This window comes from Amblyomma maculatum, chromosome 11, assembly GCF_055883805.1.
Source record: "Amblyomma maculatum isolate TAMU_Amacu chromosome 11, ASM5588380v1, whole genome shotgun sequence".
Lineage (NCBI taxonomy): Eukaryota > Metazoa > Arthropoda > Arachnida > Ixodida > Ixodidae > Amblyomma > Amblyomma maculatum.
This window is the reverse complement of record NC_139354.1, coordinates 64,652,882-64,797,060: the sequence shown is the minus strand read 5'-3', so window position 1 is coordinate 64,797,060 and position 144,179 is coordinate 64,652,882. Positions and strand designations below refer to the sequence as shown.

General features: G+C 43.0%; 2 protein-coding genes and 1 long non-coding RNA gene across 3 annotated transcripts; 2 read left to right on the top strand and 1 right to left on the bottom strand.

Moving 5' to 3' along the window:
• The first annotated feature begins 28,248 nt into the window (after nucleotides 1–28,248).
• LOC146173988 (venom metalloproteinase antarease-like TtrivMP_A) lies at nucleotides 28,249–72,686 on the top strand. The gene is made up of 13 exons (XM_084585313.1): nucleotides 28,249–28,363; nucleotides 31,907–32,079; nucleotides 35,036–35,128; nucleotides 39,613–39,760; nucleotides 41,866–42,026; nucleotides 48,374–48,445; nucleotides 48,523–48,650; nucleotides 48,735–48,787; nucleotides 50,520–50,628; nucleotides 55,947–56,114; nucleotides 58,869–59,004; nucleotides 69,430–69,552; nucleotides 72,492–72,686. Exons 1-13 carry the CDS (start codon nucleotides 28,249–28,251, stop codon nucleotides 72,636–72,638), a joined length of 1,626 nt encoding a protein of 541 aa, XP_084441439.1. The 3' UTR covers nucleotides 72,639–72,686.
• Nucleotides 72,687–76,326: 3,640 nt separating this feature from the next.
• LOC146173987 (uncharacterized) lies at nucleotides 76,327–93,756 on the bottom strand. The gene is made up of 3 exons (XR_014702129.1): nucleotides 93,644–93,756; nucleotides 92,800–92,825; nucleotides 76,327–76,438 (listed from the first exon to the last, which is right to left on the bottom strand). It is a non-coding gene; the product is annotated as an uncharacterized LOC146173987 (long non-coding RNA).
• Nucleotides 93,757–93,919: 163 nt separating this feature from the next.
• LOC146173986 (venom metalloproteinase BumaMPs1-like) lies at nucleotides 93,920–132,031 on the top strand. The gene is made up of 14 exons (XM_084585312.1): nucleotides 93,920–94,002; nucleotides 96,124–96,296; nucleotides 97,023–97,115; nucleotides 101,880–102,018; nucleotides 104,662–104,822; nucleotides 105,440–105,511; nucleotides 105,588–105,715; nucleotides 105,799–105,851; nucleotides 107,816–107,924; nucleotides 110,095–110,262; nucleotides 111,596–111,731; nucleotides 114,743–114,865; nucleotides 118,003–118,025; nucleotides 131,845–132,031. Exons 1-14 carry the CDS (start codon nucleotides 93,954–93,956, stop codon nucleotides 132,029–132,031), a joined length of 1,614 nt encoding a protein of 537 aa, XP_084441438.1. The 5' UTR covers nucleotides 93,920–93,953.
• Nucleotides 132,032–144,179: the final 12,148 nt, after the last annotated feature.

Below are 144,179 nucleotides of genomic sequence, written 5' to 3'. Positions count from 1 at the left end.
GGGAACGCGAAAGCTTTTTTGTTTCCCTCAAAGCTGTCATGTTATGCTATTGCTACCATCGTCATCGTTATCACGATCCCCAGCTGTCATCATCACAATCACTATTATCACCAACTATCATCAGCATCACCATCACGACTACAGGTAAAATTCGATTGAACGAATGTTGAGAACAGCTTCAAGATATTGTTTGATAATCGGAAGCTTCGCTAGATCGAGTGCCGCTCAAACTGGGACACATTCAATATCTGGTGCTGCTGGATCCAAATAACTATCACTGCATCGTACAAAGTGCAATTGATACGAAAATTATTTGCAGCCCGAGGAAGCTGCCGGCACTACTATAGCGCACATGAAAAGAAAGAACAACTTAGGTTATTTCAACGAGAGTAGCCCTAGGAAGCTACAATCCCCGCAAAATGGTACGTGATTTCTTTTTGCGCTCGCTTTTTGGGCAACGACCGCACGGATTCGTCTTAAATTTCAAGTGCATCGAACACGTTTTCCGTCCCTCGTGCGCTCGGCAAAGTGCTGCTGCAGATAAAGAGTATCCACTACTTCACCTGCTACTTTTTCAACTCAGTTCATAGTTATCTTGTTTTTCACGGCACAATTTGTTAAAAACGGGACGAAGGCGTTACGCAACTTTACGGTTGTCCCCAAATGAATAAATGTTGGGGCGTTCTCTGGAAAGCAGACCAAGAAAGCAGACAAAGCAGACCAAGAGTTTCACTTTCATATTTGAAAAAAAAAAAAAATCTGTAAATCGGCACAGATCAGAAAATTTCATTTGTTATTTCGACTAGGTGAGGGCTGACAGCTGCAATTGCGAGACATTCTTCCAGAGCAAGAAAAACGCCCGGACAAAGGTAGAAGAGACAGACACGAACGGCGGACTTCAACAGAGGTCTATTCTGGAAACAGGCGTATATGTACAAAAAAGGGGCAAGGCCGTAAAAGTATACCGCAACCAACTAACAATATCGCATACATATGTACATATCAGGGAAAATGCCATGTGACTTTTTTTCTTCTCTTCCTTTTCTCTTCACATCAGCACACCTATCACCTACCTGGACGAACCATCAAATTTGCCTTGAGGAAATTTGTTTCTTTCTTGCACAGCGCCTCAGAACGGCCACTGACGCAGTTCTCTCATTCATTGATTATACTGAGGCCTCAAAAATTTCTCGGCTCTTTTGACTAACTTGCGTAACAGAGATGTCTCATTGAAAAGCGCCTTGCATGTGGCTTGTGCGAGCAACGGCGTATGTGGTCAGCTAGATGCCCTGCGCCAGTTAACGAACAAGCTGTTTCGCGATGCTTGAGCAAGTGTTCGTTATTGCAGCGTCCCGTCTGTCCGATGTAACCTCTGCCACAACCGGGGGGTTGACAGCACACAACTCATAAACTCATAAAACTCATTTACCTGACCGATGTTACCAATCTCTGGCTCAAAACCCGGTAACCAGGAGGTTCCATATTGTCACGTAGTCATATTGAATACCGCCTTCATAGACATCTTCGAACGTCGGCCGTGCGCAAACGTTGCGTTGAGCAGCGTCTTCGCGCTCGCAGCCAGCAGGTTGGTCAAAAGTTCACCAGTTGACGTCATCAACCTGCTCAAGTGCGTCAGCTTATCTATGACAGGGGCTGACCGCATCAAGCGCGTGCTGGAGAGAATTGAGAACGACGCATTTCATATGCTTGTCAAGAGTCACAGCTCCGTCAGCGATATCGTCAACCTGTACCAGAGCTAGGACGAGCGGCGTCCAGCACGAGTCCTCGCCCAGTTTCCCTCAACACAGCCCAGGACCCTTACCAACATCGGCTCCAGAACATATATCAGCAGTTCTTGTAGCCCACACCAAGAAGTTTGCGTCAGCGTGTCGCTCGGCAGCCATCGCTGCTTTCCTCTGTTCAGAGCCCGCCATCAAATCTGGCGCCAAATCTTCAACACATGATCCGGGCGCAAGTGTCCGAGGCCATGCCACCAGTTTATCACCCTCCTCCTGTTGCAGCGCCTCCATTGCTGCGCCTGCCGTAGCTGCCCCTCTTGCACCGACATAGCCGAACAGCAGCCGCCAGTGTTTGCCCCTTCTTCAGCTCTTATTCCTATCATTCCCGCTGCTGACCAGCCGGGTCCCGAACGTTTCCAGCCCTGGCGAAAAACGGACAACTTGCCGATTTGCTCCCTCCTGTTTCCTCTAAACCTTCATTCTGGAGTCCCCAGCAAGAAAGAAGGGGCATCGATAAAATGACACCATCCAGCAAGCAAGCCATCAGAGATTCCGTACAAAGAAAAATGGGGAAAGCACAAAAATTCTCTGCCGTTGTTTGAAGAATTGCAAGCAAGGTAGTAAACGTTTGCGACACGAAATTTGGTCAGTCACTGCAAAAGAAAGGCAAACTCTGCCAGGAATTAGAAACATTAAAGAATTCAAATATTTTAATGCAAACCACCGAGAGCGAAATAATGTTCATAATATGTTCGTGTACGGGTTTGAACGGCGTCACTAAGTTTTCTTTCTTTCGATGTTTTCAGATGCCATGCTCTTTCGAAATTGAAAAAACAAACAAACTTGCGCTTCCTTAAAAATCTGTAAAATGAGGTGCACTTGGATCTCATTCATTCTATTGCATTGCTCTCTAGGAGATAATGCAGAGAGCTCTAGAGCAGTAACTATAGCAGTGCAATGGTGCACATGAAACAATAAAAACAAAGCACTCTGGTGCAAAACGAAGAATATCGCGATGGGCCACGAATGGAAGCAAAAATTATAAATTAACGAGGTTGATATATAGAAAAGTCATGCAAGTGGTTAAAAAGCAGTCCGTTATACATCGATGTATTATTGCTGCAGCAATTATACCTCTGATAGCAAAATATGGCGCTTAAATCTGCTGGCGAACCCTCCCAGTAGCGGACGGGCCACTAGCGTGACGTCATGGAATAAGCGGAGAGGCCTTGAGTACTATAGGTGGCTTTAAAAGCTGGAGTGAAAATAGAGAGAAAGAGGTGCCGGAGTAGAGGGCTTCGACCAACCGCGCGATAGAGGATTTCGCCTCATCGCAGTTTAGTGATCCAAAGCAACGTTACTGTAACGTTGATCGAAAGTGCCCCCTATAATTTTTTGCTAGCTTCAGCGTGTCGTATTCGTGAACAAATGTTGTACTCCACACCAGTGATGAAAACCCGTGTTTGTCCTTGTCGCATAAGACACTTTCCTCCTTTCTGTTTGCTCCATCTCGTTCCCTTCGCCCACCTCTTTCGCCTTTAAACATCTGTGTAAACATGTGCAGTCCTGATTCTCACATCGTTTTATCATCGGTAAATGCTTGCTCAGCACGCGCAAGCAAACTTTAACTTACGTTGACAGTAGACTAGGTTATACATTGCAGGATGTTATATATATTGTAAAGAAGACAAAGAACAAACAACGCTGCGGCATCGCCATCATCATCGCTTGTCTCCGGCGCCCATCTCTCTCGCGCTGAAGGTGTACCCTGCGGCTGGTAATTTGATCCTGCTGTGCCCGAAATACTGCCAGTGCTAGATGTTCGAACCAGCTATTAAATCCACATTCAATCTGAGGTTCCCTGTACCCATCTCGCCCTGGAACTTCGCAGCAGAACACTGACTACCCTAATGACGGAGCCTACTTCATTGCACCTACCTCCGCCAGTCGCCTGCACAGGTGCCCTTCGTCAACGGGATCTCGCTTCCTTAGTGGAAGCAGCGATGACGACGTCGACGATTGGCTGTCCACTTTCGAGCGGGTCAGCCGTCACAATAACTGGGACGACAATCGTAAGCTCAATAACGTCATATTTTACTTGAGCGACGTCGCTAATCTGTGGTTTCGAAACCACGAATCGGACTTTATCACCTGGGCGAATTTCAAAACAAAATTTTCTGATGTCTTTGGCAGCCCCGCTGTCTGAAAACTCCGCGCGGAACAGCGTCTTCGGTCGCGACTGCAACTGCCCGGTGAAACATTCACCAGTTACATTGAGGACATTGTTGATTTGTGTCGCCGCGTGGACCCGACCATGACCGAGGCCGTTAAGATACGTCATGTCCTCACAGGAATTGATGACGGCGCTTTCAACATGCTCGCCGCCACAGGCCCCACTACGGTCAAGGAAATCTACGACCTCTGTCAAAGCTACGACGAACTCCGCAAGGAGCGTGTTTTGATTCGCCAGCCTCAAGCATCACTTGCTGGACTAGCCACGGAAAGGGAATCATCTAGCCTCTCTGAAGGCATCAAGGCTTTTGTACGTCAGGAGGTCGCGCGACAACTGTCCTTGCAGCCATATGTTAAGGAGCCGTCACCAGCTGGCCTTGTTCCGGAGCTTCGCCGTGCAATCCAGCAACATGTATCTGAAGTCGCCCCTAATCCTGCTCCTCAATCAGCTCCAGTCGCACCCTCAATGCCGTTCCCCACGCAGGCTCACAATTTCATCGTCCGGCGTGGCGCCACTGAGCTACTGTCACACGTTAATAATTAGAGAGGTATTATTAGCGATGCGCCCTTAACGGTGCGCATACTCCCAGACACCCTTAGAGTGAGTGGGGGTAGCTGTTCCGGTCGCAAAGGAGATGTCCTCGACCTCCGTGGCAAGCTCAGCCGGAATTCAACTACCTTGTAGTGACAGAAGGGGGTGGCCGTTTGGTGCCCAGCTGTCGCCGGTTCAAACCAGAGTAAGGATCGGAGTAAGAAGTAACAAATAAACACAATTTATGCACAGCAAGAGACGATACAAAGGAATACACAAGATCACTTGAAATGCACAGACGAGAGGTTCACAGAATACAAACGCTAAGCATGCAACTACAGAATGATTCAATAACACAGAGGCTTTACAACAGATCAAACACGAGCCAGTTACATAAACCAACCCCAAATTGTTCACCGGGCACTGTTGCAGTCCGACGCCTCAAGAGTCACGATGTGGCCGCCGTACAAGACGAGCGCCGCTCCCTTGCAGGTCCGTGGGCTTGCCAGCAGCGGGTGATCCCCGGGAGTCCAGCCGAAGCACAGGCGAACACGTCGCAAACACTGACTGACTGACTGACTGACTGACTCAACAAGCGGCGCGGTCGCTTTAAATAGGGCGCGCCGCGTCTGTTTGTTAGCACGCGTCAAAGCTAGCGCGCGCACACACTTAGCTTCGCTAGTTATAGCTCTCTCTTCTCCTCCCGTCGAGCCGCGCGTCGTCATTGGCTAGGTCTCATAGAAGATTCTGGAATTTTCTGGCGTATTCCAATCCGATGAACCACCGTCCTCCACGGGCAATGGGAAAGAGGGTGACGGCAACGCGTTCAAAGCTACATGCTCTCCCGCGCGGGAAGGAGGCTTTTCTCCATGCTTTTGCACACGACGCCGCGCGGGCCTCGCGCCGTACTGGCTCGATGGAAATGTGCGCCGATTTCGTGACACTGCCCCTCCCTTAAAGAATATTGTCCCACAATATTCACAACCACGAACATCGCGCGCACATGCATGCGCTCACAATTATATGGGGCAAATGTCCCCTTCACACACATTGCACACATTGCACAAATGTCACAAACTGTAATAACACATTACAAAATTCACACATCAATGCCATGATGTTCACAAACATAACACACTGTAGTCGAATACACATAGAAATCAACAACACAGAAACACACAGTTATTCAAATATGAAGCGCACCAACCTAAGGCATGCTTTCGCCTGCATTTCCAAACTCTTGTTGCACTTCTTCCTTGGAACGTATAAGTTCTTCTCCATCTTTCATACATGGCAGTTTTCTTTCTCACAAAGCACTGGCTTTTCCTTCGTTCGCGCGTCCTCCTTCCTTTTCTACTCTCTTCAGAGTTTCTCTTACGAGCGCGGTTCCTAATTCTCCCGTTGCTCACAGCTAAGTGTGATTTCCGACTGGAGATTTGACATTGCTCTCTCATAACGCCTTGGGGTTGTTGATCTTGGTCTGCGCAGGTCGTTTTGCGCTTACGTTTCCAATCCTTCAGAAACTTCTTCCTTGTTTTTCTTTGGGACTCATCCCGCTCGACTTTGCCTACATCCGTAGTGTTGAATTTTCTTTTCTTTCTTACTTTCGCCCGTACGGCTGACCGAGGCAGGTTTGCTCCGGTTTCCATCGCATAGTCAGGACATTGTTGCCTCGACGGAGCTTCTCGTTGAGAATCAATTTGTTCTCCCTTAATTATTTCCATTTTCTTCCTTTTCTTTGCGACCTTCAGTCGTAACGTCTTAGAGCAGGGCTCCTTTTCTACTGGGAGTTCATTCTCCTTACATTTTTGTACTTCTTGTTCTTCAAAATTTTTGTTAAACTCTTTTCTCGCAGTGCAGTCTTCTCTTTCTGGCGGTTTCCGTTTCTTATCTGCACTGTCGTTCCCAACGGAGGGAAATATTTCGTCCTCCTCAATGAGTAAAGCCTCCTCGTCAGTCGAACCGTTCCTGGAAACCGGTTCTTGCATTTCGGCAAGAATGCTGTCCTCAGCATCAGCTCCATCTAAGCTTTCGGCATCGCTGTTATTCGACAGCTCTTCCTTTCCGTCAGTCATGCGACCAGACGTAGAGCTAGAATATTGCGCTTCCTCTTGAAGTGAAGAGTACATGCATGAGCCTTCTGGCTCGACAGCTGCCGTTGCAGCTTCTCTGCAACCTCTCTCGGAGGGTACAATCTCATTTTTCTGAGAATTCTGAGCTCTAGTTAGGTCATCTTCTGAAGTTTCTGTTGCAGGAACACGCTGATCCACAACCTCATTCTGGCTGCTGGAGCCGGTTTCTACAGTACCTGTGGCTGTCAATGAATCGCTCGGTTCGCTGTACTTTCTAATATAAGGAAAGGTAATCTCCGGAGGCTCGGTAGTACCTTTCAAACACCGAACTTCAGCCAGCTTTTTGAGGATATCTCTCTCTTTTAAGAATTCTTTTTCATTTTCTGCCTGCTTCCTGAGCCATTCTTTTTCTCTTTCGGCTTTCTTCCTGAGCCATTCTTTTTCTCTTTCTTCTTCTTGTCTCTTTGCCTCTGCTTGTTCCCTCTGCCATTCTCTCTCTCTTTCTTCTCGTTGTCTCTTTGCCTCTGCTTGTTTCCTCAGCCATTCTTTCTCTCTATCGGCTCGTTGTTTCTCTGCCTCGGCTTGTTTCCACTGCCGTTATCTCTCTCTTTCTTCTCGTTGCCTCTCTTTTTCTTTTTCAGCCTCTTCTCGAACCTCCCTTTCTTTTCGTTCCACCCATTCTCGCAGTTCAGCTCCTTTAAGACCTTCCTCTAGGCCCAACGCAATAATCTCCTTGAGATTCATCTTCAATCTGAACTGCCTAATGCTAACACATAGCACTCTCAATGGACCTTACACAACCGCTTCAGCGCGGTACCTCTAGCTATCGCTCTGCTGCCACTCTGTTTACGATCTCTTCGTAAACTCTTCCAACTCTTTCTCCATCCTCTGAGTTTGAGTGCACCAAATGTCCTGTCGCGGACGCCAGAATAATTGTCACCCGTTAATAATTAGGGAGGTATTATTAACGACGCGCCCTTAACGGTGCGCACACTCCCAGACACCCTTAGAGTGAGTGGGGGTAGCTGCTCCGGTCGCAAAGGAGATGTCCTCGACCTCCGTGGCAAGCTCAGCCGGAATTCAACTACCTTGTAGTGACAGAAGGGGGTGGCCGTTTGGTGCCCAGCTATCGCCGGTTCAAACCAGAGTAAGGATCGGAGTAAGAAGTAACAAACAAAACACAATTTATGCACAGCAAGAGACGATACAAAGGAATACACAAGATCACTTGAAATGCACAGACGAGAGGTTCACAGAATACAAACGCTAAGCATGCAACTACAGAATGATTCAATAACACAGAGACTTTACAACAGATCAAACACGAGCCAGTTACATAAACCAACCCCAAATTGTTCACCGGGCACTGTTGCAGTCCGACGCCTCAAGAGTCACGATGTGACCGCCATACAAGACGAGCGCCGCTCCCTTGCAGGTTCGTGGGCTTGCCAGCAGCGGGTGATCCCCGGGAGTCCAGCCGAAGCACAGGCGAACACGTCGCAAACACTGACTGACTGACTGACTGACTCAACAAGCGGCGCGGTCGCTTTAAATAGGGCGCGCCGCATCTGTTTGTTAGCACGCGTCAAAGCTAGCGCGCGCACACACTTAGCTTCGCTGGTTATAGCTCCCTCTACTCCTCCCGTCGAGCCGCGCGTCGTCATTGGCTAGGTCTCATAGAAGATTCGGGAATTTTCTGGCGTATTCCAGTCCGATGAACCACCGTCCTCCCCGGGCAAAGGGAAAGAGGGTGACGGCAACGCGTACAAAGCTACGCGCTCTCCCGGGCGGGGAAGGAGGCTTTTCTCTCCATGCTTTTGCACGCAACGCCGCGCGGGCCTCGCGCCGTACTGGCTTGATGAAAATGTGCGCCGATTTCGTGACAGCTACGCTCCAGCATTCGCGCCGGCTCCTCCTCATGTATTGCGTCGCACGTATGCCGAACTGACTTCAAGTCCACCTCCTGAGCCAGCATATGCCTATGCTTCGCCCCCTATGCGTTCGGCACCAACAGCTTTTGCTCCCCCCTTGCGTCAGACACCATCGCCATGGCGCACTGCAGACAACAGGCCTATTTGCTGCCACTGTGGCATCCCTGGGCCCACTACACGCTACTGCCGGCGCCTAATAAATATGGCCTTTGCTGCACGGCCTGCGCCACCTTATTTGGCCCCCCCAGTTCCCCATCCCATCGGCTCCTCCAACAGCATCCCCCGATCCTCCGGACTTCCTGCCTCGTCGTTCGCCATCACCACGTCGCCGCTCCGTTTCGGCAATGCGCCGACGACCCGCTACTCAGCCGGAAAACTAACCGCCGCAGTTCGCGAGGCACGAACTGCGTATTTGACAGAATTTAAAAGTTCTCGTCTTAATCCAGCGAACGTTACTGCTGTAATCGTTGAAGGTGTTCATACTCTTGCGCTCGTCTACACCGGTGCCGCTGTATCAATTATCAGTCAAAAACTCTGCCGCTCCCTCCGAAAGGTGACTACGCCTCTCGAGGGACTATCGATTCGTACCGCATCCGCTCACAGTATACAGCCGACAGCTGTCTGCACTGCTCGCGTCGTCATTGCTGCAGCCTTGTACATCATCGAATTTGTCGTTCTCCCCACATGTTCTCATGACGTCATTCTCGGCTGGGATTTCCTGCCCCAGCATCATGCTATCATTGACTGCGCCAATCCTCAAGTAGAGCTCATTGAACCAAGTGATGCACCATCTGATGCCCTGCTCCTAGAGTCGTGTCCTCGTTTTGCGGCAAAACTGCTTGTAGCTTATGACACAACCATCCCATCCATTAGCGCTGTTCTGATTCCCCTCACTGCCCCTTTTACCACCGCCACTGCAGTCCTCTTTGGAACCTCTAACGTTGCCTGCCGCCGCCGCCACTTACCGCTGCCGTTTGCCGTCCTTGACATGAACAACGGCGCTTGCACACTTCTGGTAGCCAATCCTCTTGCATCTCCCGCTATGTTGATCGAAGAGGAGTGCCTCGGCCGCATCGAGCCCGTGGACCTCCTGTTCGCCTTTGATGATGTGTCATTCCCTGTTAGCCAAGTTGACGCCTTGACTCCAACTCGTGTGGCTTCAGATCCGCTACAGCGGGACCTTTTTGACCATTCTGTGGACAGCGCTCTAGAACCGCGCCACTGCGAGCAACGTCTTGACCTTCTACACCAATTCCGCGCCTCCTTCGACATTCCGCAATCTTACTTGGGCCGCACGACGACCGTTTCCCACCTCATCGACACTGGCGCTCACCCACCTCTCCATCAGCGGCCGTATCGAGTGTCCCCGACTGAGCGCCAAGTCGATGACATGCTGCAACGCGGAGTAATTAAAGAATCCTGTAGTCCATGGTCGTCTCCTGTTGTCCTAGTTAAGAAGAAAGATGGCTCCATACGATTTTGTGTTGATTATCGCCGCCTCAACAAAATTATTCGTTGTGATGTGTACCCCCTCCCACGTATCGACGACGCCCTAGACTGCTTACAAGGCGCAGAATTCTTTTCCTCACTTGATTTGCGCTCTGGGTATTGGCAGGTGCCCATGGCAGAGGAGCATCGCGCTAAGACAGCCTTTATTACTCCAGACGGACTATACGAATTAAATGTTATGCCATTCGGACTCTGTAACGCCGCAGCCACATCTGAAAGAATGATGGACACCGTACTGCGTGGCCTAAAATGGAACATCTGTTTATGCTACCTCGATGATATCGTCTTTTAAACCGGCTTCCCGACCCACCTGATTCAACTTTTCCAGGTCCTCACCTGCCTAGCCCGCGCCGGTCTTCAACTGAACCTCAAAAAGTGCCGCTTTGGTGCCAGCCAGCTCACAATACTCGGACATGTTGTATGCAAACATGGAGTTCTTCCTGATCCCGAGAAGCTGCGCGCCGTTGCTGACTTTCCGAAACCGACCACTTTGAAACAACTGCGAAGCTTCGTGGGCCTCTGCTCGTACGTTCGTCGTTTTGTTCGCTATTTCGCAACCATCATAGCTCCCCTGACACAGCTCTTGAAAGGCGCCCCTAACCTCTCCGCTTGGTCGCCAGCCTGCGATGATGCATTCGCGACGCTGCGCAATGTTCTAACGTCACCGCCAATCTTTCGCCATTACGACCCTACTGCACCTACAGAACTTCACACCGATGCCAGTGGTGTCGGCCTCGGCGCCGTCCTCGCCCAGCGCAATCCTGGCTTCTCCGAATACGTTGTCGCCTACGCAAGCCGTGCTCTTACCAAAGCCGAGTCCAACTACTCCGTTACCGAAAAGGAGTGCTTAGCAATCGTGTGAGTTATAACGAAGTTCCGCCCTTACTTACATGGCCACTCCTTCGCGGTAGTTACAGATCATCACGCTCTCTGCTGGCTCGCGTCTCTCAAGGATCCGTCTGGCCGTTTCGGGCGCTGGGCTCTGAGGCTTCAGGAATACGACATCCGTGTAGTGTACCGCTCTGGACGCAAGCACTCTGACGCCGACGCTCTTTCTCGGTCACCGGTACGTTCGCCTAACTCATCATCCCCTCCTCAAGCATCCTTGTCAGCACTCACCATTGAGGATATGCCTTTCGAGCAAAGACAAGATCCTTGGGTTTCTAACCTGCTAAATATCCTAGGTACTACTTCTGCGGCTATGCATCCTCGGGCACTCCGCCGACAGGCCTCCCATTTTACCATTCGGGACGGCCTCCTCTACCGAAGGAACTACAACTCAGACAGCAGAAAATGGCTTCTTGTCATTCCGCGCCACCTCCGCTCCGAGGTTTGTGCCCACCATCACACTGACCCGCAAAGCGCTCATGCCGGCGTCCTGAAAACCTATGATCGAATTCGTCAGAGGTATTACTGGCGGGGAATGTACAATTTCGTACGTCGTTACATTCGCTCTTGTACCGCCTGTCAACAACGCAAGATTTCTCGCCACCCCGCTGTCCCTCTCCAGCCTTTACCGTGTCCAGTTCGCCCGTTTGATCGCGTGGGAATCGACCTTTATGGTCCGCTACCATGCAGTACCACCGGTAATCGATGGGTAATAGTCGCCGTCGACCACCTGACCCGCTACGCGGAGACTGCTGCACTTCCCGCGGCGACAGCCCGAGAGGTAGCCCATTTTCTTCTGCACCACTTCATTTTCCGACACGGTGCCCCTCACGAGCTACTCAGTGATAGAGGTCGTGTCTGTCTTTCTTTCCGAAGTAGTCCAAGAGCTACAACCGCGGGCTACAACCGCGTATCACCCGCAAACCAACGGCCTCACAGAGCGTTTCAACCGTACGCTTGAGGACATGCTCGCAATGTACGTTACATCTGAATCTGGGAGCTCCAACTGGGACCAAGTACTGCCATTCGTAACGTTCGCTTACAACGCTGCCACCCAAGCAACAACTGGTTTTTCGCCCTTCTTTGTCTTATACGGCCGTGAACCATCTTGTACTCTGGACACAATTTTGCCATACAATCCAGATGCCTCTGAGTACAGTGCTTTGTCCGATATTTTACAGAAGGCCGAGGAATGCCGTCAGCTAGCTCGCACGTTTGCCTCCAACACTCAAGGCTATCGCAAAGACTAGCATGATAGCGATACCCCTGCTCCAACGTTCCTGGCCGACAGCTCCTTTGGCTATGCGTTCCTGCCACAAGCAAACTAGAAACGAAATACCACGCACCTTATCGTGTCTTGGAACGCACATCCCCTGTTCACTACATTATCGAGCCAGTCACCCCTTCTTCCGACCACCACCGCCGCGGCAGTGAGTTTGTCCATGTTAGCCGCCTCAAGCCGTATTACAACCCTCTGGTCGTCTCTTCTTCGTTAGTCGCCAGGATGGCGACTGCTTCACGCGGGGGAATTTAAAAAACAGAAAGAACAAACAACGCTGCGGCATCGCCATCATCATCGCTTGTCTCCGGCGCCCATCTCTCTCGCGCTGAAGCTGTGCCCTGCGGCTGGTAATTCGATCCTGCTGTGCCCGAATTACTGCCAGTGCTAGACGTTCGAACCAGCTATTAAATGCACATTTCACATTTTAATATATATATATATAAATGAAGGGGAATTGAGGGTGCTCGTTATAATACATGAAAGGACAGAAGCCAACAGTTGGCGAGGCCAAGGAAAGCATTGGGGAATGTCATTTGTTTTTTTTTTTTTTTTATAATTTTCACTCCGATAATCACATAAACATTTATGTGATTACCGAAGTAAAAATGAAAAGAAGCGCTTCATTAAGAATATGATTGCGGTATCTTACCGCTGCAGGCGTTTTATCAAGAAACACTGGGAAAGGAATTGTACCACTGTAAATTCCACATTACCCATTAATCGACGACTGATATTGGTGATATGTCTTCAAAACGCAGCGAGGGGTTTTTTGTCACTCCTCTAACGGCGAGAATTTGGGATGTCCACTTGGGCATTGCGTGAGAAGCTAACTTTATTGGTCGACCGTATTTTACTGACAAAGCCTGGCTTCTCTTCCGTCCTGGTTATAATCAAGTTTTGCAAAGTCCTTTCCTTTCTTAAAATCGCGGGCGCCCAACATATGGTGCAGCAGCAGATGGTACAAATGAAGTCGCCACCCAAGTATTCTCCACACTGAAGACATTGACGCTCCATCTTCAGCAGCCACACTGCGAATGCTTTCATGTGGGTCTGAAAAAAATTACAAAATCTGTCTTCAGTGAGTGGAGATTTATGTCACTTTTCTAAATGTCCCAGTCTGTCTAAGGGTGTGGTAAGCACGCACAATAGCCGTAGAGACCGGACGCGCGTCTGTATGTCAGCGTTGCAATAGCTCAACTGACCGCCTTCTACATCTACTGACGCACCTAGAGCCAAAATCACATCCGCTCGTTCCTCATTGAAATAATGCATGTCTGCTCAACATTGGACAGAGTGAAATAGTGTTACAACGTATAAGACGAAAGGATGCGGGCGCCTGAAGAGCACGATATATATTGCAATTAGCATGAATTGGTTCAGATGAGGTACCTACATAGAGTACGATCTGCATCTTTAAACTGGAAGAGCTTACGGGTGGAATCTCCGAGAGACACGGTGCAAAAGTATGAAGCCAGACGGGTGGCCACTTGATTCAGGGACCACGAAGCAGTGTGCACCTGTGGACTGCGAGTTCAAAAACTGAGCACTGGCAAGTGTGAGAATGAGAGCGGACAGGACCATTGTGAGTAGTCGTCGTCTGCAGAAGACATGCGGAATCTTGCATGAATATAGCCAAGCTTTTTACCATCAGCTTTTTCCCGTGTGAATTGTCTACTGTTATATGAGAACTAAGTTTTAAACTTGTAGTATCATTGTTCGGTTAAAAAAATAGTTCAAGGCCATTTGTTGCATGCAAAGAGAAAACTGTAGTGGTCTCCTCACCTTCCATCGTTCCCATGTTTGCTTCTTTCAAGCTCAATAAAAAAATGCTGCTTTCTTTTCTTTTTCCTAGCCTTGGACGCTTTTATCGTTTTAGCAACGCTCGGCCAACAGCAAGGAATTTGGGTCGCCATGCGATAAGAGCCGCACGCTCAGATACCTACATCGTTCATAACGCCCTGCCGCTGGCCTCAGTGTCGGTACAGCCAACCTTGCTCATCCATCGCACTCTTGAGAGAAGCCCAATATCACCGCTAAAGAGCCCCATCACGTGACAGTTTATCGTTTTCGGGCTTTTTTTGGAGCGCGGATAAAAGGTCCACGTCAGAGATATCGTGTACGAAACTATTTATAGACAGGCTTCTGAAGGTGCTTTACAGCTTAGGCTATAACACTTGACGTCTACAGGCAGTACTTAAAAAGTTGAATAATTAAACGTAACTAAGCTGTTTGTTGCGGAGAGAATGAAAATATTATTTTTAACTCCAGGCTACTAACATTACGTATTTGGTTCACGTCGCGCTCAAAAGCCTTTAACAGTTAAACTCCCTGTTCAATTTCTGCGGCACTACTTCTATATTAAAAAAAAAGGCAAATGGAGGCTAAATAATGTGCTTTTATGACATAGTATATACAAAGAAGGCTAAAGCTACTTACAGAGGAAAGCATAGGGCATTTGTTCCAGTTCATCATTGTGGGAATAACGTAATTATGGGCACATCTGGTTCGAAAGTAGACGAAGAAACAACTTTACACTGACGATAGTATCTGAAATCACGGCAGTTCATTTTCCATTTGGTGATCTCCGATTGAGCTACGGTGTCTGCTTTTCAATACTGTGCTTTATAAAGTTTTTGTGTTTTGTCTAACGCTGCTTTAGAGTGCTCGCCAGCGCCGCCCTCCTACTTGGTTGCGGACATTTGATGTTAAAGAACACCCCGTGGTAGAAATTGCGAAAAGTCTTCACCGAAGGCGTTGCTCACAGCCGCTGTAGGTTTGAATTTGGATGCCTCGTATACTACACCACATATGACAGGTAACCCTGCTAAACAGAACAAACGTTTTAGAAAAGATGGAGCCTTAGACTTTTAATAGTGACTCTCCGAAAGGCGCAGCAGGAACCAGAAGAGAACAAAAAATTGAAGATTCATCCCGGTTAGGCCTAGTTAGCTGAGCGTGAACCTTGTTTAGTATAGCGTACTGGTGTTTGGTATCTGGGCAAGCAAACCTCTGTTCGTCATTCTCTGCCTCGAGGCAATCATGCTATACCTTCGCTGCTGCTTCGCGGTGATATTATCGGCTTGATGATGAGACTCAGCATAATGGCAGCGCCGAGGCGCTGAAGTACTTGTACCAGAATGCAACTCAATCATGGAGAGTCTGAGACATCCTTTCTCCCAAGTGGGGGCGAAGCAGTTTGTTAGACACCCCTCCCTGGTCACATAGTATCAAGAGAAAAGCCTGTTTCTAAGGTCCATCGCATGGTCACGTTACGTGGAGCGAAACGGGAGCGGAAACCTATTGCCAACGACATCAATCGCTGGGAATGACATCTTCACCGACTTGTGAATATTAGAACTACCGTGTGAAAAAAAAAATAATATACCATTTTCACGTTCTTATGTTGATGAAATTTAGCTTTTTTATTTCTTGAAAAGAGCGCAGCATAGTTACTGCGCAGTAATTATAGGGCACCTTAGTTTTTAACGGCCTTTTTTACTCTTGTGAGTCTGGTAGCACCTTCTAGAAAGTGATGGACTTGCGTTCAAGAAGATGGCGATTCAGCTGTTTCTCGCATTCCAAGAGGGCTATATATAACTTAGATAGTTTTCACGTGAACATCAGTCAGGACACTGCAGCTCTGGCTGAAGGTGTGTTCCCTTGAAAATAGGGTTTTCCTTAAACATTCGAACTAGTAAGAAGCAATAAGCTTCGCTTTCGGTACCCTGGCGTGCATGCACTATAATGTTTGATGTGATGTACACAAAAAAAAAAAGTGTTGCAACACATCTTTCGATAAGTTTGAAGGCCTTGTGGAATACTGCGGCATGCAGAGGGGGACTCTGCGATAAGGCACTGATGTTCAAGGCTAGAGGCATTTGAACATCACGGGAAAAGCTTCTTGCTTATTTTTGGTGCGTGCGAATGTCTTTTTAAGGCTTTTATTGGAAGACTTGTGCCTCGAGACAATATCGGTCAAGTGCTTTGCTCCATTCTTGATGAAAATCAGAACATTCTTAGCAATGTACAGCGGGGCTAGAAATGATGAGTTGTTTTCCTTTTTCGCACGAGCTAGGCTTCATTGGTTTGCGAGGCAAAGAAAAGTCGAATTGTATAACGTGGCTGCTCAGGAGAAGGCAGCACACAGGCACAACTGTTAAGCACTTGAGTCCATTGAGATGTCCGAAGTTTTATTGCGGTTGTTCGCTGCTCTTTTGACTGCGTATGCTGTACCAATAATATTCTTCATAAGTTTATACATCCATCTATAGGAGATCCTGATACAGCCTTGAGCTCTATGACCTCCTCCTTTATTATTTATGCAACACCTGTTTTTATGAATAAACAAACATTCTTCTTTAAAAAAATAAGGATGGTTGTTTTGTGGCATGCATATATTAAATATCAATTGCGTAATATTTGGGTGGATGGGTATCTTACTGGCTTGGCAAGTTGCGTGCAGGCTGACTGCTATTTCTAAACAAATCATTTCACCAAATACAATACGCTTTTATCTAATAGTGTATTTGTACAGAGTGCTGTCATTAATTGTTGTGGATACTCTCACACGTTCGTTTCCATGCGGGCTCTCCTTCACCCGTATGCCCTGAGAAATGTAATCTCTGGGCACATAGATGTGCTCAACGTATATTATAAATATCTCTACACCCGAAAAACGATGTGTGTAATAGTACACGCTTTTTATGACAGTTTTTTGTCTCGATGCTTGGCCGTACTGCTGCTGCATCATACTACTTCGTGTTATTATTGGAGCTCTATATTCCAACTTGTTTTAAGGCCTTCTTTTCCATTTACTGCACCGTGTTACTGCTTGATCACGTCCGAGGGCTGACATTAAACTGCTGTTGCTTTTCCGATATTCCATTCGGTCTTTGTGTGTTTCATGGTGTGCAAGCAGTACGGCGCATTTGCCACTCATTAGGCCACAGTGCATGCCTGAAGAATGAAGGTAGGCGTAAGTAGCGGTGTAAAGCTGCATGTGTTGACATGACTCGCACTGAAAGGCAAGGCCAAGGACGACGAATACCGAACGATGGCTGGACAATTCGGCTAATAATAGACCCTGTTCAAGATCAAGAATTGGCTTTACTTGGCAGTCAAATTTCCAGTCGAGTTGAGTTGCGCCTCAACCGTTACGGGATCAATTTTTTGCTGACTTGGTCGAACATCGTTCAGTCTTTCTTGTCGTTGGGTTTGTCTTTCGTAATGTACAAGAAAAAAGAATTGGAGTCCGCGCCGAGTATACGTCAGTATGACGTAATGATTTTTTGCTTGTTTTTATTAGCACTTGTAATTTGAACAGTTCACAGGGCGGTGTGGTGGTGCAAAGAAGTTCGCGCCTCAATCAGTAGGTCCCTATAGGGCTATATGTAAATTTCGTTTTCATGAGAAGCGGGCGGTGATGTGGGCAGGAGCGTTCGCGCTAGGCTCGCTACGGCGGCTCAGTGTCAAGCAAGGAAGTGAATCACATTGGGATATGCAGCGAGAAGAGTATAGCTTTAATAATTATTAGCACTGAAGTTAAAAGGCTCTTACAGCTTAGTCTTAGAACTCCAAGCAGCGCGTAGTCAGTTTCTGCGGTTTAAAACTGTAAGTATTACTTTAAAGTTCTAGTATATCTAATGGCACGACTTTTTATGCACCCAACGCCAGACTAAACACGCCACCCTAGCCAATAAGTCGCGTTCTGGCAAAAAAACAAAACAAAACGAAAACAATAATGCACCCCAAAAAATCGCACTTTCGAAACCGGTCGCTTTGGAGCTTGATTGAGGCCTAACAGAGGGCTACAAGCATCGACGAGCATGAGCAATTGGGTGGCTGTCGATGTGTCAATATAACATCATAACTGTCTAAGGGAACAGGTTGTCCCCGCGTCGCAAGGTCATCACAAGATAAGATTAGTAATGTATGGCATGTGGGTTTTCGTAAGGGATACACAAAGAAGCTCCAAGCTATCCCACTCTCATACGAAATCAGCTGTGGACAGTAAATAAGTGAAATATTGCGAGAAACCATGTTGAATCAAGGAGGCATACTCCCACACTGGCGTCAAAATCATTCGTCTATCACCCTGTAAAATTTTCTGGAACAAACTATTAATCTGACGCGCCATAGATGTGGCTTATTTTAAAGACATACTCAAGCCAGCAGTTACAGACACCAAGAAGAAAAGAGGCTTTTGTTTTTGTGACTTTTGACATGTTGCGTTCATCAACGTAAAAAAATAAGAATTTATTCCATGTATGATAAAAAAAGGTAACTTTAGCACGAAGTAGCAGAAAGACAGCCTCAAGCTGCCGGTAGGGTCCGAGGCCACGCCATCCAAATTTAGCTTTTGTTGTTCTAACAATCAACTTACGGGGATGGCTCTTCTATCTCCTTTATTTTTTTGCACGTATGAATCCTGTGTATCGCATAAGATCGAGACGCTTTATCATCGCCACCCTTTTTCATAGTTGTGAACGCCGTACCTTCTTTATCACTTGTTATAAATGAAATGCTCGGAGCTGTGTGAGCTACCGGTTACGCTACCGGAGGTATCAGTGACTAGAATCGAAGTGCTCGTTAAGCCGCTTAGCAAACAAACATGTCAATAGCGGGCTTGTATGACATAAAGAAGGATGCCAAGAGCCCGCCAAAATTGAGGAAAGAAAAAATGATGTGTGTCTTTTTTGAAGTGATCAACAACGCAGAATGCGTGATGTCCCCATTGTATAGGTGAAAATATACTTATTCGAAAGCAGGAACAGAACATATCTATTCGAAGCTGCACCGTGGGAAGTTTTCGTACGGTAAACTATGGCGGCGACTGCTCAATCTTGCACTTTCACAGATAATTTTATTAGTTGGCTGCGCTTGGGTGGATGACAATGAGTAATTACTCCATTATTATAATTCTATTGCTCGAAACCCTACTGAAAAATCTGTAAGGGGCAATAACCTCACATTTTCTCACACAATCTCACTCAATTCACATAAGAAATCACGTACAAGTCGCATATAATTGCATAAGTTGTCATAGTTTCTTGTACATTATCATAAATTATGTACGATATTTTATGATAATGATATGCCCCTTATGAGACTCTATGCGAATAAATGAGATTTTATGAGGTTATTGCCCCGTAGAACTTTTGGTTTTTCAGTAGGGAACCCCCACATATATTATTAACAAAGGTACTTTGGTTCAGGATATGAATTATCCTACGAAGTTTTTAGTTGGAAACAACGTTGACCACTTCTGTCTGAAAAAAAAAAAAACCCTTTTACAGTTACTATTACGTTGCGGGATTTTGTGCAGTGGCATCTCTAAGTATATCATTAAAATGAGCCGTAGCTTTTACAAATCGTTGCGAACTGTTTTGAGCACCTCCTTTTGCTTTCAATGTGTACATCGAATTTAGAAGCATTACGCACAATTTTAGTGACATTTAGAACATGATTGGAGATAACGTCAACGCAGTAGTGACATTACTACATCAAAATGGAAGCTGACCTAACCGACTGACTGCACGCTTATTTTAACGGCAGCTTAAAGCACTGCACTTGTCCATCAATTCATTGTTTGTGAAATGTGTTTTGGCAAAGCGTGCATCTCCGTTCTTTGAAAGTTTCGACACAATTTTTTGACGCAGCAGCGAGGGATAAAAACGTTTACGTCATTATACCGCTGCACTGATGTTCTGATTTGGCAGGATGACACTAAAATACTTAATTTTAAATCGAATGCACTGGGCGAGTGGCTTTTTCAGCTCTCCTGACTTTGTGTGGCATTTGCGTGCGTGGTCGCTCTTATGTACAGCTTTTGCTGCCAGTGGTGTAGTCTTGCGAAGTCCTTGTTCTGTAGCGATTAATACTTTCTACACGAAGGGAAGAAGCCATTATTCGGCGAAGGCATGAAAAGCGTAGAGAAATTTTTATTTTTTTTGTTATTTATCAAAATTATTGCTGTAATCAATCTTGGGAAGAAATAAAGAAATCAAAGTGGAAGAAAAACAATCCGCCGATTGTGGGAACCGAACTCGCACCTGCGAGAAACGCGTCCGGGGCTCTTACCAACTGAGCTACAGTCCAGCATTCCACCTTCTTGGGTATTAATGCCGCCTATACCCGAACTGTTCCCCGGTGCCACCCATCCTAAGCGGTACAAGATGTTCCACATCTGCCTCTCACTGACAAAGGAAACTCGCCATGACAGTATTTTGTCATACTGAGACTGTCGTACTCGCAATAGGGAACCGCGTTCTCTGAATTAACAGCACAGTAGCGCGCGGCAACTTGCTGACGCGGGCAAAGGAACCGCTTTCAAGATATCGAATATATCGGTCTGCAGCTGCAACGGGGCCGACGAGTCACAGCTACAGCTAATTTAGCCAGCTCAAATTTAGTTTACCACAATTAACTTCAAGAGTTATAAAGTCGCCATGCCAAACAACTCCTGTGGTTCAGGATACACACTTGTGCAATAGTGAAAATATTGCTGAGATTTTGCGGGAGCGACATAGAAGAACAAAACTGTGCCGGCTACACAAAGAAAGAAGGAAGTAAGTGCCTCTCGTGGCATAATTTAGAAACAGGCACTTTTAAAATGTTTCTTTTCTGACACATTTTACATGCAAATTACTAAGCCAGAGAGGCTCATATCAAAACGTGCACTTCATAAAGGTCGAATACATTGAGAGATATACGTGGCTCCCGAGGGATTGAAGGTACTGAGCAGGTACAGTCCTTAGCTGCAGCTCGTCGCTTAGGCTATGGTAGAAAAATATAATTACGGGTATTAGAATCTGCTTTGGTGTCAGTGTGCTTTGTGCATGCTGAAAGGACCCCTTTTTTATTGTCAACTCACATGGTTAGTCTTGGTCTTCAATTAGCATCCTATGCGGTGGAGTGGAAATGCAGATCTTCGCATTGTTCTTTAGATCTAGACAGTCTTACTGACCCTACAGCTGAGGAACGACCTTTGATTTTATAAATGTACTGTTAAATGGCCGGCCAGAACACGACGTCAGAGTCCACTTGCTCTGGCGCTAGTAATTCATAGGACCATGTTCTTGTGTCTCATAAAGTCAAATTAGCTGAAGACCCAAATAATGTTAGCGCAAGGCGCTACTTTACACGGACAAATATAAGCTATAATGTTATGGCTTGCATTGCTGAGCTAGGAAAAAAAATAAAGTGCGGAGCAAATTCGAGGAAAGTTTTCTTAGGGAGTGTGTATGGAAAGATAACAACTATCGCTTCAGCTTCGTTGTTTTGCTGCCTGCATTGACAACACCCCAGAATTAGAGATTCCTATCTATGATGCATCAGCGCTACAAAAAACATGTATATAATAAAATTTTCTAAGGCAAGGAATGTTATTAGGTTGCTCACACATTCAGAAGGTTTACTTAGATTGGCAACACATTTCTAACAAAAAACATGTTAAATGAAGTTAGCATGAATCGAACGACATTAACGTGACGGACGGCCATTATCGCCTTCCTCAAACTATTAAGTCCCAGCGCTATAAACACGTCAAATAGTATACATTTATCACTTTAACTTGAGTTATTTCTCTGACCCACTCTGCACGCTTCCTATCTCTAATTGTTACCCCCACCATTTTTCGTTCCATGGCCCTCTGGGTTGTCCTCAACTTAAGTAGAACCCTCTTGGTTAGCCTCCACGTTTCAGCCCCTTAGGTGAGTACAGGTAAGATGCAACTGTTGTATACTTTCCTCTTGAGCGATGCCGATAAGCTGCTAGTCATAATCTGCGAGTGCTTGCCAAATGCGCTCCATCCCAATCTTATTCTTCTTGTTATTTCCTTTTCATGGTCCGGATCTGCGGTTACTACCTGTACTAAGTAGACATATTCGCTACTACTTCCAGTACTTTGCTACCTAATGTAAACTGCGGTTCCTTCCCGAGGCTGTTAAACATTACCTTAGTCTTCTGCACATTGATTTTCAAGCCTACCCTTATAATTTTTCTGTCTAGATCGTCAATCATTATTTGCCGACATTCTAGCGGAAATTAAGAAGAAGAAATGGACATGGGCAGGACATGTAGTGCGAAGAGCGGATAACCGATGGTCGCTTAGGGTAACAAACTGGATTCCAAGGGAAGGAAAGCGTAGCAAGGGGCGGCAGAAAGTTAGGTGGGCGGATGAGGTCAAGAAGTTCGCAGGTGTCAAGTGGATGCAGCTAGCACAGAACCAGGTTAATTGGAGAAATATGGGAGAGGCCTTCACACTGCAGTGGGTATAGGCATGCTGATGATGATGATGATCACTTTTAACTGGGAGGTATCGAATCCCTTATGTTGTTATGGGAGGTTCTTTATTGAGAGTACGCTGTACAACATTTCATTGAAAGGTGACCTCACAATAAAAAATGAAGGCATGCTGAGCAATTTTGATTTTTTATACGCAACAAGCGATTCATCGTCAACAGCGCAAGTATTACTATCTGCTCAAGTTAATTGTAGAGATGAAGTTGTTAGAATGCAGCAAGATAAAAAAATGTAAACAGTAGATCAAACAGCCAGCCTATTGAGTCGTTGCAGTACATCCTTTCCCAGTACTCCAGAGGGCACACCCTGTAGAGTTATCAGCATCATGTTATCGACTTAGTGTGCGTGCAGTGTTTTTCTTTCTTATTTCTTTAAGATACTCCACTGCAATTCGCGAGCACAGTGTTCTAAAGATGCGTCTTTTTGATAATACCCAGTCACTTTCCATCTGAAAACACTGTATATACTGGACATTTCGGCAGTGGTTCTGCCATTCTTGCCTGAGTGACTATATGAAAAGCTGATTACTTTAATCATGCAGGAAGAAAAAACACTACACAGTCTGTTTTATTACAAGGGAAGGAACGGAAGGCCACCATCGCTAACTCTGCTAAACAAATTTGTTAGATTAGATTAGATTGCCAGGGCTACTGCTGCGGCATCAGGTTTCCAGCTAGCGGTGCAGCGCTAGCCCTTAGCACCTTGATTGTTCAATAAAACTTTACCGACCGACCGACCGACCGACCGACCGACCGACCGACCGACCGACCGACCGACCGACCGACCGACCGACCGACCGACCGACCGACCGACCGACCGACCGACCGACCGACCGACCGACCGACCGACCGACCGACCGACCGACCGACCGACCGACCGACCGACCGACCGACCGACCGACCGACCGACCGACCGACCGACCGACCGACCGACCGACCGACCGACCGACCGACCGACCGACCGACCGACCGACCGACCGACCGACCGACCGACCGACCGACCGACCGACCGACCGACCGACCGACCGACCGACCGACCGACCGACCGACCGACCGACCGACCGACCGACCGACCGACCGACCGACCGACCGACCGACCGACCGACCGACCGACCGACCGACCGACCGACCGACCGACCGACCGACCGACCGACCGACCGACCGACCGACCGACCGATTCCCCCTCCCCCCCCCCCCCCCTCGCGTTCTTAATGCATGCCCCACCCTGACACAGTCTGCATTGTTCGTCATCTGCAGAAAATTTTATCTACAAACAGTGCTTTAGCATGTTCTACTTGATTTAACTGCGTTGAAAGGTTACCATCTTTGATGGAAGATATCTCGTAGTGTAAAGATGTCTCTTGTATACATGTAAACATGAAGAAAATGACAAGCACGACATATCAATGCTGTAACAATGAACGTGACGTTTTATAAAAGGGCCCGACGAATCCATGTATACAATTGTTTTATTAAAATGTGGAAAGAATTTATGAATTCAGTTACTGTAACTTTTGCTCTACAGTGTGGCTCCAATTTACACACAGCCCATGAATTCGCACAGAATCAGGTGGTCTCTTGAACTCTAGATTGCTATGCAAGCCGATGCTACGGAGTTTCCGCAAAGGCGAGAATGCACTGTAATAAATGAAGTTTGCTTTTGTGGGTGCATGCATATTTAAAAAATACATCTGTGAAATAGCTGTGAGTAGTATATACTTAAAACATTCACCTGAGTTTCCTTGCATAAGTTGTATTACGCTGTGATTACGTTTCAGTATGTCTGGTGTCGAAATAAAAACATTGTTGGGACTTGGCTTCGAACGCATTCTGATGCTTTGAGATGTCGCCTTTGATTCGTACCTATTACATTTAGCGCAAAAGTAGCAATCATTTTGAAATAGCAGTGTCGTCCGTCTTGATGTTTTCCGGGATTACACAAAAATTAAATATTTCTAGCACTTTGACAATGGTTCAAACAGAAAGAAAAGAGGGGCGCGATGAAGGAAAATAGCCCGAGCATTTTGTACTAGAATAATTTATTTTATGATTCGTACATCCACAACAGTGCATATTTTAGAATTCTTTGTTACATTAAGCGTAGCTGGGCTTTATATGTCTCTGCCTTTTGTATTTCTATTGTGCGTACATTATTTATTGTGACCAGTGACCACCTTCCAATCTACCCTTTCTTTAGGAAAGCAAAAAGCCTGCACCTTAGTCAGCTTTTGTGACGGTAAATAATGAGAAAAACGTCTGCGTGCCTTTGGCATTTAAACGATTGATGACACAAATTATGATAAGACAGGCAAAATATGAGAGAGGAATCGCTTTGAGAATGACGGATGAGAACGCTTATTTCGTGTTTTTGAACAAAGGCACCATGCGGTGAATTCGTTTGCAAGTATTTTATGAACTTTACCTTGATTAGGGGACCCTTTCATTGCTCCTGCTTTCCTCTGTAAACATTAGTGCGGCTGTGCAGGGACGCAGACTTTTTATTCAAAATTCCCTTTGAAACTGGGGTTCCTTTGGCAGCTTTAGAACCTAATATTTCTATTGCATGATATTCTTTGTTGGCCATATCATTCTCGCTCAGTGAAAGGTGATAGCGAATGCTAGGGTTGAAGGGTGCGTCAACGGGTATCGTCTGCACAGGCGGTATCACGAATATTGGTGTGTGCAACTTTAGATTTCCATTGCAAAACAATGAAGTAGTTATGTTGAGAAATGAGACTTCTGCGTTAGTTGTGGAGAGATGGGAAGTTCCAAACAAATCCTGCCTTTTCTAGGCGCCCTCAGTAAATCACACGAGCTTTAAAATTTGCATTTTCACATCTCGTCTGAACAATGATTCCAGACATATTTTGTGGTGGCTAATAGGCGCAGCAAAGAAGCGAAAAGCGCGATGCAACGTATAGCTGTATTTGGCCGTGCCCAAGCATAAGCGCTGTGTTTTCAAGAGGAAACGTACCGGAAGATATGTCAAGGTATCAAGATCAAGATATGAAAAAGTGTTTCTCACTAAATGATAATTTTTTCGGAACCTCATGGGGGGGTCGAAAAATTTATATAAAGGGTTAGGCGTTTTATTCCAGCGAGATGGCATTGTCGACAGGAAAAGAGCTCCAGGCTTTTATGGTGGCCTGTACATATACCGTAGAAAGCTTTATTCACTGTTGTGCGTTTCATTCTTGCGCATATAAATCACCTGAATGTGAAAAGCTATTGGAAATCTTAGGATCATTGATTATTCTGATTTAAAGGTCTTAAAAAAATTTCAATAGAGATTTTTTCTGGCCACATACCTTTAAAGTACCTGCAATGCGTTTGTGAAAAATAGTGCTCCATGTTATTTTAGGTAAAACTGATATATCTGTCCGCGCGATCGGAACATATGAAATAAAAAAGCAGCATAGGCATCATAGGCGTAACTTAGAGTAATGTTTCGTATTTTATGTAATATATTGTTGTCGAGGAAGCACATGAGTGGAAATCCTCAAGTTCTATTATAACTCATGACTATCAATTGAGCAATGTCTGAGCTTCTTATAGAAACTATCACAGTAATAAATTCACGTCTTGTCCTCGCTCAGAACTACCTTTCTGGGGTCCAAAGAAAGTAAAATCAACACATTTAGATCAAAAGTAAATATATGAAATAAATATTCAGTAGATTCCCTCTTCCCAAACTTCCGGTGAAACGACTGCACACCACATCGTTCATTTAACAGCTTCACGTTAGCGGGGAACAAGTGCCTTGGGAGTTGCCTGCGACAAAAGGGCATTGATAGAGGCTGCAAACGCAAGTACATTGCACCGGTTTTTGCGGTCTTGCCAGGTTGTTTCAATCACTTCCTGTTACCGTGAGCGGCAGCAATATATGCGGTTCTCACGTGTTACACTATGTCACAAACCCCCGCCTTTACGGTCAACAGAAGCACGGGGTCCCCTTTACGGTTATTCGTTGATATTAGGGAGTTTAGAATAGGGGGACCCTATCGGTTAGGGAGATAGGGTAATAGCGGGGCGCGAGTGCGCATGCGCCGAACCAAAGCGGGCCTTGGGTTTTTGGGTCAGCGGATGACGGTCACCATATCTCGGCGAAATAGCGTGGAACCGATCGCCGGATAGGGTCGGGGAACATGGCGGCGTCGGGCCAAGCGGCGGCCGCTCACCTCGGTACACATTCGTCATTACCGTTCCATGGTGTCACGCGTTCACGGAAAACGAAAGGCCAACGAAGCTTGTGCTATGTCTCATGATGCTCGCACCACCAAATTTAAGCGGTAAAACACCCCATATTATCTGGTTGCTTCCGGATTTACTGAGCTCCTAGGCTTAGCGAGTTCGCATCGTTTGGTTGCCATGGGGACCAGGCGTCGGAAAGAGCGGAAGGTTCAAATGAGGTTTCCCGACTCAGCCTCGATTGGTTACGATTGACTGATTTCGTCTTGTCTGAAGAAAACATTATAAAAGTGGTATGTTTTAGATAGTTTTGCACAATGACAGCAGTTTCTGTTTAATAAAATAGCGTTGTTAGTTTTTATATATTTAAGTGCTTTTTCACGGTTTACCGTCAGGGCGCTGCAATTGACGAACGCAAGCCCTGCTCCGCCGCGTCGGGAAAACCCCTATTCTAAAACTGGCCGGCCAGCTCGAACGTTGCGCCACGGCACGCTATTTTCTTGGGTGCTCCAAGCCTTCGGTTCCCCTATTTTAAAACTCCCTATTTACATGGTTGATATTTACAATGCTTGACAGAGCCATTATGCCAAAGTCAACGGCAGGATTTAGAGTGGATGAGTTGCGTGAAAGTACGTGATTAATCAGTGAGCTTGGACTTTCATGGTGTTGTGTAGAAAGACGTTTTCGTTCTTTTTTTGTTGTGAGAAAAAAATACACAGTAACTCAGAAAGCCCGCAAGCAGTCTCCGTAACTGAATAATTGACCCTATTTGTGGTCATTTTCTGAGTATTTTAAGAGGCCATGTTTGTAACAGTAGCAAAAAATTTCATTTGCTTTTACCTGTTAGCCAAAGCTGAAAAACAATGTCAATACCACACAAAAACATGTAATTTATTACTTCATAGTGAAGCTCATCTTCAGCTATGTCGATCATGAAAGAAACTATAGATAGTAAGGAATTCTTTCCCTGCCAATGAGCTGACATTAAGAAGAATTTGTTGACAAAATGTAGTTCGAAACAAGCAACAAGAAATGGCCCAACTTAAATTATTAGGAATATTATAATATCGGGGATAATGAGATTTTTTTTTGGTGACACAGTTAGAATTTCATTACTAAGTTTGCACTAAGAGATTCATCGATCACGGTGATTTTTTCCTGTGATTTGTTTATACAACGGCTTGTGTGACGCTCTTTTAGGGAGGGCAGCACTGGATCAAATGAACAGCCTAATATGTATTAAGCTGTTTTTATTTTTTTACCGAGATGCACCACTATCCACTTCAAACGCCTGGCTGGTACATAGAATTTATCGAGTAAGGTGGCGTGTAGGAGAAAGGTTTCAAGGGTTCATCGGCATGTGTGTAACACTTGAAAAGAACTCGCAGGAAAACGAGGTAAATATCAAGGTGAACTTAGCGTTGGTCTGCTTACATTTTAATGCATGGACGTCAACAGTACACGCAAAAGCATGGCCTATAGGCTTAGCTGTACAAATGCTGCCAGTTGAAAGCTGTGTGGCATTTTCTGATTTAGAAGGGTCAGACGGCGTATACGTAATATGAGCAGTACTTATGAGTGGCTACTATAAGCAACCCAATAAGGCCGCAGAAGTTGCAGAGACTGCCTGGTTCACTAGCATGAGCACGAGAGGCCTGTTCGTGATACTATTTGCTGCGGCTGCTCAAGGTAGGTGTGGAAGGGAAGCTTAAAGACCTTTTATTGATGCTGTCAAAAAACTGCGTCTTGCTGAATTTATATTAGTTCCGTTAATCGTTTGTCGCGATAAAATAGAGTTAAAACATACCTGTATCCTGCTTATGTGATTGTTTAGCATGCTGCCAGACGCTGAAGGTATCGTTTAGCGCCGAAGATAAACAAAAAACGCTCTATACTCTAGCTTCCCTTCTATAAGGGCGGAAAAAAACGCAATGATAATAGTAAGTATCTAATATTTCTCGCAAACACAAACGCGCACAAACTGCAATAATTTCTATACGGTGAGGTGTAGGCAACACTTTAAATTATTGCGATCTACATGCTATGTTTTAGCTGATAGGCACTAGAGCGGTTTCTCAAATACGATGATGAGCCTTTCCGCGGTGACCTGGTCATGAAGGCACTCAACAACTACTCTGCCGGGCGACCTGAGTGCGATCCCAGCCACGACGGCTGCAATTTCTAAGGAAGAGAAACGCAAATAACGAGTGTGCTTTTTTATGCCAGTCCACGTTCAACAACACTAAGTGTTAAATATTACCTGGAGCTTGCAAAACGGCATGCCCAACAGCTTAAGTCGCTTTGCGGCCTTAAACATAATAAACCATATGCGGCCATGAAGTCCTTTACTCTCCCGGCTAAAGCATACCGTAGCCTTTATCCTAACTATTTGCCATTAATATCAGCCACCCTTTCTTTCTTGCTTCTCATGAAGCCTGACACTTTCGCTAATTTGCAAGTTTGAAAAAAAAAAGTTAAAAGTAAGGACCAATCCAAGAACAATCCAAGTTCCAGATAATCGCAGAGGCGGGCCAGTATTCTTTTTGTCTACACGCTGTAGGCTGAGTTTATTAATGATATCGGTTGGAAAACTCTTTGATGTGTGACTTGAAACACACACAGATCTTACCGGAATTGCTACTTTTCGACTTTTAAATACTATGACGTCCCTTGAAAGTGCCTAAGCTGGAAAAATTTTATATCCATCAACGCTCTCATAGAATCTATTGAACCGTAAGATGTGAGTGACGAGGTCCCATACGACATGATTATGGTGCTAGGCCTCCACAGCATTTAAAAAGCGCGTATAGCACTTAAAGAAAATGTATGATCGGTAAGGGACAACTTCATTGAAAGTGTCACATTTCTCAGAGATGTTCTCCGCAGTCAGCCTGAAAAGCCTCAATGGATGGATATGATTGACGCATTGATCATAATGAAAAAGTTTTCAGACATTGCTTAAGTCAAAGGTAGGCTAGTGATTTCTATGCCTGTATGTACTTTGTTGACCGAGAATAAAGAAAACAATGCGATGGCTTAGAAGTAGAACATCCGTCTTGCGTACAAGATGACCGCAGTTTGAATCCCAGTTCCGCACATTCTTCACTTCACAGTATTAAGAAATTTGCGTCTCGTAGTAATTGGAAAGCAGGTTTGGGGTGCGGTTTCGCGACGCTGACCATCACCTATAATGCACTCGCTCATTAAACTGTATTTGACAACTTGCCACAGCCTCCTATATGAATAAACCCCCCGTTTTTTAGAGTACTGTTCACAAAGTTTACAATAGTCACATTGTGCGTCGCGACAAACAGCTGAACTCCAACTTTCGGCTGAATGAAAGCAATAAACTTTAATACATGAACCCCACGGAAAGTTTAGCAATTGCCAAATCCTAACAACCTTAGATTCCTTTGCGGCAGACGTTTATTTTTCGACCGGCCGTGTCAAATGTTTTTTTTTTTGTTACCTGACATGATTTGGCTAATCTATATCGGTTTTCCAGCTCGCCAGCCAACACTTCATAATCTAACGAGATTCAGGAAATAGCTCTCACCCTTCTGCCTTAGATGCGCAATTGGTGCTAGCCTACTCGAGTAAGCGCTTATTTAACGGCAGTAAAGAACTGTTGCTAACCCAAATGAAAGTGGCTAACCCAAATTAATGTAATAATTAAACTCTCGGGCATCTTTGCTGTGTATCAAAAAGTTACTGCAAAGTTTTAGTTCCATTTTTGTAGTGAAACCTTCGGTGACTTGCACAGCAGCTTTATTATATTTTATACATCTAAACTGATCACTGCAAACTTCCTTACACTGTCCAATTAAGCATTTGGATGGTCTTTTAATTCACGTGCAAGCTTTCTTATCAGACTTGCGAGGCAAAGCATAAACCTTGTGCGCAGTGCAGGAATGCGCATTTGTATAGCAGGAAAATTAAAATTTTTTACAAATGTCAGTGATCCTGAATGGGGTTAAAGGATGCAGATTTGGAAATTCCAAGTTGCTCTTAATAAAATACATGATTTAAATTCATTATTGTCGTAGATACCTTAAGAGTTAAGAGTAAAATACCGCAGCTGCGGCCTAGTGGTTAGAGCGCCCGTCTCGGCTGCGGTAGGTGGTTAGTTCGAAACGCACCGCCGGACAACCAGCGGTAAAAATGGGTACAGGCGTCCTCCGGCCTGGCGCTCGGCATTTCTAGGGGTGTGCGCTTGGGAGAAGCTCCTCAAACCCCGCTGCGGAGATACAAAATCATTAAGAGAGACACTCATTTCTACACTGAAGGATTTGAGCTATGCTTGCTGCAAGTGTTTTGTGCGAACAAAACAGAGCTATTAAAACCGAATTCATTTTTACTGATGTCATAACAGCCAGTATGGTCGCTTCAAGAGAAAAAAAACATTTATGACAACGGCAAACCTCAATAAGAGTTTAATGCTCAGCCTTGCTAAGAAGCAATGCATGATAGCGCAGTTAAATATTTATAAAGCAAAAAAAAAAAAAGATTGACTCGCTTCATTTTGTCAATGAGACACACATAATGAAGGCGGTTGGTCATCTTTCATAGTTTGGTGAAAAAGATCAAGACACAACTCTTGTGTCTGACACTACACCTGTAGAACACATAACTACCGATTTCAATCACCTTAGAAAATGCCAAAAGTGGTGAACACTGTCAGCATTGCGTAGCAAGGGATTCTGAGCGTGGTAACAAGTGAAATGAACATCAATGCTTAAGAAGCAAATTCTTTCTGTTACTATACAAGTAAAGGTAACTCGTTCCTGGAACAATATTTAAATTTCTGTCTTCAGATAAAAACTAGCGCTGACAAGCTGTGGGTAATAATATATTCATACGAACAACGAGAAATTACTTTCCTAATTAAACGTAAGAACTGGCGTTACGTACATTGGCGATTACCTAAATACACTCTGAAGGAACAGACAGCGTCTAATTGTTGCATCTAATTGTAGATTCTGCTTTTTTTTTTAAACTCCAACTCACTTTTTATTCCCTTAAAGCTTTACGTTGTTTCCATTTTGTTTTATTAACGTTATGCACCGCAGCCACACAGTGCGTATAATGCATTTTCGTTAGAATCATGCGTTGGACCGGAACGAAATTGATATTATCTAAAATATTGCTATAGCGAAAGTTTTTAATTCAAAACCTTTACTGTAAACTCCCCATAACGCTGTGTTTTAAACTTTTTTCAAAATTCTCTCGCAGGCCTTGAGCAGCCGAGACTAGTCTACCCCCGCCTTCTCGAGGAACGCTCACCAGACGGCAAGATGGTCCTGCACCTGCACGATGAGTTGACGCTTAACTTGCAAGGAGCCTCCGTTGCTGCACCCAGAATGCGTGTTTTCACCCAAGAAAACGGACGCCCTTTGACGCAGTTTGTGAGTGTACACTATCGATTCTTTATTATACCACTAAAATGTAGAGCTAGTGATTGAGGACAGCATGCGGTATCAGTGAATACGCAATTAAACCAGCTGACAGAGAAATGCTATAAGTATGAGCAAGGAAGACCTCGCAAGTGATTTTTAAAATTGGCTACTATTTACTACACCACGATCGCGATCCACAACAGGCACTGGGCACTCGGTAGTCGTGAATAGGGATTTTATTTCCCCTGCTTATTTTTTAAGCAGTTTTGATTTGTTCATTAAATGATGAATTTTTAATGACGAATGCTTCTTGGAATTTAGAGATGAAACATTCAGCAGGCCACTGGTGAATTTGAGTAGTGATTTCTTTCGGCGGACAGCCATTTGGCACATAACAGATATGACTAGAACTTCGGAGGACTCATTATTTCTACGTGATAAAATAAAACTACTGAGAAACCCAGACACCAGCGGCGATGAGGACAGCGCTACTGTTATCCTTTGGTAGTCCTGTAATACTGCCCATGCTCAGTCCTTCGATTTCTTTTCCTTCATGCAGTCGGGTCGGAGCAGCGCTGTACCAACCATTGCACGTCAGAGAAAGCCAACAGAGACGTCGTGGCATTTCAGTCCCTCAGTTGTAGCGACATAAATTTTGAGGCGATGTGTCGTGATCTGAGAGTTCTCGTATCAGCCAGGAAAGAATCACGAACACGCAAAGGGTAAAAGAAATCTGGTCAAAAGTACAAGCTACTCTGCAGGGCAAGATGTTATAAGTTGTTCAAAAGCCTTCCTACAATGTGTGAGCCTCGTAAAAGGGGAATAAAATGTCACACAGGCATTAGTGGAATTTTATGGCATGGTGTGGTGTTCTATGGTTAGGTGATTGAATAAATACAAATCTCTGGTGCACCTGTGCCATTAAGAAGAATATATACCTGGGATTTGCAAACCTGAAGAGCTCCTTCAGAAATTTCCATTCCATTTATTTGCTATAAAGGACTTCGCACATGGATCTCCTTTTCGAGCTACAAAGAACGCCCGCGAAATACAAAAAACAATCACGCGACAAGAGAATTCGCTTGCCCGATTGTGCTGGATTTAGTGGAACAAAATGATCTGCGGCCGTGACTTGATGGCTCAAATACAACGTTAGGCTGATAGGTTGGCCTGCAGCGCGCTCAGCCAACCCGCTGTGCTCACTGCGAATTGCACCGTCACATGCACCGAGTGGCTCACGCGGGCAAAGAAATCATCGCGGACCTATCGGCTAGCTGCCGCTGTAAACAGCCAAAGTAGCAGCTCGTTCACACTCAAGCCAAGGCACTAGAATGCGCTAGTTAAGTGATTTTTAGGCGAAAGTCTTTATAAGCTCGTGGAGCGCAAATGTGTGCGCGGATGCTGCGCGCGTAATCTGTACGTCGCATCTGTGCGCTGATTGTGTCACTAGCAAATAGCGAACGTGTGATGAGGGAGGTAAGAATAAAGACGATTGACGATGATATGTAATGAATAAGAGTTACAAATAGACATCGATATAGTTAATGATAATATAGACTAATATTAATGGCTTGTAATGACAACGATTGATTGGAAATGAGTAAAATGCTTGGCAATGAGTGGTAGTCACTACAATGACTTGGCATGACTTATGATTGCTAATTACTACGAAACAACCAATATGTGAAATGACTTGTAATGACAAAAGTAATTTCAAATAAGTGAAAATGGTTAGCTATGAGCGGTAATGACTGCAACGTGTAGGCATGATTCTTCAGAACCACGAAACGACCAGTATGTCAAATGACCATGCGTAAAGACCGCAACTGATTGGAAATGAGTAAAAGACTTAGATATGATAGGTAATGACTGCAATGAGGAAGGGTAGGCTTTCGCCATTCCTCCGTTAACAGACATCTAAGTGACGCTTTAATTGTTTTCTTCGATTTAATGATATTTTGCACGTTTTCTGATATATTTTACATTTTTGTATTTCGTAGCTTGGAAAGAACATATATGTGCGACATCGCAAACAACTGAAGTCGGGGCTTCTGAAGGCGCTCCCCAACTTTGCAAATCACATTCACTGTCTGAACACAATATTAGGTAAAGTAGAAAATAAATTAATTAACGAAAAAATATATTCAAAACAAAAAAATTACTTGTGCGCAAGAGGGCTGACAGCTGTATACAACTAGTTTCCCTGGCCTATCTAGAATATTATTCTTTTTAACCCTAGGCAAAAGTTACCTGGGACACCTTGTGTACAAATTATTTTATGAATTGCACCGTTTACCTTGCTCTACTCACAACCCTTATTGTTGCTGTTAAAGGACTTGTTCGACTTGTGTTGACTACGTTGGTATGTTTTAGTCAATCTATGCACGAGGAATGGTTTTGAATCCTTTTTTGATTGGCGATTTGTGGCTGTCATTGTTGATGAAATTGGCTTTAAAATAACACTCCACCCTTTTGAGATGATACTTTTCATTAGGTTTTGAGGGAGTAGCTAAATGATCACACATAAAAGCTCAGCACATTAGCTCCACCATCAACTATACGGCCAGTCCCTCCCATTGTCCCACTTGACAGTTTTATAGCCAGGCAAAAAATTACTCTATACATATAGAAAATGGCTGTTTTGTATAATATTTTCTCCCTTACGTAGATTACAGGTTTTGTTTATATTCTTTTGGATGTATTCGAGCTCGTCTCCTCTTGCTTAGCTGTTGTATACTCTAAAACTAGGAGCGATAGGAGCAAACAATCAATCGCAAAAGCGCAATGTCGGAAAGCAAGCACTGATCCTTCGAATCAACTCGGGTCTAGTTGGTATGTTTTTCCTCTACGAGTATGATGACCATAACTTGGCAGATGAATGTGGATGTTCCGTTAATAAAAAAAAAGCTAGCGTCCTGCTATAGAATATGAAACTTATTCTCGTATTTTTTCATAATGCTTACAGTACGACGGAAATGATATCAACCGCGACCTCTACCAGGACACAGAGAAAATGGCTACGGTGTCTCTCAAAGCCGCTGGAAAAAGCGTTCAGTTGGTAAGATATCATGCGGTCATTACAAGAAAACTGCAAAACTTTCAGATTGAGAGACTACATTTAGCCGTATTTTTCATGTAGTTAACCACGTGGATGCTTTTACAGCATTCTACAGCACATTTAAGTGATGATTGAAATACCTTGACGCTGAATCCTGAATCCACACCTATGTCATCTAGCATTAGTCTCACGTACAACATTCAGTACAGATCACGCTACACCGTATAAAGCCGTTTTATATTTACGGCCATCTCGAAGTGGACATGCCGTGATAAGAAATATTTTGCGACGGTTAGGCACATGAGCTGTAAATATATAGTGAGAGCCAGACTTCTCTGTGCAATAGCTAAACCATTAAATGCATAAAGTTTGACCGTAATCTCCCGGCATGACAACGTGCGCCTATTTTCTGCAGGCCGCACACTACATATTATATGCCACAGAATATTTCTCAAATTGGATAACGCATCTCGTATGTGCGATCCACGGAGCAAATGTAAAACGTGTAGTAAAAGAACCAGTTAGTGGCGTATTCCATGTTTACAAATGCGAGACCATTGATAGACAAAAGCTGATTCTGTTCCTTTAGCAACCCAGTTATTTTGTACACCGGCATCAAGTGTGATAGAGATTTCGGTCGAGTTCACGTGATGACTTGTCCGCTGTGAAGAGATCCTTTCAGCAGTCTTTGTCAAGCGCTTGGCAATGTGTTTAGTTTTCGCTTGAGTAGCTGTCACTGTTTGAACACAGAGCACTTGTTCTGCTTTGCCAGCCGCCTACGTGTGCTTTGAAAACGTTTAGAACGGTGGTCGTTTATTTATCCTTACATTGGGCTAGCACCAGTTCACGGCGTTGCTAAATTTGCGAGATAGATTACTTTATTGCAACGTCATTTCGAGCGCCATGAAAATGACAACCGTACTCTGTCGATGGCGCCACTATCGTAGGCATCTGCCTAAAACCTCCACTTGGTAACCAGGAAAGGTGACACGTAGTGTTTACGAAGATTCCTTTCACCTCAATCTAGTTACCATGATGGCATCAGGTTTTGGATAGAGGGACGCGTATTGCCATTTCCCGAAAGCTCCAGCAACGGAAGTGCCGGGTGGCGTCGCTAAAAAATAAAACAAAACAAAAAGAAACCAATTAAAGCTATATGTTTTTTGAGTATACATTGCAGTGCATAAACTAAAATGCATATGCAATAAAATAGTTTGCTGGAATAAAATTGCTTGCAGTAATCCTCTGATCATGCCAGTTGCGTCCGTCACGCCATCTTTGGTATGTTGAATGAAAACGAATAAGAGCGCATTTAAAAACAACACTACTCGTCGCTTCTGCGGCGCAATGGATTAACACCACGCACCTAATTCTGAGACATGTATTCGACTCCTGTAGGAACGATGTTTTATTTTTAATTCACCACGTCCAATTCAATTACGACCTTATTTGCTGGGGTATGTTCCCTTTAGGCCAGCGTTCTTAGATATGTATAAGAACTTTGCTTTAGGTTGCATAATACGATGGTTTTTTGTTCTTAATAGCAGCAAAACCAGCCGCGAACGCAGCCAGGATGTGGTGGTATGACAACGGTTACTATTCAATCACCTTCACCGTAATCAACTTTTGCCTTCAGTGAGTGTATGTTACCTTTAGGTTGCCTTCAGAGACAGCTCTCCGCAATGTGAGACATGTGTTCGACTCCTGTAGGAACGATGTTTTATTTTTAATTCACAACGTCCAATTCAATTACGACCATATTTGCTGGGGTATGTTTCCTTTAGGCCAGCGTTCTTAGATATATCTAAGAACGTTGCTTTAGGTTTCAAAATACGATGGGTTTTTTGTTCTTAATAGCAGCAAAACCAGCCGCGAACGCAGCCAGGATGTGGTGGTATGACAACGGTTACTATTCAATCACCTTCACCGTAATCAACTTTTGCCTTCAGTGAGTGTATGTTACCTTTATTTAGGTTGTCTTCAGAGACAGCTATCCGCAACAATCGCCTTTTAATACGCTTTAAACTCTTTTTACGGATTTACGCCGCAGCGATTTTTCAAATAAACTTATTCAACATAACAAAGATGGCGCGATGGACACCCCCCATGTATTTTGCTCTTTAGAGTAAGTAATTTTATTCCAGAAAACTATTTTATTATTAGGGAATTTCAGTTTCTGCACTGAGCTTCATGCACCAACAAAACATAGGGTAGTGTTTTATTTTTGAGTGATCAACCCGGCACTTCCGTTGCTTCAGTTTTTGGGGGACTGCAATACGCCAGAGGGAGATCCCTTCTTCCATTCGTGTGGGCTAGGCAGGATAGCTGTTTACTCATCAAAAACGGAAAGGTCTAAAATGACTGAAAAAATAAATAAAATAGGTGACTGCAAATAGAAAGAGAATAGAAATTGAATAAAAATAAAAGGTGCGAACTCTATTTGAATTGAAAATAAACTCGGCAGTAGTGTCAAAGTAGTATTGTATTCCCGCCACATCAATTAAGTCGTTCGCCCTTAAAGAGTTTCTTTTTGCGACCTCGCTTGTGAAGTAAGTGGGGAATAAGCCAGCTTCCACCGCCATACGGTGATAGAGGGGAACATACGTCAACAGTGTTTCTTTTAAAATTTTCCTGTTTTTTGAGTTTTAGCAGATTAATTTTCTGCAAACGATTTTTATGCATGTGGGGCAGAAATAACAAAATTATGTCTTTGCGTAAGGTTGAGATTATGACGCAATGACAAGGCGCCGATCATAGGCTGGTTAAACTATTTGTCCAGTCGAAGTTTACTAGATAGCCACAAATAATTGCACATTAACTTTGCTCGCACGAAATCACTCCCGATTCCTTCAGCTTGCGATTTTGGACAAAGTTGTGGTGACTAACGTGTACGCGAGTTAAATGGGGCCAGTTCGCCAGTTTTTAAGGGTTTGTGATGCGTTAGGTGATCTGCGGTATTTGTTTCCGATACTTGCATCCAAAGTCACCTTGACGCATTTCCTTGGCTTGCAATCTGATTTTATAAAAGCTACTCTCAGTGGAAAGCTTAATGAAGTCCAAAAAAGGACGGTGTAGTCTCTTGCGGTTGGACTCTGCACAAATGATATCCTAGCCGGCCTTAATGAAAAAAAAAAAAAAAAAAGAAACTGGTTCAAAATAATCGGACGCTGATAGTGGTGCCTTTGGTCTTCTAACGAAAGTTTTCCAGAACGTATTGATCGTTAGGAACATTGTGAAGAACCACACTGTTTATATGTTCATAATGCTTAAGCTTTCGGCAGATATTTTATTTCTCGCTGTAAGACTTTTCGTTTGAACTGGTTAAGTGGCCATGCAATTCAAGATAGCAGCTTATGACCGCCTTTACTCTGAGGGCCGTACTGGGTACCTCTCGATAACACGCGCCATTGATTTTGATAAACGACCACACACACCAGAAAATAGTAAGAATGAGGCTTTCTATTTTTACCATCAAGAATCTGATCTCCTTGAGTAGCCATGTCTGTTTATTTCAGGAGTTTTATTACACTCCACATCAGCTTAAGCTTATCCGCGTTCATTGAGAAGTGCAAATCTCTAATGTTTACGTTATTTATCATTTCAACCGAATTATGACTACTTCATAGAAAACTACTGAAGTAGTCATAATTCGGTTGAAACGCCCTCTACACCTGGCGCCTAGCCGAGTGTCCTCCAGGACCCCTACTGTGGGAAATAAAGTTTTACCAAACCAAAATAGAAAACTACTGTAAAAGGGTTTCCACATGCGATAACTAGAACCTCCGCGTTGTAATAAAGCTGCTTTTTTTTTAATTGGTTCACAGGAAGGGAAAGGCGCAGTATTTGTCACACTTGCTCTGTGGACACCTGAACCGCGCCGTAAGGGAAGGGATGAAGGTGGGAGAGAAAAGGGAAAGAGCAAAAGGGAGCCGTAGTGGAGGGCTGCAGAGTAATGTCGACCACCTGGGGATCTTTAACGTGCGCTGACATCGCACAGCACACGGATGCCACTTCGTTATGGTTTCTTTTCTTCATAAGATGACTAATTATGCATGTACGTTCTGGCAACACCTCAACGTCAACAGCATCGTACACAGCTTTATTCAAGAAAAACAAGCTATATGTACCAGCAGAACAAAATAATCTCTATATTTTAAAGAATCTTATTTTATTGTTGATGGAGCAGTGGAAGCTTTGATTTGTTCTCCTGTTGCTGAAAACCTTCTTTGCTTTAAAATTGTGCAGTATAATTTAGTGATTGCCACCTTATAAAAGCACATATTTATATTGACTCTTACATGGAGACCGTAATTTCGCTCCTGATACGTTAGCCCTTCGGGTACTGCACTATGCGCGAATTTCTTGTGCAATATTTGATGAGCAGCTTTTGAGATTCATGGCACGTGTATCACTTTATATTGTTGCTACATCGTTCAGGAAAGCAAAACAATATTTTAATGTCAGAAAACCTTGTTTTTTTTCAGGAAGGGATTGTGGGCCCTAATCACCGGATTCAGCCACTGCTAACAGCGGAACGTTCGGAGTCGGGGCTCATACCGCATATGATACACGAGATTGAACGCAGTGAGATGAAAGACAAAGTTCTCACGCTCACTGAGCAAAACACGTTCGGTATGTTACATGCAAGATATGAGACTCTGTGGCTGCAGCTGTAGCCGCATACCTTATTTTACTCGGTACAGCGAATTAAGGCATGCTTTGAACTAACGTTTTTCTTGGCGCAACAAAGTCCCCAAATGAATTTTACTGGTTATAAGTCACACTTGTGCTGCTGACATGTGTCCAGTTTGATTTTGCACAGTTCTGCGGAATCTAGAGAACAGCAATGAGCAAATAAGAGAGAATAGTAACAGGAAGAAAGGTTACTTTTTGTCGTGCCTTAAAATAGCCTATTTATCCTAACAAATGCACACAAATAATGTGCCATGTGGAATTTATTAGAAGGCCCATTAGGTGCTGAACACTGATGCGATGCGAATGACTCACTTTTGTTTAATAACTCAAGTACGTGTTTCGCACGAGCTATCACTAGTAGAGTCACCACTTTGTTTTCAAGACAAGTCTAAACCTACCAAGGTTGTAAGAGTTGCAAATTCTCTAAAAATTCTCTAGAAGTTGCTCTAGAACTAAACTTCATAACCGCAAAAGTAGACGTCTATTGAAAGTAGAGATGACGCTAACTGGTGCCAATGCGAAGCAGATATCAGCCTTTTCTGCAGGCACAGATCCATGTTACTCGGAGGATAATTCTCAGACAAATATTCCTGATTTGATGACGTGTATCCCACAGCAATAACAATTAGGTTGACCTCGTGGCTCGGGATTAAATGCCGAGCTCAAAATACTTACAATGTGGATACGAAGAGGCATTTCTCTTGGAGTGCGGCAGCATGCTTCTGTTATCTTTAAATAGATTGCATATGAGTTTTCCTGGTGCGTGAACTAGGAGAGAAAAAGCGCTGGTGGCAGCCAACATGCTTTTGGAAAAGTTTTCTTCAAAAATGAGGAATTTTAACTAAACCGCAAACGAGCGTAAATAAATTATTCGTACTAACCTGTTGGAAGGATGCTTGCAAAACATTGATTTCGGGTCCAGGCCACTCAGACTGCAATTTTTTCTGTGTTGCGAACGACGCGCGAGAAAGGGCTCAACAGGGTTAGTCATTGCATATTGGTAGACTGAATGTGCACTGCGAGTAAATGTTAATCAAGGTTTTTACGCGATAGCGTACTGGGAAAATACGGTCGAAAAGCCCCACCTTCGCTGCACCGAAGAATCGTGATATCATGTGAAAATGAGTAGGAAAACCTGTCGAAAAAAGCTTACCTAATTTTGTAACAAAATCAGCACCAACCGTTCTTTGTGCACAGCTCTTCGTGTTGTCATGCCACTTCGCTTTCCACTGAGCCTCAATCTGTAAGTGAAATCGGTGGCTATAGGTGACAATAGGGATTCGATCGGACGACATATATACCTCTAATTGCATGCTGTGAATTGTGCGTGCAGTTGTTCACCAAGCATTCTTTAGCCTTGCTTTCCCTAGAAACAAAACTGAAAAAAACGTGAAAAAATCTTGGAATGAAAAAGCGGTGCTTAAGGCGCTATCGAGCCGTCTCTCTCTCTCTCTCTCTCTCTCTCTCTCTATATATATATATATATATATATATATATATATATATATATATATATATATATATATATATATATATATATATATATATATATATATATATATATATATATATATATATATATATATAGTTAAAATAGAGTGCCGTATTTTTAATGATATTGGACTAAAGAGACCAACTACACAGAATATCAGTAAGCAGGGGGCTAAGCTATTTCGACTCCTTAATTAAACTGAGTAACTCCTTATTGGAACCCTATGAAATTTAATTAGCACTCACGAACTTTGTGGCCATTAAATCACTGAAACTGTTTGATATTGTCACAAGAACGAGTTAGCATATATGAAGATTTATGACGTACAAGTATGTTCAGCCCTCCTCAGACCCTTGTTTCTCAAGGAGATAACTTTCTCCTTCAATGTCTTGCTCTTATTAAGTTTTTTTGTATCCTTATGCGAAAAAAGAATATCACTTGGACACCTTTCGCTTAGCATTAGGAACGTTTTGCGCGCATGTTTTACCGCAGGTTGAGTATTTGCGACAATGAAGAAAAAAAGAACAAACATCTGTATTCCATTTTTCAGATAAACGTTACCACTTAGCAGCAAGACAAGATTTGAGGCCTGCCCAACTTCCTCCGCAGGAGGTTACTGTTGAGATCTTTATTGTTGCAGATAAACCACATCACACGCACTTCAAAAAGGCGGAAGAATTTCTTGTATACTTCTGTGTAACGCTGAATTCGGTAAGTGCCACAATAAGCATCTTCTCTAATTAACGTGATGCACGGCATCTTTATTTGAGACTTTATTCGAGCTGCTCTTTTTGTTTTTATCTCGCGAACTTGCCAAAAGGTATTTTATAGAAAATCATGTAAAACCTTTTCTGCCCGAAACCGCAGAAAGGTCTTGCTCATAGTGTTTTCCGTTTGCCACATGGAGAAATTCTCCTCCCTCGTCACCGACAGCCCCACTTACTGGAGAAACTGTGTGCTCATGGGGTATTATCAGTAAGAAGATTATTTAGTTGATGTCCACTTTTTGGCAAAATCTGCACTTGACCTTTGACGAGCAATTGCTTATCGTGCCCGCTTGAAATGTGTCAGTAGCTGCAGTAATTATTTCTTTTCTTCGGCTATTACTGATAGCGCTGTTACGTGATACGGGAAAAGGATACAGGTACTTCACACGGAAGGTGACATATTAAGGGTGTCTAGCACGCCTGCGCTGCGCACTGTATAGACACGAAAAGCATTTTAATACCTCGTTATTATTTTGCTCGTCGTATAATAACTGACTATAAACAGAAGTTTTGGATCCTGTTTTTGAAAAATACTAGAGTTGATAATGGGAAAGTCAAGCAGGAAGAAGGGACTGTGTGGACGTATAGATGGCACGACAAAAATACTTTATTTTTTAAATGTGAATTCCACACTTCACATAAAAGGTGTCGATGGTTTTTCAGCACAAACACAATAAAATGTAGCCTGACATAAGGTCGGTCGTAGTAAACAAAATTCTGAGTTGCGAAAACATATACCGGTACCTTAAGGACTACGGCAAAATGTGCAAGTTTAGCTGTGATACTTTGTTTCTATTACTCTGCGAATGTGCTAATCTGTGCAGCACAACGCATTAAGCTACACTAGTGGGCGCAATTGCAGATGATTAGAAGCGCATGACGGCTAAGCATGCAATTCTCCGATAGTGCTTAATTGTGGCGTTCAGAACTCCAAATCATGTTTGACATTCGAGTAGAGCATGTAAACAAATCAGCGAAAAGCGTAATATTGTGACATATATGCCCTGCATCGTGAACGTTGAAGAAGACAACGATCAGCAACAGTGACACAAGAGAAGACAAAGTGGTAGCAACGTTTGGTGCTAGAACAATGTTGACGCTGCTGTGCTTCTGTGCTTTGTGTGCTGTGTCATCCTGGACTAACCTTCGTGCACTAACCTTGCCAAGTATCAATATATTCTGAAACCTGTTCCTGAGAACATGCATAACTGCCTATTAACTGCTTTCAGAACTAGAAACAAGCAATGACAGCTAAGCATACATATTGTACCACAGTGCCTATTTTACCGAGAAAGGAATTTAATATGCATCACTATTAGTGAAAATTCCTTGCTTTTATCAATGCTCGCGTATATGCTGCCAATGCTGATTATATATAAAATTTATATATCTCGATTGGTAAGTCGACACTTAGTAGAACGCGGAGCAAACTAGCGGAATAGGATCCCAGGCTTTCTTCGTCTGAAAATGCACTCGAACATCTGAGGTAATAACTCATCTGACCCACAGTCCGGTGGTGCCGTTTTATCCGGTATGGCTTCGAGAATCAGCCTTTAAGATATTTGCTTGTTTTTAATTGAACTTTATCGACGTTCCGGGAAATATAACAGTATTAAGGGAATTCTACTCCATGTGACTTTCTAAAGGCTATCTAAAGATTAAAAAATTCTTAAAAACGTATTAAATCTACGCTTTACACTCCTGAAGTATTCGAGCTACTGCATAATGCACTTTGCCATTTATTTGAAAATAAACTTACCGCTGAAGAAGAAAGAAGTGTGGTTTGGTTTGGTTTGTAGGGTTTAACGTCCCAAAGCGACTCAGGCTATGAGAGACGCCGTAGTGGATGGCTCCGGAAATTTCGACCTCCTGGGATTCTTTAACGGGCATTGACATCGCACAGCACACGGGCGGCTTGCTTTTCGCTTTCAAGTCGAGTTTTACAATGTCAATATTTATGAACCAGAAAAAAATTAAGAAATGCATCTCTATAACAGACGAAAACAACACGAGAACTTATTCATTATAGATAGTAGTAATATATAACTTAGGGAATTCTTACAACGTCCGTCTAATTTCAAGCCGTACCTTTTGATTGTTATGTGGCGTTATGCTCAGAGCTATATATACAAAGCGGGTATTTATGCGTGCGATACAAGAATGCTATCTTCAGGTTGTCAAGCAAGTACATCTAGTTAGTGCTTTACGCTTATGGGTATACCGGGTATTTCTTTAAAAGCCAAAAAAAAAAAAAAGTAACTGCCTTTCAGTTTATTTAGCCCTAGAGATATATTGGTAGCCGCGGATCACGGAGGACACGAGGCAAGAGGCAGAATGCTGAATTACTTCGCTAATCAAATAAATAGGTTAGATAACTTTAAAAATATTTATGTTAGGAGGCCTGTTGCATTTTCAGATAAAATAAAAAATTGCACCGCGAATTACAAGACTCCCTGTTGTTACCCTGATAGGCGGCTCCATATCGTAAAACACCACCCATGGGTGTGTCCGCCGTATATCGCTGCGCCTTGCGTCTTTGAGGCCGGATTACAAGCGGAAAGACTGCGCACATTTGACACCGATATGACGGTTAGCAACGAGGCAGCCGTCGAAGCAAGCGAAATCGACAACGAACTGCCACGTGTCTGTCAGGCTCTCGAGTGTCGGGCGATAGAGATGAAAGCTCTGGGTGGGGAGTGACGTACGTTACACAATCGGCCCAGAGCTGTGTTGCGGTGTGAAGCCGCCTATCACGATGACATTTGTGACCCTGGTAACATCAGTTGTAATTTTTTAAGAAATTTGTTTTCTCGACTATACTATTTGGAGCAGGAGCTGCAATTTTAAAAATTGAACATACGCCTAAAGAAAAATTTTAAATGTTTAACAACCAGTTCAGTGAATTAGTGAACTAACTCAAGTGTCTTTGCCTAACCTCGTCTACGCCGTAGCGCCAATTATACCGTTATAGCTAAAATAAATCAGGTGAGTTACCTTTTGTTTTAATATTTCGGATTATCCTCAAAACACAGGATAAGCAGCAGGACAAATTTAACATTAGCTATCGATGGCCAGAAGCCACTAAGTCATGCTATATTTAGGGGGCAAAGTGTCAGGCCTGCTAATATAACGCTGGTAATGACCGCTTTGTTTCGGCAAATACTTGCAGAACTTCAGCACAGTGAGCTCAGGAAGGGTTGGCTGCATGCAAGGCCTACTAAATTGTCGTCCCCGATACAGCGGCGAGTGCAACATAAAACTGGTCAAACATATATACTTCAACTCTTCGGACTCAAAAACAATGAATACATCTAATTATTTTACCAGACTATTCTCTACACTGGAAAAGAATAAACAAACTCTCGTAACGAGAATATGTGTTCCCGGTTTCTACCCCCTACTTCAGAATATTTACGCCTTGCGGTTTTTTTAAAGTGGGAAAAAAGGACTTATAACTTACCGTTATCGCTTAAGAGGAAAGTATACAACAGTTTCATCTTGCCTGTACTCACCTATGGGGCTGAAACGTGGAGGATAACCAAGAGGGTTCTGCTTAGGTTGAGGACAACCCAGAGGGCTATGGAACGAAAAATGGTAGGGGTAACATTAAGAGATAGAAAGCGCGCAGAGTTGGTCAGAGAAATAACTCAAGTTACCGACATCCTAGTGGACATCAAGAAGAAGAAATGGACATGGGTAGGACATGTTGTGCGAAGAGAGGATAACCGATGGTCGCAGAGGGTAACAAACTGGATTCCAAGAGAAGGAAAGCGTAGCAGGGGGCGGCAGAAAGTTAGGTGGGCGGATGAGGTTAAGAAGTTCGTAGTGGTCGAGTGGATGCAGCTAGCACAGAACCGGGTTAATTGGAGAAATATGGGAGGGGCCTTCGCCCTGCAGTGGGTATAGTCAGGCTGAGGATGATGATTATTTGTGGCGATCTAGAAGATATGGATATATCGAGGATAATTTAACCGCCATGCTGGCTGAAAAACGCGCAACAAAAGTAGTTTCAACGCTTTGTTTTAAAAGGTCTTTAATGAATGTGTCTGTACGCAATAATCATAAAATCATTCGTATACCGCGCTAAATGTTCTCTTGAAGAAATAGCTGTCATGATCTTCGGCACATTTTTATTGGTAAGCTTCCCTGCAATACACTTTTCGATTTTTTTGCCCTGTACTATTTATAAGCAGCGCCGTGAAGAAATGGGTATGTTTAAACTGTGCTATTCCCTCTTCTTCGAAGAGACATTGTATAGATATTTTTGACGAGATCACCGAGAACGTACGCTCTCTTTGACGCTCTACTCATTTCCTCCTCAAATATCTGACAAAATATTCTTTCTTAACTTCACGGTGCTTCTTGACTACCTTTATCTGCTGATAAAAATCTCACTTTCTGAAGCATACAGAACAGAAAGGAGACATCATATTCATGGCCTTCAGTGCACGTAAACGTTTGCTACCTTTCCATTATATTAGGAACCTACGCCGCAAATCCATCTCACATGAAGTAACTCTGATCGAATAACAAAATAACAGCTTGAGGGGCAAGTTGGTGCTGCATAGTACCCAGAAATGTGGCACAACAAACACATTCACACACAAAAAGACACAACACAGGCACACACTACCAACTGTAATATGGATCTGAACACACACTTCCTCTTCACCACTCATCCTCTTCTGCTTTGTTGTGTCTCTGCGCATGCGATTGTGTTTGCTGCGCCACATTTCTGGGTACTCTGATCGAATATTTAGAGGAATCCCACGAGGTGGAGTAGGTTTCTAAATAACTAAATATTCCATCAACACCATTCACATTTCGAGTTATATATAAATTCGCTCTCGCTCTACCATCTCGTCTGCTAACTGTCCTGGTCAGATCGTTAGATCATTTGGTAGAGCGACTGCACCGAAAAGGCGGTGGTCCCGGGTTTGATCCCCGGACCAGGACGAATTTGTCTTTTAATAAGAAGTTTCTGAGAAAGCTGTATAGCTTTCCTTTGTAGCCGTATGGCTGCGCTTGGGTGGATGTCAATGAGTAATCACTCCGTTATTATCAAGTAGCTACACATTCAATCTTTTGTTAGTGTCATATAAGAAAAACCATTTCTTTACGCGCAGTGATACAGCTTGCATGCTCACAAATTTAAGATGTTTGCCTGTCTGGCTTCAATGATCTTACTTGGTAGCTGTTTCCTGTTTCTGTTAATGAATTGGTGTTCACTAAAATCTTGAGTAAATACATTTGGCTTGCACTGCACTCGCTATTAAAACATTTTCTTTTCCGTTTTCTACGCTTTTGGTGTGTTCACGTAAACTGTCATATAAGCATCTGGAGGCATCTTCCTGTCTTTTTAATACTGTTAGTACTTTTGAGAGCTACGGCATTCATCATGGATAATCTGCGCACCGAATCAGCTGCTCTGTACGTGGGCTCACTCGTTCATGATCAAACAGAAATAACGAAAGCCTTTCGACTTTTGAAGAACCACATATATACGTTTCTGGCAAAGCGGGGGGGGGGGGGGGGGGGGGGGGGGGCTGCAGTGCCGTTTGAAATAGAGTAAGTGGGATGGTGGGATGGATAAAAAGTAACTAATAAAAAATGCATAGTTTACTTTTAGCAATCTCGGAGCGCCACTAAGAATGGTCTCCGCTGCTGCCAGACGAAACAACAGAAGCAACGTCTGTTGGCGAGTAGGGCAAACCACACGAACTACTGGACACGCCTTACAAACTTCAGGGTGCCGCTGTCTCGACACCTATTCCGTACTTTATTTGCAATCCTGTGCATCTATTTCGTTAGCAGATTTTAGCGAATGTTGTGTTTTCTTCCGTTAACTGTCCTGACTCAGCTCCTACTGTGGGTTATACAGATGGCGTGCTATAGCTCACTGAGCCAACTGCTGACAAATCGGGGCTGATACAGGCACAAATTCGGCTGATGTAAGGCTACCATTAGTACTCCTTATTTTCCTTATTTACCCGCTTCTTCCTGAGTTTTTGAATTCGCACAGGCTTAACAGGAGCAGGCTCTGTTTTGCGGTTTGCTTTCGTGTTGGCCCCAAAATATGTTTTTCATCCTGTTGTCTTGTTAAATTGTTATCAAGAATAACGACTCAGATCATAAGCATGGCCATGCGGCTCTATTCATCTTAATTATAAACCTCGGGTAAATATGCACTTCTATGCGGATAATTTGATAGGTAGACAAATAATATCAACATCTTTAGAGCTCGCTGTACACCATTCGGATTTATTTCTTATTGCACTTGTTTTTCTGCAGGTAAACCTTCGGTTTCAAGAGATGAGTCATCCGAAAGTAAAGCTCATGCTTACAGGCGTTGAGCAGAATTGGGTACGTGTTACTATATCTGTCGTTTCTTAGTAACTATATGTTGTGTCCCTGCTAAATTCACTACTTCTCTTCCTCAGGATGAGACATTTCTACGCGGGGGTAGTAATTACACGCACGATTCCAAGACTCTCGGTGCATTCAAACTATATGCCATGTCGAAGAAAGAACAATTTGGAATCCCTGACGTCGTGTTCTTCGTCACTGGGTAATTGCATTTTGTGCAGTACATCCTAATGGCGGTAGGTTGCTTCCTGACAATGAATAATATATATTTATTATTTTATTGCAGACGTGATGTGGTGACTGATGCTGATGACGGGTCAATAAGTACGGACGGCTTAGGTACGTTATTATGGTCATGACTGCGTGACTGTAAGCATATAAACTATTCAGTCCTTCATAAAATTTGCCACTGGCAGAAGAGGCTTGTTAGAAGCCAAATTCTTAAATAGGTAGCTCTGATTGGCGAACGCGCAGCTTAGTCTCTGCAACATATCTCAACTTGTAATTAATTGTTGAGCTTACAAATTACACGTGTTATCAGTTTGTGGGACTAAAACATGGACGTCCTATATTAAGCCAGTATCTTATGCATTGGAGGACTCGTAAGTATTGTTAGCGTTAGCGAAGAAAGTGCTGAACAAGAAGGAAAATTGAAAAAAAAAAAAAAAACAGCTCGAAAGAAAGGAAGCACAAAGTGTTACGAAGGGATGTCAAATGCAGACTTGCATTAAGATATATTATAGGGACCTATTTTTTTTTTCAAGCAGTGTTTTATAAACTGTCCTTTTTGAAGTCCCTAAACTGAAGGTAGTAAAAGGCTTTTAAAAACTGTGTGTGTATTCATTAGTGGGAACAGTTGTTTCGATTAGCTGGTGCGCATAACGTTTTAAGGGTGAATAAAGATGTTCATTTGTTAGACGACTCGTCGAATGGCGCCAGCATTTAGACAAGTAAGTTATGCAGAAAACTGCATTCCACATTCTAATCACAAACTGTAATTTAAACTAAAATAAATGTCACAGGAATAACTACCTTGCGTGGCCCATGGGTAAACAGGGTACCTGCGTTTTATTATTTACTATATTTATGTATTGCACAAGTATCTTAAAAAAACTAAGGCTGTTATCATCGAATACGAGAAATGTTTCATTGCGCTAATGGTGCATATATATATATATATATATATTCTAAACAGAAAGGAGCAGAACATAAAAACAAGACCTTCGTTGCTGCGTAATGTTAGCACTTGCGCCCAGCAAAGGAAAGAACTCGGTAGGGTTAAGTGGAAGGCTTTTCCGAAAATTAACCGCATTTGCATTATTATACCATACAGTAAGTACACGGTGCTGTTCAGTCCACTGGAGTAGGAATGATGCAAGATATTTTGCAAAATATTTTGCGCAAACCACAAAACTATTCAATTTTATGAGTATAAAAGGTGGGAGTGATGCTGTGAGCAATCTGCCTCACTAAACCCAAATCAAGCTCTTATCATCAAATACTTGCCAAAATAAGATATATTAGTAATAAGAAGAAAATGCTGTAACAGTTATTTCAGCAGAGCTAAGTAATCTTAGGGAGAGAAACTGAATAGGGTAATATGTGAGGCAGAGTGATCTGAGAGTGCTTTAGAACAAAAAGGGATGAAATAACGAGGTCTGAGCTGAAAGTGAAAAACAAAGCGGGAAACATGAAATTATTCATTTGGAAAATGCATGAGAGGCGGTACTCTTGCGCTAATGGAATGAATGCTTTGAAAACGCTAGCATCGCAGGAGGTCGCAGAGAATAAGGTAGGTTAAACAAACGGTTGATTATGACGTTTTTTGACATAGAAAGTAATCGTTGATGGCACTGAAGGCGTTAATAGGGTTACACAAAACATCATTTATCCTGCCGGATAGCTAACAGGCCATTATTCATTGTAATGAGAAACATTGCGTAGGCACAGAAGATTATTGAACTGTTCTTGGCCGGTGGTAAAGCTTTCTTTTTCGCTACTGACTGTTTAGGTTATGTCGAAAAACCTATTTGAAAATGTTCCAATTATCGTACTGTCTCGTTTCGAGCAGGTATCGCCTACCTTGGCGGCCTCTGCACTGATGGTTACGTAGGTCTCGGCGAAGATAAACCCGGACTCTTCAATGGAATGTTCACAATGTCACATGAATTGGGGCATCTGTAAGACAGTATTTTGTTTCTACCTATTCCCGATTTCTCAATGAGTTCACTGAAATTACAAATATTGCGCCTACATGGGCGTGCATTTACCAATTATTACTAGTTTATACTAATATTAATTTGTTAGGAGCGATGGCGCAGAAGCGGACTGCAGGCTCAGCCTTAAGGTATAGGGCCTAAATAATGATATAACGTCATTGTCCACAGGATAAAAAATTCACTTGTACGTCTAAATTGAACTCCATACTAAGTTCAGGGAGACGGGTTGAAATCGATGAACACAGCCATAAACGCAATCCCTTACCGGAGCAGGATTTCACAACCTTGGTACAGTAATTGGCTATGACCTCCTTATAAATACCCAATAAATACCGGTCCTCAGTTCAAAGCCCATGTGAAGCATCTGATCACGCTTGCGATCAGACCGATGGCGCAGACGAGGGTTCTAAGAATATCTTGCTTCGTAGAGGCCGCCATTGGCCTCTGAGCCTATGTACGTTCAATGTCGAGAACCTTTACTGAGGTTGTGTAGCAGTGCTGCTCTAATAACGTGCGAGAATTAAATGGGAGATTAAATGATTTACTGAGGCGTAGACGACCAACGATGTATGTACTAAAGGGCTAGGAAGCCCCCGTGCTATTTTACTTTAGCGTACACACCAGATATAAACGTAGGATTAGTGCTGATTAAGCATATAGCATGCAGCATAGATAAATCCATATAACTAGAAATAGGGTGGAAGGTATAGTAATGATGTCAAGGGGATCAAAGTCAAGGTCGGTGAAAACTGAAAATGTTACAGTTCTACACGGCTCATTTAGTGATGGTGACAAAGTAGTCGAAATATTTTATTGAGATGTATAATAGGCTATAAACGAAATAACATATTTGCGCAAACTTGACCAATCCTTATATAACCTGGGAAAGCTACTTTAACGTAGATTACCTTTATAGACGGCAGATGTAAATGACATCGCTGTCTTTTCGCTACCACCTTCCGCAAGCCGCACATGAGGAGTATTTTGATGCTTATTGCCCAAGTAGTCCGGAGGAAATACAACGTGCCGCTCATAAACGCCGTACGAATGTGATCACGTGACTCAGAGGCACGCTGTCTAACTAAGGGTCCACGAGTCCTGGAGGGCCGAACTGTGTTCTCAGCACACCACTGCCAACTCAGCAAACCCACCATTGGCGTTGCCTTCTATTTTGACGGTGCTGAAAACGGTGAGCTAGTTAGACCTTGTGGATGTGCTTTCGCACTAAACTCAGTACACAATCTTGATGGGTGTCTTCAATACTAAGGTAGGCAGGAATCGACCATGAGGTCAGGCAGTGAAACCTATAGCATAAGTTGTAGAAATTAAACACGTGTTTGACAAATACTAATATCAAGGAGAAATTTATTTCCCCTAACGTTTCGGGCCCCCTTCTGTGCATTCATCAGGAGTGACTGATATGGGAGCAGCCGCAGGAGGCATGGTCTTTGCTTTTGCATTGTCGAAATTTGAATTATTACATCGATGTCTGCGTAGAGTTGAATTTCTGTTCATCGCCACCACTGAGAGCCGGATGTTTCATGATTCAACGAGGCGCCTCTTGAGAGGAAAGGGTTCCATAGCAAGCACGCACGTACATAATCAGCTTCGAGGAGTTGTCCGTAGTTGCCGTGGAACCCAATGCATCCAATAGGCAGCAGTTTGAGTATAAGTACATTCGGCTTGCAGCGGGAACAGACTGGGAAAGCAACACTCCACACACAACAATGAGCTCCACCCCGTATAAAGGAAAAGCGAAGACTGCTGTCTGCTGCTCGTTCGCACATCAGTCGCCCCATGATGAAGATGTTGGTGCCTAAACTTTGGGGGTGAAGACAGTCTTTGTTTGGAGTTCGTATCTCTCTAACATTTGTTTAAAAAACGCAGGCGAAGCGAATTTCTTCCAGCACAAAAATGATCTCGCTTTTTAAATAGCTGCCGATTTTACTTGTAGAGGTTTGCGAACGAAAAAGCTAATGAATCATGCATACCTCAATCAAGAAACAAAAAAAAAATACTGAATAGTAACTCGCACAGGCAGGGAAAGGCAGACTGGTTTGAATATGCGCTCTTACCATGGGTTTGTGCAGAATGGAGGTAAATAGCAAGACGCGAATAAATTATTATAATATGGCAATGTCTCGTATTGGTAAAAGTTCGAAGAAGAACCGGAAGAGTCCAGTAACGAAGAAGTCCCTCAATGAGGTAGTGGCCAGAAAGGATTTTGAGGAATTGAGTACTTCGCTAGAGAACAGCTATTCAGCTTGAGGTAACAGCACGGAACATGGACGGGAGCACACGATTAGAAGACGACACAACGAGCGCTGACTTTCAACAACAAACCACGCTGTGTGCAAGAGAAGGTTATGCGGCACGTTGATTTATTTATTTATCTATTATTACGTTTTTTTGTTTGTTTTCTTGTTTTTTATTATAACTATGCTGAGATGAGCAAGTCACTTGTACGTGATGTGTGGCGTAAGGATATAAGAAGTTGAGGGTTTCCCCAAAATAAACGTTGTTGAAAGTCAGCGCTCGTTGTGTCTTCTTCTAATCTTGTGCTCCCGTCCACGTTCGGCGCGGTTATCTCAAGATGCATAACCAACATGCCCAAGCTGCTATTCTAGCTATTCAGCTTTGAAGGGGTAGGGCGACATAAGTGGAGACGCATTGAATTATGACTTCACAGGCCACTGACTGCGCAGTAAATTTGGCAGTAAGAGGTTTATGACACCGATAAACTCTCTAAGCAGACCAAAGATCTGAATTAGTCTAATGTATGAAAACCTCAAGCCTGAAGCTTTGAACAAAACTGACAGGTATCAAAGCTAATCAATGAGCGAAGAATGTGCAATATTGACATAAATGAGCACGCTGGTAAACCAAACGCTAGTATAACTTCTAGTAGAACCTAGTAGAAGGAATGCTGGTCAACCAAAATGAATAAGGAGAAGATAGTGTAGAGGAAACATTATGGGGGGCACTTAAACTCTTCATTGAGTACGGAGCGATAGCATATAGGCGAACAAATGACACACGATGACTCGCTTTAATCGAGCAGAATGAATGTGCCTGCATATAGTCTAGGAGTAGATTGTCTCTCTTGGCATCCAAGAGCACTAGAAGGTTGATTCTTATTGCACCTTGCCACCTCAAAGGAGCAATCAGAGATGGCAGCTCCTCCCAACGTCTTGATCGTATGGTCTTGTTAAATCACGCAAAGCACTGAATTATCAGGGCTTGGCCATTTCAGACGCCAGCTACCACCTTCCAGTTATATTCCCGTGATGTCTCACGACGCCAACGGCGAAACCAACGTTGGATTTTTCAGTAGCGATACTTTTAAGGTTATCGTGTTAAACATACAAATGTGTTAGGAGACAGGGGGTTAATATCAGCAATAATGTAGGTACCATAGTAAATGCAGCCCTGTACTTCTACACTATTCTATAAAGTTGCCTAAGTAATCAGTGTGATAATAAAAATAGAAGTTGTGCTTTGGATTACATTTCATCGGTTGCAAAGTCGTATGGAAAGCCTTAAGAGGATAGAAAGGTGTAAATCAGTTAGGCAGCTGTAATGTACAGCTTATGGGTGATCTATAAACAAAAACAAATATCCTAATTTTTGAAATGCCAACGCTTTCTTATTCATGCATATCTACGGGACAAAATAAACTTTTTTAAAGCTGAAAGAGCATGTTTACCTAGCTTCCGTAAGGATCGTTAGATATGCTCCCTTTATACCCTACCCTTACAATTCGGACAAGTTATGCAAAACTTTATGGACATTTTTTAACACATTGAACAGCTACGCGATAGCAATCGAGGTATCTGCACATCTTCCCTCAGCAGAATTTTTATTTTTGGTAATATTTTTATAATGTAAAACGCACTGGTCTTTTGCACTAGTCAGACATTTGTCGTGAGCGCCAGGTGAACTTTACCCAGATAATTTTGTTACTCAAGGGAAGCTTAGTGGCTTTTATGAGAATATAAATAAACGCGTCTTACAGTATTACAGACTTGAATTCACAATTGTTAATTAATGGGTTCTATCAAATTTATGCGCCGGTCTTAATTGCCCATGAGCATAGACAACCTTATTGAGGAAGATTTTGGTAGGTATCGAAGCGTTGATGATTTCTATTCACATTATCTTAAAAAGTATCTTAGAATATTCCATGGTAGCCTCACAATTATTTTGAAACTCAGCCCATCAGTTTACTGTATCTATTTCAGCTATCGCAGCATGCTCAAGAAAAAGTTAAAATCCATTTCCTTGCCGTCCTCCGTGGTGGTGCAGTGGTAAGAGCGCTCGATGCTGTGCCCAACGATGTGGACCGAATCCCGGCAGTGGAGGTCACTTTCAATAAAGAATAAAAGCAAGGCGCCCGTGTACAGTGCAATATTCAGTGCATGTTAAACAACTCCAGGTGGTAGAAATTTCCGGAGCCCCCCACTGCAACTTGTCTCATACCTTGAGTAGTTTTGGAACGTTAAACCCCATAAACCAAACTAATGTGCGCCCTGAATCAGAAGCTGAGAGCATTGCTAGCAACTAATGCAATAATATGTCTTATCCCGAGGCGACCCTTAGTCCTGAACTTGAATACCTCGTATTTTCGCCTCAGACCCAGGGTATAAAGGCACCTGCTGCCATTTTCGCAGCCTGAAAGCTACAAAATGACTTTCGTAGGCATTTATTGAAGAAATTTATGCTTAATATATCTGACCCATTTTATGATTTATAGAACTGTTTGTACTCCAACGAGGTAAAGTCTACGCACCATTAGTCGACACCGTGTGCCTCTGTAAAAAATTCCACAGACGTACCTTCGATTACGGTGTCTTGTCGAAATGGTGCACAGTATGCTGAGTGTTCCTTCCTGATTTTCAGTTTGCATAGCGCTGGCAAACATTAAGCTTAAAACAAAGTCAACAAAACTGTTTATCAGCCGCCATAGTAGTTAATTTTGCCACAAAAAGTTCGTATTATCAGGTTGTAGGATGACGATATAAAGCACATACACGGTTTCTCTGCCAGAAATATTCTCGGCAGCAGCCGAATCACGCGGAGTCCTGAGAATGTGCACTACGTGGTCACCTTGCAAGTGTAGGCGCTGGGCATGTTGCTCTTGAAGATAGTTTATCCTTCTCTATATCATTTGGAGGTAATGATTCAGGCATTTGGATTTGTTTTTCTAGAAGAACAGTTCGTTTACCCTCGACACAAAATCAAGTTTGTGTATTTTGTTTCTAAAATTTATTTCGAAATAGGTTGGGAGCTCAACATGACGGATCCAAGAAAATACCGCTGGTACCAGGATACCCGGGGGCTGAACTGTGCCCATGGGACAAAGGATATATGATGAGTTACCAAGACAAAGGACCCAACCACCAGAGGTTCTCTGAGTGCAGTCTCAGGCAAATGAGGCTCGTCATCTCGTAAGCCCCTTTCTTCAGGCCATTTCATTGTAGCGGAGTTTAACCGTGCATTGTTCTTTAAGAGCGAGTTGGCTTAACCAGTTTTAGACATTAAAAAACCTTAGAGTCAATGGAAAACGTCTGACATCTGACTAGCATAGATAACAGGCACCAAAATAGGCAAACAATAAGAGAGTTCATATGAGAGGTAAACAAGTCATTGCAGCTAAAACTTAGCTGCTAATACAGCATTCATAGCCTCAGGAAGCACCTCAAGCTATCAAGAATTGTGTCGTGGTCAGTGAGAGATATTACGTTTTCCGGTAGTTGATTCCGGTAACGAATGGCGACAAGTATCGGTGACTGAAATAAACACATTAATTAAATAGGAAATGTGTGCTAAATTTCCTTATCTTGTTAAATAACAGGTAGTGTAGCGGAGAGAGAGCAATGTCTCTAGCACGAATTGCAGGATATGTAAAAGTGGCTGATTTAATGTAATTTATTCGGGTGGGTTAAACTGAATACATTGCAAATTTGCGGAGAAAAAGTATAATTGCGCTAGTAGTCTCGATCGGCACAGAAAACACTGAAATACTAATTATTCATAATTGCGCCTCATTAAATTAATTATTCATTGCGCCTCATGCGTTTCGTTGGGGAAAGACGCGCTCAAAATAAAATAATGAAGAAATCAACATGGGTAGAAGTAGTGTGAGGTCTTTTAATTCCTTGAAACGTACCGCTCGAGCCTTGACTGGCCGGCATGCAGCGCCCCTTTACGGTCAGGAGACAATGCAGTGTGCAAAGCAGATGTGCACCAGGGAAACTTGTATCCCCCAGGACTGCCTTCTTCGGAGCTCTTCCCACAAGCATGAAATAGCCGCTGCCACTATAAGCATGGCTGGCAGCATTAGTTTCGTCCCTGAAGCAATGTGCGAAGAGCGCCAAGAGATAGGGTTCACAAATCTCTTAGTGCGCGTGCAGCCGTAAATGAGAAAGAAAGCGAGAAAAGCTGGATTTTCTGCAAATTCACTAAACATAATTGCGTTGCTGGAGCAACGCTATTATACTTGTAAACACGGCGAATTTGTAGTCCGAAACATGTTTTTGTGTCGTTGTGATTTGGCTGGAGCGCTCAACTTTCCGCTAATCGCCTAATCTAATGTATGTTCAAAAGCAGCGCAACAAGTGCTCGAAATAGCAAGGTATACATCTCGTTCTGACTCGAACTCCGGACTAGTATACAAATTACCCATTAAAACACGCTAGTTGATATCGTTGAGGAGAAAGACTTGTTCTCTGTTACTGTTTCAAATCCGCCATGAGATTAGCCATTTAGAGAGAGTTGCACTACTAGCGGGATTTTCTGATCTTGAACTATAGCACGTGTCTTTTTCATCCTTAAGTCATAGTAAAATCGTACACAAAGAACAGTACAAAGTCGTAGCCATTCGTACATGAGCACCACATTTAGTCAATGCAAGGAAGTTGCGACAGACCTCAAGCCTGCTAAATTAGTTGCTCACTTAGTATTGCTCTTTTCTTTGCGAGTGACAAAGGGACAGAGGGCCTGGCGTGTTGTCGTCTGCTACTTTTAAATGTCTAACATTCGACTTTCACTCTGAGGAACTGTTATGTTCAAGTGCTTAATAGCGCTGCATTATGGTTGCTCATCGTGATACAAGGTAAACTCTCCAACTTATGTTTTGAAATGAGGTGAAAGAATTGTTCTTATATATGTAGCGGGTGCGTAGCATCTGTGATTATCGGTTAGCAAGTATGTCGTCAACCGATACTACTGGTTGCAGAGGCTGAAACATTTTCAGGTTTTAATGTGTAACAGCGTGCGTTCAAAGCACAGAGAAAAACGCAGCGAATTGCATATCATAGGGGATCTAAAGTGGGGTGTGGGCTATATTGGGCTCACACCATGCATAGTGCACTAGACACTACTGATCTCTCGCCGCCTGCAACGCACAGCATCACAACCAAGGTTATACTTGTGTGTGTGTGTGTGGGGGGGGGGGGGGGGGGGGGCTAGTTGGTTCACGTGAAAAGATGTAGCACCAAACTGACAACACGCAGATAGACAGGACCGATGCATCTTGTCTGTGAGCCTGTACGCCTGCGCGGCTGTCCTGCCTCTCTATCTGCGTGTTGTCAGTTTTGGCGTTAATGTTTTCAGGTGAATTAAAAAAAAAAAGCTTCAAAGCCGACCTTGGAGAGTGAAAATGCCCTAATTGTAAAGGCCAATTTTCATGTTGTAACGACTCCACCAGTGCGTCATCTACCCATGTTTTTCATAAGGTCGTGTTATAATGTTGCACAATAAAAAAAATACAGATTGAAAATTACCATATCTCTACGAGTTTGTGGTGAGGGGCTAGCTGGTAAGGCATTATACTGAAGATATAAAACTACACATGAGACAGGGTACACAAAAAAAAGGCAGACAGGCTACGCTCGTCTTGCTCGCCTCTTTTCTGTGTCTTATCGCATGAGTATTTTTATGTCTTCAGTATAATACCATATCTCTAGTTATTGTTATTTTGCTAGTACAGTTCTACAGACTGCTACGCTTTTTAGCGAGTGGCTACATGTCAAATGAAAAATGTTTTCCACCACACACCTTTTATGTAGTACACTGTATTACACAATAAACGTTTTTGTGTACTTTTCAAGAGTAGGCTGAACGGAGTGCGATATCAACTGCTACAAATTTACTGGGGTTCGACTTCTAAGGCGTATATGTTTTTGCTTGCTTCTTCCCAGATTTCGTGGGCAAAATTGCTGGAAGGTTCTATCAGCTGGACAAGAACAGGTTGACTTGTATCCCGGAAATGTGGTGACACCTGAGCAAGTCTGTAAAAATGTATTTCCAAAGGAGAGCGCGGTGTATGCAGAAATGGTAAGTCATTATCTGCGGAATAATGCAGTGAAAGCGATGGGATAACACACAGCGACCGCGCATATATTTATATATTTAAGGAACAGCGCAAAGGACGGGACACAGAGACACAAGAAAGCACAAACACAAACACAGCGCTTCGTGTTCGTGCTTTCTTGAGTCTCTGTGTCCCGTTCTTTGCGCTTTTTCTTAAATATGCAAAAGCAACTAGCCCGCCAACTAGCGCGCATAGAACTGAGCTTTTAGCGGTACTAGTCAACTCGACATTGCAGAAATCAACTGAAGCCTTTATAATATATATATATATATATATATATATATATTGATACGTGGCAAGGTTAGTCCACGAAGGTTAGTCCAGGCTGGCACCGCACACAGAACACAGAAACTGCAGCGTCGACCTTATTCTAGCATCAATCGTTACTACCACTTTGCCTTCTTCTGTGTCACTGTTGCTGATCGTTGTCATCTTCAACTTCCAGCGATGCAGGGCATATATGTCACAATATATATATATATATATATATATATATATATATATATATATATATATATATATATATATATATATATATATATATAGAGACATGGATTGCTTGTTACTAATGGGCCAGAGTTAAATTCAAACAGGGTGTCACACAACTTTCCCGATTATCTATTTTATTCCAACAGTTTCGGACGGTGGACCGTCCTTCTTCAAGGTAGAATTGAGTATATATATATATATATATATATATATATATATATATATATATATATATATATATATATATATATATATATATATATATATATATATATACATACATACATATATTTGATTCGACGTTTCGATCGGGGGACTGATCTTTTTCAAGGATAATTTCTCTTCATTGCTGCTTTCCCTTTTATAAGGTTTGGCTCAAGCGAAAAGAGCAGAGAGAATAGAAGTAAAACAAAAATCTAAAAAGTGAACATTGAATACTGATGGGAATAAAGAGTGTAGGAGCTGTGGGAAGGCTGGAGACTGCGAAGAACATGCAAGCCGTAGGGGAGTACAGTATTCCGAGTGTTCCGGTGCGACCCCTGCTTTTTTCAGCACTACGTACCTGCCAATTGTCAATTATTTTGGTAATTGTCAAGGATTTAAAAAAGAAAACGCGAAACTTGTAGCTGGATGAGACCGATTAGATATTGTTTTTCGTCATGTAGAGGTGCTCAGGGTATTTTTTATATTCTCCTCAATTAGCTAATTAACTAAGATGAAATACTCAGAATCGTTATTATTCACTTTAGTACCCAGTGAACTTCATTACCTTATAGAGCGGGTTGAGATACAATTGACCCAGTTTCTTCTATTAACCTACCTCATACGTGTTCGTTGTTTCCTGCATTTAAAGAAAGCCCGAGCAATATGAAAATATACCATGTGACTCAGGTCTTGCGGTAAGTTATTGCAGCGGGGCCAAACGCGTTTTGAATTAACGGAGCGTGAATGCTGCTTCTTAAAACGTGTGACCGACGGACGTTACAATCAGCATAGTCTCAAAGCTGCGTCAACACATTCTGCAGGAACACAGAAAGCCAGAGTGACGGTCAGCGATAAGCGATGGGGAGGCCACTGGCAGCCCTCTTGGGCGGAAATTTTACCGAGTTATTACACTGACCTAAACAAAGAAATAAAATAAAATAAAAATCTCTCAAGTCTTAAAATTTAAAGCGCTAACCGCATGAGGCGACAATTCGCGGCGACATGCCGCGCGACGCCGCCGCCAAAGCATTGCCGCTCGTCGCCGTCGCTCGGTTTCTGGGTTTTTAGAAAATTTCGCGAGTCGCCCGGAAGGAGCTCGCGAGGCAGCCAATCGCAGAGGGCTTTAGGGTGCTCAACTTTCGTTCTGGCTTTTTTTTCTTTTTATTGCGTGTGAAGTTAGTTTTCCTAGTCCGGTTTGGGCGAAGAACCTGGTGCCTTCACGCGCTCACTTCGTCTGATCCGTGTATATATATGAGTGCATCGAGATAATTCAGTAAACGCTTGGAAGGGTAATAAAAGAAAGAAAACGGTTAGCGTGGCTTGATATTGTTAATTTCCGAAAGGAGCAGGAGAAAGTCGCTGCTTGCAATGCAAGTCGGCATCGCAGTGTATAGTAACGCACCGCTGCGCTGTGACCCTTTAAAATACGATGCGTTACAAGAGATTTCATCAGTGTTTTATCGTACTTCATGCTGTTTAGTGTTAAAAATGGGATATAGCGTGATTGCATTCCCCTTGACCGAATGGCGAGGCGGCGGTAACAGAGCAACGCTGAAAACGCGCCTCTGTCGCTGAGCGCCGTCGCTCCGTGCGGTATGCACCAGCGACAACGACAGGCGTTGGCGGCGGCGTCGCGCGACGGATCGCTAGGGGTTGTCGCCTCATGCGGTTACCGCTTAAGGCAGGCTCATTTTGCTTTTTTTTGTGTCATGGTGCAGCCCGTAAAATGAGCAGCGGCCGCTTCTATCGGCACGGTCACCGCGTACGTTTCGTTGTTCAAATGCTGTTTCGAGCGCTGCGATATTATAACGCATGGGCGAAGACACGTGACATTTTTTATATTTCGCGGGCTTTCTTCAAATGCCGCAAAAAACCGCCATGTGATAGGTACATTTGTAGAAAAAACTGGAGACGTTGTTTCCGAACCTCCTTACAACATGAGAAAACCTACTTGGCTCCAAAGTGAATGATAACAATTGTGCAGAATATACCTTAGTTAATTAACTAATTAACCAGAATGTAAGAACACTCTTAGGAGCAATACACGGCGGGAGGTTATATGCCGTTGATTTCGCCGAGCTGTGCTGCACCGTCCTTTTTTACTCCCTGCTGCAATTTATGTGTGAAACACCCGGTATATATATATTCGGTGGAAGCCGAGCGCAAAATCTTAGTCTTCCGCGTCTCGTGCTAGTATGCTCGCGAAGAAGAGTGAATTCACTTCTGCAGGGGAGAGATTATGTATTCACATCTTCGAAACACTCAGCCTTAATCTGCCCACTGTTAACACTGAAAGTGTTGATAAAACGCGGCTGATGGCAATCAATAGTTTGAAAGCCTAGAGTCATCTCTTGTTGAAATCTAGTTAATCTTGTCTTTTGTCACCTAAAATACTGATGGATAACCTTTGTTCCGCCTATTAAAATATTTGGTCGAAATAAGGGATTTACTGTTTAAAAAGCAAAAGTATTGGCATAAAAGCATTCGATAACTTAGGAAACAGTCTAAGATGTTTCAACCAAGTTACATTAGCGATGCCTCCTTTCGTTTTGGCGAAAATAGAAGTCCGCGGTATAAAGGGGGGATAAAATACTTTTCGAATAAAACATTGAATTATCTGGGTCATTTTACTGTTTTAGGCCGTTAAGAAGGCAGAGAAATTTGGAAAACGAGCGCCATCGCTCAATGGCTTTACGGAACGTCGCTGGTTTCCATGACAGGCAGGAGTCATTGTAACATAATTCGAGGATCCTGGAACTGCACCCACAGTGTTGCAGTATGCACATTGTCCTAGGTCATTTGGAAACCCGATTTTAATGTATTGCCGATCATTAAAGTAGTGCCGAACAGCTTGAACCCTTCCTTTTCGAGTTCGAATCCTAAACGGCTTCAGAAAAGAGTGCAAAGAACACGTTGTCGAATGCGTCGACAGCGTCGTTTTGGATACGTTAGCGCTTTTCGGAAATCGATACCAGAATAGAAAAATCGCTCGAGCTTGCCGGCTTCAGCAACGCAAACTTTGTGCAATAAAATTCACTTCAAGAGTGATCCACACACTAATCATTTTCGATATTGCACTTTTACGAAATGTTCTTACAACCTTCTAGTAAGCAAACCCCGTGGCGCCGCCTAAGCGCACTGCAGTCTTTGCAGCCTCATTTGTTGGACCTCTTGTCAAGAAGAAAGCCAAAAGAAGCCCTTATCTAGTCATCATCATGAAAGTGGATGAGTGAACCACATCGCAGCAACTGTAGTGCCGGTTTCCGCATGCTTTCCGGGAGACGGCCTTTAGCGAGCCCAGGGGAAGGCGGTGCTGCATTTATGGGCCTTGGTCGTCTCTGGGCGTGTATTGTTTTGAATAGAAAACACAGAAGAGACGCTTTGGAACTGTTCAGAAGCTATATCGATAATCCACTCACCAAACTGTTTTACTCCATATATCCTGTTGCCTACTTTTAAAAGGAGCATCTGAATTATTTTACTGCCTTAGGAGGAAAGTTAGTATACAAGAAGATATATGATGAGCCAGGGCGGATTCGAGGCAGTGGATATGCACTTTTAAAAGATGTTTGCTTTTGTTGCAATTGTCACTTCTACTAGGTCTTCACTTCTTCCAAGCAGGAAGCAGCTAGCCTCAAGAATTGTCAGCTTTTGGCATTAATTTGTCTTACAGCGCGCTAAGGGAACACCAAACTTCAGGTACACCTTTCCGACGCTAGCGAAAGGAATTTAAAGACGGCTTGAGGAGGGCCGGCTGGCCATACCACGGATGCACTGCTGCCTTCGGAGAAAGCTTAAGCGCAACGTTGGCAAGCAGGCAGGATGGCATTCGAGACAATGCGCCTTAAAAGACGATGAAGAATGCACCATTGTTCGGTCGATAGATCACGAAAAGTCTATTTTGTTGCCACAAAATCTAAAATGGTTGCCTACAGCAACAAAAGGTGGAGACTAGAGAGCGATGTAACAATAGCAACATTGGTAATCGTGATCGCTGCTAAGTCAGACATTTATGGAAATGTTTGGTTTGGTTTATGGGGCTTAATGTCCCAAAATGACTAGAGCTATTAGAGCTCCGAAAATATCGATCACGTGAGGTTATTTATCGTGCACTGACAGCGCGCAGCAAATGGGCATACGGGAGCCTTGCGTTTTGCCTTTATCGAAAAATAGCAGCCGTGGCCGGGATCGACCAGGGCACCACGACATCGGGGGTTTATCAAAAAGATTAACCTAACAGGTGCAAGAAAAATGATGGAACTACACAAGACTTCCGTCGCGCTGGTGTAATCTGAATCCCAGGTGCGCAAATCTCTTCCAAGCATCAACAATTGTTATCGTTATGTAATTAGTTTGATTTCATTAATAGTGTTTAACATCCCAAAGCGAGTCAGACCTGGAGGAACGGCGAAGGGTAGCGCTCAAACCTTTGGGCCACATAAGGTCCTCTAAGGTGCCCTGACATCGTATACAGGAGGCTTGCGTTTCAGCTCGGTCGAAAGCTGCAATGGCAAACATATTTCGATGGAGGCGAAGGACATGGTGCTTATAGATAACGTATTCAGGGCCACAGTGGCTGAACCAGAACAGTGGAGGAAGAAAAACGGCTTCTACGAAGCAAGTTAAGATAGATATAGGGCATGGGCCTTGGGCTCTCTTGAAATGGGCACTTTTTAAGGTTAACGATAAAGTGATAGGTGAAGCAGGTTCCTCACGGAAAACCATTTACATGAGTTTATATAATATGCCTTATGGCAAGTTAGCGTACAAAAAAAAAAAAGGAATCAAAAAGGAGGCTATTGCGCCGTGCATGAGTGATCGCGGCTCTCGCTATGTAAAGGTGCTGATTTTTAATGCGATAGCGATAATTTATGTGTCGAAGAAAGGCAGGTGTTAGTTTCGTCCATGGAGGAAGAAAAAGACTAGGAGGGAGCGCGCGCAGCCTCCGCAAGCCAACCTCCTCTGACGCCGCTCCCTTCTCTCTCTTGCGCGCAATGATTCTTGGGAATTAAGCCAACATAGTTGCCAGACTCAAAAGCAGCAGGGTACATGGTATTTTTTAGTGACTTTGGGTGTCCCCGCGGAAAGCCTACCGAAGTGGTCTGCCGAAAGTTGCGCGTCGCGTCGTAAGACATAAGTTACTTTGTTTACAATTCTTGTATTGTACTCAGTGTTTATAGACACACTAGTGAGAACTGCAGGTGGTCTTTTCTCTCAACGCTTGGTCTTTTCATGTTTAGTTTCGTTAGGGAGACTACGAATTCGACATAACGTTGCACGCCTGGGGAACTGGCTTTAGCGTAACAATGTGCATTTGAGGTCTGCATTTCCTGAATGAATCAAACGATTTTCGTCTCGAACAATATATGCACCTGCCCTGACAAACAAACGTTTCGTTTCTCGAGGAGTGCGCATAACAGCTAGGATACTCACCGTTGGAGCGACACTTGCATCCCGGCACGCAGCATTTCATATATGCCAGTACTTTGATTCCGTGCTAGTTGGTTTGATTCCGTGCTTGCGGGACCCAGCGCACAAAGACAGAGCACAAGAACACAGTGGACGACAGGACGAAGCGATGATCAGCGCTTCGTCCCCTCATCTTTCTTGTTCTCGCATGCTTCGTCTGATCGCCGAGCCCCGCAAGCATTTCATATGGCTCAGCTGAGAGAACCCAGCCATACTTCGCGAAATACACGGGTGCACTGCGCGGCGGCGGCAGCCCCCACGCGATCAGCCCGTCTAAAAGTCCAAAGTTCCATCTACCGCCTGCTCGCAGCGCGCGCCTCAGGTTTCTAGTGCAGGCGTCGCGTAGCGAAGGCCACGCGAAGGCATTCCTTCAGAGCAAAGCGTGCGAAACCGCAACCGAAACCAGCTACCGGCTACCGCTTGCCGTATCACGCGACGGCTAATTTCCCATGGTTCTTTCCATTATATTTTTTATGACTAGGCTTCACTTTTCCGCCGCGGCACTCCCTCCTAGTTTTTTTTCTTCCTCCATGGTTTCGTCGCTAGAAGGTGAAAATGAGAAGAAAGTAAAAAAAGAAAAAGAGGAAGTTGTTTATTTTATTTGCGGAGTCAAACGCAGTTCCTTCACAGCGCCAGGCAAGCACGCAACCGCCCTACCACAAAGATTTTTTTTTTAATTTATTGCCAGGCTTTAATATACATTAAAATTGCAGAAAGACAAAAACTCGCGGACTCGTAAGCACATGGCTTTGATATAAAATTTCTCTAATTGCAACCAAGGACTCTAACATTGGTAATCAGATCCGCTCAGATGTTTAAGATTTCAATACCTCAATAAATTTGTGAATATCTTAACGAAAACTTACATGCGTGTCGGCCTGGTGCCAATATCACCGTAATACCCGGCAATTCTAGAGCGCCATCTATATTGGAGGCCTACAAGCACAACTAAATCAAAAGGACAATAATTTTAAATATCTTCATTATTCGCATTTTTAAGGAATGAAAAAATTATCCGCCACAAAACCGCATTGCTTCTCTCCTTATAAGGGTAGACCTAATATATAGATTGTCTTATGACTGCCAGCTAATGTTTGTGTGTCATTAGAAAGAAACTACGTACGGAAGTAATAATTAGGCGAGTAGCCATTTCCGCTTTGCTTACCTGTGAGACGGTGCTAAATGGAAAATTAATTCGATCCTACTGTGCTGCGACAACAGATGGCATGAGCCGCCTCCCGATTCAAAGCTTTGTACATACATCCATTGTGTTTAAAGAACTGGGGTGAAGCGCTATCGCAATGGACGCTTAAAGGCCAAGGTTAAGCGGCCTCCATTTTTGTTCGGCTCAATGTTCAGTGCGTATTTTTGCGTTTGATAATATATATATATATATATATATATATCCCAGGTGGGCGAAGTCATCCACTACGGCGTCTCTGATGGCCCACAAACCAACCAACCAACCAACCAACCAACCAATATATATATATATATATATATATATATATATATATATATATATATATATATATATATATATACTGTCGCGAATCATTCCAATTTCTATTAGTTGTTTTTTTAACAGCCACCGATATGCGGCGCTATTCCTGTGATTGTAGCGAACGGACCGATTGAGTGCTCTTTTTCTTTTTTTGATCATGCTTGTTTTCTCGAGACGCACGGCGTTATCATTTCATTTGTCGCTTAAAATTCGCTGAGATGTATTTCGAAGTATTCCAGCCACACGCGTGTGGTTACACAATGCCGCAGGCTACTCGACGGTGGCGATAGCGGTAAACGTGCGCGGGTAGTCGAACAAAAAAAAAAAATTCCCGCTTCACTCGTCGCCGCTCAATTTAAAGGCGGCGAATAAACATCTCTGCAGAGGATCAGATAACTACAGATCTGCTGAAGGACGGGGGGGATATCGTGCTAGAAAAACTGGCCGCCCTGTATACGCAGTGCCTGGTGTCATCGACGGTACCGGAACCATGGAAGAATGCAAACATTATCCTCATTCACAAGAAAGGGGACTCTAAGGACCTTAAAAATTACAGACCAATCAGCTTACTATCTGTTACGTATAAGGTATTTACTAAGGTAATCGCTAATAGAATCAGGAGAACCTTAGACTGCAATCAAGCAAAGGATCAAGCAGGGTTTCGGAAACGGTACACTATCGATCATATCCATACCATCAATCAGGTGATAGAAAAATGCTCGGAATATAACCAGCCCTTATACATAGCATTCATTGATTACGAAAAAGCATTTGACTCAGTTGAAACCTCGGCGGTGATGCAGGCATTGCGAAATCATGGGGTAGACGAGCCGTACGTGAAAGTGCTAGAAGATATATATAGTGGCTGCACAGCTACCATAGTTCTGCATTAAGAAAGTAAAAAATATTCCCATAAAGAAAGGTGTTAGGCAAGGAGACACAATCTCCCCAGTACTATTCACAGCTTGTTTAGAGGAAGTATTCAGAGACTTGGAATGGGAACAGTTAGGGATAAGGGTAGATGGAGAATACCTCAGTAATCTGCGATTTGCTGATGACATTGCCTTGCTAAGCAACTCGGGGGATGAACTGCAAATAATGATTGATGACTTAGACAGGAAAAGTAGAAAGGTAGGCTTGAAAATCAATATGCAGAAGACTAAGGTAATGTTCAACAGCCTCGGGAAGGAACAGCAGTTTACATTAGGTAGCGAAATACTGGAAGTAGTAGGCGAATATGTCTACTTAGGACAGGTAGTAACCGCAGACCCGGACCACGAAAAGGAAATAACAAGAAGAATACGATTGGGATGGAGCGCATTTGGCAAGCACTCGCAGATTATGACTAGCAGCTTACCGATATCGCTCAAGAGGAAAGTATACAACAGTTGCATCTTGCCTGTACTCACCTATGGGGCTGAAACGTGGAGGCTAACCAAGAGAGTTCTACTTAAGTTGAGGACAACCCAGAGGGCTATGGAACGAAAAATGGTAGGGGTAACATTAAGAGATAGAAAGCGTGCAGAGTGGGTCAGAGAAATAACTCAAGTTACCGACATTCTAGTAGAAATTAAGAAGAAGAAATGGACATGGGCAGGACATGTAGTGCGAAGAGAGGATAACCGATGGTCGCTGAGGGTAACAAACTGGATTCCAAGGGAAGGAAAGCGTAGCAGGGGGCGGCAGAAAGTTAGGTGGGCGGATGAGATTAAGAAGTTCGCAGGGGTCAAGTGGATGCAACTAGCACAGAACCGGGTTAAGTGGAGAAATATGGGAGAGGCCTTCGCCCTGCAGTGGGTATAATCAGGCTGGTGATGATGATGATGAATAAACATCTAGGTAAAACCTGAAACGGGCTAGCATGACCTGCGGCATTGTGTAACCACACGCGTGTGGTTACACAATGCCGCAGGTCATGCTAGCCCGTTTCAGGTTTTACCTAGATGTTTATTCGCCGCCTTTAAATTGAGCGGCGACGAGTGAAGCGGGAATTTTTTTTTTTGTTCGACTACCCGCGCACGTTTACCGCTATCGCCACCGTCGAGTAGCTTAGTTCTTTTGCGGGCGCAAGTCAGCCCAATAGAGTGCTACAGCTACCAACCTCAAGTCAGTGCTACAGCTACCAACCTGTTCCTTTCTTGCTTACGGTATTGTCCCTACCAAGCGACAACACGGGTGCACATTGCTAATTTCTCATTGAGAGTATCCATCTCCGTATTAATACTTGGTTTCAGCAATGTAGATATTTAATATCGCTGTCAGAAGTTTGGTTGTAGCAGAGTATTGGCGTCAGCGATTATGGGCCTTTTCCTTGCTCGAGGAGATGACTGAAGTTTCTAGCCAGCATTTACATGTTCGCCAAAATTAGGCGAGGCTGACGAGGGCGTTGATTGGCGCAGGACTGGTTGTCAGCAGCAGCAGCAGCAGTTTTGTGATGGCCGTGCAAGATTGTAACGGGCAGGCAATGTTACCGAACTCTTGAAAAAGAAGGAAAAGAAAAGGTTACAGCCGCATGGAGATTTGAACTGAATGCAGATGGTTTTATGACAACAGAAACAGCATGTTTTGCAATTGTATACTTTTAATTTACTTCAGCTTCCCCTTCCCGGTTCCCCTTCAGTGCTCGTTTCTCCTGGAAAAATGTTTTACGCGGATCTTCCTCTTTCAAGAGATAAGCAGTCTAATGTTTTAGTTACTCGAACTTCTTATTATTTTCTTCCAGACTAACCCCAAGGGTAATGAATGCAAGCTTAAATGTAAATATGACAAACAGGAAGGACTGTACGTATATACATACTCTATACAAGCTGATGCACCAGACTACACTGCTTGTGGAGATAAGAAGGTAACGCAAACCGATGCATGTCTTGCCAGCTGGTCTATTCACTGTAACTATAAAATGTTGCCAATGCTGATCAGTCGGTAGAATATCTGAATTTTCATTACAGAAAAATAAGGTTTTGTTCGAATGACAATGCAATACGAATGATAAGTAAAAAAAAAAAACATGCATGTTCATAAATTTATTTCTGAAATGTGACAGAGCCAAATATCTTTAAAATTGGAGTTCCTAATGGGTAACCACAATATTGTTTTTTTAAACCTAGTTATTTGTGAAAATGTTTGAACGTTGTGCCGCAGCCATACGGTGAGCATTAGAGCCCGGAGCATTTTCATTAGTGACGATGTGGTGCTCTTTGAGGGGTAGCCGAACAGAAGGGCAATAAAAAAACTCTCAGCAAACCATAACTTATAGATGATAAAGTCAACAGTCCGCGTTTTCTTCATTTTTTTAAAATATTTCATACAGTAAATGAAGACATTTAGCTAACTCTCTTTTGTGGCGTGGCACGTCGCCGCTTTCTTAACTGAAAGTTTATCACTTCCTTTATGCAGAGCTATGGCTACTGCGCAGCCACTATAGATATCTATAGATATCTTCCAGTACTTTCACATATTGCTCACGTACATCCTGATCTCGCAATGCCTGCATGACCTCTCAGGTTTCGACCGAATCAAATGCTTTCTCATAGTCAATAAATGCTAGTATAAGAGCTGGTTATTTTCCGAGCACTTTTCTATTACCTGGTTTAGAGTGTGGATATGGTCGATGGTACAGTACCCTTTCCGAAATCCTGCTTGATCCTTTGGCTGATTAAAGTGTAAGGTTGTCCTCATCTTGTTAGCAATTACTTTGGTAGATAACTTTAACGTAATTGATAGTAAGCAGACTGGTCTGTAATTTTTCAAGCCCTTAGCGTCACCTTTCTTATGAATTAGGATAATGTTTTGTTCTTCCACGATTCCGGTACTTTCGATGCCTTCCGGCATTGCGTATACAGGCTAGCCAGTTTTTCTAGCAAGATATCCCCCTCCGTCCTTCAACAAATCTGTAATTACCTGATCCTCCCTAGCTGCTTTCTCCCTTTTCATAAATTCTAAGGCTTTCTTAACCTCGTCCTTTGTTAATGACGGTACGTTTGATGCTCTTCATTACAGCCAATTTCATTCTAGTCCTGACTATTATGGCTGCTGTAGAGGTTCGTATAGAACTCCTCGGCTACCTTGATTATCTTGTCCAAGTTAGTAATGACATTAACCGCCTTGTTTCTCAGCGCATAGATTAGATGTTTTCCTACTCCTAATTTCCTCTTTACCGCTTCCCAGCTACTACCGTTTTTCGCAGCATGCTCAATTGTCCCCATGCTATACTTCCTTATGTCGGCGACCTTGCGCCTGTTTATTCGCTTTGATATCTCTGTCAGGTCTATGTGGTCTGTTGGGTTTGAGGCTTGCATACATTGGCACTTAATCAAATCGTTCGTCTCATTCGACAGTGTACTGGTATCCTCTCTAACTATTCTAGTGGCTACTTCTACCGCGCACTCAGTAATGATATCTCTGAAATTATTATTTCTTGCTTCGAGGCTAAGATGGGCTTCCTCGGTAAGCACTGAGTATCTATTCTGCAGGGAGAGCCTGAATACTTGAATTTTTCCTCTTACCGCTAATGATTGACTTCTTCCTCACTAATCTGTTCCGCCCCCTCTTTAAATCCAGATTAATTCGAGACCTTACCATATTGTGGTCACTGCATGCACCTTTCCGATTACTTCTACATCCTGCATAGTCCCGGGTATAGAACAGACAATGAAATCAATTTAATTTTTAGTATCCTCATTAGGGCTTCTCCATGTCCACTTTCGGCTTTTCCGTTAACTGAAGAAGATATTCATGATTCGTAAGTTATTGCGTTCAGCAAACTTAATCTCCTCTGCTATTTCTTAATTCAATGCCATAGTTTCTCACTGCTTAGCCTCCAGCTTGCTTTCTACCAGCTTGCGTTCTAGCTTGCTGTCTCTTACTTGCTTTCTAGGTAAAGCTGAACAGCATGGGAAAGAAACAGCAGTTTAAAATAGGTAGCGCATCATTAGAAGTGGTAGACCAATATGTCTACTTAGGACAGGTAGTGACCGCAGATCCGGACCACGAAAGAAAAATAACTCTGGGAATACGATTGAGATGGAGCGCATTTGGAATGTATTCAAACGTTATGACAAGCAGCGTACCGGGAGCACTCATGATAAAAGTATATAACAGTTGCATTCTACCGCTACTGATCTATAGGGCTGAAACATGGAGGTTAACGAAAAGGGTTCTACTTAAGTTGGAGACAATGCAGAGGGCCATGGAACGGAAAATGGCAGGTGTAGCATTAGGAGGTAGGAAGCGTTCAGAGTGGGCCAGGGAATAACTCAAGGCACTGATATTCTAGTCTAAATTAAGAACAAGAAATGGGCACGGGCAGGGCATGTAGTTTGAAGAGAGCATAATTGATGGTCTCTAAGAGTAACCAAACGGATTCCTAGGGACGGTAAGCGTAGCAGGGGGTGGCAGAAAATTAGGTGGGTGGATGAGATTAAGAAATTCGCAGGTGTCAAGTGGATGCAGCTAGCAGAGTGTCGGGTTAATTGGAAGAAAATGGGAGATGCCCTCGCCCTGAAGTGGGTATAGTCCGCCTGATGATGATGATTATGACGTCGCTGCTAATGTGTTTGTAGGATTTTGTACGCAAGCAAATCTAACCTCTAAGGAAAGCTGTAGAAGGATGCATGTCTAAACCTCCAGAGTTTAGGGTTCTTCCAATGATAAATTATTTAAAATAAAAGGGGTTTCAATGTCCACAAAATATCTGTATTATTTCGTATTTTAGTAATAAAGGTAAATGCGTTTTATAAACGTTGTGCTTGCTACTGAAAATAAGCCAGTGCGTCTGACCTTTAGGTGTGTGTGCGAGGATTATGCGTGTACGATGACCAACAAAAAAAGGATGATCCACAAAGACCTTCGCCGACTCCGCCAGCAGTTACCACGGCGGCCCCGCCTTCTACGACAAGACGGCGACCTTGGTGGAGCAGTTGGGGAAATTGAAGAAGTTGATGCAGACTATAGTGAAAATAAACTTTGTATTGCACTGGAACATCCGTATTAATTAAGTTCTAATCATTTACAATACGAGTTAATGAAATATTTAAGAGTGCATGGTGCCAAAAAAGCCGTAGCTGTAATCAATTCCCAAAACAATATTTTTGCTTGTGCAGAGGTTTGTTTATTTTTTTTTTTTCGCACCCAATCATTTTCAAAGATTTCATCTCTGCGAGTTTTATATCGTGGAGAAAACTGATTTAATCGGTGTGAGAGCAACACTTTAAAATTTTGGTCTGCCATTCTTTTGGAAAAACCTTGTGACACAGGCAATACTGCCTGGCTATTCAAAATTTTGATTAGATTACATCTGCACACTCTAGGTGATCACCCTGTGCTCATGCTTGGAGCGTAAGTTTATTGAGACACAATTAGATACTCAAGGTTAGCTTGATGAATTTTACAGAGAGGGTACAAAGTTGCTTTGTTGAAATATGAAACTGACGCACTATCTGCTGGCCTTTGATTTCCTTTCCTGATGCCCTTGCACAACACATTAAACCAAGACTACCAGGCCACTATCGAGGACACCGCATATCTCGCAGGTTAGCTGTATAGTGCAACTCTCACTTTTGGAATATAGTTTTGTGATGTATCTCTCCAGAGATATGTGTAGGATCTATTCGTTAATTTGTTTTATTTCAAGATATCGACAGTCTGTAATGAACTGTAATAGCAATCGGCGCAAAGGAAAAATGGCACACACTGTGGTTAGACTTCATGAAACAATTACTGTAAGTACAGCCGTTATAGTGTTTAATAATATAGCGTGAGCGTCGACCGAACTGCTGGTCAGCGCCTTCTAGCCTGTCTACGGAGCTCTTCCGATCACGAGGACATGCGGCTTGACACAATATCTGTTTGCGAAAACCAGACGGACCCCAAAGTGCAAGAAACAGATGTGAAAGACGTGATTTTCCTCTTTTTTTCATATTACGGGAGCCCGCATAGGCGAAAGTTGGCTGGAATGCGAACCTAGTGATTTGAGCAGCTCTCTGTGAGGGGGAAAGATGACAAAGGAGGCAGCAAGCAAAGCACGTGGGCTTTACTGGCCGACATCTCGCTTTTCTTTTTTATTTTTTACGAACAGATATTTTGGCATGGCGTGCATTCTCGTTATCCGAACAGCGTATACAGACGACGCTCTACCTACGTGCGCATGCGCGAACTCTTGCCGCGTCGCATGCTTATCGCCGTAATAAGGCGGTGACTAGCGGTTTGATGGACGCTCTCAATATATTATTAAAATCATGACGGTGTACACGAAAGCAAAACGGTAGTACCAAGTATTACGGTGAAACAATTACCAAATCCTTTAAGCAAAATCCAACTGGCGTTGTTAGGGAAATGTCATTGACGTCAGCATTGCGAAAGATTGCCGGCATCTATTAAGATGGCATTGGCTTAAGGAATTACTAACAGACTTCCATGTCACTCAAGATTTCCCGTCACGAGTGTCGAAACTTCCAACCAGCTGTCATTGTGCAGTGTTCCGAGCTGCGTCCAGCCATTTCGTTTCCATTTTAGAATGCATGTGCTAATCACATTGGAGTATGGATGGCTTGCTATAGAGATGCAAAGGGGGGACATCCTTATCTCCACATGTATGAATTAATCATCTCATCACCCAACGTGACATATCGAGTGGCGCCGTCAGATAAAGGGCGGAGCTGCCGCTGTCCAATGAAGGTAATGGGTGGAGAGGGTATTAACAGTGAAGCAGAATGTGTGCAGAAGGCATTGTAAACCGGTTAATTGCTGACGCACTCAAGAAAGAAGCCTAGGGCGGAGCTGTCGCAGCAGCGTGTTGCAACTGCTAGATTTGGTTTCCATACAAGTAGGCAATTTAGTGCCTCTTGAACTGGTATGTCGTTTACCACAGTCCCCCTCCCCTAAGACCTCCAACGTATTTCATAATTGTGAAAGTTTATAGTAGCAGTATAGGAATAAGACATGACGGCAAACCTTCGTCTCGTGAGTTTTAAGCTATTTCTTCACGGTTTGGTACATACCTGTAGAATAATATTCTATTGCGCGAAACCAATTATCAAACCTGCATAATTATCAAACCTGTATAATGAACCGGTATAAATCTCCTATCGGTGTGACCCTTCCTGTATGAATTTAACACCTTTATACCGGGCTACTAACATAATCAAACCAGAAATACCAATTTGGTGTGGAGCTCACAATGGACAGGCCATGTCAGTATGTAGGTTGAATTGCACAGGCCATGTCCAGTTCGGAAATCAAATCGGACAAACCTGTCCTTCATAGAACTCATATCGGACAAAGTAACCACTGAAACAGCACCGATCGAGGAAGCACCAACAGAATGACTATTCCAGATAATGCTAGTGCGGTTATGACCATGAAAACGTGCACATTATACCAACTGTTCATATATGGGATACGCGTTTTTTTCACAAATGCCACAAATCTATCAGTCATCGATGTCTACCATAATAACGAATTAGACGCGAGCATCACATTGCTTGTTGCACTTGCTTTCAATCGACTGCACGCGTTGATTCCAAGCAATTTTGTAGCGGCTCGCCTGATCCTGTGGTGGGCATTCATGTTTGCAATTCGATGTTTGCAAAAGATTCGATCCTGAATCCTTGGGCACAGTAGTCGAGCGCCCTAATCCTTGCACCACCACGGCGAGGCCAAGGCGCAAGATTTGGGCTGGACTTCCACCCTCACTCAACGCTGACTAAAATTTGATTTTAGCTCCTTTGGTTACAGAACTCCGTCGAGAAATTCGACGCTACTCTGAACATTTAAACGTGCTCCAAAACTTTAATGTTCCGATATTTTAGTCGCCACGGTTACGGCACTATTCGCCAAGTCGTAAACTCCTCCCATTACTGAAAATTCCTGTATGAAATTCATACATTATTAGGTATACCGGATTATTGCACAAGCTTAACTGACATGAAACGGCTCGTCATCTGTATCAAAATTTTTATGCATGAGTTGGTGGCCATAGTTCCAGGAAAAAAGTGGCTCCGGCCCGCAACAAATGCGCAGGACTATAAAATATGGTTCAAATGAAAAGCAAAATCAAAATGGCGAACATAAAACATTGTACCCACAGCAGGAATCGACCCACTATATTTAGGTATCAAATCCGATTCCGCCAATCAGAACTCCGCGACATTTCTTTTTTTTTTTTTTCAACAGGTTATTCCTTACACTGAATAATGTTGCATATATACATAAACTATGTTCATCGTGTTCTGAAAACAGCGTCACAGCAACACGATGCACAATAGAATAAACCAAGGCAAAAAATCACAGGACTACTCCAGTTCCAGCTCTGCCTGCGGATATAATTTTGTAATTGAACAATCAGCCTACATAATTAGTTTTTTATGAAAACAAAGTAGATTTACAATGGTGGTCAATCAGGTGCTTTTCCAGAAATAAAAAGTGCATGTCTAACATAATAATCCTCTTGCCGTTAATGAAACAAAGCTTAATGGCTTCTTGAGAACCACAGAAACAAACATCTACCGCAGCTCCTAAAATTCCCTTTTTTTAACGATGTTTTACGGGCAGAGTCCCAGTATGTTGTTTATATATATAAAAAAAAAAAACGGTGAGAGGCATTTCTTCTATAATTTGGGTGGTTGGTTGGTTCGTGGGGTTTAACGTTCCAAAGCAACTCAGGCTATGAGAGGCGCCGTAGTGGAGGACTCCGGAAATTGCGACCACCTGGGGTTCTTTAAAGCATCATGTCTCTGCAAATAAAAGTAGAAAGAACGATACTTATATGAACGAAACGACATAAAACTGAATCATTGCTCAAATGCTTCCTCTGTTCTTAAATCAAGAACTATTGAAGAAACAAACAGGTAGGAATGAACTAGCTAAATACACGACATGGAATTTCTCTTTTCTTAAAACAAGAACTATTGAAGAAACAAACAGGTAGGAATGAACTAGCTAAATACATGACATGGAATTTCTCTTTTCTTAAAACAAGAACTATTGAAGAAACAAACAGGTAGGAATGAACTAGCTAAATACACGACATGGAATTTCTCTGTTCTTAAAACAAGAACTATTGAAGAAACAAACAGGTAGGAATGAACTAGCTAAATACACGACATGGAATTTCTCTTTTCTTAAAACAAGAACTATTGAAGAAACAAACAGGTAGGAATGAACTAGCTAAATACACGACATGGAATTTCTCTTTTCTTAAAACAAGAACTATTGAAGAAACAAACAGGTAGGAATGAACTAGCTAAATACACGACATGGAATTTCTCTTTTCTTAAAACAAGAACTATTGAAGAAACAAACAGGTAGGAATGAACTAGCTAAATACACGACATGGAATTTCTCTTTTCTTAAAACAAGAACTATTGAAGAAACAAACAGGTAGGAATGAACTAGCTAAATACACGACATGGAATTTCTCTTTTCTTAAAACAAGAACTATTGAAGAAACAAACAGGTAGGAATGAACTAGCTAAATACATGACATGGAATTTCTCTTTTCTTAAAACAAGAACTATTGAAGAAACAAACAGGTAGGAATGAACTAGCTAAATACACGACATGGAATTTCTCTGTTCTTAAAACAAGAACTATTGAAGAAACAAACAGGTAGGAATGAACTAGCTAAATACACGACATGGAATTTCTCTTTTCTTAAAACAAGAACTATTGAAGAAACAAACAGGTAGGAATGAACTAGCTAAATACACGACATGGAATTTCTCTTTTCTTAAAACAAGAACTATTGAAGAAACAAACAGGTAGGAATGAACTAGCTAAATACACGACATGGAATTTCTCTTTTCTTAAAACAAGAACTATTGAAGAAACAAACAGGTAGGAATGAACTAGCTAAATACACGACATGGAATTTCTCTTTTCTTAAAACAAGAACTATTGAAGAAACAAACAGGTAGGAATGAACTAGCTAAATACACGACATGGAATTTCTCTTTTCTTAAAACAAGAACTATTGAAGAAACAAACAGGTAGGAATGAACTAGCTAAATACACGACATGGAATTTCTCTTTTCTTAAAACAAGAACTATTGAAGAAACAAACAGGTAGGAATGAACTAGCTAAATACACGACATGGAATTTCTCTTTTCTTAAAACAAGAACTATTGAAGAAACAAACAGGTAGGAATGAACTAGCTAAATACACGACATGGAATTTCTCTTTTCTTAAAACAAGAACTATTGAAGAAACAAACAGGTAGGAATGAACTAGCTAAATACACGACATGGAATTTCTCTTTTCTTAAAACAAGAACTATTGAAGAAACAAACAGGTAGGAATGAACTAGCTAAATACACGACATGGAATTTCTCTTTTCTTAAAACAAGAACTATTGAAGAAACAAACAGGTAGGAATGAACTAGCTAAATACACGACATGGAATTTCTCTGTTCTTAAAACAAGAACTATTGAAGAAACAAACAGGTAGGAATGAACTAGCTAAATACACGACATGGAATTTCTCTTTTCTTAAAACAAGAACTATTGAAGAAACAAACAGGTAGGAATGAACTAGCTAAATACACGACATGGAATTTCTCTTTTCTTAAAACAAGAACTATTGAAGAAACAAACAGGTAGGAATGAACTAGCTAAATACACGACATGGAATTTCTCTTTTCTTAAAACAAGAACTATTGAAGAAACAAACAGGTAGGAATGAACTAGCTAAATACACGACATGGAATTTCTCTTTTCTTAAAACAAGAACTATTGAAGAAACAAACAGGTAGGAATGAACTAGCTAAATACACGACATGGAATTTCTCTTTTCTTAAAACAAGAACTATTGAAGAAACAAACAGGTAGGAATGAACTAGCTAAATACACGACATGGAATTTCTCTTTTCTTAAAACAAGAACTATTGAAGAAACAAACAGGTAGGAATGAACTAGCTAAATACACGACATGGAATACAGCTTAAAAATTGAGATGACAACAAATGTTTGAAGCCACAATGAGAGTCAGTAAAATATGAACGGAATTACTTGCAAAATTCACATACAATCTGTTAGAAAGTATCGCAGAAAAATATGAAGTTGGAAATTTACCTAATGGACCTAGAGAAGGACTAGCCAAAGTCATCAGCGCTTACAAGCAAGAAAAGGTTATCACGTCTCATTAGTTAAAGAGGCGAATTTCACCCAAAATATGAAGCCACTATACTGAAACACTGGATATAAAGATACAGAGTGCACGGACAATGTAATTAAATTAGATTGGCTACAAATAGATCACAGGCGGATGCCTTACTAAAATTCACGCGGCTTTCTGTAAACATGGCCATTTTTCTCTCTTGCCTAGCATTAATTTTCCGTTGTGCACTTTTTATCTTTTTCTCAAGGGCAGAAAGGAAGGTCGTAGTGCGCCGATCCCATTTTAACCATAACAGGCTTGTGACGCTTTATTTCTGCACTGCCACGAAGCTAGGAGGTGCGATAAGGAGGTCCAAATTATCGGTTGTTAGGCTCTAATTTGTTTCCGCCATTTGCTTGAAAGAATATACTTGCACCAAAGGTTTATAAGACGACGGAACGTTCTATCTGCCAACTCTTCTAAGCGAAGAGCAAATCACGTATAGGGAGGTCAGCGTTACTTTATGTTGCACTTCATGTTGCAGGTACAATCCATAACTGACGTATAAGAGCCAAGAAATAAATGACTGATTTTCTGACTGGTACTTTCTGTGAGCACGGGTTCGGCGCTGTTCTGTGGGGATCGCGACCACGCATCGACGCAGCTGCAGTTCGGGGACATCCTTTTTGTGATTTTCTTGGTTGGGTACAGTGCGAGTTTTGTAGCAATATCTACACTCGGCTACCAGTAGAGTATTTCGCGATGGGCGGGAGAGGCCAGCTGTGCGCATGCGCCATTATATTGGAACCAGCGAAGAGCAGCAGGTGCGGCTCGCGCTTCGTCGCCGCAACGACAAACGCCGCTATATCATACGAACCACGGAATGTCAGTCACTCCCAATCACCAGCTATAGCTTGGTTATTGAGCCAGTCGCCGAGTTTGTGTGTACGTGAAACAAGGCATCACCGCTGTCAGACAGGGACCAGGAGCTGCTGGGAACATATGGGTCCCGCAACTAGAGAACCACCCCATCTGGTGCAAGCATGCATCACCGAATTATTTCGGGCCGAATAAATGAAGATTCCTCCTCCTCCCTTCGATCGCTGTGAATAATCGTGAAGTCTATGGTGTTCGGCTTCTGGAGAGCGGCATTTTATTACAAGAAGTCTACGCGGCACCAGGAACAACTTTCAAGCAGAAAATTGGGTTATATTTCATGTGTTTGCCAGCCTACAGCATGATACAGGACTCTCTTAGTCAATGTGTTGCCGCGCTTGTTTGCTATGAATACTTACAAATTAGCCTAACTTCCCACGTTAACGTATGAAGAAAAGTTTGACTTTATCTTCGGACCCTCACGTCCAGATTAAGCAAGGCCGAACGAAATGCTGCATAGACAAAAGTGAGACTACTGCATGCTACTTCACAAATTATCGGGCAGTCTTCGTCTTTGTCAAACAAAATGAATAAACGATATGTAGATCCAATGTCCCTCATTGCTATACATACAGCGACTAGAACATCAGCCAGGGAAGCATACCTCTTGCTACGTATATCCTGGCATAGCCGAGCTAAGACACTGCCAATATTTTAACAATAACTGATTCCTTTATTCTCTCTCCCCACGCACTTTTATTTATTTATAAAATAATACCTCGAAGGCCCCATTTAAGGGGTATTATATGAGGGAGTGGTCGTCGAGTACATGAATCATTCGATGGATGATCTGAAAGTTGATGGGTCAAAATGAAGCACGACGCTGTTTGGCAAGTCATTCGAGTCTCTTTAGGTGCGAAAAAAAAGATGATAGCTGCGCAGATGCCTGGTCCGGGGGAGGGTAAACGGTCGTTTCATAGTGCGTGCGAATGGAGGTAAGGCGAACGGGACTGGTGACAGACTTGAGCAGGGGGGATGATAAAATTATGAAAAAGGCAAAGTCTAGCGATTTTGTACCTGTATGCTAAATTAGTGAGGTGAGTATTTTGTTTTAGTTCGGTGACACACACATGACAGGAATAAGCCGTGTATATTAATCTAGCCTCTCTCTTCCCCATCTACCAAGTGTCTTTCTGCGAAAAACAATCTCATATAATAAACGCCACTGCTTCTGAACCTCCTACAGAGAGCAGTGATTGTTAGAATTTGTGTTTAAAACTGGCCTTTAAAACACATCTGCAGCACAGTCCGTTGCGTTGTTTCCTAAAACAGCGATATTCATGATCATTAATTCTGCTTTGAAAACAGCTCATAACTTCTGCTGAGAAATTTGGCTTGTCACAGTGTATCATCTTGTGTAATTCATTGGCCGAAATTTGTTTTTTTGGGTAGCTGTTCCTCCTGGACGTGTGGGTTGAGATAATTTCCAGCATTCTGGGCCCCTTTCCCTGAAAACATTTTTACATATAGGACAGGTGTCGAAACATGCAAATGATGTACTCTAATGTTTTTTTTGACAACCCTTTTACGAAAGAAATGAACACATATTTTTTAAGACTTGGTTATGGAGCCACTAATGATGCTACTTAAAAACAAGGACCAGTAACTAAAACTTGTTATTACCATTTGCAGAGATTAACAGATAGCTGACAACGTGATTGCATATGTGAACCTTTTATGAAATGAACCATGGAAATAAAATAAGTAGCAGCTGTCTTTATCTAATGCGCATGCTTAAAGAGATCTACTTATATGCTGATACACACGAACGTAGAGTTGATCTGATTCAAATGCTTGAAGACGTTTCCAAACTATATAAAAATAAACAATATCTTAGCAAAATGGAGCTTGGCTCTGCGGAGCCGAAAACACGAAGCTCAATCGCAGACTCAACAGCAGCGTTTCAAAAGCGTTACAATGTTCGGCGATGCGCTGACACTTTAAGGGGCGAGATGGGCTTTAAGCACGTCAAAAGCCTCCCAAAACATGTTGGTTATAGCCCATGTGTAGGGTTAGTCCCATACGCGAAATAGAGTTGCATACTGGTGCACACAGACTCATACCACAGAAGGAAAGACGGACGGTCTAGATGAAGGATCTCGAACACGTGCTACTAGCATCCTTGTCGTAGTAGGCTACGGCGTAAAAATCCTCTTTTTATCTGTACTGCCCGGACCTAACGGCGCTTTCATAATATGTCACAAGAAAATTCTAGTAAATCGGTTACATCACCTTAAATATCAGACTGACTACGGGCATACTACGAGGTTGCAATCTTCCCCAGTCGCGGTACTCCTAGATCAGTGCTAATGTTTGAGATTCTTTATATAAGCAGTGACACAAGCAGTGGCATAAACAATACCTTAAGCTCTTCAGTGGTCAAACATAGCACAGTGGAGGACCATGACGAACGTTTTCATCAGCCCAGCTTATTCAACTATCAGTGTTCTAGCATTAGGCTTTCCGGTCAACGAGAAACTGAGCATCGATGGGAGGGTAGTTTCGATTGTCTGAAAGTATTCTGACATCAAACAGTCCAGTGTGACTGAGGTTGTAAGCGACGTCAGGGCTAACATGAGGACTTGTGCCTGATGACGTCCCGTCAATAATGTATTGTGGCCCTGAAGGAAGTAAACAGATCATTTATGATCTACATAAACAATACGTAAGAACACGCACACAATGCAAAGGAGACAATAAACCTACCGATAAGCAGCTTCACGCACTGGGATAGCTGCACTTCATCACGTTCTCTTCTCGTTGTGATTACCAATGCCTTCTCCAAGTTTTGAGATTGCTGGCTAAGGGGGTTTAGCAATATTGATCATCGTGCTCCCAAAGCGTAAATGACTTTCGTGCGCTTTCTATAGATGAAGCAATCACCTTTCACGCTGTGGCTTGAGGCAAGTGCAGTTGCGCTACTGCTGATGTGTAAAGCACTAACTCAAGCGTTAAATAGTAAATTATGTTGCTTTAGTTGCTTTATTCTAAGCTTGTCGGACTAACTCACGGTATAGTGTTCAATGCACAGCCAGAAAATACCAACACAATTCATTTGAGATCAGATTACATTTAGTAACCGCATTCCTCTTAACCAATTGGTAAACCAGTTCATTGCCTGAGTTCCCACGCTGTGACTGATTTAGAGAGTGTGAGTGAAGCTTTCTTTAGTTCAAAAATGTTTACGTATGAATATCTTATCATGTCTCTAATCGCGGATAGAGCGATAGCGGTGGTGCGATTATCGCGAGAGTTGGCTGTAAGATAATCCCCGCTGTTCGACTACAGAGCCGCTTTTCACTACAAGCTGTGATGGAATAAACTACGTTCGGTTACCCACTCACCGGGCCTTCGACTGCTGCTCCCTACACCAAACGCGACAACTATCTTAGTGAGAAACCAATATTGCAGTGCTAGTTCCAGAGCTTCATTGTGAGAAATAGTTGGCACAAGTAATTGTAGCAAGGCAGGAACGCACTACAGATCACGTTACTTGCCATATTACTCGGCGCTTCGCCTGGTCTCCCGTCATCACGCTCGCCGTCGCGGAAGACCTTCTCCGTGGTGCCGCCCGCTCCTGGCACTAGTGAAGGCCGCCGCTACACCATATGGTCGGCCTGGCCCTCCTTGCCGCGTTTACCCCCCTGGCCAGTGCGCACAACGTGAAACTCATGACGATAAAATCGCGCCGTCAGGCTTCAGATGAAGACGTCGCCCTTTACATTTATGATAAGGTCCATCTTCTTCAGGCCTGCAATATCCAGTGGCCCGCGTTCGCAGCGAAACAGTACATCACCAACGGGCTTCATGATGCCACCCATGCATCGATTATGTCCATGCTGGACAGTGACAGCCTCTCCATTTTTGTCCACCGGGCGGCCGCCTTGCATGACACAGCCAATCGTCGCGGGGTTCTTGTTGCCACCGGGACATCAGCAGCACTTCAGCATGCTGTCCGCCCATGCATGGCTATATCCATCCAAAACGGCTACGCGCAGCTCCGCACATGCCGTACCGCCCTTAGCCCACCCGTGGACAAGCATCCTTAAGGCAACACTAACAGGAAGCGGTGCAGCTCGCGAGGAAAGCCTCTGTTTCTCGAGGGCGGATGAGTGAAATAGTGAAGTGGTTTAACGTGATAGGCCGCTATGGCTTCATCAACGGCAGTGACACTGGCGAGGACATTTTGGCCACCGCACCACGTTCAAACAGTAGCGTAAACGTCACACCATCCGGAGAGGTCAGGAGGTTGAATATGAGGTGGTTCCAAGAGAAAAAGGCCTCACTGCTACCAATGTCAGTGTGCTAGACGTAGAGTCCGAGCAGAAACGTCGCTAGTTCGTTGGGAAAGAACGAGCCCATACCTACCGGTGTACACAGCGAAGCTGTGCACAGCACGGTGCTTCTAGTGAAAGCGGTGACAGCAGCAACACGTATTGCGGTGCAGCTTCTTCAATTTATGTCACCACTGTGAATGCCTGACAAGAGCATTGTCAGATCAGGGAAAACCATCGGATACCGTGCAAGGAGAGCAAATCAACATCAAGTAGCTGACATTGAAGAAATGCTCAGGCGCATGACTATCACCAAGGCCTTGGCACAACGCCCAGGTGGCAACGACCCAAAGAATCTCACTGCAGAGCAACCTGCAACTCACTGAACCAGACAATCTGCAAATAATATCGATGCGAGCATCCTCATGACTCCGGAAGAGGACAGCCCCCCCCCAAGAAAAAAAAAAGAAAACGCCATGTGCTACATATGCGACAGCAGCGATGTGGGGGGGGGGATGCATTAAAGGACCGCAGTCGTGGCTGAGTGTGATGTACTGTACTTAGCCGATGACGAAGTGAAGAGTGCAGGAACGAGGCAGGAGAAGACGAGGAAGAACAATAAAGCAGGGCGTTCGAAGGGAAGGCCCTGCCTCTGCTTGCTCTCCGTTACAATATATATATATATATATATATATATTGCGAGGTAGGTTTTGTTGGCTTCCGTAATTAGAAGTTGAAGAGAGTAGACTTCCTAGAGACACATTTACGTGTTGTCGACGTTTTGCTTGGAGCCCGATCTTTTTCAAGACTGCTTTGATGAAGGTCGGGCTCCGACCTAAACGTCGAGAACAAATAAAGGTGTCTCTAAGCGAGTGTACAGAGTTCGTAGTTGTGCTCCCTAGTGCCGCAGGATTGATAATAAGAGTTCTAAGAAATCGGCGCTTACAGTTGACAGGAATAAAACGTTCTCATTGTTGTCACTCCATTGTTAGCATTGATGTCTTGCGATGATGTCAGCTTGGCTGCGACGTCATCGGTTAGAGGTTTAGGGAACTTTTCTCGCTACTCGTAAAGTACTTTTCGCTACTCCTAACATTAAGAGATAGGAAACGTGCAGAGGGGGTTAGAGAAATAACTCAAGTGACTGACATTCAAGAATAAAAAATGGCCATGGGCAGGGCATGTAGTGCGAATAGAGGATAACCGATGGTCGCTGAGGGTAACAAACTGGATTCCAACGGAAGGAAAGGATAGCAGGGTGCGGCAGAAAGTTAGGTGAGCGGATGAGGTTAAGAAGTTCGCAGGGGTCAAGTGGATGCAGCTAGCACAGAACCGGGCTAATTGGAGAATTATGAGAGGCCTTCGCCCTGCAGTGGGTATAGTCTGGCTGACGATGAAAGTAGTGAAGCAAGAACATCGAGTGTGTTTGTCGGTACAATACTGTTCTAAAAACATTGAAGAATTGAGTACATAAAAATTATAGAAACCTATGGAACGCAAAATATTTTACGTAACTTAAGAGGTACGAAGCGTACACAGTGGGTTAAAGTAATAACTCGAGTTAATTACATTCTTGTTGGAAGCAAGACGAAGAAATGGCCATGGACAGGGAATGTAGTGCTAAGAGAATGACCGGTGGTCGCTTAGTGTAACAAAATGGATTCTAAGGGAAGGAAAGCGTAGCAGTGGCGAGCAGAAAGTCAGGTGGGTGGATCAGGTTAAGGAAGTTTGCGGGGGTCAAGTGGATGCAGCTAGCCGAGGACCGAGTTATTTGGAGGAATATGGGAGATGCCTTCCCCCAGCAGCGGGTTTAGCCCGGCTGATGATGACGATGAAAACTAGAGTAAGAGTTCAGCGAACAGCTGTACGATATGCCCAATAATCAAATTGAATACTCGTATAATATTAAAAGAAAGAAAAACAGAAGCAGGGAGAAGCTTGCCAGGGTTTCTATAGAGCCTCCTAACGTCATCTTGGAAACGCTTTCGCATGTGGACAGCTTTTCTACACTGTTCTCGTACTGTAATTTTTCAGAGCTTATGACATACGCTCCCTGACATGCTTAGTCAAGAAATCGGTTATAATTCGGAAGCGTCTACATTGGAGGCTGTATCTTTGCGAAACGAGGCTAAGTCAAGCAAAGGTGCAGTATACTGCCGCCGCGGCGAAAGTCTGATATACTACAATCAAGGGATGTCTATCCCTGTAGGCGTCCATATCTTTGGTAAGTCCTTGCTTGTTGGCAGTCGTCGAAGAGATGCCTGAGTGCCGCTCGCCATGTGCACAGTCGGGTCTACAAGGGGGACACTGCTAAGGATATCACCGTTGCATTTGGTTTGGTGTCCAAGAATGCTCATTCTTCCCTTTATGCGACATACGGAGAACAAGTGCTTACCATTGTCCTTCACCTACAACCAAAGTTTTAGCTGCTGTCCTGAGACTGTCGACCAACATAGTTTGTAGTTTGTTAGAACTGTTACTCAGCGACCAGAATTATGTACTTCGAATGCTTTTAGGAACAGAGAACTAAGCGTACTGGTTTGGTTTTAATAAGTGAGGGAGACAGAAAACGATGACAAAAATAAATTACATCCCTACCAGGTCTAATGTATCCATGGACCTACTCTCGCTCTCACGTTTTCACTCTTTGTTATAATACACAATGGGTGTCTTGCACGTATGCTATGCTCTGCTATAATGAACAACTGGCATTGCGTTTGCATAGTGTTTCTCGTGCCGATAATTAAAAAGGTTAGCTAAATATTATTTACTGTTAATTACTTTGTACTCTGTGCCGACGTGGGAGCTGCCCTCTACACCTGGCGCCTAGCCGAGTGTCCTCCAGGACCCCTACTGTGGGAAATAAAGTTTTACCAAACCAAACCAAACTTTGTAGCACGAAAAATACTCCAAAATAAGCCAAGTAATTTTAAAGAGCCATCAACCAGCTGGTTTTATTCCTCCGCGGCTTCAGCAGCATCGCCGTTACTGTGGGCATAACCGCAAGGCAGCTGTAGGGTGTTTCAGGAGGCCACCATTTCACAAATGGAAATAGCTAACTTGGTGTATAAGATTTTTTCTGCCTTTTGAAGCCCGCGATGGACCTTCAGAACCCAGAAATATGATGAATGATAGCTAATCGACAACAAAACAAAGGAAAATAACTTGGACGAATAACCGCAACGACGCAAGGCGAGCGCTTACTATTAACTATATGTTTCCTTAAACAACCTCAATAAATACCACATATAATGAGCCACGTGGTCCTGTGTACCGCATGGTAAAGCGAAGGGCGTCTTTAAAATAATCAAACCCGATAAAACAGCTAAACTGAAGCAGAACAGCGTCACCTGTGGAGTTCAGAGAAAAAACGTTGGCTGAAGGCTTCGCTTGGTTAAGCCTGCAAGATTGCGAAAGCAATACGTCACCCAAGCGTGACGTCACAAACAGTGAGCGCCCTCTCTCGGCTACGACACAGCGCAGCGTATGGACTCGCCGCCATCATCCGATGGCGCGAGTTGAGGCCCCGTCTCTCGGTCTGGCGTGACGTCACACGGTGATGTGAAAATGGCGTGACGTCACCGCTGTGGCACCTGTAAGGACTCACCGCCACCATCCAATGGCGCGAGCTGGGGCCCCGTCTCTCGGTCTGGCGTGACGTCACACGTTCACGCGAAAGGTCATGTATGGAAGCGCCATGACACGCCAAAGGCTCGAAGTGCTAGCAGTATTGCTTTCGCAATAAAACATCGGCTCGTGTTCTCTTCACTCAGAAAAGGCATGACGAATGAAATACAAAATACAGATCAGAGTGCGAATCGCGAAAAGAATTGTCAGAAAGTGCAAAAGGCAGAATAAAAATTAGTGGAAGACGTTAAGAAATATAGATACACTTAAACCATAGGGGAAAAGACGCAGTTGAGGAATTGAAAGAAAACAGATCAACAGACAGCCAAAAAGAAATACGACGCAAAAATAAAAACTAGAAATAACTCACTGACAGTCAACAGTTAACAAGGTAATACAGCAGAAACAACAAAACAAAGTTGTAAACAATGCTGGCGCCTTAGTAAATTCTTAAACAACTGTAAATGTAAAACTTGCAGAAACACAGAGCCATGGAGGCCAAACCTTCAGACCAGTGCCCCTTTGTGCCTGTTACGAAAGCATTGGGCGCCTTCCAAAAACAGCCGTTCCTTATGCCGCAGAAATACTGAAGGGGGGGGGGGGGGGCTATTCCATGTGTTCTCGTCCTTTTCAATGAAAAATGTTTCAATGGTTTCTCTTTCCGTTTTGGTCTCTGCTTTCGCCAAGGACTTTGTGTATGAGACTAGGGGACGAGTAATGTGACTGGGCGGATTGCCGCGGTTGGACATTTGGACGTATATGACCACCTGGCTTCTTTTTCACATTGAGGAAGTGTTCATCATCCTCTCATTGAAACAGCGCCCGGTCTGACCAATATATACTTTTCCACATTTGAGAGGGAACTTAAGCGCTATTCCAATCCGGCCCTTGGTATACTCGGTCGCATGTTTTAAAAAGCACGTTGGCTGCTTCTTCCGGTTCGCCATCAAATAAGTAATAGGCAATTTGCATGGAGATGAGAAGATGTCAATCACGTCGAATACAGCTACAGTCTTGTTTATGTTTCGTTACGGGCCTCCGCGTGTATGGAAGAAAAGCCAAACGTTTCTTTTCTGCATATTTCTTTCATCTACAGCCTTTCAGCCTGTAAAATAAAGTCTTGTACAGGCCAGAAGCGAAGGAAGGTAATTAGCCAGCAGAATAAAAGTGTTTGAACCGTATTGTCGAGACCACAATCAGATATGTTTTACTGGTCTTTTTCAGGGAGACCTCAAAAACATTAGTCGCAATTGTCCGCTTCACCAGTTTAAAATGCGCGCTGTAAGAAAGTAAGACATCTTTGTAGAATCTCACGTCGTGCGCCCAACACACCTGCCTTCGTGAAAAGAAGGTATCAAATCCCAAACCTAGATCCTTATGTCTTTTGCCATTTTGCAGGGGAAGTTCAACCCATCTGGAGAGGCCATAAAGATACAGTAATATTATTGACTGCTTCCTCCATGTCAGTAGCCACTGTATGGACTAACACAATTGGTTAATCGTCTACATACCGACACACCTTTATGTTGTAGTTGAAATGTAAATAGAGTTGGGATCCTGGCTACCGTTTAGCTCAATCGTGTTCTACACTTAATGTTAGATACATATTAGTTATGCGAATTCTGTGACGCATGCGCAACTACAGTTATCACGCGCCAAACACAAGTTTAGATGATCTATTGCCTTTAGTGATCAGATGTTCTGATACCTATAGCTCACCTAGAGAAGCATTACAGAGGCAAAAAATCGACACTTATTTGCACGCCTAGAAAATGCTGGATGAAAGGGTTGCGTTTGTTATAACATAAAGTAAAATATTTTTTACTAAGTACTTTAAGTTGTGAGGACGATTTTAAAAAATGATTAGCTGTGAGGTCGTCACCAGGCTAATCAACACAGGCTTGCGTTTTTTTTTTTGTAAGCAAGAGGTATGGGTGGCGTGTGTGTGTATCCCATAAGTAGACGACATAAACTTCTATAAAATGTTCTTCACGGCAGGATAACTTTCATTCTCCTAAAATGGACTTTACAGTCACTTGGTTCCTAATTTGCTGGGCGCTAAGTTGGGTGGATTTCAATGAGTAATTACTCCCTTATTACAAATCTGGTCCACCTTGGGGGATTCCCCTATATACCTGACTAACTTCAAGCAATATCTCTATGGATGTTAATTTGTTTTATTAACTGTACACTTCTAGCTTATGTAGCACATACGTTTATCCTTTATTAGACTTTATGTGATTATGATCTCAGCAGAACTTCATAATAGGTTTGCGTGTTGCGATCTTTACTATGTTGTGTAGTAGGCTTCTTACCAGAGGCTCAACAGCATTTGTGGTGAGTATTGCAGTGCTGATAAAAATAATCGATGAAGATGATACATTTTTTTATATTCTCATCCCTTCTGTCTACACAAAAAGCGTAGCATTTAGCAATACAAATTGATGCAGAGTGAGGCAGTGAATTGTTTCCTTTGTTCTGTTTTGTACTATTGCTTTCCCAACATAGTGTGCAAATTTTACCACCTGTATAAAATGCGGCGTAATTTCTGTGCTGGAGATTGCAGCGCAGTAGTAACACGAACGCAACGAGAAGAACCCAAGCAGAAACTGTAATCTCGTCTCGTTCGTGCTACTAGTGAGTTGTAAGCTCCAGTATGATAAAGCAACTAGTTAGTCATTATGTTTAAGGTAATTTCATATTTTTCTTTTAGTGGCAGTTTTTCTTGTAGTATTTGCTCATGTTGTGTGTGTTTTCTGATACTATGTTAGTGTGTTGTCTAAAACTGCTGGGAGGGTGTTCTACGGTGGTAGTAGTTCATGACTAGGGGTAATACTTAGAACTTCACTCATTGTGTAGAAGCCCTAGCATTTTTGTTTAAAGTGCAATAGCAATGTTTTTATCAACTTCAGCGTGTTGATTATCCCGGACGGACACTTATAGAATAACAGGGAGGTTTTCGCTCAGAACAGATTTTACGGAGGTATGATAAGAGATTTAAGAGATTCATAATCAAGATATTCGGAGCATTGGAGATGTATCACAAGACGCGCAGGGTAGCTCAGAAGCAGATCCCCTGGACTGTACACTTTTGTAAGAAACTGTACATGTTAAGGCGGTTATTAATCCTCATAAGTCAGGCTCATTTGTTTTTACTTTAAAGTTACTGGCTATTCGGAATGTTCTGTTGGCAGGTGATGATAACCGTAAACCAAGGTTATGAATAGGGTCCAGTTATTACAAGCAGGATGATCTAGCTGAGCCGTATACTATGCATTCGAAGACTAACTTGGAGCGCACCACAGAGCGATCCATTTGCAAATTTCAAGTTCGGTCAGGTCCCCACCGTTTTCGCGAGAGCTCCTTCAGGACATGAAGGGCGTGGGAAGCTTTATTTTCGAGGTCGTTTAATCGGGAGAGGAAAACAAGATTTTTGGCACATGAAATACTCAAACTTTTATGTTCTTGCTTCACTAGTAGTATGGTTTGGTTCAGGTATAGCATGGGATCAATCAGCAGCCCTCGTCTGAATGAGCACACAACGACTACGCCTTTTTGAGGGAAAAACTTGAATCCATTGAAGTCTGCTTATTCGTATTTGTCTCTATTAGGTTTGTGTGCTAGATGAACGAAGTGCATGCTATTTGCTGCTTACCTACATAAGCAAGATACATCATGGACTTTCGGATTAAGTTTTCTAAGCGATTCCTTCTTATTATGAAGAGGGCTATACTTGGCATGCACCTCTGGAGTATGTCGTTTTCTTGTATGGAAGTAATGAAGCAAGCCTTGCTTAAACAGCCTTGGAAGATGTGCTTATTCAGGAAGTTTATCAGGTAGTTCAAAAGCTCAACAACTTGCCGCGGAGGCCTAGATCTTATAGGTCGCGTAGGACACCGAGCCTCCAAGTGGTATCGTGGGCATTCTTCAGGTCGAAGATGACCCCGATACACTCTTGCCCGTGCTTGAAAACCTTTCGGATTGTCTTTTCAAGCCGGATAATGTTATTACTCATTCAATACAATGTTTAAAGGGACATTAGTGTGTATCCAGAAGTTGGCTGGTTCCGATAACAAAGGTGGGTGAATTGTTAACAATCCTATAGAAAACTTTTGCAGCAAAGCTGGTAAGGGCGATTAGTCTGTAACTACCGGAACTTGTGTGTGGTTTACTAGGTTAGAAAAATGGTACTATAATGGAATTTTGGCACGTTCTTGGTATTTTCCCACTTCTCTGTATTGTAGCGCCTTTACAGGAGCCTGCGTGAAACGGGCGAGCATTGCACAATGCAGTAGAGCATATTCTGAGGGCCTGGTGGTGTTCTTTTACTAGAGGATAGCACTCTCTTTAGTTCCTGCAAGCTCATTGTATTCGTTATTCATCCTTTTTCCTTTTGTTGTCTGCTATGAGTTTAGATATTTAAAATGTGTGAGTGTAGTTGGATGAGCTTGCAACTTCGAATAAATGCTCGCCTAAAATGTTGGCTTTCTCTTGTAATATTGCTTATGTTCTGCACAGGATATGGGGAGAGGGTATAATTGTCAGTTAACATTTGAACTTGTTCGCCTAACTTTTGTGAGGAAAATGGGCTGTTTTTGTAAGACACATATTTTTCAATGAGATTTTCTGCTTTTCGTCGGATGTACCGCGCTCTGACTGTTAAATATATCCTAGTTCTCTGCAGTTGGATATAAAGGATGCCCCCCACTGTGTTTTGCTGCTCTTTTCCTGATTCGCATGCTTCCGTCCGTCATACCTTGTAGTTTTTCTTTTGTGTTCAGATGTTTTCTGTATGGCTACTAAAGCTGCTAATAATATGCGTGCAGTAAATCTTTCATTCATTTTTTCTACAGTGCATTCGTCGGAGTATTTATTTTCTTACGTTGCATTTATTCTAAAGGCTAGCTAGTCGCCGAGGGGATGTTTCCAGCCCCAGGGCCTGGTCGGGATGATGGGTGTAGAGGATGGTAACGTTACAATGGCAGGTAAACGATCATTCCTGCTAGAACCGTCTAAAACATCCCCATTAAAATGTTTAAAATTGGATGGTGAGGGGAAGGGTAGATCAATAAAGCTCACTTTTCCCGAGATGGGGCAGCAATTCGCACGCTTTCCCTTGTTAAATAAACATGTTATTTGATAATATAAAGTCTATAGCTTACCCACTGGTGTCAGTGCCTTCATTTCCCTATAAGAAAAGAAAGAGTGCCGGTTAAAATCCCTTACTACTAAGTCTGGTGCCGGTAATTTTTGAATAAGATCGTCTAAATCCCATAGCGCCCCTGTTAGGTGTAGATGTAAGTGTAGAAAACAAACTGTTATGGTTTTGTGGTTATGTGACTAGTTTTTTAATGGTACCTCTTTTCTTCAATAAACAAACCTTCCAATGTGAAGATAGGTTCTAAGCAATACCTACAGCGTTTATAAATTTTCCTTGAAATTAGAGTTTCGTGATGTCAGCATTGCTATTTTCATACCTTGCATCTTGCAAGCTATCAAAATCTATTTTGATATCTTGCAACTATAGGAGCATTATGATTTCGGTATAATAGTATACACATCTCGCACGTTTTTTGAAACGCAGGACATCTATACAAATTAGCGAAACCGTCTATCCGTGCTAACTATAATCTTGCTGCGCTGATGAAGGCTGCAGCAAAGGCATTTGTGATGCAGAAACTAAGAAACATGTGGCGAAAACTTGTCCCTCCACGCTCCAAAAATATGGGGTACCGGCAGCTCACCAATGGTTTGCATCTAGCAGTAGGTGCTTTGATATGCAGCTGTTATCGACAAGGTCAGATTCATTAGTACCGCTTCCGCAGCGGTCGGTGACACAGCAGCTTTACGCATTAATTGACCTTCGCAAGGTAGGGGAGCATTTGTAGACAAATAAGCTTATAACGTTCAATTACATTCGGCAGAAAAGTATAACTTCATGGTCTTAGGAAGGTAAGTTGTTAGAACTTGTCAGAAAAGAGCTGCTGGAAAAAATAAAGGTCTCACCAGTTCGTCCGCTTGTGAGCTGAATTTGACAAGGATCCGCATTAAAAGAAGTAAAAGTCAGGATGCGTTCTACAGTGAATATACTGCTTCCTACGAAATGGACGTCAGCTGTGCGCGTAATGAGCAAAGCAAACGGTTAGAGTCTATTACTAGGCCGAAAAATCCTGTCAGATGATGTCAGTTCGACCTTTTCTGATTCAAAAATGTTACAGACGTAGTGGTCATCCTAATGCCAGGTTGTTAAGATGTGATTGCTTATAAGTAATTCAGCAACAGACGTCTACGCACGTACACCGTCGTGTTCGCCAGTATGAGTCCGACAGGAGTGCTCGTTCTACTACTAGTTGCGGCCGCTAAAGGTTAGTGCGAAACATCTTGTGTAGATTTTATTTCCTCCGAGCATTCTTCATGGTTTTAGGTTCGTGTCCCTAGAGTTCTATGCTAGCTTAAACGATTATCAATAGCTGGTTTTTCTTCTTACGTGAAACCTAGAACACATTCTTACTCATGAATGCCGGAAAATGATAAGGTCTTATTGTCGTGTCTTCATGCGTTCGCAGCCCCTTTGAAACATGTGAGGGTTCTATATTGAAGTGCGATATTTGCGTCTATACCGGGGGCTTGCAGGTATGTAGGGGAAGTAGTAGTTTCAGCGTTAAGTCCACACGCTTAATGCAGCTGTACGCCTTTAACAACATTTACCATGCGGGTTTCATAAAAGCTTAGTCTGCATGCCGACTACATTCCTGATGCTGCCAACAAGTACATAACCTGCAATGCCACTGGCTAACTGGCGAATTTTTAACTTGTAACATATAAGTACGCAGAACAGGTAGGCTGAATTGGCGTTTTGTTCAGGGCCATACAGAAACGTACAAAACTCCACGCAAAGTAGCACAGCTTCATTGGTTCAGCCCAATCCTAAATATATTTATGGCGTTCGTTCTCCACAAATATTTTGGCGCGTATATGGTGGAACTTGTGCTGATTACCTCAGCAGCGTTCTTGCTTAAGTAGAGCTGTAGATTTCTTACCATTCATGACTAGGCGGTAAGGTAAGGAGCCCCAATCTTGGTAAGAGCCCCAATTTTTCTTTAATATAATGCCTACATTTCTGAATAACTACATGCTGTACTAGTGCCCATTACTTGATCCTTAGTTCTTCTGAGAGTCAGCATGAAATGCAAGTGCAACACTAATTAGGCCTGACCTTCGTGCAGTTGGAGCGCCCGTGATTTCAGGCCATTAGAAAAGCACTCACTCCAGCCCTCAAAAGTGTATAAGCCCTATTCCACTCAACGCGCCTTGGCACATTAAAATGAGCCTCTAAGACGAAAACCTTTATGGCACCACGAAAACATTCATCACTGCGTCCAAGGCAGCTAATGGCAGCAACAGAGCATCTAAATGCATCTACCTTTCCTAGCGAAAATATCCTATGAGTCACAATAACCTCACCAGAATTCTCATACTAAACTCGTACTAAACTCATACAAATCTTATACATTCTCATATATTTCTCATAGGTTGAATGATATTTTTATGAACTGATATGAGATTTATACGAGTTTTGTGAGAGTTTAGTATGAGAAATCTGTATGAGGTTATTGTGACTCATGATTTTTTCGCTAGGGTTTTAGTTTCACTGGCCTCGTTAAAAGCGTTGCGGAATCCAGATCACGTTTACATTTGAAAATTAATCCTTGTCATCGAAATTTTGCCATCGAACACTCAGCATCCGCATCACGACCATGGTCAAAAAAAACAAGAGGACAGACGGTGCAATCCGCAGGAGTTGGTACTTTCGAAACAGTAGATATTACTCTTTCCTCCTACGAGCTCTAAGCATCCGGAAAGCCTTAGTGGAAGTAATAAAACACAAAATGGCTAGCCAAGAACACGTAGCTCTCAGTTCCGCTTTATGTATGCCAATGTATGTGCAATAACACGATTGATTAAAAGACCACTATGCATCTAAAATAGCTTCAGAGCTCAAAGCGAAACTGATGGACCAAAAACCTAGATTGAAATTTGGAATGGTTATGCTTCAAGAGGCACTAAAATTCAGTGTGGGGAAGGAGAAGTTTCAACGCGATGTTAGATGTATTCACCGAAAATCTAGCGCCAATGTCAGGCGCCGGTATTAGTGTTCTGAGCGAAAAATCACGGGCATGGAGTTAGTAGGTGGTAACTGGCAGCTGACATGGCCACGCAATGAGATAACGTAAGTTTGCCTTACGTAACGTTGAGCAGGAGCTGCCAACTCGGGCCTACCTTTGATATAGAAAGGTGGCGTCAGAGTATGCCTGCCAGGACAGTTGCATTGATCTTATTGCTGGCCCACGCATTCACGTTCATACGGCTTGGTTAAACTGGGCTGTATATGCAAGGCAGTAACCTACGCTATCGCGTCATAGCCTTAAAATCACTGCCTAAGGTTCTTCGATAAATTTATTAACCTGTCTGAAATTCTTGTCCAGGGCTTCAACCGCCGAGGCTTGTGTACCCTAGACTTCTCGAGGAACGCTCACCTGACGGCAAGATGGTTCTCCACTTGCACGACGAGCTGACACTTAACCTGGAATCAGCATCTGTCGCTGCACGCAGAATGCGTGTTATTACGCATGAAAACGGAGAGCCCTCGACGCAGCTTGTAAGTATATGAGCCTTGATCTTGCAGTGGAGAAGGTGAACACGTTCAAAATGACATAATTGATGGTGCAGGCAAAATCTAACCCAAATGAAAATAAGATGCTGCGAACATTTGAGAGAAAATATTAAAAGGCGAACGTCACCTTAAGTGTAGTAGTGCTGACTGCCGTCATCACACTATCCGCATCAAAAGACAATAATATACAGTAATAGAGTTCACTGATCTAAATATGCATTTACCTCATTAGATATGGCTCCTCAGATCATGGTTAGACAAGTTCGTTCTAGCCCGCAATACTGCATTTCTTTAGGGTATGCTTGTGCGCAGAGAAGACAGGCCAGCATGAAAAAGCCCATACGACATGAAAAGAGATTTGATCTTTAGTTGTGACAAGTTTGCCTTATACGCAAGTGTCGACCTTATTAGATTGGAACGAACTGGCCTAAACAAAGCTATTAAAGGCTGCACTGCATCAGGGGTTCGTTCACATATATCGAGGCCAATGCTCTAGAAACCTCCACTGTGTACGTATTACTCTCTCACTCAACCACGCCTTTATCGCTCGTTATCGTATTAAACAAAATTGAACAGTAGATCGGCATTGCATTAATTTTATTTTAAGAGCTAGATAAACATATATTGTGGCTAATTACAGGAGTCGTGAGCAAAAGAAGTTTCATATGTGGTGGTGTTTTTGAAGTCTATTTACTATTTTGCTCTTTCCAGTACGACGGAGATGAAATCAACCGTAATCTTTACCAGGACGCCGAGAAAATGGCAACAGTGTCGTTAGAAACCATTGGCAAAAGCGTCCAACTGGTAAGCTATTTCAAAAAGCCCGAACTCGCGATCATTAGGTTAAAATGCCATCGCCGCTGATACACGCCGGGCGCTTCTGGGCTGCCTCATTTCTATCTCTCGTCGGCTGCTGGGTGGCGCCACAGGTATCAGAAAATTCATGGCAAGGTGCCTATTCTGCGCAGTCTACATTTTTTGTGCACCTCCGGCTCTGTTTCTTCTCCAAATACATATATTTTTGTACACTTTTAGAGCATTTTTACCTGCCCTCTTTTATCGTTTGTCTCGCCAATCCCTATAAAAAGGGAAGCAGGAGTGAAAAAAAACCACTGTTGAAATGACCGGTCCTCTGGCCGAAGCGTCGAGGGAAATAAAACGCTTCCTTTATTCATAATGAAGCGTACGCCTCCCTTTATACTCTTTGAACTGTTTAAACAGGTATGTTTGTCTTGATCCACTTTATATATATAAATATATATATATATATACCGGGTGTCCCAGCTACCTTGAACCAAGGGTTAAAAAATGAAATATTAGCTCCTCTGGCCAAGGGCTCTATTTTCGACATTCCCCATTTTGTTCAAATTGTGGCGTACGCGTGACGTTGTAGCAGGACGGTGCAATGTTACGTAAGCACACAATAGGTTGCGCATTCGGGTCAGACAAAAAAAAAAAGGATATAAAAAAAGCGCTGTCTTCTGCTCTATATATTTGCGGCAAGTATAAAAAAACGATGATGCTTCATGAACCGAGCCGATGCGGTGCATTCCACGATTCAGAAGTCTCGGGTTACAGCGAGTGAAATATGTTGTGGCGTCGTGGTCTCAGTTCGTCATGACATACTTGCAGTTGGACATTCGGCAGCAGCTACGCACGGAAAGGTTGCGCGAGTTTCAGCTGATGAGCAAGAACGGCAACAGAATGTTTGTAGTTGGTTGGTGCAGAATGGGAGCGGAAAGTAGCATTGCTCTTCATGAGCGCCGATGACCTCTCACGCTCACTTATCAGCGGCTTTTAAAAGCAGGACTTAAAATGTTTAAGGACCTCGACGTAAACAAAAGGTATTGACAGATTTCCGAAGCAGCCCCAGCACTGACGAAGAGGCGCCCGCGCAGCCGGCATGGTACATGTCCGTAGACAACGCTCGCATTCTCGAAGTGTCAATTACTGTTTGGTGCTGGCTGTGCTGCTCACCTTGTTCGAACAACCGCTTTATAAACAGCTACCGTCAGGTCAGTAAGTCTGCTCAAGTTTCTAACTTCTTGTGTCGGCTTGAGCTGTGTACAGCGCGGTTCGAAATGACCCAAAATGTGGCACGAACTTTGGTCATTAGCAGCAATGGCTGCACATCCTCTACGTAATGAAAGGCCATTTTGACATTATAATATTGTTTTTATGCATGACGTATGTGCCGCTACACAACATCAGTCAATCAGATTTCAGGAGGCGGCTCTCGACAGTGGGCAGTTCATTTCATCCAATTCGTAATAGACGCGGAAGTGCTTTCTTCTGTACCATCTATACCTTCGTTTTACCTTCACAAGTACTTAGATATACCATCTAGGCATCATGAATAACGCCGCTAAAAATCAGTTTTCACGCTCACATCATTTTTACGTACCCACAAAAAGACATTTCAACATACCACAATTTCGCGCCACAAAGTTTAAACACGTGACGTTTTTGACAACCAATCAGAGAAACAACATGGCGCCGAATGGTGGCCATGTGTCGAAAATAGGGCCCTAGGTGTTCAAGAGTGCAGAGCAGTCGCCAGCAAACTGCCGCCGAGCGGCCTCTGGCTAAGCCATTTTGCGGATAAGCCAAGAAAATGCTCATTCTCAAAATGTACTCGTCGTTATCACACTGCATGGCCTCTCCACTTTGTTCTACACTTTTGAGGAGACGTTATATAATTGGCTGTGCGTACTTTGCTAGATCAGTTGATAATTTGTATCGAGCAACCAAGCTCACTGAACAATAGAGATGGCCAAGTCGGAAAAACTACAGAAAATTTTCTGTTGTTACGGCAGAATTTCTGTGCGGTTTTCGACGACGAACCTGTTGTGACAACAGAACGTTCTTTAGTACCAACAGAAATTGCTGTAGGAGAGTGCTACAGAACTACAGACAACAGAAATATACTACAGAAAAACTACAGAACTACCGAAAGGTACTACAGAAGTACAGAAAAATCTGACGTTTACAACAGAACTACAGAATTTTTTGTCGTATTTTTGACAAGTTTTTGTAGTTCTTTCGACTGAGGGAGAGCACACAAACGCTTTACCCTATTGGAAAACCGAACGCGCTTATTGCGTGAGAGGTCACTACACGCGAGGGCAACAAGCGCAGAAGTATAAAGAAGGGCGAAAGTGGAGAAACAAAGATCTAAGACTCGACAATCAAGAAAAAGCGCCATTTGGGAGAAAGCCAGAGAACTTGAAGGTATGCTGAGGCATGAAGCGCCCTTGCAGCTTTAAAATGGAAGCAAATATTGCGCTAGTTTGTGAATAGAAATAATGCATAAAGATAGCTCATCGTTCAAAAAATGAAAACACCTTCTTCGGGCTCGGTAGAATTGTTCCTGGTTTGTGATAGAGGCAGAGGAATAAAGTGGCCGGAGCATGGCCCATGAGACGATCATCTGCCCGTCTGATCAACATATGAAACCTAGGAAAAAGAGAACATTGCAACTGGTACACGATGAACATGCGACATGAAAAAGTCAGAGTGTCATCTTCAAGCATTACTCTGATTCACAAATCAGAAAAAAGTATCAAGCCTTCTCTACCGAAAAACCAAAAGTTTTACGGGGCAATAACCTCATAAAATATCATCTAATAGCATAGACCCTCATACGGGGCACATCATTATCATAATATATCGTACATAATGAATCATAATGTACAAGAAACTATGAGACCTTATGCAATTATATGCGACTTGTACGTGATTTTTTGGTGAATTGAGTGAAATTATGTGAGAAACAGTGAGATTATTGCCTCATACAATTTTTCAGTAGGGTTGCTTATCGGCCTAATTAAGACATTCTGTATTACAAAAACTTGAGTTCTATACACCTCCAAAAAATAGCATAGTGTAATATTTATCGATGGCAGTCTTTTGTTTGACTATTTTGTTTGCCTTTCAACTTCTTCCTTCAGATGTATTTACGTTTTCATGCAAATATCTATTGCGCTGTCCTACCCTAGTTGATCTTTGATGGCCTCGAAGACGTGGTTCCATCTCGGACGTGGCGGCTGCGTTTCGATGTTGGCAAAACGATGAAGCACTCATATGATGAGAGATGCTAGTGCACGTTTAAGAATGTAAATTGTCCGATTACCGAAGCAATTTACTTTGGCATCCTCAGAAGAGTTCTCTTGGGGGTATTGTACATTGCCTAAGAGTCTGTGCAAAGTAAGCTTCGGTTTATTTTGAATACCTACCTTCATGCTGCGGGTGTTTTGTTCCTTTGTTGTGGTATTCCATTCACTTGCTGCGGACTCGTTCGCGCCGTCGTGCGCAATATTAGCGTACTTCCTGCGTTTCTTAAGCAAGCATTCACTGCCATCGCGAATGCTGTTGAAGAATATTTTATGGCCACTCTTACAGTTTTGATTCTATATCAGTCATTTAGTATGAGTCTCGTCAACTCTGGAAATTACAAGAGTTGGTAAAAAACGTGTTCCGGATAGAGCACAGCAAAGTTATTTAATATAGCAGAGAAGCAGAACGCAACGGACAAAATTCTCAGCTACGGCGTAGCATTTCAGTGTGGTCGTCTTGCAGAGCTAATTTATTGTTGCCTCAGTATACTATAACCACATTCTGGTCTCTTGTCTGGAAAAATCCTCAAACCCGGTGAAATTAAAATCGCGTTTACTAAGTGTGGTTGCCGACACCTCAAACTGTTTAGATAGTAGTGAAACGAGAACTAACATGACATAGAAATGTAAACGAAGTTGGGAGCGTTATTACGTCCCCGCTTTCCGTGGGTTTGTCACTATTGTTTTGTGTATCGTGGAAGCTAAGCGGTGGTCATATGACAGAGAATCCGCTTCGAGCTCGGGAGGTAGCTTGCTCGATCCCCGGTGTCGCAGTGTAGCAGCTAAGTTTCTAATAGGCTAAAGATTTTTTGACCTTCTGGTGGCCCTGCTTGGATAAAACGCTTGGGAACTGGGCCATCGACCACAATGTTTTACATATGAGCTTCTGTCATACGAGGCGGACTTACGGTTGTCTGATGGTGTGGAATTACTCATTGGCCACCCAGCGCAGAATTTTAAAGGACCACATGGTCCTTTTCCAAAAGAATGCCGTATAGATTAATTAAAAAAAAAAAAAACCGGAAGCTTGCTAATAGAATGGCTTTGTTAGTCACATATCTTGAATAGCTAAAGACTGCGGCTAAGCCAAGCCTGCTTCAGTATTCAACTTCGCGCCTTGAAATAGCACAGCATACTTTGAACGAGTAAAATGCCGAGTATACAATTTCAGCATCACGAACCGTTTTGCCTTCATGGTTAGAATAGTTTTTTCAGCATATTTTCTCGAGTATTTATTGCCGCCGAGATCTGAATTGAGATACTTCGCTCGTCCTCTCCACGTTTGCTGGTGTTATGTGGTTTGAACGATTAAATGAGTGGCGGAGCAGTGTTTAAGTTACCGAAATGATGAAAATCTCGAAGTGCCTTCAGTAATTTGTGTTTATTCGCTCTCAACTTTCATCAAACATTTGCATGAGGACTATGAAAACAATAGTTCATTTCTTCTTTTCAGGAAGGTGTTGTGGGGCCGAATCACAGGATCCATCCTCTCCCTGCAGCGGAACGTTCTGAATCTGGGCTAATCCCGCATATGATACATGAGATTGAACACAAAGAGATGAATGACAAAGTTCTCACTTTCACGGAAGAAAGTACGTGCAATGTAATAATCCGGTTAAAACTTTCTACAATAATGTGATGCTGTGAAATGGGAATAGTTGCTTCACCCTAACTGGCAGGGAAATTTAATGCAAGGAATGCAGTGGAATCGTAAGGCACCAATCGAAATATTGAACGCTGTCTGTAGGGCGCTGTCAGGACGGGTGTTCATTGGAGGTCGTTTGCAAGATTGCTTATAATATTACATTAGAATTGATAGATGGAGCTGATTGCTGTCTTCCGTAGAAAGGAACGTGTTTCGTTTCTTAATGAACGAAACAGCAAGGAAACAAATGTGAAAATTAAGGACGTCAAGTGCCGTGCATATTGGCAGCTATCAATATTTCTACCTCATGGTTTCTCTTTTTATAATGCGTGACTCCACTTGGCAGTGAATGAGGAAAGCCATATGCACCAATGTTGCTACGTTGCTGAGCAGGAGCAGATTAGGTTGAACAGGTTTGCTTTTGCGTCTACAGCCTAAAGTTTGTGCGAAGCTTGGAGTTGACGCTGGATTTCCCACTGAAGACGCGTTGCGGGAGCGATTTCGCTCGCTCTTTTTTTAATTGTTTTTAGAGATTGTCAATCGGGATGTAAGGCGTAGCTTTGGGGTGGATTTATGCGTGGCTACCGGGCTCGGGTAGTAGATGGCAAGCAGAAATTGCGTATTATTGCGTATCATCATTATCATTGGTATCATTAAAGCTACACAAACTTGTACGACATAGTAAAGTAAAACGTTCATGAGAGTTGGCTAGAAATGTAATGCATAGATTTGCATGCTGCACAGGAGCTACCATCCTCTTACTGCGGAGAGTAAATGGAATAGATATATTGAGCGAGTAATTGAGTTTATGTTTAAAAAGTCATTCCTCTAAAACCACAAAATGGAAGTTAGTGGCATGAGCTAATTAAAGTGTAGGCTTTACAAACAGCCGGTTTCTTCTGCATACGTTTCAAAGTTTGCTTCCCTGGGCCAATAACTTTGTTCGCGTCGAAGTTCACGATGATGCAGAATTATGCCACACTTCTTTTAAAGTTAAACGTACTATATGTGTTCGAACCTGGGTCTTGAGGTATATGTGGAGAGCCGCCGTTATCTTTCAGCACTGCTCGATAAATGGCGGATGATTAAGTAGACTTAAGCCTAATGTAGATTAGATGTTCTGACATGTTTGCTTCTACACTGCTTTTATTTCTACATTCGATTTTCAAGGTCAGACTGGCTTTAGATAATTAAAGAAAGTGCGAATCACGGGCCGTATAACTAGCGTACTTTGGATTATTTGGGCCGCTTAATAAATATGAAGGATACCATGTGATTGCGGGTTATGAATGTAGATCGCAACAGACTAGTAGTTAAGAAGGTGGGATGTTCTGCTACGGCGATGGCATAGTGAATGATTGCAGTGGTTGACGCAGCTCATCGTAAGGTATTTATTTTTATTAGGTTGTTTTATTTCAAAGGAAGGTTTGCCACACAGCCATAGGCGCAATCCCTCAGGAGGGCTTTAAGTGCCAGAGATAAAATGTTGCTTGCTCCTTGCTGTCCTTTCCCACAACTTCGTAGGAACCGTGAAGTACGTTAATCTCCTTCGGTAGACACCCGCCAGGTTATCGGGTACTTAGCCACAACCGCAGGGACAGCATATCTCGACATGTTTGCAAACCTTCACCATTTGGGGTATCTCCCTGTTACTCTCATGGGAGCCACCTCACGGGCTCAAAATACGGGTGAGGCGTACCCCTCTCGACTTTCCCACCTGCCCACTGTGACAGGCGGGTTATCCAGTCAGCAACCGGCAATATATAGTGCGCCCTTTGTTGTGCACTTTTTTGCACGTATATAAGCGTGAATTGTTAAATTTTGTCCTAAATGCAACGCTGTGAGCAAAATAGCACTGCAGCTCAGCTGCCGCAAGATTGTCATGCGCCCGAATCCAATTTCAGTGGGTGCCACAGTCATCGGTCGCCGACGGTCAGCGTATGGTCGTCCGGCGGCTTCACATCTTCAACTCCTGCTCTGCTGTAAAAGGTGGCAAATATTGGAAGCAGCTACCAATATTTAAGAGCTACTCTAAAATACACGACTTTTGCACACTGTCCGGACATGGTTTAGAGCTCTTCGCGCGGGAAGGAGTCGATGGTAGCACTTCTAACTCATTTCGGCATGCAAATAGGGCTTTTTTTTTGCCCTGAGATCCTGTCCTTGAAAGAACGGCCAATGAGCATTCTGAGGCGTAGTCGAGCCACCGTAGCAGGTCATTCTTTTCTCATTAAGAAAGAGGTTCACTCGCCCTTTTAATCGCCAAAAAAAAAAAAGGAACGTCTGAACTGAAGCCCTCCCCTCTTGTGGTGGAATATAATCGGATAAGAGATATTTAGAGGGAGTGTCAGAAATGTTGATTTGCTTGTCATAACGTCATATTTCCACGTATGAAGCATGGAGTGACAAATGTAAATTTAAAGCTGCTCAAAACCTGGTTCTCAATGATTGAATAATGTGAATAATAAACTCAGATTCATCTTGTTATTTTGCCTACCACCCGGTCTCATGTAACATTGCATTTTGAGCGTTTAGACCAGATTAAAGAAGTGTCATGTAAACATGAGTTTTCTTGCATTTATTGTTTCAGATCAGCGTAGTCAATTCTCAGCGAGATCAATTGGAAATGCTCGCCAAAATCTTCCTCCTTTAGTCACCGTCGAGGTGTTTATTGTTTTAGACAAACCGCATCATACACACTTCAATACCACGAAAGATCTTCTCGTATACCTTTCTGTTACCTTGAACTCGGTAAGTGACGTTATTAACACCTTCAGCCCTTTTAAAATAGACGACATAAGCCTTGTAGTGGAAACCGTATTTGTAGCCTTTTGGCGTTTAAATATTCAGGAGAAATTTCACTGAAACGCTCTGAACAACAAATAGTTTTTTTAAACGTCTAAGTGCAACCTTAAAGATGAATTTCGTGTTTTTATGTGAGAAAAGTTCGGCTAACCTTATTGGTTTTATTTTATTAAAAATTGTTACCAGATGTTGAACATGCCTGCGGTTACACGAGCGATATAATGCGCAAGTGTAAACAATGATTCATATTTCGGTTGACTTGCAATTAAGCTGCTTCGGATTAAGCACGAGCTGAAGGCAGTATATTTCTTCGCTTTGTTTCATAAACCGTTAGAAGCAGTGAAGTTGGGACATGCCTGCTTTCTTACTCTCTTAGAAACAAAAATTTCTACTCACTTCGAAGCGCTATTCTAGAACTTGTTTCATTGCTTCTCTTTACCTCGATTATAGGCTTTATTAAATTAGATCTATCAAGTTTATAGTTTTAACCGCAGTACTGGTTACCATTTTTTGCACTATGGTGTAGGAGATTTATGTTCAAAATGCCGCGTGCGTTTCTGCAGGTAAACTTGCGGTTTTCAGACATGGTTCGGCCAAAAGTGAAGCTCATACTGACGGGTACTGAGAAGAATTTGGTAAGCAAACAAATATTGATCGCCAAACTGTTGTTATGTGTTTCGCTCTCTTCGAGTATATATCGTTTTCCTTCAGGCGGAGACATTTATACGCGGGGACAGCAAGCACGCGCATGACTCAGAAACTCTCACTGCATTCAAGACCTATGCTGTTACGATGAAATCGCAGTTTGGAATTCCTGACACTGTATTCTTGTTCTCTGGGTAATGCTATTTTTGAAGCATATAAGAGAGACTGGCGGCCTCTCTTAAGCAGTAAATAATATCGCTTTGCTATTTTCTTTCAGACGTGACATTCTAACTGACGACGCGAATGGAAAAATAAGTAAGGGTGGATTAGGTGCGTACATTATTTTGCTCGTGATTGTTTTATTAAGAATATTTGCTATTTTGAAACGTTTTCTTAAAATGAAGCATTAGAAATTCGTTTTTTTCGACTGTAATCATATCAGGGCCCCAATGTTCACTTCATCAAATTATTGCTCTAACATATTGATTACCTGTCTCTGTCTGTGTGTGTTAAAGGTTGTCTGGAAAACGAAAACGATTCATTTACAAACCATCAGAACTTTGGAGCGTTTTGATTGAAAATTTGAAATTCGTGACGACTACAGCGAGAGAGACTGGTTGCCCCAGTTTTTCAATCATTGACGGTGTAGTGTATCTTTTCGATGCATGTCAAATTAGGTGCTAGCGCAAGCAGTTCACATGACAATTTTCCAGTGGTGATGCATCACTGTTTTTATTCTATCTGAAAACCTTATAAAACTCTGAAGTCCAGGTATAGTGGTCTGTTTACATATATGTACGTTGTCTATTCTAGTGGAAATCAAGTGACATTTTAGTGGAAATCAAGAAGAAACGGGCATGGGCGGGACACGTAGTGCGTAGAGGGGATAACCGACGGTCGCGTAGAGTCACAAACAGGATTCCAAGGGAAGGAAAGCGTAGCAGGGGGCGGCAGAAAGTTAGGTGGGCGGATGAGGTTAAGAAGTTCGCAGGGGTTACGTGGATGCCGCTAGCACAGAACCGGGTTAATTGAAAAAATATGGGGGAGGCTTTCGCCCTGCAGTGGGTATAGTCAGGCTGATGATGACGATGACGTAGTCTATGCAATCTTAATTGAAGTTTTAAGCAGGGTCACTTTAGATGTAAAATAGGTTTCGAATGCGCGCTTTTTTTTCTGTGAACGACTTTTTTGAGAAGGCATTGAATGAACGCGCTTAGTGGCTTCCGATAATGGTTGAGTTGTAGATTAGTCAATTCACGTATCTAGGAGAGACCTTGAGCGCATATTTGTCTTTTGCAAGATACATATTTACAGTTATTGCTCATAAAAGAGGGAAATAAACTAGTATTGGATGTAGCACATCGGCCTGTAGAAACTGTGGCTATTGCCAATCGTACAAGGGAAAGCTTGCAGCAGTGTTAACGTATACATTTATATGCGTTTTCTTGCTCTTAGGAGCCCATAACAATAAAAGAAATTATCATTGGAGGAAGGCCGACTATCTCGTCATCTTCTCCTACGTCATATGCACGTAAGAGACGTATGCGTATTTTAACGCTGTAACCTGGCCAGCTGTAATTTGCGGCAGAATGTATAACTGCTTAAGGCAAAAGATTATAGACTATCCATGCTGAAAAAATCATATTAGGCAATAACCTCACATTTTCTCATACAATCTCGCCCAACTGACGTAAGAAATCACATACAAGTCGCATATAATTGCGTAAGATCTCGTACTTCCTTGTACATTAAAATAAAGAGCATGGAATACTTTTTATGATAATGATGTGCAACGTATGAGAGTTTATGTGATTTGATGAGAATGTGTGAGGTTATTGCCCGGTAGAACGTTTTGCTTTTCAGAAGGGATGAGAGATATGGGTCAACAGGTGGATGAGATTTTGATTTCTTCCACTTGAATCCGAACGTCAAAGCGCGATAGAACTACCGACTTTGTGAACAGCAGCCGCCGACGCCAAGCTCGTTTCGATCCTTCGTCGAGTCCTCTGCAGTAGAATGAACTAAACAAACTGCAATGTGTATTATACTGCCTAGCTGCTTAGTCGCAAGTGATAAATTGATTATAGAACTGACAAAAAGGGCGAAAAAATGAAGGGGACTACCAACATTAACACAATGTACCAGCATAAAAAAAACACGTAGAAGCTGATCATCCCATGGATTACAAAACTGCGGTAATGGTATTCTTTGAGGGTGCCCTTTTATTGAATGGTAAAAGTAGAAAGAGCCTTAACAAGGGATGCTTTTGCTGTGCCTATTTTTTTTTTATTCAGGGATAGCCTACCTTGGCGGCATGTGCACTAACTCCTACGTAGGTCTCGGCGAAGATAATCCTGGATTCTACGACGGAATGTTCACGTTCGCGCACGAAATGGCACATCTGTAAGGCAGTACTTTATTCTCCCTTTACCCATTTTTAGGACGTTGACAGGTTAATTCTTATTACTACGCGTATTGTTTCAAGAAATATTAAAACAAGAAAACAGCTGATACAAAGGCTAGGTTGTCGCACCGAATTTTATTATAATAAATTGTACATCTAAAGAATAACAATGCGCGGTATTTCTTTCGGACCTCCTTTATATGAAATTTAGGAAAGTTCTCGAAATATTGTGCGTATATTTCCAAGCACTATGTAACAAAAATAGCATGATTTCATCGAAGCATGCAGGAAAAATACAAGCCGCACACTTCGTCGCTTAAGAGATTGCACCCTTATTTAAAGAACATACATTTTATATTGAAATAATTTTTTTTTTCACCAAGTGAATCTGTTCGCCATGAAACATCAGCTGTAGTTACTATCACTATAATACTTCCTTAATTGAGACAAGGCAGAAGTGACAGTGCCATGATTGTCACCTCGCTGATACTGGTAACACGTTAGGATATTGGCTGCTATTTGGTTTGGAGCCCTACCATTCTGTCCAGCAGTGATTTCAAATGCAGCTAACATGATTACATTTTGAAAGCGAAGCGACATTATTCGGAGAACGTTTTGAAAATTGCACTTTACTCATGAATATTGTGCTTAAAAGAATCTTGAGCACATTAGATTTCATTCAGAATAGTCTTAGTCAGATTTCTGAAATGACAAAACAGGCGAATATTTTTGAATATCTGCCCTATCCTGAACTGGGATACGTGCATTTAGTCTGCGTGACCAAAAATTCCGAGTAAGCCAGGAAATATAGAGAAGATGAAGTACATTAAAAAAAGCCCCTAGCCACCAAGCAAGGTAATTCGCGTTCAACCCTCAGATGCTTGAACCAGTAGTCAAAGTAACCGTTTTGAGACCGTTATACTGAAAGGGGGATGGAAAGTGCAGTCGCCCCTATACTTTACTATTAATCTGAAGATGAACCGTTAATTCAAGAGCTGTTGAGTAAGTCTATATGAGTGCGCATACAAAATGCGCACGTCACCAAAAATTGTGAAGCTTTGCGTATATATTAAAAGAAGGCCCACACTCAACACTGAGCGAAGACCTGTCTAAATGCGGGCCCTTTCATCATGTTTTTGGTGCAAGGGGAGGAAGCGTAGAGAAGAGCAGTATGCCAAAATGTCCTTTGCTAAATGTACCTAAGCTTTTAAAACAGACCGATTGTACTAACCCAGTCGTAGCAACTATACGCGGCTGAAGTTCACATGCCTTAGGCTGCAGTGTGTTTTTGTTCGCGAAAGTAATGATTTAGTAAAGATTACCCAGCGAACTTTGAAATTGCTGGTTTGAAAAGAAATGTGATATGAAAAATTGTCGGCCGCCTTGAAAGACATTTAAACGAAGGAAATCACGGACTAAGCTACAGGTGGAAATCGGAAATCTCTCGGCCAGAGCTACAGAAAAAATGCATTTTGTTTTCTGAGATGTACCAATTGAGAGTCTGAAGGACTACGTTGTCTCACGGGCTCTGCTGTTACGTGGGTCCTTTTTGTTGTTAGAGGCTGATATTGAGACAAGTAAATAAAAACAAATTTAGATACAAAATAACGTCGTGGAAGCATACCACTCAGCTGATTAGCAAAGTGATCTAGAAATTCCGAATTGACATTTAGTTGCTGTTGTCGATAACTTATCCGAGTAGTGTTTATTGATAATATTTTGTACAGCAAAAATATTGCAAATCACGGCAAGTGACTTGCAGAATCCCTCAGCAAATGTCTCTGAGCATGGACACTAAATGATCTTTAAAGTTTTGTGAAAGGTAGCTTGCACATCCGGTGCAGCAATGATGGCAAGCAGGTCTTTTATAAAGCTAAGCTTCATCGAATTCATTGTAAGAGCTAACGAGCGCAAGGAATTTCAACCCAAATCTGATATTACCGAAACATGATATTATTTTTTTGGATGCTGCAGAGAATGTGTCCGAATGGTTGGGTCCATCGGATGGCCGTTGCGTATGCAGCGCTTGTAAGCGTTCCTTGAAACAAGTTTTAAACTCCTCCGTGTCACTTCACGATGGTTGAATGTGTGGGAGAATATTTTCTATTTAGAACGCGCATCATAAATTTGCTCGCGGCACTTACTTATGAACGGGCTGTCTCGTAATAGGTTGGGAGCTCAACACGACGGATCGCCAAGGGTTCCACTGGTGCCAGGATACGTGGGCTCAGAATCTTGCCCATGGAACGACGGGTTCATAATGAGCTATAAGGACCATGGTGCAAATCATCATCAGTTTTCCAGGTGCAGCATGGAGCAAATGCGAATATTGATAACGTAAGCCGCTTCTTTGGACATGTTTTCTTTTCGGTAATAAATTTTATATGCAATCAAAAATGGCATCAGGACACAAAAGCACTGAAAGCACCAGTAATGCTCACGTATAAGGCGGAAACTATCAGCACATGATTAACATTCGGTAGTCAAAGTAGAAAATTTAATTAGGGATATCATAACTATGATTTCCTTGTTTCTTGGTAATGGTGCAGCATTTTGTACTGTAAAATGTCTGCTATTGCGAGGCGCTGGTACTAATCATGTTAATTTTAAAGAGAGAACAATTTTCACGGTCAAACGATTAAAAAAAGTAAAATGTAACATCGTACATAGAGGGCGATTTAAATGTTCGGATGGCTGTCGCTTTCGCTTCCACTGACCGAAAACTATTGACCATATTTGCACAATGAAAGCACGGCTCGGTTAACAGGCTCACACAGTCAACGTAGAACTGTGTCAGATGAGTGCATAAACTTTTTGTACTAAGGCACTTCTTCAAAGACATTAAACGAGCATCAGTCAGTTGGAACATGAAACCGTTATAATGACATAAGCCGTCATAATGAAGAAGACGCAGAAATTCTTCACCGAATGCGAGTGTAGGTGGTATGCTTTTGCCATGAGCGTGACATGGCCCACCTTTCGACTAGACGCGAAGTTGTGTAATGTTTGCAAGCAAGCAAATTTTGTTTCTTTCCTAGAACACAAGAAGATATAAATGGTCGATATATGCCAAAAAGAAACACGCAGCCAAAAGAAAAACTATAAATTTGCTTTCTATTATCCTGTTTTCTCCCTTAACGTACTCATGTGGTCGAATTCGTTTATTCATGCCAGTGTTGTAGCTTTCGCGGAATGTTCCGGTTGATGAGGATCTGAAAACATTTAATGTAATATCTGCGATGGGACAGGTATTCAGCTTGCCACCGGATGCACATCACATGAGTGACCTCTTTGCAGATACTGTATGATAAAGTCGAATTGGTGTTGCGGACACATCACATCGAAACTTTGCGTCACTGTTCTGAAACTAGGCGTATTGCTTTTCACATTAGCATGTTCTTACCATAAAACGTATACTTCACGAACAATGCTGTTTCACTCTGACTTTTAGTTTTGAAATTGTAGCCTTGATTGGGCGCTTAAACTGCTGACGCTTTTGTATTGATTGAGCAAGAATGGCTGCCTGTGGTAACAAGGCGAATAAAATTCGGCTTGTTTTCGCTGAACAAAATAGGCACTGTTTGACCATTCCAACCAAATTAACAGATTTATGGGAGTGGAAACATTAGTTTAAATTCTGAAAAAAAATCTTTGCTTCGCTCATTTGCAGACATCGAGGAAGTGCGTGCTGGGCTATTCTCTCAGACGGAGAGGAAGAGAGCGATCTATTTCCCGGAAATATGGTGACTCCTGAAGATGTCTGCAGGAATATATTTCCAGATAAAAAGAACGTGATCGCAGAAATGGTAAGATATTATCCCTGAATGCGGGGCTGAAAGAACTCAGGAGACTCAATAAAAGTACTCACCACAAGCATGAGACACTGCACGGTAGCTCGAGAAATCCTAATAAGAGCTCAACTTTGATATACGCCTCTACGCGCAATGATTATAAAGTCCTTACTAGTCATCTTGCATGTAGCGCCCTTAAAACCGCTCACGGCTTGCTGGAGAAAACATGGCGATGATGTTTTAATTTAGGTTGCTGTTGGAGGTGTGGTAATGGCAGCGGAAGAATAGGCCATAAAAAACTTGAGCTGGAGCATTTTTGCTCGATGTACACCACGAAAGAAGGCAGCTTTGTCGGTGGACGACTGGAACATGTGCAACCGGCTCTCCCTGCAGTGAGTGAGAATGGTGCGCTTAGCTTCGTGCGAACACTACCATACACGGCGTACGTACGTTAACGCAACCACTTTCGCTAAGGAGAACCTTTATTGCATCAAGATTGCTTAAAAGTCTACATAACGTATCACCCGTCAGGGAAAGGTTGGCTAGTTGGCGGCATGCTGGTCCCATAAGCAATAAACCTGCCTGAGCGTTATGCACAAGAACCTTCGGTGATATGCAGAATGTTCACAGTGATATTGTGCGTCTAACGGGCCAAGCGACGTTCACCGCATAATGTAACAAATCGATTACGCATGCCTGTAGCAGTGCATTTTAGACCAAATTGATCTAAGTGTCAGTTTTCTAGATAGGCACGGTGTGTTGCTTGATGGTGCCAATGCTTACACGCTAGACAACGAATGCGCAGTTTGCTGCGTTTTTTTACCTTGTTTCATTGCACTGTTTAAATAAGAAACCAGCTGAAATGCTATTATTGCGAAAGAAATACTACTATAGGTTTCGAGCCTTCAGCGTGGCGCGGCCCCATCCACGTCACGCTGTGACGTCACACTCCGCGTGACACTAGAGTGAGAGACGCGCTACCAACTCAAGCGGTCAGCGTAGCGCAGTCGCCGCCACGGCGCAGCGCGTGACATCACACACCACGTGACATAAAAGCGATCGTCGTTGCGCGCTCGCGGTGCAGTTGGTGCTCACGTGATACGGGACGTGAGGCAAGCTCATACGGCTTGGTTAAAGCGGGGCTCTGTATGTGGGCTGGCAGGAGCTGTCAACTTGGGTCTCTTGTTTCACATGGAACGGTTATGTCAGAATCAGCATGCTAGGAACCTGACATTCACGTTACCCCTATAGGCCACTAAGGCACGTTCATTCGGGTTAGTTAAAACAGGGCTTTATATGCGGGCTGCGGAAGAAGAAACAGAGAAGAAGAACGCTCGGTCACTCGCAGCTAATGCTTTCACTCAATATTTGGTTCAGCGGCGTTGAACCCTTGTAATTTTTATTTAATGCATATTAAAAATGACTAGCACAGAGACAGCGTTCCCATCTATTATAGGAGTGATTTAGACAAAGGAGATGTTCGACGTACAGAAAAGTGTACGAAGGGTGTGAGCTCTAGACCACGTGCTTTTGTTACAACCAACATTTAAGAGGCTGTTCTTTGGGCACAGCATGCTTTTATCACCAGTTCGTCTTGATTATAGCAAGATTTGTTCTAAAGTAGAAGGCGCGCGACGAGGCTTTCATTACAGAATGGCAACCAAAGTCGACCAACGCGCCAAAACGTCATCCAAATGCAATTCTGGTCTAATAGATGATATATATTTGAGCAAGTGAAGTCGGGATAAAACCAAGAGAAAAAGCTTTGGAGGTAGAAAAGCGACTACTGTAACTGATTCAACCTTTCGTCACAGATATAAGGTTTGTGATAAAAGGGCATTTGGTGCGATGCAACACTTCATTCTCAAAGATGACAAGGCACGCTTTTAAATGTTCCCATAAGAGTTTATGAAATGGAGTGGTAGTAACGCATGGAAGCGCACTTGAAGGTGCGCACCAGACAAGCGTCTTCGCTTCATAAATCCGCATTGACATGACCAGCTTAGTTACTAGGTTATTTATCATTATTCGTGTTGAACCCACAGGGGCAATACGCTAATGTTGTTGAAACAATCTGAAACGAAGATGAAGGAAAGCAGTAAGGTTAACTTATTCTGAACACTCAGCCTCTAATTTTTTTCAAATGGCATGATGCAAACTAATGGAACTGAACCGTGGAACTGAGAAGGTGAAAACTTCGCCCTGAGATTCTTGCTTCCTTATTAGCCATTGATATACCAATCGAGATAGTTCCAAACGTTTTTACTTTCTGTAACATTGGACACTTGGCCGCCTTTACTCTCAGTCGGCGGCCTCCTCACGGGAAATAGATCTCTATACTGGCGTTTGTTTTTTTTTTCGCTCGCGATCAAAGAATCGAACTTACTATATAATATATATTATAACAAGTTACATTATGCAGCGTGTTTATATGGGTGCTATTGTGCGCTATTTTGTTGTATGGTTTGTTGCACTTTTCGTTTTCGCTCCTTGTTGGATAGTCTAAGATTAGAGGTACAGTGCAAAGAAAGCAAATCAATGAATGAGAACTTCTATCCCTATTTAGTTCCTTTTTTGTGCTTATCTACGTTCTTGAATGATAGTAGCGTAAAAAATTGATTGGCTGCGATAAATGATTTTATAGACCGGAATCATAAAAGAGTAAAGTCTACGAAAGAATATAGCGGCAATTTAGAGATGCTATAGTAATCATCACAAGCAACCTATATAGCGCAATGAAAATGAGGAAACGAAGAAAGAAGGTATCGGTGGTGACAGGAGCTTTTCTGTCTCATGCCATTTTTCGCTTGTTATATTGTGCTGCTAGCAGATACCTTAGTCGACAGTGAGCCTTACAGGTTAGTCCCGCACTTGTTACCCAGATGGCGATGTTTAAGCATTCTTATAGTGTTCTAACTTAAGTTGTTTTTATATTGTTTGTTTTTTCGATGCATGCCTCCTACTCCAACAATGAAAGGAAAGTCGACAATTGACCGCTGCGTGCTCCGGCACGCAATCTGTTCCAGATCTATCCTAAGCCGGGAGAGTGCAAAATAATGTGCAGTTTCGAAGTGATAATGGGTAGACACATATACACATACTCGAAAAATACTACGGCACCCGACTACACTTCTTGCGGAACAAACAAGGTAATTATAAACCATGCGTACCTCACCCCATCTCACTTGTTTTTCTTGTGAGCGATAAATACATAAAACCAGCTTTAAAAGGAAAAGGCAGTGATGTAGCAGCTCTGATTTTTATCTCTAATAACGTAACTTTGTGACGCTACTGCTTTGCAAAATAACGTCGCTAAAGAAACCGAAAAGTTTAAGAGGTTCTTTGCCTTTCAAACGGACCAATGCAAAGGAGTGCACTCGTAGCAAAAATAATATGCTTAGCACTTTCACACTCGTTGTGACTAAAGCGTAGCCAGTTTCTCAAGGTTCTCTCCTGCTTCACCTTAAGGCAGCATGAACGTTCACGCGGAGGCTGAATTTCACCGATGAGGCTGGCTAGATTGAACAAAATGTTCACGAGAACATCGCTTTATCCGCATCGTTTAAAGTTGCATGCGCAGTTTTGATACAAAAGGTGTCTTTTATTTATATTGGCTACATATATAAAGCAAATTCGTACATTTCGCTGTAGCATATAAGCTAGCTTTTCGTCACGAATTTATTTTGTGGCATCTTTGTATACAATTACAAGACTTTTATTCTTACTTCGAAATCGGCTTGCTCGCAATGCTGGGAAAATTTCATCAAAAATGAATAGGTTGGAAATAAAGTTTGCACTTTCAATTTAATTTGATCATCAGGTAGTATTTTTTATGACTCACGGCGTCACTTGCTGACACCATGAAGCATGAAACGATATAGACTGTATATTCTTCAAAGGTAAATTTATTTTTTAATCACCGCTGAAGTTTTTTCCCCTGTCAGTTACACATAGAGGCCTAAACAATGGTCCTATTGTTTCACTTATATATTTTGAAGTTTTAATACCAATGCACATGAGTTTTAGAAGTTCGCTTTGGCTCGCTCAGGACCGAAATCATTTCTATAATTTTATGCAGCATTTAAAAATTACTAAGGCAGGTAAGCTCACCCGAGAAGTGTTTGAAATTTTGCATATCTGGAGTGGTGGAGCAGAGCGAATCAGTCATTCATCTGTATGCAGCTCCTAGAACGAGAAGCTGGTTTTCTGAATTGTAATTATTAGGAATGACACGTTCCCGTTTTTGTTCTTTTGTTTTCTTATACTTCTCTTCCTGCATGCGCGTGTCTAAATGGTATAAATGTTTTTTCTGTCCCTAAACATTTCAGTTGCGAAAAAGCGCTGTGTTAGTCTGTTATCCTCGGTTGCCCCTGTTTTGTTTTTCCTAATATGAACACGTTCCAATTAGCCCACATCTCCGTGCTCAAACAGGGTTTTGTTTCAAAAGAGATGCGTAGTTAGATAAGTGTATGGGTCCAATTGTCATTTTTGTGGTCACATGGGAGCTATGAAAAGTCCCCCTAGAGGTGAAATATGAGAACTTGGGCTTTACTAAAACGCATTTGCATTTTTTTCTTCATCATGAGAGGATTAAGAATATGGCGCGTGAGCTCTTTGTAGGGAGATACATAAAATAGCTCAACACACTTTGAAACAGCAGTTTTCACCAAATTTATTATTTCTTGAGAACAGTAAATTACTTTTTGAGCGATAGCGAAAGTACACATCTACCGTTCTAGAGACGGGGGAAACATATATATCACATGCGTCGCCTCGAAAGTGCTTTGCACTTCTCCATTCGCGAGAAGGGAAGGGATCGGGAAGTATATTGTTAAGTATGTTCACCGAACACTGCATTTCCCGTCGCAATGGAGCAGTTTTTATGGCACTTAATCCAATTTTATTTTTATTTATATTTGTCTTTATTTATATTTGCGTAATCTAAAACCGGCTGTGGCGGCCGCTCCTAGTGCGCTCCTAGGTTTTCACGTTCCACACAGCCTACTGAGAATGGGTTTTTTTGAGAATGCCACACGGGGAAGACTTGCTTTTATAGGCATGTGTTTGATGTCGTTTCGCGAATAAAGGCGAAGAGAAATTGTGATTAGCAATTTTGTGCTATATCTCAGGTACAATCACTCTCGCGTAAGCATGGTCGATCAGAAACATTACATGACCCCAAAATAATAGGTAGAACATAAAGTGAATGTATGTGCAAAAATGTGGGTACTATTGGCTGTTGACGCAATGAAAACAATTGTGGTTTGCCAGTTTGAAGAGGGAAACGAAGGTCCATTTTTTGATTAGGGTGAAAATTTTCGCAGTGCTTTTGACGCAGTGATAACAGAGAAAATATTTTTTAGACACATAGGAGAAGCGCCTCTCATAGCCTGAGTTAGGATGATATGCTAAGCCCCATAAAATAAACATTAAAGGTAGGGCGATTTCCCACAGATACAAGAAAACATTTTTGCTTAACAAAACCGAGCGAACAAAGGTTCTAGCAGTTATGTAGATATGCGGAACGAAAATTAGCATACTGTTTGACCTGTAGTAGAATTAGTAGTCGTAGTAAATTTACAGGAGTTTATCGAGTTTTCGTAAGTCGGAAAAGCGAAAGCATTGCGATTTACGTCACTCCTCTGGGTGGATTGACTCTGCTGCGGGCTCGTGGACCTCACTACTCATGTAGACTACGATGTTGACTGTACAGCGCGAGCTTGTGTTGCACTCTTACACGAGTCCTCACTGGCTGCGGCGATATGATAGTGCGTCTGTGCCTTGGGTAGGAAAGTTGATGTGCTCGTTCTGGTAAGGGTTAGAAACCCAGTTGCAGCAATGTCAATGCTGATCTATTGACAGTTCGTGCGAATGCAGTCTGCTGACACGCTCTGTTCACAATAACTGTCCACTAGCTTATGGCAAGAATATTTTCAGATTAAAGAGTCAAACTAGCATGCATTCCGTTGCTGTAGCCAATCACACATCTGGTTTTGCTGCCATTTTTAGCTTTGTGGACTGAATTTTTAGGTCTACATCATCTGTCATCCGAGCCCATTTTACGCAGGGTCTACAGCTTTCACACCTCCTTTCCACTTTCTCTGAGTGACCCTAAAGGTTGTATGCATTGGCTGTAAGATTACCAAAAGTTATAACCCTGTTAATGTGAAACATGACCTTGGAACTCTGGCCTTGTTCGGGAACCGAAATAAAAGGGAACGGGCTGGTGCACATCTCGAATGGCGCATATAACCAAGTCATGTAAATGGGCTGCAATACTTTTCAGGTGTGCGTACGAGGCTGGTGTCGGTATGACACGGAGGGAAAAGGAAAACACAGCAGTCAGACGCGGCCGGCTGACCAGACTGAAACTCCGAAGCCTACGACGACGACGACGACGACGACGACGACAAGGAGGACTACAACAACAAGGAGGAGGCCGTGGTGGTGGAATTGGAGGAACTGATGCTTCAACGGATTCGAATTTCTCAAGCATGAAACTGCGATAACTCCAAAATGGGCAATTGGAAATTTCGATTGGAAAGAGGAGTTGCGTCAAGAATAAATTATGATAGCAGAAATGTTGACTCTCGAAGCTGCTAAGATATATTCGCATTTCCTCGCAAAATGTTTTTCTTGATCATGCCTTACTAATCAGAAAAAAAGAAGAGCGAGTGCAGTGGTTGCTAAAATACAGTTTTCCAGCTCTGAATGTATTGTGCAAAAGGTAAAGACGGGAAATTTCGCTCAACAACGTTTCTCAATTTTTCGCACAGCATGTCTGCCACATGTGGCTAAAAGGCAAGCAATTCAAGCACATAATGGGTATAGAGGAGAGCTACTTTGTCAAGTCACACACAAGAGGGAAGTAATTTAGGTGAGCTGGTATAATGGCACAAAAATTATAGAAACCATGGTCATAGAGCAAGATACAGTAGAATTTTGGCACCTCAAAATGCAGCGAGAAATTCCGAAGTCGACCACTCTGCTTTTCGCGTAAATTACGGAGACCTGCATATGTTAATTCTCACTTAGCTGGGAATGGTGTTCCACGAGCTATCTTAGAAACTGCCAATCGCATTTGAAATAAGCTGCTACGTTTAACTGCACTAGAAATTAAAATTATATCGAGAGTGGACTTTATTGCAAAATTATCAGATAAGTGAATGGGTGCGTGCTTTAATCTCTGCCTCCAAATTGTGGGCTTCGGCTATCTATTTCTTGCAACACAGAGATAATGTCAGTACAGAGTGGGTATGACATAAGCTTTGAGAAAATCACGGAGTGTTATAGTGCAGCTCGCAGAAAGACAACCTAAATTATAAAAGATTATAGCGTGAACGGGAGACCGAGAAATTTACATCGAGGAATCGAAATGACAAGACTAAAAGTCATATAGCATTATGTTGTGCACGTACCCCGGCTACGTGTAGGACGGGGAGAAGCTTGGGAGATCAGATATAGTAGCTGTAGAATGCTAAGGTGATGAAGTAGCCTATAAAGAGGAGAAACAGGCAATATGTAAAAAATAAACTCTCTTATCAACCATTAAGTAGGCATGATAGTGATACAGCAATTTATTTCCTGGCTTCAAAACAGACACCTTGTTTTAAACTTGATAGGCGGCCTTTCTTTTGAAGCGGGTAACGGTTTACAAAAAATCATATTACGGAGTGTGCTATAGAAGTAGGGGATTATGAAACATAGTAGATGCCAGAGTACTGGCAAACGCAATAGCGTCAGCGCAGCCATCATCGCCTAGCATAAAGAAAGGTATCTCTGGTAGAGATGGATGTACTTTATTAAAGGGGTCGTCACACTGGCACGACACGACGTAGAGTCGGCAAAGACACTCACGATTAGCCAACTCATCGGCCGATCGTGTATACGTTAGACCAAGCTGCCACACTAGGCCCAATGGCACTAACGCAACGGAAAGCAAAATGTATCCCAGCGAGATGTATTAGGGCAGATGACGCCAAAAACGTTAGTCTGCGGGGCTGTGATGGTGGTGAAAGCGTTTATTTACAAGAGTTTGGAGCCACAGAGTGGGCCCCCGCCCTGCTACATGGTCGACGTACCTAGTCCGTCACACCGCATGACGAGACCCTGTCTTGCGCCCGTTTCACCAGAGCTCGTGGAGACTCCACCGAGGAGCAGTTGTGGAGGGCAGTCTCCATTGCCTCTCAGTAAGGTGCAAAGGAAGTGGAGAGGTGAACTTTTCGACTACATGCCCGCACTCTGTGGAAGATATCACAAATCTTCCGACAGTGTGCGCGTCACCCATTTTTGTTTGAATCGTAGTGACCGGGTCTTCGTGTAATCGGCCTCTGACCAAAACGTTCTTGAGACACGAAGCCGATTCGATATACCTTGTTGACGATGAATATTTTAAGCATGAATGTATATAAAGTATAAATACTGCAAGGCGTTACACATTCCTCGACCTACGCACGAGTGGGAACCTGCGGCCTGTAGAATCGATGCGGAAAGTGAACGGCAGCATTTTCCAGCCAGGAAGCGTCGCATGCTCCTATATGAAAATGGGGGTTGTGGAACACAAAGTATGGAGAGGCGAGAGTTCAAATATGTTGCGTAGGAAAAATATGCAACGCTCTGGAAGGGCGAAACATTTTAAGAATTAGCGTATCTTTAGCGCACCGGAGCCGCCTTCAACAGGAACTCACTTTGTACATTTCCGAAGTACAAAGGACAGTGCAAAAATAAATTAATGAGGTGCTAAAGACTAGACCAATCGAATATATACTGCATTCAATAAAAAAGATGGAGGAGAGTACAGCGCCATCATCGCCCTGTAATATTCAGTTTTTTCCTGAAGCCGGTGCTGCCGATCATCGTGCACTTCAGCAGAGTGTTTAGTGATAATAATGTGAGCCCCCCACGGATCTTCTTTCATTTGTACATACCATGATCTTCTTCTTCCTCTTGTACATACCATCATCATCGTCCCGAGGCGCCGGCCCCGGCGCGCGCTTGGGTTTTTCTCCATCAGATTAAACGCTGACACGGCATACCTTGCCCTGACTTCACGACCTTGCCGTCTGGACCTGGCTTTCTTTCACAACATATTTAGTTACTACGGGATTATGCGGGTCGCAACTTTACAAGCCAATTTCAGCTTTACGTGACACACCACGCAAGAAATTGGCGTGGCATAACCTAATCTGTGTGAAGCATTGTGCTCATAAATGCGCAGAGCCAACAGCCTCCGTCCCCGTAACCGGCCCTGCAAAAGCTTAGCTCTTGCGCCCGTGCATGTTCTCTTCTCGTCCGTGTCTTTTTTTGCAATATTTCCTTCTTTAAGCATCTCTGTTCATCCTCCTGCTGCACTGTACTACAAGATTCAAAATATCAGCACTATATGTACTACCAGCAGGTTGGAGAGAAACTCTCAGTCTGAAGGTGGCGGTGAATTCCTATCACTGATATAGCTTTCCATATTTCACTTTGCCGAAAACAAAAGAAACAAAACAAGAAAAAGGCGTTGCCTAAAAAACTATCCGCAAACCTCACGCTAATGTTAGGCTTAGGTTTTGTAGTGCGGTAGAAAGACAGACAGCGTTCAGAATGGTCATGTCATTGAAGTCCTCTGCCGAAATGGATAAATCAGCTAGGTGGAGGAACCGTAGTGGCCTCTGCCAGCGATAATACTATACAGTCCTTCCTCGTCTTGCTGCTGATAAGTTAGTATTTAATACCCTTTTTTCCGTACGCGGACCTTGCTCGCTGTTTTTATCATTCCCATGGCTTCAGAGATGCAATAGTGGCGTAATCAACCTAGATGATATTGTAACGTAACGTTACAGAGAAGGCGCTCTGGCACTCTGGCACCGAAGAACACCAACAGCCAGTCAAGGCAGCACAAAAGCGCAGCACCGTTTCGCTTCGTCGTCTTCTCCGAATCGCCGGCTCAAATCTTCGTCGTCTATGAATGGCATGTGTCATTGCCCCCCTTCTTGGCAGCATCGCCTCGATGCTGCAAATGCTGCTTGATGCGATGAGCTGACCATCAGTCTCAAGAATAGTCAGCGGGGCGATCGTGGTAGGGTTTCATCCGGACGACGTGTACAACATCAGTGAACTTGCGTCGTCTGCGGCTTGAGGGATCTTGGGTCGCGGATTCAACTTCGTAAGTAACGTCGCTGAGGCGGCGGAGGACACGATATGGGCCGAAGTACCGGCGCAGCAATTTTTCAGACAGCCCACGATGACGAACGGGCGTCCATATCCAGACATAGTCTCCAGGCTCGTAGGCAGCGAAGCGCCGTCCCTTGTTGTAACGGTCAGCGTCTAGTTGCTGTTGTAGGTATATGCGCTGCCTTGCCAGCTGCCGTGCTTCTTCCGCACGCTGGGTAAAACTAGCGATGTCGAGCTCAAGCTCATCTTCGTCGTCGGTGTATACGGGCAGCATTGTATCCAGTGGAGTGGTCACTCGACGGCCGAAGACAAGCTCGAAGGGTGTGAGCCGCGTCGTCTCCTGAAGTGCCGTATTATATGCGAGCGTGGCATATGGGAGGATTTGATCCCAGGTCTTATGTTCTATATCCACGTACATAGACAGCATATCGGCCAGAGTTCGGTTTAGCCCTTCCACCAAGCCATTAGTTTGCGGGTGGTATGCCGTGGCCCGTCTATGACTAGTGTGTGTAAGGTTCAGTACAGCCTTAGTCAGGCGGGCCGTAAAAGCTGCCCCGCGATCGGTAATGATAACAGCCGGAGCGCCATGACGCAACACGATGTCGTGGACAAAAAACTCTGCGACTTCGGTGGCAGTTCCATTTGTGAGCGACGCGGTCTCAGCATATCGGGTCAAGTAGTCTGTCGCGACAATAATCCAACGCTTTCCATTACTTGACTTCGGGAAAGGACCAAGAAGATCCATCCCCACTTGTTGGAAAGGAGTTTTCGGTGGAGCGATCGGCTGAAGAAATCCAGCTGGTTTCACGGGTGGAGTCTTTCGGCGTTGACAATCACGGCAGGTTTTTACGTAAGATCGCACTGAAGGTAATAGTTTCGGCCTATAGTATTGCTCCCGAATTCTTGCAAGCGTACGACTAACTCCCAAGTGGCCGGAGGACGGTTCGTCGTGACAAGCGCTTAAGATGTCAGGCCGTAGGTGCGTAGGCACTACGAGTAGAAATGTCTCTTTGGATCTTTCAAAATTGCGCTTGTAGAGAACTCCACTTCGTATAGCGTATGACTGCACGCCACGACGAAAAACAAGCGGTACTCTACCACCGTGTCCTTCCAGATAATCGATGAGCGGCGCCAGCTCCGGGTCCTTGCGTTGAAGGTCAGCCATATGGGATTGGGTAATGGCCCCAATAAAGGGAAAATCGTCGGCGTTTTCCACTGCAGTGGAGTCCAATGGCGCGCGTGACAAGCAATCCGCATCTTGGTGTTTATGTCCCGACTTATAGACAACAGTGACGTCATACTCTTGAAGACGGAGGCTTCAACGAGCTAAGCGTCCAGACGGGTCTTTGGCTTGCCAGCCAGCACAAGGAATGATGGTCGCTGACAATACGGAAGGGTCGTCCATACAAATATGGTCGAAACTTGCTGATGGCACAGATTACCGCAAGTCACTCCTTCTCCGTTGTCGAATAGTTCGCCTCTGATCGTGAGAGTGTTCGGCTCGCGTAGGCGATAACCCGTTCTATTCCGCCTTGCTACTGAATGAGTACCGCGCCGAGGCCAACGTTGCTGGCATCAGTATGTACGTCTGTTGCGGCGTCTTCATCGAAATGGGCGAGAATTGGGGGTTTGTGTAGGCGGCTTCTAAGCTCCTGGAAGGCTTGCTCTTGATCGTCTCCCCACAGGAAGGGTATGTCATCTCTGGTTAGTGCTGTCAGTGGTTCAGCTATCTTAGAAAAATCTTTGACGAAGCGTCGATAGTACGAACAAAGACCTAGAAATCGTCGAAGTGCCTTTTTGTCGGTGGGACGTGGAAAATTTGACACTGCGGTAGTCTTCTCGGGATCAGGGAGAACGCCCTGTGCACTGACAACATGGCCGAGGAAGCGTAGTTCTTTGAAAGCAAAGTGGCATTTCTCAGGCTTGATCGTTAGTTGCACGCCTTTGAGTGCTTGAAGCACGATGCGCAACCCTTCCAAGTGTTGCTCGAAAGTAGGCGAGAAAATAACATCATCATCTAAGTACACCAAGCACGACTGCCACTTGAGACCTGATAAAACCGTGTCCATCATACGTTGGAACGTGGCCGGTGCAGAGCAAAGAGCAAACGGAAGCACCTTAAACTCGTATAGGCCATCGGGCGTCACAAATGCAGTCTTCTCTCTGTCTCTCTGATCCACTTCGATTTGCCAGTATCCGCTTTTGAGGTCTAATGAGGAGAAGTACCTGGCATCGCGTAGTCGGTCGAGGTAATCATCAATCCTGGGCAGCGGATAGACGTCCTTTTTGGTCACGTTATTTAACTTTCGGTAATCGACACAGAATCTCAAGGTGCCATCTTTCTTTTTGACAAGGACCACTGGCGACGCCCATGGGCTCGTCGAAGGCTGGATCACGTCGTCCGCAAGCATTTCATCCACTTGCGTTTTAATGGCGTCACGTTCCTTAGGAGGAACCCGGTACGGGCGCTGGCATACCGGTAACGTGGTCTCATCGGTGATGATGCGGTGCTTGGCGACAGGAGTACGACCGACCTTCGAGCCTGTGGCGAAGCAGTCTGCGAAATCGCTCAGAAGAGCCGAGAGAAGATTCCTTTGATCGGGCCTCAAGTCGGGGCTAACTTTAACGGTTTGCAGAGCATGACAAGGTGCGGCCTCTTCTTTAGGGTTCGTTCCGGCGGTGCATAAATGAGGTAAGGCAGTAACATCGTGAAGGACGGCAACAGCCGTGTCCTTGGCGAGATGCCGCATCTCCTTAGCAAAATTTGTCAGGAGGACAGTAGCACAACTATATTCTTTTATTTATCAATTAATTAATTTATTTGTTCCATACTGATGACCTTGCTCAGGTCCAAGCAGGGTGGTAAAATATAACAATATTAAAAATAAGCAAAGCATCAATCAATAGTAACAGGAAACAGCGAGTCATTCCAATTTGTAATAGTTCAGGGAAAAAATTAAAACTTGAATACATCCGTCCGTGCAAAATAGTGTTAGTGAATTCGGATGATGGTGTCGAGTAAGCCTAGATGTTGAAAGAGACAGATAAGATGAAGAGTCAAATGCTAAATTTCCTTTACAAAGCATGGAAGATAACCGCAGTTGTAAGCTTTTCCTTCTATGTTCAAGAAGTTCAATGCCATTATCACGCATTATTTCTGAGGGAGAGTCGTATCGAGAGAGTTTGGAATAGATAAATCGGGCAGCTTTTCTCTGTACCTATTTGAGACATTTCATATTTGGATTTGTAAACGTGTCCCAAACAACACACGCATATGCAAGTTTAGGTCTAATTAAGGAATTATAGGCAAGCAATTTTACATTAGGCGGAGCATTTTTAAGCTTGTGCCGCTAAACATATATTTTACACAAGGCCGACTAACAGATATTATCATTGTGTGAATTCCATGATAAATTGTTAGCAATTGTGACATCTAAGTACTTATAAATATTTTGGTGCTGCAAAGGCGACGAGCCTAACACGTAAGTAAAGGATAAGGGAGCTCTTTGACGAGAGAAGCGAAGAAAGACAGTTTGTTCAGTATTAAGCCGCGTTCCCCAGATTTTGCACCAATCAAAAATGCAAGCAAGAGAAGCATTTTAATCAATTTGATCATTGATGACGTGATTTTGCGAAAGAGCGCACAATCGTTCGCAAACAGACCGATTTTTACAGTGGAATTTATTGCACTCGTAATGTCATTTATGTAAATTAAAAAAAGCAATAGCCCTAGGACACTTCCTTGAGGGACTCCTGATGTGACCGGAAGACCGCCAGATTGTTACTCATTAATTGCTACGAATTGATGGCGATTTGTGAAATAGTTCGTTATCCATGTGATAAAAATTTCTGGAAGCTCAACATTTCGCAGTTTTATTATCAGTCTGTCATGCGGAACATTATCGAAGGCTTTGCTGAAATAAAAAAAACCGAGCATCAATCTGACCATTTTTATCAAGGCTTGAGGCAAGTGACTGTTTTAGCTGTGACCAGTTGTGTAACTGTTGAATAACCTTTTCTGAATCCGTGTTGAAAATGAGACACTATTGAGTGCTTATCCAGAAATTCATTAATCTGATTGGCAACGATATGTTCCATCAGTTTCCAACATGAGGATGTGAGTGATATCGGAAGGTAATTTTCTAATGATGAACGATCGCCCTTTTTGAACATGGGCACAACTCTGGCTGTCTTTCAGTCATCCGGTAATTTTCCAGCGAATAATGAAGCACGAAATATAATAAGAAAGAACTTTGCAATGAATTCAGCATATCGTTTCAAAAAATTGTTTTTAAGGTTGTCAGGACCAAATGAAGATTTAGCTTTTAAGTTTAATAGCATCGAAATTATGCCAGAGTGCGAAATAAAATTTGCTTGAAATTGGTGAGACATTTTTTTATTGGATGAACAAATTCCAGAATTGGAAAATACACTATGAAAATTACAATTGAAATGACTCGCAATATCCAGGTGATCGGTAATGATTGAACCATCAGTGGAAATCTGGGATACTGGTTTCTTTTTTTCGCTGATATGATTCCAGAATTTTTCGGGCTGTTCAACAATAAAGTTAGATAACACTGTATTGAAGTAGCGTTCCTTCGAGGTCCTTACTGCACGCGTAAGTTTTTATTTCATTTCTTTACCGTTCAATCATCAGTTCAATCAGAAAGTTTCAGATGTCCCACTTGTGGAAGGCTACATGCAAGACACTATTATCTAAAGGTGTGACGCTTGCGACAAAACATGCGGTCACTGTGGTGATGTGGCACTCTGCATCAAGGAAGGCCTTGAGTATTCTGTCCTGCCAGATTGTTTAGGAACTGTAAGATTGCGGTGCAAAATCAGGCTTCACTGTTACGTTGTTGTTCTCGGCGCTGTTTACCGTCCTCCTAACTGTGATGACACCGTAATTGCAGAATTATTCAAGTATTTATTTAATTATTTATTTATGCTACCGTCAGGGCTTACAAAAGCATTGTAGAGGAGAGGGGCAAAGGTACAAATGGTACAGTTGAATTGGATTGAAGTGAAAAATATGGGGGCAAGAACAACAATGAACAACAAAACTGCGCTTATTTTAAACATACTTGTAAGCTGTCAAATATCAGGTATATTGACCTGAACAGGCTGTTGCATGTAAGCTCAGTTGTTTCTGTACCAATGTATCTAGGAATGAAGTACAAAAAAATGAGCAGGATGTGCGAGCAGTAAAAAATTTCACAGTAAGTTAGTAAGCGAAATGCGAAAGTGATGGTTGTCGGCGATAGCGATCAAGTCAGCAGGTAAGTTGTCCCAGTCATGACATGTTCTTGGTAAAAATGAGTGTCCATACGTCATCGTGTTTTGTCGGGGTATAGCATCTTTGTAGCGATAATCGACACGTGCAGAGACATAAGGGGCGTGTATAACAAGGCTCGATCTGAGTTGGTCGCTGTGGTGATAAATCCTATGAAAGAGACAGATACGGGAAATCTTTCGACGGACAGTGAGGAGCAGCAAGTTTAGATATAGGTAAACATGGACTAAGCGGTTACAAGATGATAGTTTCTGGTTGTTTCAATGCTCCTGGAATCAAGTAGTGCGCACTATCATCGACCGGGCGCGATGGGGCACTATTTGATTCACTTATTTACACGGCTCTTTCGTTTGACCTCACCCAAAATTAAAGCACAGCTACCCGCGAGGCCTCAGTACTAGATCTTGTATTTAATAATGAAGAAATGGCATGTAATGGTTATTCTTCAACAACATTTCAAGGGGAGACCAAGGTTGCAGGATCGAATTCCGGCCGCAGCGGCCGCTCTTCGATGGAGGCAAAAAGCAAGTCGTCCGTGTGCTACGTGATGTCACTGTATGTTAAAGATTTCCAGGTGGTCGATATTTCCAGAGCTTTCCACTACGGCGTCTCTCATAGCTTGATTTGCTTTGGGCATTAAACCCCACGAACCAAACCAAACCTGTAGCTGAAGGAATTTCTGATTCCAATGCAGTATTTAATACATTCAATGTAATATGTAAACCTGAGCTAACTATCCACCACACTATTCTCGATTTTTCCCGTGCTAATGGCAGCTCAATTATTAACGTGCTTGAATCCCTCTTTTATGTCTTGGTTTGTCTAGTTCCACTGGTGCTGTCGACGTACCGCTTGCAAGTTCCGTGACATTGTTCATTACTGCATTTTTCGGTTTGTATCTGCTAAAACTATTAAGTGCAATGCGAGGCACCTCTGGTACACAAGGGAAATCATTCACCTCATACGACGCATCAGGCGATTGCATAAGCTGTGCTATTACGATAGCCAGAGTTGCTCCTTGTTTAGTTCTTTGAAAAGTGCACTTAAGTAAAAAAAGTCATCATCATAATCATCATCATCATCATCAACAGCCTGATTATACCCACTGCAGGGCGAAGGCCTCTCCCATATCTCTCCACTTAACCCGGTTCTGTGCTAGCTGCATCCACTTGACCCCTGCGAACTTCTTAATCTCATCCGCCCACCTAACTTTCTGCCGCCCCCTGCTACGCTTTCCTTCCCTTGGAATCCAGTTTGTTACCCTCACCGACCATCGGTTATCCTCTCTTCGCACTACATGTCCTGCCTATGTCCATTTCTTCTTCTTAATTTCCACTAGAATGTCGTTAACTTGAGTTATTTCTCAGTCAGAAGCTATTAATTTATTTATTTATCACATACTGTGGACCAAACATGGTCCGCAGTATTTCAACAAATCTCCGGCAGCATATATGAAGGACAACCCAACCAAATTTTGGAAGTCGGTATTTTCGCAATCCCACAATCCGTCTGCATTCATCATTACTTGCTACATTTCTTGTGTTTTGATATTGGAACGTGCTTGAATGCGTATTTTGTACGGCGCTGGTGGTTGTAACTTGGTGTTTCTTTTTCTCCTGTTATCTGTTTTTGTTCATGCTTATCTGCATAAGGTGAAGATTGTTGTGTTAATTTGCATGTGTACTGTCTGTTTGTATTTTGTACCCGCTGCTGTTGTGCCTAGTGGGGCCAGAACCCAGTCAGGAGTCTAATAAGCTTCCTTTTTCCTGCCCCATGGGCCGTACCATGTATTGCTCACACAGATAAAGCATAAATAAATATTAAAATGGTGAGGCTTGTGCCGATTTCCTTCTTATAACTGAAGCTTTCTATCATCACTTCCAATCGGTATTCACCACTGATGATGGAACCACTCGTGGGTTTATTTCCAAAACTGCGCTTTTCTCTTTTCCTAGCATTGATATAAATATGCTGATGTGCATAACCTGCTATCAAATTTTCACGCGTGCAAAACTGCTGGGACTGATGTTGTGCCCAATCCATTCCTGAAACGGTATTCCGAATCGCTTCCTACCTTTTTATCAGTACTCTTTTGAAAATGGCTAGAGTCTGAAACTGTACTGTCGCTCTGGAAAAACGTGTAAATTATTGCAGCGCATAAGGACGGTAACAAGCTCCTGGTCACCAATTACAGGCCAATTTCTTTAATATCATATCGGTCATAAATACATTGTTACATAAATGCATAAAATCGAGAATAACCTGCTGTCCGATGCACAGCATGGGTTTCACACATGCGTTTTCACACTGGCACTTCTCTGAGTTCACGCATGAAATCGCTGCAACCCTTAACGCGTGAGAGCGATGTGACGGGCTAGGGTGTATTGCATATCAGTATACGAGCTGCGCAGTTTAACGAGTCACACGAGAAAGGAGACACACACACGGTCTTTTTTGTGTGTCTCGTTAAACTGTGCTGCTCGTTTACTTAAAGCGCGTGGACAGATTGATGTCATTTTAATAGATTATACGGAGGCAGTTGATAAATGATGCCATCAAAACCTTTCAATTAAACTGAAGACTTTCATTATTGATTTAACCTTGTTGGCTGGTTAACTGACTACTTTTACTTACGCTCGCAGTTCGTTTCCTACAACCAGTCCTAATCATCTAGCATGAGGGTAAATTCAGTGTGTCTCAAGGATGTGTTTCAGGGCCACTTTTATTTATTATCTGCATCAATCATGATCACCGTGATCATGATATTACAGCTATTGGAGACCGCCAAGTAAAATTCGATGATATACAATAATTATTCAAAGAAGCTAAATAATGCATTTTGAAAGTTCTGCGACTGCAGTGAAAAGTGGCAGATGTCGATAATTTCAAGAATAGTGTTTCAATTATGTTTACGAACAAACGAGAACCACATAAGTGTACCTATAATAATAAACGCAATATTCTAACACAGGTAAAAAAAATTTAAATATCTGGGCGTAACTCTTATGCCAAATCTGAAGTGGCACAGGCCATATAGAAATAATTTGCGCAAAAGCGCGGAGAAAACTGGATTTTCTTATACGCACCTTGAAAATAGCCCCGAAAGAGTGCAAGATCACAAAATCTTTGGTTATGATCACGTCTTGAATATGCATCTGCCGTTTGGTCACCTTATAATCTACATGATATAAAAATTAGTTGTGGTTTCATTCTGGTTAACCCTAGTTGAATTGCGATAGCAACGGCTGAAGCTTCTTTTGCCTCTGCATTATTCCCCTATCACATCTTATAAGTGTAAGATGCTAAAATATCGGGGACACTTCGGCTCATCCTTCAAGAATATGACGCGAGAGCGTAAGTTACCAGTCGTCTTCTTCTTCGTCTTCTTTTCTTTTTCGTCTGCTCCTTTCTTCTTCTTCTTCTAATCCTCCTCCTCCTCCTCCTCCTCCTCCTCCTCCTCCTCCTCCTCCTCCTCCTCCTCCTCCTCCTCCTCCTCCTCGACTGTTGAAGGTCAAGTGTGGCCTTCGCAGGGACCACGCGACGGCTAGAAATTAAACAGCTTGAGTCGCTTGAGAAAAAAAAAAAAAGCAGTCAGCTTTACTTATCGCCGTTACGACCGCATCTTCTCGCCCTCGACACATGCCACCATCTTATCGCTTCCTTCTCTTGCTGACAGATGCATGCATGACTGCATCATTCTCTTCCACAGTGAAGCCGCTACGAGGCATGAAGAAAGAAGAGTGGCTCAACATGTCGAATTAAAAAAAAAATGTTGTGCAAAAACCCCAGATCCAGGAAACATGAGGAGTCTGCAACATATCTTCATACCAGCTTGATTGAGCTGAACGAAGCGTACTTCAGCGGGGTTTTAACTTCAATGTCGGCGCTCGTTAAAATGTTCTTCACATGACCTGTGCTGTTGAAGACGTTGACACAAGGTCATCCCCAGCTTACAAAGCGAAGGTCGCTCCCGGGCCATTGATGCGCTTTCCAAGCTTTTAAAAGGCAAGAATGGCTCAATCACAATCGCCGAGAAAAGAGCACCAACTATACTGAAAAAAAGAACGGCGAAATCGTGATACTTCCAGCCGACAAAAGACCGCTGCTGTAGAAACGAACCGCGCCTACTTTGTGGAAAAAATGGATGCTCGTTTGAGTGATACAACGACAAACGCCATGCTGGCCTGAGACTCTACAAATAGAATTGAAACCGGGTTGCAGAAGCTTCTAACAGAAGTTTTACAAGTTTGTTCCTCCGGACAAGGGCTTCCTGTGCAATCATCTGCTCTGCTAGAATGGCTCAGAGCCAGCCATATCCGGGGTACCCAAGGTGCACAAAAAGGATGTGTAACTTCGCCAGATTGTGAACTTCACCCGATCTCTTTTGTAAAAGTTGTGGGCTACCTTCATCGGGTAGTTGCTCCTTTGGCCGGAAGAACCAGCACGCACGTGAAAGACTCGTCAAAGTTTGTGGAAAATCTAGACTATAACGTTTGACGATGACCACGCCATGGTGTCTTTCGACGTTAGGTCTATGTTTACGTGTGTGCCAGCGGACGTCGCAGTTGAGAGATGCGGAACAGCAATAAACAACGACTTATCTCTGCCAGAACGTACACCGGTTGAAACGGATGATCTGTGCCAGTTTCTCAAATTCTGTCTATCCAACAGTTGCTTTACATTCAATGAGACATTCTATGGTGACGTCATCGGGACAGCAATGGGTAATTCCACCTGCGTGGTTTGTGTCAACCTGGCCATAGAGACGATCGAAAACCACACGGGCACATCATTTGACCCTCTACGAATGCTGTTTATATGTTACGTTGAAGAGTTTTTCTACCTCATCTCTCGATAGGACGGCGAAAGGTGCTTGTGACACTTGAGCTCACTTTAAGAAAGTGTCCAATTGACTATGGAAGAAGTCAACAGGCGCCTCCCCTCCTTCGACGTCCTTGTTGAAACAACAAGAAACGGTTTCGCGAAGAGTGTGTACAGGAAGCCAACCGACACGGGTAAATATCTGGAATTTCATTCAGCGCATTCAACAGGACATAAACGATCGGTTTGCTCGGCGCTTTTGAATTGGGCCTTCAGGATTTGCTCAAGCCCGGGGAAAACAGGTCGTGAACTGAGCCACGTAAGGAAGGGCCTCAAGGAAACGGATACCCATCTCAAGTCTTCCGTTCGCAAGACCTACGTGCTGCAGCCCCTCTAACCGCAGAAAAGAGCGAAAAAAAAGCTTGCTGTCATGCCTTGTGCCCAGGGTGTCAGCGAAACCTTATGCAGAATATTCGCTGCCTACGAAGTCAAAGTGTCCCATGTAACATTCAGGAAGCACCAAAACTATCTGGTACGGATGAAAAACAAGTTGGAGAAGACAACGTACCCTGGCGTTGTCTACAAAATGTTTTGCAAAGATTGCACCGCTTCCTATATAGGTAAGACTGGCGATTTCAGAATACGATTGAAGGCACACCTGCGTGACGTAAAGAACAAAAAGGTGACTTCTAACGCTCTAGTAGAGCACAAACAAGAGACGGGCCACCTGACTAACTGGGATTACGCACATATACTTGAAAGAGAAAGACTGTTATCTACTCGCTTACTCAATGAATCATTACACATCCAAATGGTAAGCGAAGCGATAAACAGGACGCGCGAAAATCTATCCGAGAATTACATACATGCGCTTTGTGCCAACACTTACTTCATAACCAATGACCCTTCTCTTTCCATCTCCACTGTCAACAAGGCACCCGTAGCGGGGCCGAAACGCCGATGCGTTTATGTTTTTATGTCTTTATTTTTCTCTGTGACCTCGGCGAGTGCTGTTTTCTTCAGTATGAGGTACATTTGTTAGGCCCAACGATCTTGCGTTTGTTCACTGCTTGAGCGGCCAATGCGTGGAGTTCTCAAAACTATTCTGTGGTTCTATTACACAAGGATCTATTAATAGTTAGGATCCACTTAGACTATCGTAGGTTATTGTTGGGTAACAAATCCACGGCATTAAAGCGTCCGTAGCAGTGGCTATTTGGCGATTCCAGCATTGACTGCATGGCATATCCGCCGGTTTGCCGATGCGTGCGGCTAGTGGCGATGACCGTCGTTGACGGCGGGACCTGCTATCCTGGAATTTGATACTGATCTCTTGCTGAGTTCGCCTGATGTTGCCGCCATGACTATGCCCGGCAGACAGAAAACGTACAATTGATCCTTATGCAATGTCTTGTGAAATAACGTACCTTAATTACTCAGTGACAGTTCTTAGGAACAATTATATTATAGCAAAATTACCTTACTATAGGAAACGGCTGTTGTTCCCATGACCACATTCACAACATTTATAGGTAGTGAAATCCTGCTAGGACCATGTGTTGAGAAAATAAAACATTGCTGTTTTGCTAAATATTTTGACAACCAATTTAATAGACATCGTTATATTCAAGCAGGACGTGGATGTTCTTTTATAACGTAATACATTTCAGGTGACTGCGCCGAAATAGGTTTATCTTCACCAGATGGCATTTCGTACATTTTAACCAAAACAATATCATCCGCTTGTTGCCCAACAGCTGCCTGTTTCTCTGGGATTGTTTTCCCTGTCGCTTATTTGTCAACAAAGCGTTCGAACTCGTCCGAAATGCTGCCAAGCGACACACTCTCTGTGGGGCCTTGAAATTCAGAGACCGCACGTCTTTGACAAACTAATGAAGCTTACAGTGACACTCAGAAATACTACCTTTGTTAATCTTTATATATCTCCGGTTGTTATTCTCTATTTAATTTGAATAGAAAAGTAAAGAAAAAAAAAGGTTTGGTGGCTACGGCACCTGTTAGCATTTGAGCTACGTTCGGCGGAATTAAAAGGAACAGGGCGGAGATTGATAAGCGAAAGGAAGGAAGTGGGTGAAAGAAAGAAAAGACAGAGAAGTAGTATATAAATAAAGCATACAAATTATAAAAAAACTAAAGATTGCGCTCTGCCCGCTTGCTATTGTCGTATCAGTCGGGCTGCCTAGACACTTTCTGGATATTTAAATCGCTTTCTGTACATAGGCTACTTAGGGCGTGCCTTTTCTGCGTAGTACGCCCCGGCTCCACCCCTGCTACCACCGCGCCACCACATGCAAGAGAGGAGGAATGGCGTTGCGCACTTCGAGTTCGAGGTTTTTGTCGTCCTCGGCGCGGAAATGGTCTACGTCAGTGGCCTTTAAGGAGCCCCAGGCGGTGTCTCTGCGTCTCCCATAGCGTGAGTCACCTTGGGACGTTAAACACTATAAACTGAACCAAACCAAAGTCGAATGAAGCCGAAATTAGCGTGGAGGTTCCTGTACTTGGTGCATTTGGCAATGTAGATACAAGTCTATGAAGGTACATACATGGAAAGTGGACACGCAAGGCCACAGGGTAAGAACGTTCGTAGATAACGAGAGCGTTATAAGGGCACCTAATGAAAACTTCTCCTTGTGCTCCACTTATTATTTTGTATTTAGGAGAAGTAATGAGAGATGATGGTGCAATAATAAGGGTTTAAATAATCCAAATGAAGAATAGCAAATATCTGCGGAACCAAAAAGGCGGTGCTGATGGTACTATCGCTTATAATCTCAAGTCGAAGCTTAAGCGTCCTTCTAATTTATTTTGCAATGCTCAAAATACAGGGAATTGAGAATATTTAGCAACTCAAGAACATTTCCTGCCTCATCCGAGGCTAAAATGATTCAAGATGGAGGGAGATTTAAACACATTTCTTTTCTAATAAAGATTACCAGCGATGGCAATTCTTTATTCGCAAAAATAAAAAGTAATTAAGTCATTCGTTGGAATCCAAGAATTGTTAAATGCTTTGATTTATATGTTCAGAAATTGTTATTTCTTACGCCATAGAGTTCATGATAAATAGCATATGAACACATATGAATTCCGATATTGCCTCTTAGAGCTTTCGCCTGTGCACCCAACGCTAAGAAGGAAAAATATGACCATTTTAACTGAGGCGAGCACTCAAGTGCCACACATTTTGATACGTAAAGGAATGCTCCGCAGTCTAAGTGATAAAAAATATTTTTAAAAGCAAAATATTTCACCCAAAAAAATTCAGTAAAATATTTATTATGGCGTTCGCCTCCATTTACGGGGATGGATGGATCAGTAGAGTATTTTTTAAGCCGTGGATAACTATGTTGAATGTAATATTTCAAAGCACCAGAAATGCTGCACTTCAGGATGGCATAATCTAAATATATTTTCGAGATTTGAGAGCTCAAGCTCTACTTTTACCATTCTCCAAGGTTATACATATGCGCAAGCTTGGTACTGCGCATGCGCAAGGTTTTGCCTTGCCACAGCGGCGCCGCGCACGCGCCTCTATAGTAAGGTGCCGGCTGAACCAGGAGTGACGTCAGCCTCGCAATCACATAACCACCAGCTGCGTTATGCAATACTTCACCTCGCCGGTGGTTTGAACGAACACTACATCACGGATTTTTCGAAAGGCTCTGTTAGCTGACCGTCTCTCGTTGCTCTGGACCTACTCTCTGGTGCTTTCTGGAATAACACCCCATTTAACCTTCTAGTTATGAGCTCAAACGGCTACGTGCAATATATAAGCTATAATGAACTATGTATAAGCTGCATAACTGCGGCTCGCCTTCTAAATCTATCCATGGATCGCATGGTGCCATAGCCGTCGATGTGGATGCTCTGTATCAAGCATAGGCTAATTGGACGATCCTGCTGATTTAGCCCAGCGCGAAGCCTACCTTACTGGTGATAGGCAACGCAGTCATGCCAGGTTTCCAATCGAGACTACCGAGCGGCTAGAAGGCTGACTGTCCTGTGGTCGTAACGCTTGGACGGAGCGATTTAATTCGTTAGCTAGGCCCAGCCGGGTGGAGCCCCGCCAATATTTTGTAGCGAGAGCTACACTACACCAGCCACTTCTCTATGATCGCACTTTTTTCGTGGTCGCACCTTGGCCGTGATCGAACTGACCTTGAGCCGTTGCCTAGCAACAGCTACAATAAGAAGAAGAATAAGATGGATAAGAAGAAGGAGTTTTGTGAGGCGGTAGCTGCCAGCTGACATGGCCAAAAACTAACTGAAAGTAGGCAGGAGTGGTTTTTGCAGGAGCAGCCAACTCGTGCCTCTCCTTTCATATGAGAGGGTGATATCACAATCAGCCTGCCAAAACCTTTGCATTCACATTATCCCTAGGTCACGCAGGCACGTTCATACGGCTCGGTTAAAGCAGGGCTTTATATTTTGGCTGGTAACTTACGCTATCGCGTCATCGAGAAGGTGGGAGTAAAAAAAGAGAGTATGTGGTGTCAGTAGTGGATGGCTTCGGACCACCGCGCTACAGACGATTTTGCCTGATCGCACTTTAGTGGTCAAAAGTGCCCGCTTCGGCATAGTTAAAGCTGAAACCATAAAGTAAACTACTATGTGCAAAAGCCATATCTTTAATTTCAAGCCAAACCTAGGCGTAGCCATGCAGATAGCTCTCGCGTTAAAGCAGGTTTAGCCACAAGCTAAGCTACAGCTATTTTTTTGACAAAGCTAAGTTGTGCCCCAGTGTAATTAAAAAACAAGGGTAATATAAATAAAATCTGTTGAGTCTTTTGTGAGAACGCCGCTTAGATAATAAGCGCTGTTTTTTATTATCTATGCGTGTGTAAACTGATTTTTCGATTATTCTATTAGTGTCTTGGCATACGGAGAAGTCAAATTTCTTGTAGGCTTATTCTTCATGTGTGTTGTTCTCTAATTTAGGTTTTTGTTTTCAGTGTCCGTAAACAGGAAAAAACAAAATGTTACACGAATAAAAAATTTTCTTTTCTTTTCATACATTTATGTAAGCGTTACCTGTCGTCTTCTGCCGAATGCCGAGGTATATGTAAGGGGGCAGTCGCCCCGTCCAGCTGCTATTCGAGCCTCTGGTCTCTAATATTGAAGGAAATAATTGCTGTTATTATTAATATTATTATTAGTTTATTATATTATTTTTCTTGTACGAACCATTGCGCCAGCTGAGAAAAATGGGTACCCGAACCAGTTAAAGAAGTAATTGTTAAAAGGGGCAGGTCACAATCCTACGTTTAAAAAGTGCTGCACTGCGAGAAGTGCAACTTTTATAAATCTGTAGGTGCCTAGGTATTATAAGAGTAATGTTTCACCTTTTTTACTATAGGTTACATTTTCTATGGCAAGATTTTATTCATGCTTCCTCAGACACATACAAATATATTTTTAGGCTGATTTGTGAGGAACAAAAACAAATATCCTGGTATTTTTTGAGTAAGAATTTCCACCGGCATTTCCTTAAGACATTAAATAATAATGCGTGTTAATGAAATAGTCATTACTTTTACCAAGACGTGCAAAGTAACACAAATGAATCTTTAGAAATCTGTAAAATTGACCTGGTCTTACAGTAACTGCTGTCTGCTTGTCCGCTTGGGTCACTTTTGCTGTCCCGTGTGATCCCGTAAGACGCCTATACTCTTTGTGTGACGGCGAGGCCAGCATGTGGCAATAACCGTTACTGAACTTACAGGCAGTCATCCTTTGTGGCCTTTATTCCGACGCTGAAAAATCATGCCCTACCAGAATCGACAATGTCACCGGACGTGTACTGCAATGAACTGCGTTTTGGCTGATTTGAGTGCTGCTGACGCATTCATCTAGCCACGAGGAGCCCTATCTATCTCGGACGCAACAGCTGCTGGCTATAAACGCCCATCAACACCTGTTCCCGTACCAAAATCATTGTCCGAAGGCTAGTATTTACGTCTTGATTGCAGTGTCGCGGCGATACATGTGTGCTGCATTGGGGCGGGCTATAGGCTTCCACTGACCCTGTATCTTGCTTTTATTGACATTTTGATATAATCCAGATCCATCGAGTTAAACCTTAGACAAACCCCTGGAGAGACCGCACGCGTGCTTTCCAGTGTGTTAGCTGTTGAAAGGCGACTCAAAGTTGTGAGGAACGATATCCCATTGTTGCCTTTAAAAGGGGCTTCCCCCTAGTAATTACCATAGCTATCACAAGATGGCGCCAGCGTGGATAGTTAACGTTAATAAACTATCAATGGATGGTGCCAGCGGGAACATGGAAGAAAAAAAAGCAAACGGGAAAAGTTAACAAGCAAAGATGACCTCTCGTCGAAGGTAGGTGAGATAACCACGTACACACAACAGAATTGCACAGAAACGCGGGTGTCACTGGTTGATCAAAAACCGGGTCTCTTTATCTAAAAGAGCCACAGATGGCTCACTAACATACGGGACAGGCCCAAGGCAGCTGAGAGTTTCCATGGCCAACTGAATAAAGTGGGGCAGTCAGGGTTCCCACTGGTCATTCTTCAGACAGTGGCGGAATCGTTGATGTTGAAGGCTAAGGCACAAAGTGCATCGGAAAGAGCCGGTAGTCTCTCCGAACAAAACCCCGCATGAAGTCGTGCCCTACGTACACAAAATGGCCCATAACTTGAAGAGGATGGAAGGTAAGCAGGGCATACGACCTGTTTTTCAGCCCCTGCAAGTTGCTACAGCGCTTTAAGCTTGTGGTGGATGATCAGCGTAGGGTCGCGTGTATAGCTAAGCACGAAAACCAGTATGTGCGCTGTGCCACCGAATTGGGGTATAAGTTCCCGCTGCGATGCGGCAGAGTTTATGATGGGCAGACGGGCCAATATATGAATTATTTCCGCAAGGAGTATTCATGCGAAACACAGCTAGCCATGTTCCTCAACGACTTACATGCTGACCTGGACGCTAACCTTCAAGTTGACGCCATCTTTCTGGATTACGCTAAAGCATTTGATAAAGTTCAACATCAGCAATTAATACAAGCAATACAATTAATCTATTCTAAACTTAAATCTTAACGTGCTAAACTGGATCAAGGCCTTCTTAACTAATCATTTTCAGTCAGTCATTGTAAACAACCACTCTTCCAACCCTCTCCCTGTAACATCCTGCGTCCCACAAGGCTCAGTTCTTGCGCCCCTACTGTTTTTAATATATATTAACGATCTCCCACAGTATGTATCCTGCCAAATTCGAATGTTCGCAGACGACTGCGTAATTTACCGCCAAGTAACAAACATAACTGATCAAGAAGCCCTCCAGTAGGACCTTAACCAAATTGAACAGTGGTGCGAAAATTGGCCTATGGCCCTGAACCCTATCAAATGCAAGCTTCTTTCCATTATCCGTCGCAAAAAGAGTCATGCGTTCCATTACAAAATCGCTAACGAGTCCATAGAATCGGTATCATCTTTCAAGTACTTAAGCGTTACATTATCTAGTGACCTAACATGGAATGCACATGTTGCTAACGTGATACCATCTGCTAACAAAACTCTGGGATTTCTTAAACGTCACCTTCGCCTCACCTCGCATCACGTGAAATTGCTAGCCTACAAGTCACTCATTAGACCTAAAGTTGAATATGCATCCGCCATATGGGACCTGCAGCATATTAACCTCATAAACGATCTAGAAGCCGTTCAAAACCGCGCTACACGGTTCATTCATTCTTACCCGTGCGACGTCAGTGTTTCAGCCCTAAAAACTAAATCAGCACTATCGCCTCTTTCCGTTCGTTGTCGCATAGCCACGCTATCACTGTACCACAAGTTCTTTCACTGATCACTTAACCGTGCACCCTACATCACGCCTACATCTTACATTTCCCACCGCACTAGCCATACGCTTCAAGTTTTTCGCCCACGTGCCCGAACTGTTACTTTTCCAGCCTCCTTCTTCCCACGTGCAGCTAAAGATTGCGACTGCCTTCCCCAGCATATCGTCGACATAACCTGCCCTTCATCGTTTGCTAGCAATCTAAACATTTTTTTGTAAATTTTCACATATTGCATTGTCTTGTACCTTTTCTGCTCATCCCACCCCTTATGTAATACCCCGCGAGGAGTCTTTAAGGTAATAAAATGAAATGAAATGAGAGACTGCGGCGGTATCACCGGTCTCTGAAACTCGAGGATGGGGCTAATCTTCCAAAACACTGCCGAGAACGCCATGGTTGCCATCCCTTGTTGAACAAAGCCACCATTATCGGGAACGGAAAAACAAGACTGGAAAGGGAGATTTTGGAAGCAGCGCATATGCGCAGACGTAGGCTCGGCGCGTGTGTTAGTGAGCCCTCTGTGCCTCTTTTAGATAAAGAGACGTGGTTGTTGATCAACCTGTGACAGCTGCGTTTTTGCGCTTTCCTATTGTGTGTACGAGAGATCATCCTTGCTTGTTAACTTTTTCCGTTTGAATTTTTTCCCCATGTTACGCGCAGACACCCCCCCCCCCCCCCTTTATGCTGGTACGTTTTTTTAATAAACTTCAGTTGTTAGTTTACCGCTCCATCCTGTCTACTTCTCGTCTTCTACCTGTTTCTGTCGCGGTTCCTTTTCTTCCACAACTATGTCGAACCAACTGGCCCAAAACTTCCCCCTGTTGAAACGGTCGATTAAAATCACTGTCCTTTTACATTGTTTGTCGACGAGCAGCATATCAACAATACGTAGGTATAAAATATAATGTTACTACCTCTTATATAACTACATCAAACAGATAGTAATGACCTGCGGTCGGCCGCCGCGCTCACGAGCACGCTCACAGACCTATGAATAATTAAGTTCGCTGGACTCCAAGATGAGCTCTTCACACTGTTTGTTGACAAGCAAGGTATCGACAATACATAGATATAGAGATATAAAGTTACTACCTCATCTATAACTACATCAAAGAGGTAAAAACGACCTGCGGTCGACAGCCGCGCTAACGAGCACCCTCAGGGACCTATGAAGGCAGGTTCCCTATTATATACTCTCATTCGAAGACTCAAACCTAAAAGGCATGTTCCCTATTATATACTCTCATTCAAAGACTCAAGTCTGAATGTGATCAGAGCTGTTCGTTCCTAGCTGACATTGACATTGAAATGCCCATTTCAACCGATACCTGGTTCCATTCTGATATTGCTGATTAGTAGCAAAACCCTCTATGATAGCAAAGGTTAGAGAATACACCGGCATGATCGCACTTAGAGAAGAGATGGTGGTGTCCTGATAGCTATCAGGAATACTGTTTCGCCTTTTATATTAGATCTCAATTTGCCTTTAAAAACTGTTTGCTTGCCTGCACATCATCAGAAAAAAAAAAGCTTGACAGGGGTTGCTACTGCCCCCTTAAATTTAGCTACTGAACTGATCCCAACTAATGCCTTATACTTTTATCGGTGGCTACAATTTTCCTTACACAGATAGTTCTCTTTTGCCTTCGCCGTGCTAAGTTTCTTTTAGCTTTACCAACGTTCTATTAGTATTTCATTTGTGGCAAGCCAGCCATCTGTAGCTCTAATATTTTGGATCAAATGTTTAATTCTTCGCCGGAAACACTGGGCTGTATTAGTGACCACATGTGGGTTAACGTGGACCTTCATATTCTTTTAAAGTCTGCAGGCAAAACATCTAATATGAGTAAATTGAACTTAAATATACTGAGCTATGCAAATTCTTGAATGAATATCTTGCGTTTGTTCTCTTATTGCTCTGCTGAAGAAAATTATATACGACCCATAGACCGAATTTCTGTATTATTTAGCGAGTGCATACCACTTATTTCAATTTATAATGACAAGATAAACCTGTGGTTCACTAAACATCTTCGACAGTTAAGAAACAATAAGAAAGGTTAGGCCAGGATGCCAACCGCTTGGTATATGCATCCACGTGGGCTAAATGCAAGGACTGTATAAAGGCCTATTTTATCGCCTTTAGTTAAACTAAAAATAATTATATTTCACTCGATACACCATCACTGACGAATTAAAATCCTAGAACATCCTGGTGGATAATATCGCATAAGCATGACTCAGGCAATATTTTCTTGCAACATGATAGCCAAACATCTTTGTTCGACAGTGCATGCTCACCCTAATTTATTATGTGTTTTATATCTGTTCTTAAAAGGCAAGCCAATTCCGATGTGCCCAACATAACCGAAAATGATTTCCCATTCACAGAAACAATTAATGTTAGTGCAGAAGAAAGCGCAAGTCTTACTGACAATCATAGAGCATCCATATCATTTGGCATTGACAATATCAATTCAGAACTTTTATAGAACACAATAAATGCATCCAGCCAGATTTGATGTGGTACTTTTCAACAATCATTATCCGTAGGTCAGCTACCCTTGACTAGAAACTCTCCAAGGTAGTCCAAGCATTTATTTCTGGTAGCAAGCACTCCCTGGAAAACTATCGACCGATTTCGATTACGTGCATTGCTGCAAATTGCTTGAACATATTATTCCATTCTACTTTTGCCGTCATCTCAAGCTAATTATCTTATTTTTTTGCCAGTCAGCCTGGATTAGAAAAAGAACACTCCCGAGAACCACAGTTATTGGAATTTCGTACTGATATTCACTTTAATATGAGCAAACTCTTTACTTGGTTTTTCAAAAGCTTTACGAAGTAGCCCATTGCCATTAATAAAAACTATCGGCTCATAAACTCGATACCCTTACATTGTATTGAATCCGCGACTTTCAAACGCTGCTTTAGCAGTCTGCCGCCCTAGTGTCTTTTGTTCTCCCATATCAGATGTAACTTCCGGTGTCCCGCAAGGCAGTGTACTCAGTCCCATACTTTTATTATTTAAATTAATGATTTTACTGGTAATATTCCTTCTGAGCTAGGAGTCTTTGCAGACGATTGCATTATCTATCACGCAATAACCAAAAGCAATGATCACCGTGACCTTCAAATAGATCTTGAGAGAATTGTTAACTGGTGCCAAAACTTGCAAATGACCGTTAACGTTAATATTGCCAGGTTATCACATTCCCCCCCCACAATAACCATATATAACTTTAATTATGTGTTAACTTGCTCTGTTTAACATTTGGCTTCATTATACAAATGCTAAGGTATTTAGTTTATGCCAAACCTATTGTGGCCCTTGCAGATTTCCATCATTTATAGCAAATCATCAACGACGTTAGTGTACTTCCGCCGTAATTGACACAAGTCACCTCTCCTATTTATCCTAGCCTGCGTTCGTCTGCAGCTAAAATTTGGTTGTCCGAGTACGGTCACCATACCAGAAATATCTACTTTGTAGACTAAAATCTGCACAGAAGACAGCTGCTCGTTTTATTGTCAGGCAATTTAAAACGAAACTCCAGCATTACACAAATGAAAGTGTAAATTTCACTTCACAATTAGATTTCTTTGACAACTTGCCCTCTATACATAAAACGTGTGTTCATAGCCCGAAACATTGCCTTTTCGCTATTAATGCTGTATTACGCACATCATCACGGTTAAAATAATGTAATAGTGTAAGCTTTCGACGCATTTCTGGCAGGATGCTTCAGTTGAATTCGTCTCCACTTCCATGAGTCATATCAATATGCAATAGCCTTCCTGACACTGCTGCCTCTAAATTTCCCGACCTTCTTTCGAAACGCGCCTGAAATAGTGCATGCAAAATAAATGCACTCAGTCATATTGATGTCTTCTCTTTCCTGTTATTGTTCTATTTTTATGTTTGTATAATAACGAATTTTGCCGTATCCTGTAATTATATTTTTGTCTTACTGTTCATGTGCCCTCTTATGTAATGCTCTGCCTCAGGAGCCTATGAGGTAGGATCAATAAATGAATAGCTGTTGACCATAAGGTCTTTTGGATTAGCATAATTTTCTGGCCGTGCCCCACTATAATATCAAAACATTATCTAGGCTGATTTGTAGTGTGGATAGAAACTGTCGTTAGAGCGTCACCGCTAAGAATCGGACCACCATCCGCAAAAGCGATGTTCTTTGGCCCAGGGAGGAGAGCTATGCAGTCACCGCAGCCGATCACGTCATGTGTAAAATTGCAACATACTCTCACACTGTGCAGTAAATAGCGTCGTTTTCATTAGGTTCCCCCAAGGTGCTCAATAATTTACCTAGGAAAATAAGCC

Coding starts and splice junctions, on each gene's coding strand:
- LOC146173986 (XM_084585312.1), top strand. CDS start 93,954: ATGAGTCCGACAGGAGTGCTCGTTCTACTACTAGTTGCGGCCGCTAAA. Junction 94,003..96,123: donor ACTAGTTGCGGCCGCTAAAG/GTTAGTGCGAAA, acceptor ATTCTTGTCCAG/GGCTTCAACCGCCGAGGCTT. Junction 111,732..114,742: donor AGAACGTGATCGCAGAAATG/GTAAGATATTAT, acceptor AATCTGTTCCAG/ATCTATCCTAAGCCGGGAGA.
- LOC146173988 (XM_084585313.1), top strand. CDS start 28,249: ATGAGTGGCTACTATAAGCAACCCAATAAGGCCGCAGAAGTTGCAGAG. Junction 28,364..31,906: donor ATTTGCTGCGGCTGCTCAAG/GTAGGTGTGGAA, acceptor ATTCTCTCGCAG/GCCTTGAGCAGCCGAGACTA. Junction 69,553..72,491: donor CTGCTTGTGGAGATAAGAAG/GTAACGCAAACC, acceptor TCTGACCTTTAG/GTGTGTGTGCGAGGATTATG.